Below are 144,179 nucleotides of genomic sequence, written 5' to 3'. Positions count from 1 at the left end.
TTTGTGTACACTGATCTCATCAGGTTTGTACAGACAGAGGGTGAGGTTAATTCACTGTATGTTACAATTTTTTGTTACAGAACCCACTTAAAAGAGCTTTTTTATGCAATTAATCAAGATCATAGGTATATTTAAAGGCCTACTGAAACCCACTACTACCGACCACACAGTCTGATAGTTTATACATCAATGATGAAATCTTAACATTGCAACACATGCCAATACGGCCGGGTTAGCTTACTAAAGTGCAATTTTAAATTTCGCGCGAAATATCCTGCTGAAAACGTCTCGGTATGATGACGTCTGCGCGTGACGTCACGGGTTGTAGAGGACATTTTGGGACAGCATGGTGGCCAGCTATTAAGTCGTCTGTTTTTATCTCAAAATTCCACAGTATTCTGGACATCTGTGTTGGTGAATCTTTTGCAATTTGTTCAATGAACAATGGAGACAGCAAAGAAAAAAGCTGTAGGTGAGAAGCGGTGTATTGCGGGCGGCTGCAGCAACACAAACACAGCCGGTGTTTCATTGTTTACATTCCCGAAAGATGACAGTCAAGCTTTACCATTGGCCTGTGGAGAACTGGGACAACAGAGACTCTTACCAGGAGGACTTTGAGTTGGATACGCAGACACGGTACCGTGAGTACGCATGCAGCTGCGGCTTCCAAACATTTGATCGCTTGCCCGTAAGTGCGTGCCGCTATGTGCATGTCACGTATGTAACTTTGGGGACTTTGGAGAAATATATGTGCTGTATGAACTTTGGGGAGGTGAACGGTACTTTGGGCTGTGGGATTGAGTGTGTTGTGCAGGTGTTTGAGTTGTATTGGCGGGTTATATGGACGGGAGGGGGGAGGTGTTTGTTATGCGGGATTAATTTGTGGCATATTAAATATAAACCTGGTTGTGTTGTGGCTAATAGAGTATATATACGTATGTCTTGTGTTTATTTACTGTTTTAGTCATTCCCAGCTGAATATCAGGTCCCACCCGCCTCTCACAGCACCTTCCCTATCTGAATCGCTCCCACTGCCCTCGAGTCCTTCACTCTCACTTTCCTCATCCATGAATCTTTCATCCTCGCTCAAATTAATGGGGAAATTGTCGCTTTCTCGGTCCGAATCGCTCTCGCTGCTGGTGGCCATGATTGTAAACAATGTGCAGATGTGAGGAGCTCCACAACCTGTGACGTCACGCTACTCGTCTGCTACTTCCAGTACAGGCAAGGCTTTTTTATCAGCGACCAAAAGTTGCGAACTTTATCGTCGATGTTCTCTACTAAATCCTTTCAGCAAAAATATGGCAATATCGCAAAATGATCAAGTATGACACATAGAATGGACCTGCTATCCCCGTTTAAATAAGAAAATCGCATTTCAGTAGGCCTTTAATGATGGTGGATTGATACTGACACAACCCCTGACAACATCAGAAAGTTTTGGCAAAAGGTGCGATGTTTTAAGGCTTATACATTTTCAATAACATTGAATCGACTCGTGACTTTATCAATTTATTATCAATGTTTTAAGTGTTTCCTGAGACCTCAAAAAACACAGGATTGCAACCAAAAATTGGAAAACAAATACAGTATTGATGTTTTACTTGTTTTATACCACATAGACTTAAAAGTAGCAGTACATACAAGCACATACTTGGAGCGCATTGTCAAATTACTGTACTGTTTTGATTTAATATTACTAATAATAGTAACAATTATAATTACAGAAAGAAACTCTGCTCTGTCGTTCCCACGCTGACATTCTCTGTGTAAGTTTGTCCAGCCTAAACGTTCCCTCCCATGTTAAGTGCATGTGATGAACTGTTGAATGCAATTTTTTGTTGGTGAATGAGAACCGATGAGAGATTATCATCACACTTTAACTTCTCTATCATGTAAGCCTCTTTGCTAGGCCAGCATTACGAACAAAAATATGTTCTTGGTGGTCTTACCCTGGATGAATAAAGGCTAAATAAATATATATATAAATACATGTAAACTAGGAAGTAAATATTTTCATAGTACATTACCCAGAATGCTTAGCGGCAAAGACAGGAACGGGAAATAGGTCTGAGCTCAATTGAGCCGTTTGAGCAATAAAAAGTTGATATTTTGTTATACGTTGCTGTTCGTGTTTTGTCTACGGACGAAACAAACTGTCAAAGTTTTTGAAAGTTGAACACCCCTTGGAGTCAAACCCGATTGCAGGGGACGTTGTAGGCATTAGACAAAGCTGCGAGGCCGTGCATTATTCAAGTGCGGTTACGAAATTGCAAATCCCTGCAGGGACTGATTATCACCATCATTTTTATTACATTTGGATCCTAGAGATGAGCCAGTCTTGAGTTGAAAATGTAAAATTGTGAAACTTTAAGGCACCATTCTGCAAAATACATATCACTATATTTTTCGGACTATAAGGCGCACTTAAAATCCTTTCGTTTTCTCAAAACTCGACAGTTCGCCTTATAACCCGCCTAATGTACGGAATAATTTTGGTTGTGCTTACCGACCTCGAAGCAATTTTATTTAGTACATGGTGAAATGATAAGTGTGACCAGTAGATGACAGTCACACATAAGAGATACGTGTACACTGCAATTTGACTTAAGTAACCAACACCAACATTTTATATGTTACATTGAAAATATAGAACATTACACAAGGCGCTCAAAAATCTATCAAAATGTTTTAGTATGACTTTGGTAAGCTATGAAGCCGCACCGCTTGATGGATTGTACTGTGCTCCAACATACGAGTATTATTATGGTGTGTGTGTATAAGGTAAGACATATTATCTGGCATTTTGTTTCGCAATATTATGCAAAAGAGACTTTTCTTATCTTCTGGTACCTGCCGATCTGTATTTGGGATCTGCATAAGTCCTGAAAATTTGCCCGCCTCCGCCTTTGTAGTCCGTGCCGACGCCGTAGTCGATAAGCTTCTTCTTTTTCTCTATCTTCTTGTTATGGGACATTCATCCTCCGCTGTTGCCATTTGTAATATAAAGTAGTGTCAAACTGTCAGTAAACTTGCCATGAAAGCGCTAAAACATACCGGTATAGTGAGTTTACATTATTCGTTCAAGGAACTTTAGTTATTAGAGAGTTCCGGCCTTGTTGTTGCACGAGTGAGCCACGGATGAGGAGATGCTGCTCCGTTATTGTTTGAAGTAAAGTCTGAATGTCATTAAAACAGTTAGCTCCATCTTTTGACACTTCTTCCGCTCTCGTCGTTGCACGCTACACCGCTACAACAAAGATGACGTGGAGAAGACGCTGCCGAAGGTGAGCCACGTAAATAAGACCGCCCACAAAATGGCGCATCCTGAAAGTGGCTTGAAGATGGTCTGTAAAACATCATCTATGCAACATTTTGATCAAAGAACCACCATTACATGTTATGTAGACCACAAGGAAGTGTTTTACATTTAGAAAGAAATAATAATAATATGACTCCTTTAATGCGCCCTATAATCCGATGCGCATTTTGTATGAAAATAGACCTGACTAGACCCGCTCACCTATGGTCCGGAAAATGCGGTGCTTTTTCGAATTCTATTTATATTTTGTCTGGAAAGTTTTAAAAAGGGGAACCGGAGGGTGTGTTCTAACTATCGTGGGATCACACTCCTCAGCCTTCCCGGTAAGGTCTATTCAGGTGTACTGGAGAGGAGGCTACGCCGGATAGTCGAACCTCGGATTCAGGAGGAACAGTGTGGTTTTCGTCCTGGTCGTGGAACTGTGGACCAGCTCTATACTCTCGGCAGGGTCCTTGAGGGTGCATGGGAGTTTGCCCAACCAGTCTACATGTGCTTTGTGGACTTGGAGAAGGCATTCGACCGTGTCCCTCGGGAAGTCCTGTGGGGAGTGCTCAGAGAGTATGGGGTTTCGGACTGTCTGATTGTGGCGGTCCGCTCCCTGTATGATCAGTGTCAGAGCTTGGTTCGCATTGCCGGCAGTAAGTCGGACACGTTTCCGGTGAGGGTTGGACTCCGCCAAGGCTGCCCTTTGTCACCGATTCTGTTCATAACCTTTATGGACAGAATTTCTAGGCGCAGTCAAGGCGTTGAGGGGATCCGGTTTGGTGGCTGCAGGATTAGGTCTCTGCTTTTTGCAGATGATTTGGTCCTGATGGCTTCATCTGGCCAGGATCTTCAGCTCTCACTGGATCGGTTCGCAGCTGAGTGTGAAGCGACTGGGATGAGAATCAGCACCTCCAAGTCCGAGTCCATGGTTCTCGCCCGGAAAAGGGTGGAGTGCCATCTCCGGGTTGGGGAGGAGATCTTGCCCCAAGTGGAGGAGTTCAAGTACCTCGGAGTCTTGTTCACGAGTGAGGGAAGAGTGGATCGTGAGATCGACAGGCGGATCGGTGCGGCGTCTTCAGTAATGCGGACGCTGTATCGATCCGTTGTGGTGAAGAAGGAGCTGAGCCGGAAGGCAAAGCTCTCAATTTACCGGTCGATCTACGTTCCCATCCTCACCTATGGTCATGAGCTTTGGGTTATGACCGAAAGGACAAGATCACGGGTACAAGCGGCCGAAATGAGTTTCCTCCGCCGGGTGGCGGGGCTCTCCCTTAGAGATAGGGTGAGAAGCTCTGTCATCCGGGGGGAGCTCAAAGTAAAGCCGCTGCTCCTCCGCATCGAGAGGAGCCAGATGAGGTGGTTCGGGCATCTGGTCAGGATACCACCCGAGCGCCTCCCTAAGGAGGTGTTTAGGGCATGTCCGACCGGTAGGAGGCCACGAGGAAGACCCAGGACACGTTGGGAAGACTATGTCTCCCGGCTGGCCTGGGAACGCCTCGGGATCCCCCGGGAGGAGCTGGACGAAGTGGCTGGGGAGAGGGAAGTCTGGGCTTCCCTGCTTAGGCTGCTGCCCCCGCGACCCGACCTCGGATAAGCGGAAGAAGATGGATGGATGGATGGATGGAAAGTTCCGGTTTGTTGTACTTCCCAGGTACTACCAAGTGATAATAACTAAACATGTTCTTGCTGCGGTTTGACAAAAGTGTGAGAGTAAGATCAATTATCAAGAGGGAGTCGTGATAGAAAAAAAATACACCTGACCTCTCATAGCTAGATATTGCCTAAAATGAGGCTCGGTGGGCTAATAAAAAAAAAAAAAAATTAAAGTCCAAAGAGTTTTGTCGATAAAGTTGTCTGAGTCATTTTTCAAGCAAAGCCTCCTGATTGGCATTTGCTGACATTTTCACAAAGCGTGTGCAAAATCTTTCCGTCAGTCTAATAATATGCGGTTTAATCGATGATGCAAAGAGTTGCCGGGCGGAAAAAATCTAATTTGGGCAACTAAATGTTTACTGGAGGTGAAACTTTGGGGCTTTGGGGACAGGGATGGGATTACATGTAAATGTTATAAAGGCACATTGCCAGTAAAGGTCACCTGCCTCGTAAATTGGCTCATTTTGCCCGTCTTAGCTGTTCTGTAAATACAGCCACAGACTTAAGTTATCATTTGCCTTTACGATTGCAACAGGAAGCAATTTTATGATTCATGGATACAGACCAGTTTGTTTTTTTTCTTCCCTCCACACCTTCAGGCTTCAAAGATGTCTGGATCTCAGCAGGAGACCCAGACTGCTGACCGGCCCGATGATTACCTCTGCAACATTTTGCTTGAATTGTCAAGACAGGCTCTGTGCATTCTTTGCTCCATTAGCCGCGAGTTGTGTCGTTAACCCCCACTGAGTCGGACTGCAGCAGCCGCAAAGTCAAAGCTTTTTTTTTTTTTTTTGGTCTTTCATATACAAGCTGTCGCAGGTGGGACAGGTTTCGTTTGTGTGGGGCACAGCAGCACAATGGAAAGGAAACAGTTGTTGTTGCAAATTGAATGTACACAAAGAAAAAGGATGGTTCGGTGTATTAATGTTACTCAAAAGCTCTGTGCAGCAAGATATGGAGGGGGAGTGGGGTGTGGGGGATGGATTGCTTGCTCCGTTGTGTTGCACTGCCCCCTGCAGTCCACCCATTTGTAGCAGAGAAAGGCCCTTTTGGTGTACATTGGGATGAGCTAGTGAAGGAATCTCGAGAAGGCATTCATAATTCAGAAGGCGTTGCCATCCATCCATCCATTTTCTACCGCTTATTCCCTTTACAGTTTTTTCCATTTGCTTACACACAATTTTACTAACTGTGTGTCTTTTTTCAAAAGGATGTGCACACTTTTCCTAACTATTTGCAAAAGGACACACTTAAGTCAAAACATATGCCCATTCAGTGACGTGCAGTCAGGGGAGGCAGGTGAGGCGGGGCCTCACGTGCCATCATGGAAAGAAAAAAAAATGTAAAAAGAAAAAAAAAATTTTTAAATTGTTATATGTATCCAGTGATTATACCATACTTGCCAACCTTGAGACCTCCGATTTCAGGAGGTGGGGGGGGGGGGAGGGCGTGGTTGGGGGCGTGGTTAAGAGAGGAGGAGTATATTTACAGCTAGAATTCACCAAGTCAAGTATTTCATATATATATATATATATATATATATATATATATATATATATATAACAAATACTAAGTCAAGTATTTCATATATATATACACATATATACATACATATATATATATATATATATATATATATATATATATATATATATATATATATATACACATACACAAAATACTTGACTTTCAGTGAATTCTAGCTATAAATATATATTACCTCCAAAAACATGCACCTGGGGATAGGTTGATTGGCAACACTAAATTGGCCCTAGTGTGTGAATGTGAGTGTGAATGTTGCCTGTCTATCTGTGTTGGCCCTGCGATGAGGTGGCGACTTGTCCAGGGTGTACCCCGCCTTCCGCCCGATTGTAGCTGAGATAGGCTCCAGCGCCCCCCGCGACCCCGAAGGGAATAAGCGGTAGAAAATGGATGGATGGATGGATGAATTTCAGTGTTCATTTATTTACACATATACACACACATATAGATATACACTATTCTCTGTCACTATTTTTCTAACCATGCTGAACACTCTCTCTGATGATGCATTGTTGTGTGGCACACACAAAAGTGCTTTCATCAAATGCACTAGATGGCAGTATTGTCCTGTTTAAGACTGTCACAACATTGCTGTTCACGGCACAGACGAACTGCTTTACGGTAGACGAAAACGTGACTGCTGTTGTTGTGTGTTGTTACCGCGCTGGGAGGACATTAATGAAACTGCCTAACAATAAACCCACATAAGAAACCAAGAACTCGCCCTCCATCATTCTAGAGTTATAACGTGATTGGGCAGGAACGCTGTTTATATTGTGGGAAAGCGGACTCAGGTCCGCATGGACCTGAGTCCGCCTGAATTTCGGGAGATTTTCAGGAGAAAATTTGTCCCGCGAGGTTTTCGGGAGAGGCGCTGAATTTCGGGAGTCTCCCGGAAAATCCGGGAGGGTTGGCAAGTATGGATTATACTATAACGGCGTGGCGCAGTGGGAGAATGGCCGTGCGCGACCCGAGGGTCCCTGGTTCAATCCCAACCTAGTACCAACCTCGTCATGTCCGTTGTGTCCTGAGCAAGACACTTCACCCTTGCTCCTGATGGGTGCTGGTTAGCGCCTTGCATGGCAGCTCCCTCCATCAGTGTGTGAATGTGTGTGTGAATGGGTAAATGTGGAAGCAGTGTCAAAGCGCTTTGAGTACCTTGAAGGTAGAAAAGCGCTATACAAGTACAACCCATTTATCATTTATTTATAAAGTTATTTTCCATTTAACTTCACCAGTTTTAGATTATTTTTATTCAAAATCGCTGAATTTTCACATTTGCCGTTCAAATACTGAGAAGAGACTTGCGGTGAGTCAGCAGCCAGTTGAGGCACGTCACTGAGTTGAGCCTCACCATGGATTGCGCAATGACTCGGCTAACTGCTGGCCTGCTGTGCAGTGAGACCGTATTACTATATGAATTATATTATACATTTCCATAGTTTTGTTAGCTGAGGTATATAATGTACAGTGTATTTTGTCAACAACTGTATGTGTGTAACGTATTTCTTGTGCTGAGCAATCATAAAACTGCTGCGAAGACGCACTGTGTGAGGCTCGCAGTAATCCCGCCTCCTGGTGGTAGAGGGCGGTAGTGATCCCAGCAATCATTTTTGCGACTACTCGGCTGCAGAATAAGTGACAACAAGCAGCAACAGTTAGCGAACGTTTATTTTTTCCTCTCACCTGGACTTTTAACATGGAGGATTACATATCTAAAATAAAACAGTTTTCTAAACTGGACTTTCAATCGAAGCAGGAGGTAATACTTAAAGGAAGATCTCCATCGAGACAGAGAGACTTTTAAAACTGAAGAAAGATAAGGAAGACTTCTATAAACAAGTTATCGGTGCTTTTGTTCAAAAGGAGCTGCGCATGGACTTCATTTATAAGTAAAGGTAAGACCATAATAACGTTTTTTTTTTTTTTATTAAATGTGCTTTTTTGTGTGCTACAGTTTGTATGTGTAAAGTTAAAGTTAAGTTAAAGTACCAATGATTGTCACACACACACTAGGTGTGGTGAAATTTGTCCTCTGCATTTGACCCATTTGACTTGGTATGAGCTTTTAAACATAACCCGTTAACTGCTGCCAATCAAATGGTGAATAAGATACTCTTTAGGGTTCATATGTTTGTAAATCTGACTGTGATGAAGTCAGTGCCTCACCAGCCATCAACCTCACCGCACGTCACTGATATGTATGAAAGACTTATGTATATATATATATATATATATATATATATATATATATATACACACAAGACAAACCCAGACACCATCTTTGTAGTCATTTTTCTCCTGCGTGGACTTCCGTTTTCCTTTACAATGAGTGAAGCTGCACGAAACCTTGTGTCTGCAATTGTAAATAATTTAGTTTTTAAGTTTTGTGTTGCTTGTAGAATCTATATAAAGTAATATACATTAGCCTATTGTTAAAATAATGAAAAAAAACATAATTTAATATATTTGTTTTATTGTATTGTTACATGAATAGCTGTTGTATTATTATAGGATGGCTTGTTAAACATTTCATAGGATTTTCAGAGGGAGGAAAAATCAAGACATTTAATATAAAATGTCAAATGAATAAATACATAAAAAGAAAAAGGAAAAAAATGGTTAAAAGCCATTTTCGTCTCGTGCATTTTTTTTACCGTCCCCGGGACGACGGGACTACGTTAATCTCAAACCCTGGAAGTTACATTTTATTGTTTGCATTATTTGTTTCAGCATTGCACTGAAGATGGTCCCTCAGCTCTTTGACAGCTTTGGCTCTTTTTCAGATCAGCAGACAGACTCTAAGTCTTTCTTATTTACAGTATATATAAACATTTCTCATTTCTATTCAGACTTCCATATATATTTAATTTCCTTAACGGCTTGCCATAATATATATATATATATATATATATATATATATATATATATATATATATATATATATATATATATATATATATATTATATTATATATAAGCCAAATTATCCAGATCCAGATATTACTTTAATTCAAGTAATTAAGTAATATTTCCAGGGCTTGAATTTACAACCATTTTAGTCACATATGTGCCCAAAATGTAATATGTGCAACTTCAAAATATTTGGGAGCAAACAATTATTGTATTGTGAGCGAAAGTCGTGGCATTAGCCTCTATGTTGTGAATTAATAACATAGAGGCTAATGCCATGACTTTCATTGTGTTTCAGTGTATCTTGAAGGATCATGCAAGTCATTGTTTCTTGTTGATGAATGTCACTGTGCAAACCCATGTTTGTTGTTTTACTGAACACAGATTGAAAATAAACCGACTGAAATAATAATAATAACAATGAATAATTTCTAAGTCTTTGTTAGCCGTTTGTGAAGTTTTGTGCTCGTGCGCTACGTTCGCTCGCATCCTGTGCATCTCCTGGGGGCTAAGCCCCCCCTGTCCTTAAAGGGGAACATTATCACCAGACCTATGTAAGCGTCAATATATACCTTGATGTTGCAGAAAAAAGACCATATATTTTTTTTTAACCGATTTCCGAACTCTAAATGGGTGAATTTTGGCGAATTAAACGCCTGTCTATTATTCGCTCTCGGAGCGATGACGTCACAACGTGACGTCACATCGGGAAGTAATCCGCCATTTTCTCAAACACATTACAAACACCGAGTCAAATCAGCTCTGTTATTTTCCGTTTTTTCGACTGTTTTCCGTACCTTGGAGACATCATGCCTCGTCGGTGTGTTGTCGGAGGGTGTAACAACACGAACAGGGACGGATTCAAGTTGCACCAGTGGCCCAAAGATGCGAAAGTGGCAAGAAATTGGACGTTTGTTCCGCACACTTTACCGACGAAAGCTATGCTACGACAGAGATGGCAAGAATGTGTGGATATCCTGCGACACTCAAAGCAGATGCATTTCCAACTGGACTGGACAGATCAGCTTTCAGGAAAAGAGAGCGGATGAGGGTATGTCTACAGAATATATTAATTGATGAAAACTGGGCTTTCTGCACTCTCAAAGTGCATGTTGTTGCCAAATGTATTTCATATGCTGTAAACCTAGTTCATAGTTGTTAGTTTCCTTTAATGCCAAACAAACATATACCAATCGTTGGTTAGAAGGCGATCGCCGAATTCGTCCTCGCTTTCTCCCGTGTTGCTGGCTGTCGTGTCGTTTTCGTCGGTTTCGCTTGCATACGGTTCAAACCAATATGGCTCAATAGCTTCAGTTTCTTCTTCAATTTCGTTTTCGCTACCTGCCTCCACACTACAACCCTCCGTTTCAATACATGCGTAATCTGTTGAATCGCTTAAGCCGCTGAAATCTGAGTCTGAATCCGAGCTAATGTCGCTATACCTTGCTGTTCTATGCGCCATGCTAGTGACGCCCCTGGTACAAACCAGGCCAAAACCAACTTGTCATCTGTCACCAACACGCATACCACTAAGCCACTGGTGCGTTTATGGCCACACAAAAAGTCGGACAACTCAAACACCACACAAAGTTACACTGTGACTCCTCAGTCATACGTGTGCTTATTATACTGTCATTTATTTTTAATGTTAATTTATTGATATTAATCATGGAATGCTGTTACTAGAGAAAGTTACAGGAATGCACACTGCATCCTATGCTTACATTTCATTGTGCAACATGAGGATGTTTAAGAGGAACTAAATGTGATCTCTGAAAGGGGTACAAATGATTTCCAAAGCAGGACCCCCACCCAGACACATTGTACAATACTAATCTATAGCTTATGAAAAACAAGATTTATTTTATTTTCATTACAAGTGGGCCAAATCACTCTCTAATCTCATGAAAATGACTCCTCTCATTTGAGTGTTATTATAAAAGATTGGTTTGAGACAGGTGTGCTGCTGGTATTGCCACATGTGATGTTGCTCACATGTGCTCCACTGAATGCTCAGGGAGTTTTTGTGTTTGCTCACACACATGAACAATTAGAAGGAACATTGGCTCCAGCGACCCCCCACGACCCCAAAAGGGACAAGCGGTAGAAAATGGATGGATGGATGCATATCACTAAGTTTTAGAACTTTGTTGTAAAAATCTCCTTCCGCGTCTGTCCCTGACACCCGCATTTTAGGCTGGCCGCTGTGGAAACGCTCCCCACCCACACTGCTTGGTGCCTCGTCTGAGCTGCCGTGACGTGGATTACCATAGTAACTAGTATATCATGCAAAAGCACAGATTCCAACAATTGAAATACTTTGTATAGTTCAAGACAGGGTTCCCCAACCTTTTTGAAACCAAGAGCTACTTCTTGGGTACTGATTAATGCAAAGGGCCACCAGTTTGATACACACTTAAATAAATTGCCAGAAAAAGCCAATTTGCTCAATTTACCTTTAACTCTATGTTATTATTAATAATTAATTATATTTATCTTTTACGGAAGGTTTTTTGTAGAGAATAAATGATGAAAAAAACACTTAATTGAACGGTTTAAAAGAGGAGAAAACACGAAAAAAAAAGAAAATTAAATTTTGAAACATAGTTTATCTTTAATTTCGACTCTTTAAAATTCAAAATTCAACCGAAAAAAAGAAGAGAAAAACTAGCTACGGTAATTTGAATCTTTTTGAAAAATTAAAAAAATAATTTATGGAACATCATTAGTAATTTTTCCTGATTAAGATTAATTTTAGAATTTTGATGAAATGTTTTAAATATGTTAAAATCCAATCTGCACTTTTTTAGAATATATAACAAATTGGACCAAGCTATATTTCTAACAAAGACAAATAATTATTTCTTCTAGATTTTCCAGAACAAAAATTAAAAAAAAAAATTCAAAAGACTTTGAAATAAGATGTATTTGATTCTACAGATTTTCTAGATTTGCCAGAATATTTTTTTTGAATTTTAATCATAATAAGTTTGAAGAAATATTTCACAAATATTCTTTGTCGAAAAAACAGAAGCTAAAGTGAAGAATTAAATTAAAATGTATTTATTATTCTTTACAATAAAAAAATTAAAAAAATACTTGAACATTGATTTAAATTGTCAGGAGAGAAGAGGAAGGAATTTAAAAGGTAAAAAGGTATATGTGTTTAAAAATCCTAAAATCATTTTTAAGGTTGTATTTTTTCTCTAAAATTGTCTTTCTGAAAGTCATAAGAAGCAAAATAAAATAAAATAAATGAATTTATTCAAACAAGTGAAGACCAAGTCTTTAAAATATTTTCTTGGATTTTCAAATTCTATTTGAGTTTTGTCTCTTAGAATTAAAAATGTCGAGCAAAGCGAGACCAGCTTGCTAGTAAATAAATACAATTCAAAAAATAGAGGCAGCTCACTGGTAAGTGCTGCTATCTGAGCTATTTTTAGAACAGGCCAGCGGGCGACTCATCTGGTCCTTACGGGCGACCTGGTGCCCGCGGGCACTGCGTTGGTGACCCCTGGTTCAAGACTTACGGTCATTTGAAAACATCACTGCACATCATAATGGCGGCTACAGTTTCCATCTTTAAAGATCTAAAACAAATTATTTGGGAATGTCCGGCGGGCTAGATTGAAAAACTCAATGGGCCTTAATTTGGTACTGTCAAAATTGAAATAATTGTAAAAAAAAAAATATTAAATGTGAAAAAATAAAGAAATTAAATATTTGAACTCACAATTTGCTGACCGGAAGCTGTAAGCCAGGGGGTACCGCTCATGGTTGGTTGATTGGATTGGAAGTGGCGGCCGACCTGGTCAAACTTCTCTTGAAATGTCCTCCTTGAAAATGGCCTTGCAAGTAAATCTTCGACCTATCCAACCTTTTGCTCTCCTTCGGCCATCGTGCGTTAAAAAAGCCAGGAGATGTCAGATTTCCCTGCTGGCAAAGCGTGGATGCGGTGCGGCATGGTCGATCTGCATGGCACTTCCTGCTCTCAAAAGTCACAACTCAGGATTGGATACTCACTCGTGAGTCACAAGTGAGTATCCAATCCCAATATGTCACGTCGAATGTGAGGCAAGGAGGCCTACTGTCAACAACTCCTGATCTGATTGGCTATTGCAACTGTCTGTCGACTGCATGTGCCCTCTTCACCAATGTTTGTGTGTGAATGTGGAAATAGTGTCAAAGCGCTTTGAGTTCCTTAAAAAAAAAGGTAGAAAAGCGCTGTACAAGTATGACCCATTTAACCCATTTTACACTGCATTGTTGATTCAGAAGGACTCGGGCAGATTTCATACAGCCTGGCAAAAAAAAAAAGCTTGCTGAAATCTGATTGGATAAAAGCTCCAACCGGGAAAAACAGCAGCACTGTCTGGAACCTAAGATGACATGAAGAGAACATGATGAATACTTTTATATGTTTAGGGAAAGTAAATAAAAAATGAAAATAACTTTTGTCAATTTATGATCGTGTTTTAGTAGTCAGCTGGAGGCAGGGGCGCCACTAGGGATTTTGGGCCCCATGAAAAGAATCTTTACAGGGCCCCCAACACAGTGTCATTATTTTTTCCGTATTATAATTTCATCATCATTAGGGGTCCTCTCTGGGCCCCCCTCCATCATGGGCCCCTAGAATCCGTCTCCTTTACCCCCCCTTTTCGGTGCCCCTGGCTGGAGGCGTGTCTCAATGAAATTAAACAATGGATGTCCGCTAACTTTTTGCAACTCAACGCCAAGAAAACGGAAATGCTGATTATGGGTCCTGCTAGACACCGACATTTGTTTAATAATAATACCACCTTAACAGTTGACAACCAAACAATTACACAAGGCGACTCGGTAAAGAATCTGGGTATTATCTTCGACCCAACTCTCTCGTTTGAGTCACACATTAAGAGTGTTACTAAAACGGCCTTCTTTCATCTCCGTAATATCGCTAAAATTTGTTCCATTTTGTCCACTAGCGACGCTGAGATCATTATTCATGCATTAGTTACGTCTCAGATTACTGTAACGTATTATTTTCAGGTCTCCCTATGTCTAGATTACAGTTGGTACAAAATGCTGCTGCTAGACTTTTGACACATACTTGCCAACCTTGAGACCTCCGATTTCGGGAGGTGTGTGTGTGTGTGTGTGTCATTTATTTACACATATACACACACATAACACTCATCTACTCATTGTTGAGTTAAGGGTTGAATTGTCCATCCTTGTTCTATTCTCTGTCACTATTTTTCTAACCATGCTGAACACCCTCTCTGATGATGCATTCTGCTTCGTCTGTTGTGGAGAGGGAGCACAGGTCCGGTGGCCATGGATGAAGTGCTGGCTGTCCAGAGTCGGGACCCGGGGTGGACCGCTCGCCTGTGCATCGGTTGGGGACATCTCTGCGCTCGGGATGGTTTCCTGCTGGCCCCACTATGGACTGGACTCTCACTATTATGTTAGATCCACTATGGACTGGACTTTCACAATATTATGCTAGACCCACTCGACGTCCATTGCATCCGGTCTCCCCACATCTGAGGTCCTCTCCAAGGTTTCTCATAGTCATTCACATAGACGTCCCACTGGGTTGTGAGTTTTTCCTTGCCCTTATGTGGGATCTGAACCGAGGATGTCGTTGTGGCTTGTGCAGCCCTTTGAGACAGTTGCGATTTAGGGCTATATAAATAAACATTGATTGATTGATTGATTGATTGATTGATTGATTTATGTTAGGTCCGCAGAGAATGTCTTGTTGGCTCTGATGGCCCATGGCAATGTTTGAAGGATTTTTTTTCATTAACATTACATTCAATCTAACAAAATGTGCTTTTTTTGCTTGATCTTAAGTCAGATTTTTTTCACATGTAAAACTTTTCCTTGTGGTCTACATAACATGTAATGGTGGATATTTGGGGGGTGGTATAGCTCGGTTGGTAGCGGGGCCATGCCAGCAACTTGAGGGTTCCAGGTTCGATGCCTGCTTCTGCCAACCTAGTCACTGCCGTTGTGTCCTTGGGCAAGACACTTTACCCACCTGCTCCCAGTGCCACCCACACTGGTTTAAAAATGTAACTTAGATATTGGGTTTCACAATGTAAAGTATGAACACAGCTAAGGTCATACCTTTATTTAAAACCGGAGATAAACATATATTTGGTAATTATAGACCAGTATCTCTCCTATCTCAATTTTCGAAATTGCTTGAAAAACTGTTTGTTAATAAATTAGACTGCTTTATTGAAAAACATAAATTATTAAATGAAAGTCAGTATGGATTTCGATCAAAAAGGTCTACGAGCTTGGCCATCATGAACATTATTGAAGAGATTACAACTGCAATTGATCAAAATAAATACACAACAGGAGTGTTCATTGTTTTAAAGAAGGCATTTGACACTATAGATCATCAAATTCTCATTTCTAAATTATATACTTATGGAGTTAGAGGAGTTGCACTGGACTGGTTAACCAGCTATTTACAACAACGACAGCAATATGTTGAGATAGATTGTTATAGATCAGAATGTATGAATATTGAATGTGGAATTCCACAAGGTTCGATTTTAGGACCCAAACTTTTTATTTTAAATATAAATGATATTTGTGAGGTTTCGAAAATTTTACACTATGTATTATTCGCAGACGATACAAATTTATACTGTTCAGGAGATGACTTGAAAATCTTAGCCGATAATATTGAAGAGGAAATGGTTAAACTAAAATTGTGGTTTGATGTTAATAAATTATCTTTAAAATTGGAAAAGACTAAATTTATGGTATTCAGTAATGAAAGAAAGATATAAGTTAGTTTATCCACAAACAATGTGAAAATTGAGAAGGTGTCTGAAATCAGATTTCTTGGGGTCATCTTAGATGAAAAGTTGACATGGAAAGCTCATATATTGCATGTGAAAAATAAGTTTATTTATTTTGAACAAGGTTAAATACAGTTTCCCGTATAATACAATGAGAATGTTATATTGCTCAATTATTCTACCTTATTTCAATTATTGTGCAGAAATATGGGGAAATACATATCACAGCAACATAATGCCTTTATTTCTTTCACAGAAAAGAGCAATTCGTATAATTTTTACAGTAGGATATAGAGACCACACAAATCCACTCTTCATTAGGTCAGGATTATTAAAACTAAAAGACATTGTAGAATTGCATACTCTATTAGTGATGTTCAAAGTTAGAAATAAAGTTCTTCCAAAGGACTTACAAAAGTTATTTGTGTTCACGTCGGAAGATGAGAATCAAAGAAGGCCGTATGACTTTAAATATCCAAGAGTGCGAACAAATTTGAAGCAAATATGCTTATCTGTTGCTGGTGTGAAAGCATGGAATTCTCTAGACAAAGACTTAAAAAGTTGCAAGAATATCTTTGAATTTAAAAGGAGTTACAAAAAGAGACAACTGGAATTATATCAAACTGATTCTGCATTTTGATTGGAACGTGTCATTTTGAAAATGCTTAAACGAAAATTAAAAGTATGTTGCAGTTCGGGTGTTGGTGGAGGGAACAGTGATAAAGTCATCTCAATTATTTGTGTTAAAAAGGGGGCAGATAAATATAAGAATAGTATTCTTCCATCTGCTCCTTTCTGATCATGGAAATGTACAAGAAACAAAAAAACAATGAAAGTGTCAACTGTATATGGCTTCATGAAAGGAATAAAAAGGAATGATGATGATGATGATGAAAGTGCTTTGAGTCACTAGAGAAAAGCGCTATATAAATATAATTAAATTCTTTGGTCAAAATGTTGCATAGATTATGTTTTACAGATTATCTTCAAGCCGCTTTCTGATCATCTCTTCAGGATGTGCCATTTTGTGGGCGTTTTATTTACGTGCCTCCACTTCGACTGCGTCTTATCCTCGCCATCTTTGTTGTAGTTTTTTAGGGCTTCCATATGGAGTCTACTGACAGATATAAGTTAGAACAGGGGTGACCAAAATGCTGCCGAGGTGCCATTTGCGGCCCCCGGCTTGTTTTGTATCGGACCGCAACACATTCCAAAGACAAAATAAACCCATCCCGGATTAGACTGTTAAACATAATTAATTGTGTGTGGATGCTAAAATGCGCAAGCCGAACTTAAATGCTAACGTTATCATGCTGACATTTCGAATGTGTTAAGTACCAAGTTATAGGGCTATGAAACGCATGCATAATTAGCTAAAAAAAAATGTTAGTATGCTAGCAGTTAGCACGTTATATGACTCTAAGGCGTTCGGCAACAAAATTAGCTCAAACATTTTTTTTTAGCATGATAGCAGTTAGCACGTGATATGACTCTGAGGCGTTCGGCAACAAAATTAGCTAAAAATTCTTTTTTTTTAGCATGATAGCAGTTAGCACGTGTCAGGTACCAAGATATTTGACTCTGAGGCGTTCAGCTAAAAAATTTGCAATTTTTTTTTTTTTTAGCATGCTAGCAGACCAGTATCTCTCCTATCTCAATTTTCAAAATTGCTTGAAAAACTGTTTGTTAATAAATTAGACTGCTTTATTGAAAAACATAAATTATTAAATGAAAGTCAGTATGGATTTCGATCAAAAAGGTCTACGAGCTTGGCCATCATGAACATTATTGAAGAGATTACAACTGCAATTGATCAAAATAAATACACAATAGGAGTGTTCATTGTTTTAAAGAAGGCATTTGACACTATAGATCATCAAATTCTCATTTCTAAATTATATAGCATTATATTATATTATATTAGCATGCTAGCAGTTAGCACGTTATATGACTCTAAGGCGTTCGGCAACAAAATTAGCTCAAACATTTTTTTTTAGCATGATAGCAGTTAGCACATGATATGACTCTGAGGCGTTCGGCAACAAAATTAGCTAAAAATTCTTTTTTTAGCATGCTAGCAGTTAACACGTGTCAGGCACCAAGATATATGACTCTGAGGCGTTCGGCTAAAAAATTAGCTAAACATTTTTTTTTTTGCATGCTAGCAGTTAGCACGCGTCAGGTACCAAGTTATATGACTCTGAGGCGTTTGGCTACAAAAAGTGGCAAAAAAAATAAGTTATCAAGTTCATGTTAGCATGCTAACAGTAAGCATTTGTCAAATACCAATACTGACCAATACTGCCCCTGTAACTACTTGTTATTGGATCGATACCCAAGTTTGTAGTATCGCCCAAAATTAATGTAAAGTATCCAAACAACAGAAAAATAAGTGCTTATCACATTTTAACAGTAGTGTAGATATGAACCATGTTACAACAGAAAGTAAGCAGATATTATCTGTAATTTAGCAAGTAGATTAATAATAGTTTTGAGAAAATAATACAACGGGAAATGACACAATTTATTATTGCATACGTCATCAGCCAAATTTGGAGCTGTTTTAACTCGTTTTGGAATGTTTCTATTATCATTTACATACCAAATAATATATTGTGATTAGAGATGTCCGATAATATCGGCCGATAAATGCTTTAAAATGAAATATCGGAAATTATCGGTATCGTTTTTTTTATTATCGGTATTTTTTTTTATTTTTTTTTATTAAATCAACATAAAAAACACAAGATACACTTACAATTAGTGCACCAACCCAAAAAACCTCATTCACACAAAAGGGTTGTTTCTTTCTGTTATTAATATTCTGGTTCCTACATTATATATCAATATATATCAATACAGTCTGCAGGGATACAGTCCGTAAGCACACATGATTGTGCGTGCTGCTGGTCCACTAATAGTACTAACCTTTAACAGTTAATTTTACTCATTTTCATTAATTACTAGTTTCTATGTAACTGTTTTTATATTGTTTTACTTTCTTTTTTATTCAAGAAAATGTTTTTAATTTATGTATCTTATTTTATTTTACTATTTTTAAAAAGGACCTTATCTTCACCATACCTGGTTGTCCAAATTAGGCATAATAATGTGTTAATTCCACGACTGTATATATCGGTATCGGTTGATATCGGTATCGGTAATTAAAGAGTTGGACAATATCGGAATATCGGATATCGGCAAAAAGCCATTATCGGACATCCCTAATTGTGATGTATATTATTGCAGGAGGCTGATTTTGGATGTAAGCTAAAGAACTTCAGCTTCAGGCTACAAACCAATTTTAGAAGAGAAGATGATTCCAACCAGAAGCACTTAAATGTGCAACTGTTAAAGAACAAGTGAACAGGCAGATAGCAGCAATGTCAAAGGTCATAAAACTAAAGACTTTGCCCTTCCAGCAAAACAGGAATCCTTTCCTTACGGTTAAAACTTAGTGGAAAAACAAGCAGCTTCATTTAGGCTTATCAAGTAGCAAGCATGTGCACATTTTCTCATCCAACAGTAGCCATCAAAATCTATTATTTGCTTTGAAAGTCAAATCTTCACAGGTTCATGAAATAATTCAATAAATCATATTAATAACTAATTAAATATTGAAATTGTATTTACTTTTACATTAAATTAGTTGACATCTATATATATATATATATATATATATATATATATATATATATATATATATACATACATATATATGGTGGCAGAGGGGTTAGTGCATCTGTCTCACAATACGAAGGTCCTGAGTAGTCTTGGGTTCAATCCCGGGCTCGGGATCTTTCTGTGTGGAGTTTGCATGTCCTCCCCGTGACTGCGTGGGTTCCCTCCGGGTACTCCGGCTTCCTCCCACTTCCAAAGACATGCACCTGGGGATAAGTTGATTGGCAACACTAAATTGGCCCTAGTGTGTGGATGTGAGTGTGAATGTTGTCTGTCTATCTGTGTTGGCCCTGCGATGAGGTGGCGACTTGTCCAGGGTGTACACCGCCTTCCGCCCGATTGTAGCTGAGATAGGCTCCAGCGCCCCCCGCGACCCCAAAGGGAATAAGCGGTAGAAAATGGATGGATGGATATATATACACATTATATATTGAATTCAAGTTTTTGTTAACATAATTACAATTAAATAATTATACTAAAATGTATGTGTTCCATTAGACCCTCAATACTGTGATATACTTTGTCATTTTGGTAACAGTCCTAGCTTTGCACAAATATGTTATATCATAAGCAGTCATTTTTAAACTGTGATACGTGTACCATTATAGGCTCCATACTCAAAGCCCGGGGGCCAAATGTGGCCCGCTAAATTATGTTATGTGGCCCACGATTCCGCGAAAGCCTGGAAATAATATGCATACTAAAATGATTGATCTTTTCTTACTAAATATATTTATTTCTCTTTTGACATTAAAAAGCATGCACTGCATGCAATTGCATATATTTTCAAATTCAATATTATCAAAATCAAAATATATTATGTATTCCAAAAATATTTGTTGTAAAAAAAAAGATAAATACTGTACTAAAGGACTAAAGATTTTATAACAAATTATCAGTCAAATTGTAGACTGTAAAATTGACAATAGATTTTATGGTTAAATCCTGCAGACTAAGTTTTTTACTGTAAAATCAACTTTGGTACTGTTTTTTTTTTCCATATACAGTAAGATAGAAAAAATAAAAATGTATATAAATAAAAAAAGCATTAAAACAAGATTTTAGGGTAAAAAAGTGGTATTGTTTTTCCATTCCATTTATTAGTTTTTTTTTTATTTGCTGTAAAAAAAAACACTTCTTTTACTGTAAAATTCTGCCAGCTGCCAGTTTTTAAAGTAAAATGTAAATATTTATTTTGCAGCTTACGTAAAATAATATATTGGTAATGTATTACATATATACACACATGTATATTCATAACTCATTGTTAAACGCGGCCCTCTGAGGTGTGTACCCGAATGTGTCTTATTGTACTGTGTGGCTGTTACTGTGGAAATAAATGGAGACAGATTTAAAAAGTTTGACATTTATTTCATAAAGGGCAACATTCATAAATACTGCTCAGCTCACTGACAGACTTTACAATTAGCCAAGATTCAGTTATACAGTAAATGCTCTTGCGTGGGGGGAACAAGAGGATCAATCGCCTTTCATAACAGCAGCTTGTCACACCACATGCCAAATAAATGGCCATGTGTCATAATGTTCAGGGTCAAAATGGCATTTCTACCCAGCAGCAACAACATTTCACTCGAAGCTTGATTGAGCACAAGCAGAGTTAATTTCTTGCGAACCGCAGAGTTGTGCAGAAGTCTTTTTTTTTTTTTTTCATTTCTTCATACCCCGGGGTGGCGTTCCTTCCACATCCACGAGCCACAACAGTTACGTTTCCCCTCCTAGTCCAACATGATCCACTTCCCCCCCAAAAAAATTCCAAGTCACTCATCCCGCAAGAAGAGCTTTGTAGTCCAACAGCATGGCGGCTACTTTCAAGTCAGTTGACTCATTGGAGGCTTTTTTACTTTGTGCTGGGCAGAGGGCGCCTGAAAAGCAAGATGTGAGGTTCTGTGGGGCGAAAAGAAAAGGAGAGTTGAAATAACTTAATGTAAGTTAAATTAGTGTATTGGAGATCGACCAAAATGTTTTTTCTCAGGTAAAGCTAAACATGAATAGTATATGTCAGTAAACAGTTGGACAAGGCTTTAAGTTGGTTTTTTTTAGGAAATGTCAGACGAGCGGCGACATCTTTTTTGTGGCACTAATGCTGTGGTTAATTTAGCACCAAAAAACATCAGGGAATTTCACAAACACCTTTAATATGTGTGTCTAAGAGGAGCATCAACAGTTGCATTTCTAAACATTGGAAATCTCCTGAAAATTGGTAAAAATATGGGATTTTTCTACATCAATTCTATATCAATTTATAGATTTATCAGAATCAGATATACTTTATTAATCCCCGAGGGGAAATTAAAATTTTCAGCACAATCCCATTCAAGAGCAGACAAACAGGATCGCTGACGGGTCTGCCAACTTCTGGCGCCCCTTACAAAAAAGGTGAGGTAAAGGGGGTGGGGCTGAGACAAATACATGAAAATGTTTCCCTTATTAATAACCCTGAAATATTGGTTGGTAGTTTCAAGTTTTTTTCCATCATCTCATCGAACTGAACAAAGGCTGTGAAGATTGTGTATTCGATGTGAGGTGTCACTCCTGAGTTTTTTTGCTGGCCAAATTGTTGTATTGACAGGAGGCATTGGAGAAAGACAAAGTTTGTTTATTAGACTTCATCTTCATTAGCCAAACTGCTCTGTGTTTTATTTTGATATCAAAAAGTAAACACCATGTTTTTTTTTTTACATGACTTGTTTTTTTCATGTCACAAAGGTATTACTTCAAAAACCTGTGTGACACAGCATTTTGTTAATGTTTTATTGTGTGTACTTAATTCCTATACGGCATATTTCTGCTCAAACTCTTAGTGGATCTGTCCCGATACAGCATCTGCATGTACATATAAATGTACCGTATTTTTCGGAGTATAAGTCGCACCTGCCGAAAATGCATAATAAAAAAGGAAAAAAACATATATAAGTCGCACTGGAGCCCGGCCAAACTATGAAAAAAACTGCGACTTATAGTCCGAAAAATACGGTACATAACTTCAAAAATAATTTAAAAATATACCTCCCTCTAGGGCTGGGCGATATATCGCGGGTTTGTCTCTGTGCGATATAGAAAATGACTATATCGTGATATCGAGTATACGTTCTCACGCAGTTGCTTTTAGCTGCTGGCATTACACCAGAGGCTCTTCCCACTCCTTATTGTGTCTCCTTCACACAGACAGCAAGCGCACCTTCTTACACACGTCACATACGTATACGCCCACCCCGAGCAGAGAGGTAGCAACATGGCTAACGTCAGCTGTGATGCTAGCGGAGTGGTGCTCGTGGTAATACAAGAGAAAGAAGGTGCGAATCTGGTAACAAATGAAGGAAGAATTAATTCCCCCAAGAAACAGCAGGGAGTCCATCGTCTACGGTGGTTTGGCTTCAAGTGGGAATATGTCGAACAGACAACCGTAATTTGTCAAGTGTGGGGCAAAAGCGTTGCTATAGAAAGTAGCATTACTGCTGTAACAAACAGTTCAGGGTGTCCCAAGTTACCGGAGAGTGTTAGGTAAGGAGGAGGAGTTTTGTCCCTCCAGAGTTGCCGTAGGGCTGTGACGTAGGGTGTGTGTGGTTGTGGAAGGTGTGTGATGTTGACATTAAAGAAGCGGTGGCTACCGAACCTGCTCTAATGTCTCCCGTTTATTATTTTATTAGATAAGTACACTGTATAGGTGAACCCAGGACACTCGGCTACACTGCTAATATGTAGCATAATTTGAAAAATCACCCGCTAGAGAATGAAGAGTGCTTACTCCGCACGTCAATATCTCTGTTTGGTGCCACACGCCCACACCATCAAAATGCCGAGGCAAACATTTCCAGATCAACACCGTATGAAAAAAATAGTGATTTTTTTTGTTGTGATTTCCTTCTCTGCATGAAAGTTTAAAAGTAGCATATATTAATGCAGTATGAAGAAGAATGTTTTAATGTAGACACATAGAATCATCATACTGCTGTGATTATATGCATCAAGTGTTCATTCAAGGCTAAGGCAAAAATATCGAGATATATATTGTGTATCGCGATATGGCCTTAAAATATAGCAATATTAAAAAAAGGCCATATCGCCCAGCCCTACCACCCTCTATCAAAATGTAAAAATCGACATTAAAGGCATCACGTAATGACAAAATTAAAGAATTAAAAATATTTGTCTTTAAATATATGGATAAGGGTTAGGGTTAGGGTTTATCTACAGCCTTTTTATTAGACATTACAAATGACATGATGGTATTACATTCACACCCCAACACTGCTATACCTTACAATCAGTAATCATGATTTCAATATTGATAACAATAATCTTAATTATTACTTTAGCCATAATTGGCAGCCCCAGATCTTATACATGAACACTTTTTTAATCTATATATATATATATATATATATATATATATATATATATATATATATATATACGGTATATAGGGAATAAGCGGTAGAAAATGGATGGATGGATGGATATATATATATATATATATATATATATATATATATATATATATATAAATATATATATATATATATATATATATAAATATATATATATCACTTTTAGCAGCTAGGCGCGTTTGTACCATAGCGGAATGAAAAGAAGGGGGTGCATTATCTTGTCCTAATTAGGTGTCTTTGACTTTGGCTAGCTGGCTTGCTAGCATCACACAGTGCAACTACCGTATTTTCCGCACTATAAGGCGCACCGGATTATTAGCCGCACCTTCTATGAATTACATATTTCATAATTTTGTCCACCAATAAGCCGCCCCGGACTAAAAGCCGCGCCTACGCTGCGCTAAAGTGAATGTCAAAAAAACGCTGCGCTAAAGTGAATGTCAAAAAAACAGTCAGATAGTTCAGTCAAACTTTAATAATATATTGAAAACCAGCGTTCTAACAACTCTGTCCCAAAATGTACAAATGTGCAATCACAAACATAGTAAAATTCAAAATGGTGTAGAGCAATAGCAACATACCGGTAATGTTGCTCGAACGTTAATGTCACAACACACAACACACAAAATAAACATAGCGCTCACTTTCTGAAGTTATTCTTCATTCGTACCGGTAAATCCTTCGAATTCTTCGTCTTCGGTGTCCGAATTGAAAAGTTGCGCTAGCGTGGCTTCCAAAATGGCGGGCTCCGTCTCTTCGAAATCATCGGATTCAGTGTCGCTGTTGTTGTGCAGCAGTTCTGTGAATCCTGCCTTCCGGAAAGCTCGGACCACAGTTGTGACAGAAATATCTGCCCAGGCATTTACGATCCACTGGCAGATGTTGGCGTATGTTGTCCGGCGTTGTCTGCCCGTCTTAGTGAAGGTGTGTTCGCCTTCGGTCATCCATTTTTCCCACGCAGTTCGCAGTCGTGATTTGAATGCCCTGTTGACACCAATATCCAGCGGTTGGAGTTCTTTGGTTAATCCACCCGGAATGACGGCGAGTGTTGTATTTGTGTGCTTCACTTGTTTTTTGACACCATCTGTGATGTGGGCGCGCATAGAGTCATATATCAACATGGACGGAGCAGCGTGAAAAAAGCCACCCGGCCGCTTCGCGTAAACTTCCCTTAACCACTCGCTCATCTTTTCTTCATCCATCCATCCCTTCGAGTTAGCTTTTATGATGACGCCGGCTGGAAAGGTCTCTTTTGGCAAGGTCTTCCTTTTGAATATCACCATGAGTGGAAGTTAGCATGGCAAGCTAGAACCACAGTGAAGGATGACTTCTCATTCCCTGTGGAGCGAATATTCACCGTACGTGCTCCCGTTCCACAGTGCGGTTCAGTTGCTGTGAAATACGGTAGTAATCCGTGTGCGGATGGAGAGATTGCGTCTTTTTATGACCCGGATCGTTTAGTAGGAGCCATTTTGTGGTCTTTACAGATGTAAACAGGAAATGAAACGTACGGTGATATCCGCGCGTTTTTTCTTCTTCTTCCGGGGGCGGGTGAAGCGCTTCCTGTTCTATGGGGGCGGGTGAAGCGCTTCCTGTTCTATGGGGGCGGGTGCTTTCCTTGGCGGTTGCTTGCGTAGAAGAAGAAGCGCTTCCTGTTCTACCGGGAAAAAAGATGGCGGCTGTTTACCGAAGTTGCGAGACCGAAACTTTATGAAAATGAATCGTAATAAAGCGCACCGGGTTATTAGGCGCACTGTCAGCTTTTGAGAAAAATTGTGGTTTTTAGGTGCGCCTTATAGTGCGGAAAATACGGTAGTTAGCTAACATGGATAAAATGATCACAAAACCAAATGCCACCGCAGCAATGTGGGAATATTTCAGTTCGAGCCTTTAGTACAAGATGAGCCTATCAACACAGAGAAGACAGTTTGCCAAATGTGCAAACACTTTGTGTTTGGCGAACAAGTCAGGTCAGTGTAAACTAAACAGAGCAAAATGGTGTGCGCTCAGAGAAGAAGTGATTAAATACATCGCCAAAGACATGCTGCTATTTAATACGGTTATAAAACTATCATTTATTAAAAGTGCCGTCATGTGGGTGTTCCTCACTCGGAATCTGCCAGACTTCATTTTGTTTTGCATATGACCTGTTAACACATCTGCTTAAACTGTAGTGTTTATATTGTTACTTTGCACTTTTGTTTAAGAAGGTCCTAACTTGATTGTCAGTCAAATGATTGACAACGTGACCTTTGCCGACATGTTCAATATTGAAGTGCAACTTTGTCATTGGTTTATTTAGCTATTATATATTTATTGTTATTGTTGTGACTTTAGGTCACACCTAAAATCTGGAGCCCCGTTGACTTTGTATTGAAAAGGTTGACCATAAAATAGTGAATTTTTACCGAGTTAAAAAGTTCATAATGAATACACTGTTGGCATTAACGCACTTTGTATTTTTACGCATTGAAATTAGGGCTGCAACAACTAATCAATTAAATCGATTAGTATTATAAAAATAGTTGGCGATGAATTTAGTCATCGATTCGTTGGATCTATGCTATGCGCATGTGCAGAGGATTTGTTTTTTTTTTAATAAACCCAATGTAGGCTGCTTCTCTTTCCCCCCCCCTCCATTTTTCTGCATTCTTTCGTATCTCAAGTTATCATTACGTATATGTATTGTTGCATTTGAACAACTGTATTGTTGATAATAAAGGTAAAGTATTGGTATTGTTCATTATCAATAGCGCTATTTCTATTGGTATTTGTATTGCTCCATCTGTAGTGTAATAATGCTCATTGTCACCTCTGTATTATTTTCGCTAACTGCTTATTTGCTATTACTTTTACCATCATATTTGTAGATGTCGTATTTGCTGATGTTGCTCTATTGTTGTTGTTGTTGTGTTTGCTGTTGTTGTTTTTGACTCTCTGTCTAATCCCCCTCTTGTTCCCACAATTTCCCCCTCTGTCTTCTTTTTTTTCTCTTTCTATCCCCTCCTGCTCCGGCCCGGCTGCACCGAATGATAATATAAATACATTTAATAAAGTCAAATACAAATAAGGCAACAAGAGAAGTATCCTACACTTCTCTTTTGTAAAGTAAATCTGAACAGCCGACGTGGGCATCTACATAAACTACCGGTATATGATATGCCTGAGAAGCTGGACAGGACAAAAAAATAAAAAAAATAAAAAAAAAATAATTGCAACTTTGTCATTGGTTTATTTAGCTATTATATATTTATTGTTATTGTTGTGACTTTAGGTCACACCTAAAATCTGGAGCCCCGTTGACTTTGTATTGAAAAGGTTGACCATAAAATAGTGAATTTTTACCGAGTTAAAAAGTCCATAATGAATACACTGTTGGCGTTAACGCACTTTGTATTTTTACGCATTGAAATTAGGGCTGCAACTAATCAATTAAATCGATTAAAATCGATTATAAAAATAGTTGGCGATGAATTTAGTCATCGATTCGTTGGATCTATGCTATGCGCATGCCCAGAGGATTTTTTTTTTTTAATAAACCTTTATTTATAAACTGCAACATGTACAAACAGCTGAGAAACAATAATCAAAATAAGTATGGTGCCAGTATGCTGGTTTTTTTTCAATAAAATACTGGAAAGGATAGAAATGTAGTTTGTCTCTTTTATCCGATTATTAATCTATAAATAAAGTTGATTTGATTTGATTTAATCAAAGTAATAATCAACAGATTAATCGATTATCAAATTAATCGTTAGTTGCAGCCCTAATTGAAATCAGAAAGGACACGCATTTTTGGAAGCCCGCGCGTCCACTGGGATGCACATTTTTTTTTACCCGGCTTTTCTCCATGTCAAAACGGTGTTTTGTTTTGTTTATATTTGCCGAGTCAAATTTCCGTCCCGGCTTTCTCCATGTCAAAACGGTGTTTTGTTTTGTTTATATTTGCCGAGTCAAATTTCCGTCCCTGTTTATTTAGATTTTATTAGTCGACTTCAAAGTGATGAACTTTCCGGTACAATTTCTTAAATTTTGATTCGTCGAAAGTTTTATCAATCACAAATACTGCATATTCTGTATAAGGACCCCCACGTGTTATTGTTTTCGTCATGGGGAGCAATAAACCCAAGAAGCAAAGCTCCAATGAAAAGTGGCTTCAGGGGCCACATTTCATCAAATAGCTCACTTATGAAGATGGAAATATGTTTTGCACGCCATGTAAACGGTCTAATAAAAAAAAAAACACCTTTATGCAATGATAGTCAAAGATCCAGCCTCACCAGGTTGCTCTCAGACCGTGGTCGAAAAGCACAGGGGAGACGTTCCCTCCAGGGCCGATATATTGTCGGGGGTAACACCCTTCACTTTGGTCGGAATGACGAGGCCGTCGATTTGTTACAACTCTTTATTTATGTTTTCCACAAAGCCAAGCGGACACCCACCATGCTATTAACACTGCTGAACATGCTAGCGCTCCCTCTCCTAACTTTCCCACTCACTTACACACGTCACTCACTCCACATATCTTAAAAGGGGAACACACAGCTTATGGCCATCACAAAGCCAGAGATGAAATGCTAGAGGCACCGAGTGCCACTGTATTAATGACTTTGAAACTAACTTGCAAACTTCTAAGTTTATTGGCATTATTTGCCATGAAAGTGTAGATGTGGAGGTTTTTAAAAGGCTGATGATCTAAATACAGGTGAGAATAATCAATTCAATTTGTCATATGCATGTGTGCCCTGACACACCATTATCCTTTCATGACCGAAGCAAAAAACTTTTTACACTTTCATACTGAAATAAATACACCTATAACTTATTCAATAAAAATATACAAAAAAGAATACCGGCAGTGGTAAAGTTTAGATCCATGAAGTAAAGAAGAAAGTAAATTAATGTTTATAACTGAATTTACATATGCATAAACATTTGTTTTCTGTTATTATTTTTGTAATGAATTACCGTATTTTTCGGAGTATAAGTCGCTCCGGAGTATAAGTCACATTTTTGGGGAAATTTGATAAAACCCAACACCAAGAATAGACATTTGAAAGGCAATTTAAAATAAATAAAAAATAGTGAACAACAGGCTGAATAAGTGTATGTTATATGACGCATAAATAACCAACTGAGAACGTGCCTGGTATGTTAACGTAACATATTATGGTAAGAGTCATTCAAATAACTATAACACATAGAACATGCTACACGTTTACCAAACAATCTGTCACTCCTAATCGCTAAATCCCATTAAATCTTATACGTCTAGTCTCTTACGTGAATGAGCTAAATAATATTATTTGATATTTTACGGTAATGTGTACCGGTAAATAATTTCACACATAAGTCGCTCCTGAGTACAAGTCGCACCCCCGGCCAAACTATGAAAAAACTGCGACTTATAGTCCGAAAAATACGGTAAGTAACATTTATGACAACCTTTTTCCAAAACACTATATACAATGTGAGTTATAACAGGATAATGCATACATTTATCATTTGTTTTCAAAACGGTTACAAAAAAGTGGGACCCCAAAAATGTACTGTGGGACCCCATGTTGAATATTCCTAGCGCCAACACTGTAATTTTTATCACAAGAAAATGATACCTATATCACTGAAATTGTCTTAACAAGACCTGTCTAATACTGGTTTCAATTAAATGAATTTTGAAAATTGTACACATATACCTGGACAATGTGTGTATGTTGTATTAAAATACCAAAGACATTTAAAAATCCATCCATCCATCCATTTTCTACCGCTTGCCCCTTTTTGGGATCGCGGGGGGTGCTGGAGCCTATCTCATCTGCATTCTGGCAGAAGGCGGAGTACACCCTGGACAAACTTTGATAGCCTGGTTTAAAAACATGTATTTGTTCATTTTAGACCGCCATATTTTATTTAAACTCAAGCTAAAATGTGTCTGACCACTATACAGGTAAAAGCCAATAAATTAGAATATTTTGAAAAACTTGATTTATTTCAGTAATTGCATTCAAAAGGTGTAACTTGTACATTATATTTATTCATTGCACACAGACTGATGCATTCAAATGTTTATTTCATTTAATTTTGATGATTTGAAGTGGCAACAAATGAAAATCCAAAATTCCGTGTGTCACAAAATTTGAATATTACTTAAGGCTAATACAAAAAAGGGATTTTTAGAAATGTTGGCCAACTGAAAAATATGAGCATGTACAATACTCAATACTTGGTTGGAGCTCCTTTTGCCTCAATTACTGCGTTAATGCGGCGTGGCATGGAGTCGATGAGTTTCTTGCACTGCTCTGGTGTTATGAGAGCCCAGGTTGCTCTGATAGTGGCCTTCAACTCTTCTGCGTTTTTGGGTCTGGCATTCTGCATCTTCCTTTTCACAATACCCCACAGATTTTCTATGGGGCTAAGGTCAGGGGAGTTGGCGGGCCAATTTAGAATAGAAATACCATGGTCCGTAAACCAGGCACGGGTAGATTTTGCGCTGTGTGCAGGCGCCAAGTCCTGTTGGAACTTGAAATCTCCATCTCCATAGAGCAGGTCAGCAGCAGGAAGCATGAAATGCTCTAAAACTTGCTGGTAGACGGCTGCGTTGACCCTGGATCTCAGGAAACAGAGTGGACCGACACCAGCAGATGACATGGCACCCCAAACCATCACTGATGGTGGAAACTTTACACTAGACTTCAGGCAACGTGGATCCTGTGCCTCTCCTGTCTTCCTCCAGACTCTGGGACCTTGATTTCCAAAGGAAATGCAAAATTTGCATGGTTGGGTGATGGTTTGGGGTGCCATGTCATCTGCTGGTGTCGGTCCACTCTGTTTCCTGAGATCCAGGGTCAACGCAGCAGTCTACCAGCAAGTTTTAGAGCACTTCATGCTTCCTGCTGCTGACCTGCTCTATGGAGATGGAGATTTCAAGTTCCAACAGGACTTGGCGCCTGCACACAGCGCAAAATCTACCCGTGCCTGGTTTACGGACCATGGTATTTCTGTTCTAAATTGGCCCGCCAACTCCCCTGACCTTAGCCCCATAGAAAATCTGTGGGGTATTGTGAAAAGGAAGATGCAGAATGCCAGACCCAAAAACGCAGAAGAGTTGAAGGCCACTATCAGAGCAACCTGGGCTCTCATAACACCTGAGCAGTGCCAGAAACTCATCGACTCCATGCCACGCCGCATTAACGCAGTAATTGAGGCAAAAGGAGCTCCAACCAAGTATTGAGTATTGTACATGCTCATATTTTTCATTTTCATACTTTTCAGTTGGCCAACATTTCTAAAAATCCCTTTTTTGTATTAGCCTTAAGTAATATTCTAATTTTGTGACACACGGAATTTTGGATTTTCATTTGTTGCCACTTCAAATCATCAAAATTAAATGAAATAAACATTTGAATGCATCAGTCTGTGTGCAATGAATAAATATAATGTACAAGTTACACCTTTAGAATGCAATTACTGAAATAAATCAAGTTTTTCAAAATATTCTAATTTACTGGCTTTTACCTGTATATGGCTTTATGTGAAAGAATTGGACTATTATTGCATCTATCATTTGAAATTGTCATCAATCCATCCATTTTCTACCGCTTATTCCCTTCGGGGTCGTGGGGGGTACTGGAGCCTATCTCAGCTACAATCTAGCTGAGATTGTCATGTCAAACTATTGTGTGAATGTGTTTCTGTGTTGGCCCTGTGATGAGATGGCGATTTGTCCAGGGTGTTCCCCGCCTTCCGCCCGAATGCAGTTGAGATGTGCTCCAGCACCTCCCGCGACCCCAAAAGGGACAAGCGGTAGAAAATGAATGTCTAAACATGCTACATCATTAGCTAGCTGGGTGTCAGTAGCTGTATATCAACTTAAAGCACTATGTACCTGGCTGGTGGATCATGTAGTGCACCCAACCTTGGCTCTGCTGGACCCCCAGGTTCCTCCATTCCGACTCTGACATCAAATGGGTCTTTGGCACACGCTTTGCAATATCCTTGGGCAACATGACATGTCTGCAACAACAGAAGAAAGTGGGCATTAACATAAAATAAGGCTTCAGCCAGAGTGACATTTAAATCGTGCTCATTAGCCACCCGTACCTATATTCGTATTTATCATCGTCATACTTATCAGAGTAGTAGATCTGTTTATGGGACATGTTGACACCTAAATGAGAATTGATACGTTAGTCGTCAATCATCATCAAACTTGTTATTGCAGACTCCAACGTTCAAGTAGACATACGATCACATACAGTACATAAATAAAAACAAAATACAGCTTAAAAGGCATTATCACGTAATATTAAAAACAGTGCTTGTACATATTCAGTAAAAGGCATCTAATAAATAAAAACAAGCAGCAATAAAAAATAATATACATATATATATACATACACATACATACATATATATATATATATATACATACATACATATACATACACACATATATATCCGCCCTGATATCGGTAGGTTGTGAGTTCAAATCCCAGCCGAGTCATACCAATACTCTAAAAATGTGACCCATTACCTCCCTGCTTGGCACTCAGCATCAAGGGTTGGAATTGGGGGTTAAATCACCAAAAATGATTCCCGGGCACGGCCACCGCTTCTGCTCACTGCTCCCCTCACCTCCCAGGGGGTGATCAAGGGTGATGGGTCAAATGCAGATAATTATTTCGCCACACCTAGTGTGTGTGTGACAATCATTGGTACTTTAACTTAATATATTTACTTTAAAAATGCGTCTACACATTCTATAAAAAGGCAGATATCAGTGTTTCCATATATACGATTGGTACCCAACAGAACTACACCGAGATAGATAGTACTTTGATTCCTTCAGGAGAGTTCCCTCAATGCTCCTTCTCAGGCATTGGTGTGCAAATGTATAATTGAATAACTGAGGTATAATAATTGTCTATTGATCAAAGATGCACATCAATGAAGGAGATAAATAAAAATGAAATGAAAAAAAGAAATGAAATGAGTTCCCTCAGGAAAATTAAAATTGCCCTTAAGGCAACACTCGCCTTGACCTTAAAAAGTTAAAATTCGACGCCTACATACGTTCACTTTATGTCCTAAATGTGTAACAGTCAATAATTTCTACATGGTAGGAATGGTTATCTGTACAATAAGTTCAATCTCGAACCTCTGCAGTCTACATATAAACTTAAACATCAGTATTCTCAGGGTGGCGTGGAATGTGTTTATCCCTAAATCACATAATAAAAAAGTAAAGCTTTACGTAAAAAGAGGTAAAGTTGACATGATTTACTGATACTACGTGGCTTGTATTACTTAGCTTATTTAGGCTAAGAGGCTAACAGCCGTTTAAATGTCTACTTCACAGCGTAAAAGTTGCCAAAACACTTCAGCTGCTTAGTGAGAAAACAAATGACACATATAAGATACCTTAAATGGTAGCCAATATTCGTCTGAAGTAAACGTTCGAAGTTTGACGCTTTTTTTTGGAGTGCTCCGTGAGCGATGTAGTCCCACTTCCTTTGTTTCCAGTTCCCATTAGAAAAAAAACGTTACAAAGCCCGCTTTTCACCGTTCAAATGGACCTGGCCTCTTCCCATTGGTTGACGCCGCCGAGAAGCCCGCTTGCTATTGGTGGAATTCTCCCATCGCTGGATGATGGCGTCATAGAACTGCGCCGTCCAATTGGCCGCCACTGGCACAGAACATCGTGACATGTTTTTGTTGTTGTTGCGTAACTCGCGTCATCATAGTTTCATTTTGAAACGGTGCTGTTTGATATACATAAACGTATATAGTATTGGGAGAGGGTTATTTCCAAATAAGTTAACGTTCCAAACGCAATTGTCTGGGTAAGTGTATCCTTGACTCTGTGTTGTACTATTTTCTATTTCATTTAGGTAACTTTACAAAAATAATGTGTTTTTTCTAAGATACTTGTAGTTTTAGTGGTAGACACTACGGCGTGGCGCAGTGCAAGAGTGGCCGTGCGCGACCCGAGGGTCCCTTGTTCAATCCCCACCTAGTACCAACCTCGTCATGTCCGTTGTGTCCTGAGCAAGACACTTCACCCTTGCTCCTGATGGGTGCTGGTTAGCGCCTTGCATAGCAGCTCCCTCCATCTGTGTGTGAATGGGTAAATGTGGAAGTAGTGTCAAAGCGCTTTGAGTACCTTGAAGGTAGAAAAGCGCTATACAAGTACAACCCATTTATTATTTATTTACTTATGTTGGTGAACCATTTATTTGTATAGCGTGTGACTGTGGAGATAGGTTTATCAAAGAGTATATACAAACCCCGTTTCCATATGAGTTGGGAAATTGTGTTAGATGTATATATAAACGGAATACATCCATCCATCCATCCATTTTCTACCGCTTATTCCCTTTGGGGTCGCGGGGGGCGCTGGAGCCTATCTCAGCTACAATCGGGCGGAAGGCGGTGTACACCCTGGACAAGTCGCCACCTCATCGCAGGGCCAACACAGATAGACAGACAACATTCACACTCACATCCACACACTAGGGCCAATTTTAGTGTTGCCAATCAACTTATCCCCAGGTGCATGTCTTTGGAAGTGGGAGGAAGCCGGAGTACCCGGAGGGAACCCATGCAGTCACGGGGAGGACATGCAAACTCCACACAGAAAGATCCCGAGCCCGGGATTGAACCCAAGACTACTCAGGACCTTCGTATTGTGAGGCAGATGCACTACGGAATACAATGATTTGCAAATCATTTTCAACCCATATTCAGTTGAATATGCTACAAAGACAACACATTTGATGTTCAAACTGATAAACTTTTTTTGTTGTTGCAAATAATCATTAACTTTAGAATTTGATGCCAGCAACACGTGACAAAGAAGTTGGGAAAGGTGGCAATAAATATTGATAAAGTTGAGGAATGCTCATCAAACATTTATTTGGAAGGTGAACAGGCAAATTGGAAACAGGTGGGTGCCATGATTGGGTATAAAAGTAGATTCCATGAAATGCTCAGTCATTCACAAACAAGGATGGGGCGAGGGTCACCACTTTGTCAACAAATGCGTGAGCAAATTGTTGAACAGTTTAAGAAAAACCTTTCTCAACCAGCTATTGCAAGGAATTTAGGGATTTCACCATCTACGGTCCGTAATATCAAAGGGTTCAGAGAATCTGGAGAAATCACTGCACGTAAGCAGCTAAGCCCGTGACCTTCGATCCCTCCGGCTGTACTGCATCAACAAGCGACATCAGTGTGTAAAGGATATCACCACATGGGCTCAGGAACACTTCAAAAACCCACTGTCAGTAACTACAGTTGGTCGCTACATCTGTAAGTGCAAGTTAAAACTCTCATGCAAGACGAAAACTGTTTAACAACAACACCCAGAAACGCTGTCGGCTTCGCTGGGCCTGAGCTCATCTAAGATGGACTGATACAAAGTGGAAAAGTGTTCTGTGGTCTGACAAGTCCACATTTCAAATTGTTTTTGGAAACTGTGGACGTTGTGTCCTCCCGACCAAAGAGGGAAAAGAACCATCCGGATTGTTATAGGCGCAAAGTTCAAAACCCAGCATCTGTGATGGTATGGGGGTGTATTAGTGCCCAAGACATGGGTAACTTACACATCTGTGAAGGCGCCATTAATGCTGAAAAGTACATACAGGTTTTGGAGCAACATATGTTGCCATCCAAGCAACGTTACCATGGGCGCCCCTGCTTATTTCAGCAAGACAATGCCAAGCCACGTGTTACATCAACGTGGTTTCATAGTAAAAGAGTGCGGGTACTAGACTGGCCTGCCTGTAGTCCAGACCTGTCTCCCATTGAAAATGTGTGGCACATTATGAAGCCTAAAATACCACAACGGAGACCCCCGGACTGTTGAACAACTTAAGCTGTACATCAAGCAAGAATGGGAAAGAATTCCACCTGAGAAGCTTAAAAAATGTGTCTCCTCAGTTCCCAAATGTTTACTGAGTGTTGTTAAAAGGAAAGGCCATGTAACACAGTGGTGAACATGCCCTTTCCCAACTACTTTGGCATGTGTTGCAGCCATGAAATTCTAAGTTAATTATTATTTGCAAAAAAAAAAATTAAGTTTATGAGTTTGAACATCAAATATCTTGTCTTTGCAGTGCATTCAATTGAATATGGGTTGAAAATGATTTGCAAATCATTGTATTCCGTTTTTATTTACATCTAACACAATTCCCCAACTCATATGGAAACGGGGTTTCTAGTACCAGTAGAATGACTAGTTGACTTTATATGCGTAGTTGTGTTTCATTGTATCCATTAAACCATATCCAATTGTATTTCCAATCAGCAAAGTATGTGAAAATACCATAAGAATAGAGATGGTCAGATGAAGCCTAATGAGGCATTGAACCACCCCCTCTATCAAAATATAAAAATAGAGATATTATTGAAGAATAAAAATATATACTGTATATATATATTTGCCTTTAGATATATGGATGTTTATCTAGCGTTTTTATTATACATTGCAAATGACATGATGGTATTATGTTCACACCCCAACACTGCTTTACCTAACAATCGGTAATCATGATTTCAATATTGATAACAATAATCTTAATTATTACTTTGGCCATAGTGGCAGCCCTAGATCTCTAAATGGTGATTGATATGAAATATATGATTTCTAAACATGGCAAACATTTAAATAATGAATGTATGTGAAAATATCATAAAAATAGAGATGGTCAGATGAAGCCTAATGAGGCATTGAACCACTTGAGCCAATGAAGCTTCAAGGCATACTTCGGCACAAGACACCACGTTCTTGTCAAATGTATGATTACGAACAGCTGTATCTTCCATCCATCCATCCATTTTCTACCGCTTGTCCCTTTCGGGGTCGTACCCACATATTTATTGTGCATTGAATTGTTGCATCTCTTATGGCTCATGGAAATGACAATGAACCGCAATACAGGCTTGACCGAATGGAATGGTTCTGCTAGTTAAATTAACAAAGTACCGGTATATTAAAATATGTTGTATGTGTTATATATGTACATATATTGTGTGTTGGTATTTTGCCAACATGGTAGAATCATATAACATGGCAGGTTATACATACATTAGACTTAGACTCAGTCAGGTTATATATACATGTTTAAACACATTCAAGAACTGACGTTGCAGAGAATCGATCCACGTCATGTGGCTTAAAAGGTGTACGCGCGAACTGTTGCACTACCATAGGTTGACTTATGGGTTCAAAATAAGTTAGCTTTTTAATATTCCTAACACAACATGAATCTGTTTGATTGAGGTTGGCATCATTCTTTGATTCTATTGGCATTTTAAAAACTATTTTTCATTCTCTATCCAGATTCCGAACTGACCACAACTTTCAAAAGCCCAAGTTTTCAATTGAGCTTGGGCGATTCATGACTTGTCAAATCTCAAGGCAAACTCTGTACCAGTCACATGGTACATGCGGGCGAGGCTGTACCGCGTCCTGAAGCGGTCACGTTGTACAGCCTGGCAGCAAGGCTTCACACGTCATCATTCCCGGCTCCTCCCCTACATGAAGCAAGCCTCAATACGCACTTAGCGAGAACCCCTCCTCCATTACTCAACACACGCCTCAAAGTCTCGGTACATTTCGTCCCATCACTATGTATAAACATCACAAAATGGCACAATTTCAGAGAGCCATTTTTCTGTTTTTCTTTTATTAATTTATTTCAGGCAATGACATTAAAAAAAAAAAGTAGAAGGTAGACAACACGTAATGTTATAAATTAATATAATGTCAAATGTAATATCCAGTTTTGCCTGAAAGGGAGTGGGGAAGAAGATAATTTATGTAATCCCACCCCCAGTTCTCAATTCAGTGATTAATATATTGAGTTTCACTGTTACTTTGTTTAAGGATTATAATACAAATGTTTTATCATGGTGGCATTACCACAGGTAACAATAATTATTACACTGTAACAATAATTTGTATCAACAATGTAGGAAGAATGAACATAACAACAATGATAATAGGCAAAATACCAACAATGGCAATAGACAACATAGCAATAATGGTAAAGAAACATTGAGCACATGTTAACACTTTAAGACAGTACAACAGCAGATCAAATTAAAGACCCTAATCTCTGTATTTGAACCAGACCTGATGTTTGTACAATAGTTTAAATCAATTAATAGTTTGGCATTGCTTGTGTTGTAAGTCCAGTTTGTTCCATAATATTTAACTATTTTAAAGATTTAGCTCCGAATGTCTTCAGGAATTTCCATAAATTCGGGACTCTGACCATATCAGCAGATCAGTCATATTGAAAAATATGAAAATATTAGAAAGGGATGTGCTGTCTATCGTTCACAGTCCCTATGTAAGACGTAAACACGTATGGGTTTTATGCATTCTAAGTCGTAATTAAATGAAAGTCCACTAACAATTGAGTCATTGGGGGTTCTCCATTCTGACAACAAAGCCCTCTAAATAACCATCCAAAACCTGTCAACAATACTCTATATACATATCGTGACCTGAATAATAACCAAATACGACTTGTCCAGGGTGTACCCCGCCTTACGCTCGAGTGCAACTGGTATAGGCTGCATCACCCCCCACCACCCCAAAAGGGACAAGTGGTAGAAAATGGATGGATGGATTAGGGATATTGTTATTATAAGCAGTAACACAGACAAACTACTTTTTAGCAGCGCATTGATAACAGAGGTATACTAGATTTTGCTGCAGCCAACAGGTGTCCTAAATTATTCCACATTATAAATCATGCCTCTCAGATGGATAATAGGAGGATTTAGCCATGAATGTAGACGTTGTTCATCTGTGACATTCAAATTTGTACTCGGAAATGGAGACAAAGACAAGACAGCCGAAGACGGTGTATGCAGGCAGCAACTTTTTCTTTTAACCCATTGTGTGGATTATAGGATAGGATAGGACTTTATTGTCATTGCACAAGTACAACGAAACTGTTTTCAGCACAAACCCGTTAAAGATTGACAAAACAAACAGTGTACAGGGTTACAGAACACTGTAACAGAGGTATAGTAGCTTTTGCTGCAGCATTGAGCCAACAGGTGTCCTAAATTATTCCAGATTATAAATCATGCCTCTCAGATGGATAATAGGAGGACTTAGCCATGAATGTAGAAGTTGTTCATCTGTGACATTCAAATTTATACTCGGAAATGGAGACAAAGACAAGACCGCCGAAGACGGTGTATGCAGGCAGCAACTTTTTCTTTTAACCCATTGTGTGGATTATAGTATAGGATAGGACTTTATTGTCATTGCACAAGTACAACGAAACTATGTTTTCAGCACAAACCCGTTCAAGATTGACAAAACAAACAGTGTACAGGGTTACAGAACGGGAACGCTGATGGATGATAAATAATTCATCTAAATGGTACGATAAAGTCCTGTGATGGGGTGGCGACTTGTCCAGGGTGTACCCCACCTTTCGCCCGAATGCCGCTGACATAGGCTCCAGCACCCCCCGTGGCTCCAAAAGGGACAAGCGGTAGAAAATGGATGGATGGATGAGTACGATAAAGTCATCGCAGTAAGAGCAGACAGACGTTGCACTGTAAGCGATTGTTTTATGTCCGTAGTTTGTATTTCTTGTTTAGCACTTAACAATACTGCCACATGATGTTTTCACTAAAGCTGGATCTGTTTAGCATATAGCTTCTAAAACTTGGAGCTCATCCTCCTTGTATTCAGAAATCTAAGGTTCTGGATCATGATTTTCCCAATGTAATCGTTGTTGGCGCTTACAAAGTCTGCGTGATTAGCATTGGTGTTGTTTTTTTGTCCTGTCCAGCTACTCAGGCAAATCATATAGTTGATGTAGATGCCCATATCGGCTGTACAAATTTACTTTACAAAAGAGAAGTGTTGGATACTTCTCTTGTTACCTTATTTGTATTTGACTTTATTAAATTGATTTATATTATTATTTGGTGCAGCCGGACCGGAGTTGTTGATAGAAAGAGAAAAAAGGGAAGCCAGAGGGGGAAATTGCGGGGACAAGAGGGGATAAGACAGAGAGACAACAAAAGCAAACACAACAATAACAACAACAACAACAGAACAACATCAGCAAATAGGATGGTAAAAGTGATAAGCAAAGAAGCAGTTAGTGAAATAAATAATACAGAAATGACAATGAACATTATGACATTACAAATAGAGCAATAGAAATAGCACTATTGATAGTGAATAATAATAATGACCTCTATTACCAACAATACAATTGTTAAAATGCAACAATACATATATGTAATGATAACTTGAAATATAAAATAAAGCAGATAAATGGAGGGGAAGAAAGGGAAGCCAACTATATTAACCTTGTAGATTGTTATAGTTCAGTGTTTTTCAACCACTGTGCCGCGGCACACTAGTGTGCCGTGAGATGCAGTCTGGTGTGCCGTGGGACATTATCTAATTTCACCTATTTGGGTTGAAAACATATTTTGCAAACCAGTAATTATAGTCTGCAAATGATGTGTTGTCGTTGAGTGTCGGTGCTGTGTAGAGCTCGGCAGAGTAAACCGTGTAATACTCTTCCATATCAGTAGGTGGCAGCCGGTAGTTAATTGCTTAGTAAATGTCGGAAACAGCGGTAAAAGGTGTCTTATGCTTAAACCAAAAACAAACAAAAGGTGAGTGCCCCTAAGAAAAGTCATTGAAGCTTACGGAAGGCTATGCAGAACGAAACTACAACTGAACTGACTACAAAGTAAACAAAAACAGAATGCTGGACGACAGCAAAGACTTACTGTGGAGCAGAGACGGCGTCCACAAAGTACATCCGAACATGACATGACAATCAACAATGTCCCCACAAAGAAGGATGAAAACAACTGAAATATTCTTGATTGCTAAAACAAAGTAAATGCGGGAAATATCGCTCAAAAGAAAACATGAAACTGCTACAGGAAAATACAAAAAAAAGAGAAAAAGACACCAAAATAGGAGCACAAGACAAGAACTAAAACACTACACACAGGAAAACAGCAAAAAACTCAAAATAAGTAAGTGCGTGATGTGACAGGAGGTGACAGTACACCTACTTTGAGACAAGAGTTACATTGATGCATGCTTGGTTATGGTTTAAAGTCATATCCAACAATTGCAACAACTTTTTACTGTCAACAGAGTTTATGATTTCTGCTGGTGGCGTGACTCCGGATTTTTTCAACGCCAAAAATGTGCCTTGCCTCAAAAAAGGTTGAAAAACACTGTTATAATTGATAGTTTAATAGGTTAAGCTTTGTCAGTGTGCCATGTTTTACCATGTTCTGCCATGTACCCAGTTTCCCGTAGGGCATCAACATTAATATATGTTTGATGAAACGTGATTATATGCATGAGTGATTAGCATTGTTGTTGGTGGGGAAGGGATCTGCAGTTAAGTTAAAGTACCAATGATTGTCACACACACACTAAGTGTGGTGAAATTTGTCCTCTGCATTTGACCCATCCCCTTGTTCACCCCCTGGAAGGTGAGGGGAGCAGTGGGCAGCAGCGGTGCCGCGCCCGGGAATCATTTTTGGTGATTTAACCCACCTTTACGTCACGGATCCCATGACCGGCTTGCTCATTATCACTCAAAATGGCTTGCGAATCTCCTTGAGATTGATACTGTTTTGACCATATCTATTTATTCTTAAACTTTGTAAGTCTTTTGATGTTATAAATCAGATATTGGATAATACCTTCAATATAGAGGCAACTTGTTTTGCAATTCTACTGGTACTTTAAAGCCAACTATGAAGTTGGTGCAATAGTCTTTAAAAGATGCAGATGATGAAATATGTGAGTAGCCTGAGCAACTGGAGTGGAGGTTGTCCATTCTGGTAACTCCCTTCAGTCAAATTTAGATGTGCAGACGTGTCAGTGAACGGCTGGTCCACGTTTGCCTCTCTCGAGTATAAATACATGTGCGGAGCACTTGTCAGGGTTACATTTACGCTTTAAGTTATATTATAAAGAGTCGCTAGGGGTTGGAGAAGCTTTAAAGTCACCATCACCTGCCGCCTTCATCTGCTCGCATCAATCAACTCGGAACATGCCAGTCGTTTTCGCCTGACGCACACTTTCATTTGATTGGTTCACAGCAACCAAATGGGCGGGTTCGAGGGAGGCATTCCTGAAATCCTATTGGCCGAGAGTGTTAGGGTGACGTGACGCAGATTGGAATTCCTGAAGTTCCCAAGTTCCCAGAGACGAGAGAAGCGTCCTTTTTTGCGAAATAAGTGTATATCTTTACCAGGAGTTACATCTAAAAGAAGCGGGGTAAGTATGACGTATTGTTTGTGCGTGTGTTACCATGCTGACGTGTGTGAGGCTGCGTGCCGCTGCGAGTGCGAACGCGGAAGTGTTCGTGTGGACTTTAGTCAGCATCCTTTGTTTACCATCACAGTCGCCTGCCTTTTAAAGCCATCATCATAGACGCGTAATCTCCACGCAGCCTGACATCTAGTAAGTGTTTCGTGTTTGCGTCCTCGTCGTTTCACTGCTCTCCCACGTCTAATACAGCGAATAACAGCCAAACATCATTCTTCCGGACTAAACCTTTCATTGGACTGCGCAGCTGTACGTTATAGAGCCAATTGTGTACTTACATAACGTGCAAGAGCGTAATCGTTATTTATCCGGCGTGTGCATCACGGCTTTTATTTTGCATGGAAAGAAGGTAGCGAATACTGGTGTTTGTGTGCATGAGGACTGCAGCTATCCAAATGCGAATAGGCTGCATGAGTCATTGGTAAAACAATTGTATTGTCGTCTGCAGGATTGTGTCCAGAAAAAAGACCTGACGGTGTTGTCCCCACCTACTGTGCCAAGTCGAGCCAAAAGAGGGCGATGTCGGATAACAGCAACAGCACCGGCAGCAGTGGCTCCTCCACCAACAGCTGGACCCTCCTCTCCCCTGAGGCAAGTGACAAGTAGAGAATTGTATTGAATTTAATCTTCTGATACCATGCAAGACAGACTTTAAACAGACGTATTCTATTTCCCCCAAATTGTTCGGGAAAACTTAGTTCTTTAAGCATGGAGTTCTTACCTTTTTGACCTACTACGGCGGTAGTAGGTCAATTAGTAATCTGAATTAGTAATCTTTCCCTTCATTTTAATCGTATTCAATAATTATATCTAACCCACTTAGTTTAACAGGACAAACCTTGTGAAATGATATGAAAGCATCACTAAGAGTATGAAGATTTAGGTCAGGCTGATTTAAAAAAATGTATAATAATAATCGAATATACTGCAAAAGAAGGTACCGTATTTTTCAGAGTATAAGTCGGACCTGCCGAAAATGCATAATAAAGAAGGAAAAAAACATATATAAGTTGCACTTGAGCAAACTTGGAAAAAAACTGCGACTTATAGTCAGAAAAATACGGTACTCATAAACACTGATAGAATAAATCTAAATACAAATATGCAATTCTAAAATTGTCAATTAAATAAAACAAATGAAAATACAGCTTCACCACTTTGGTCATAATTACTGGGCTTAAGAAACTTCTGACTTTAAAGGGGAACTGCACTTTTTAGGAATTTTGCCTATCGTTCACAATCATTATGAGAGACAAGAAAACAAGTTTTTTCGCTTTCTAACATCAAAATCGTCTCGTTCTAGCTGGCTAGCAATCCAGCTAAAGGGAGCAATCAATTCTACCTCTAAATCACTTTAAAATGCATTCAAAAACGGTCAACAATACTTCATTTATGTTCCGTAACCTGTATAATAACCAAGCTGTGGCGACATAGTTATTGTAAGAGCAAACACTGAAACTCTTTTTCTATCATAGTAACACACCGGCGTGTTTCGTTATTAGCCATAAAAGCTAAATACAGCGAGAGAAAAGCTAGCGTCTACAACAACACAACTCGTTTTGAGTTAGTAATGCACAACACAATGCGATACGACACCAATTCGTACTGACTGAAAAACATGAAGAATCATAATCAATCAATCAATGTTTATTTATATAGCCCTAAATCACAAGTGTCTCAAAGGGCTGCACAAGCCACAACGACATCCTCGGTACAGAGCCCACATAAGGGCAAGGAAAAACTCACCCCAGTGGGACGTCGATGTGAATGACTATGAGAAACCTTGGAGAGGACCGCAGATGTGGGTAACCCCCCCCCCTCTTGGGGAGACCGAATGCAATGGATGTCGAGTGGGTCTGACATAATATTGTGAGAGTCCAGTCCATAGTAGATCTAACACTACAGTATCTGTAAAATATTAGCCCACATTTCATGTTTTGTTTGTACACAGCTGAGCTTGCCAGACAGCCTATGTATTGTAGTTGTACTAACACGCATGACATGCTGCGTGTATCATGATCGATACTAAAGTGATTCACTTGATGGACAGTTGTTTGTCTGGTCCAGCTGGCTGGGGACATTTCCTGTTGATTTTGGGTAAGCAATCCATTTATGTCAAAATAGCTTGTCTCTAAGTTCTATATTTATAGCGTCAAAATCGCTATCATCCCCCTCTCCCAGCTTCCATCTGCTCCAACGTCTCACTCTTCCTTCATGGTCGCTTCTATAAGTAGCAGTATATTTAGCTTCAAATGTATAAGTTGTAAATCCTCATTAGTCCAGAAATAGTCGTCTTTGTTGTCCGTTACCAAGTCTGCCATGGTAAGAACACACAATCGTGTTTGATTTCCGGGATTAGGAACACACATGTTAAATAATGATAAATGGGTTGTACTTGTATAGCGCTTTTCTACCTTCAAGGTACTCAAAGCGCTTTGACACTACTTCCACATTTACCCATTCACACACACATTCACACACTGATGGAGGGAGCTGCCATGCAAGGCGCTACCAGCACCCATCAGGAGCAAGGGTAAAGTGTCTTGCTCAGGACACAACGGACATGACGAGGTTGGTACTAGGTGGGGATTGAACCAGGGACCCTCGGGTCGCGCACGGCCACTCTTCCACTGCGCCACGCCGTTGCCAGAAATAAGAAGTGTGCTGCTATGTAAACAGAAATCAATGTGATATAGCATCTGTTACCACATTATATATAGACTAGCACTGTGCATATAAAACATTGGAGGGTTTTGAAGTTGTTTTAGAGGGCTTTGAATGCTACAACGGTGACTCCCATTAGCCGCATCTTTCAAGCGCTTTTTATTGTCTTTGAAATTGTAAAAAAAAAAAAAAGTCCTGTTTTCTTTCTTGTCTCTAGTGATTGTGAAAGATGGGCAACATTCTTAAAAAACAGTGCAGTTCCCCCTTTTAAAGTACAAGTACAATGGAAAAACAAGCTGCACGATTAATCGATATCGAATTGACATCAAGTGTGATAAATAACTGCGAAAGGCAGTTTTTTTTTTTCTTTGCCGTCATTTCAGTGACAGACAAGTTTGCGTCCTTTGCATGCAGGCCAATCAAAAGTGTTTAGGGAAATAGCAAGTTTTTGTGCACTGCATTAGAGGCAGCCAGTATGCTAATAACTTGGAAAAAGTTTTAAATGGTGACTAGGCCTGGTCCGATAGTTAATCAATCAAACAATAAATGAAAATTAAGTTGAAATACTTTGGTGTCATTGATAAACTGCTATGTCCGTGTGTGTTGTTTTTTTTAACTCTTTGCATCGCTGTCAGCACCTTAACGCGTTTATTTAGCAGTAGAATTGACTGAATAGTGAGCCCTCTACTCAGCCATTCGCAATCTTTGTGATGGCGAGCAAGACCGTTCGCTTAGACACACACACTCACAGGAAGCACAACAGACAGACATAACAGACAACCCGGATGGGCAGTATGATCAACACGGACAAAGCGAGATTGCATTGATCGCATGATAACAAAAAAAGACAACCCTGACATAGTTTTTGCAACTGGGAAAAAATGCACTTTAAGATGTTTAATATTTATTTGTTACATTCTAGCTTAAAAAATGTACTTTAAGATGTTTAATATTTATTTGTTACATTCTAGCTTACAGAGATAGGAGTCCATTTTACCTTTTTGTTTATTTATTTACGGTAATAAAAGTTATTTACCTTCCAATTACAGTACCATAAACAGTTCTACAGTAATGAGAATCAAATGTGTATATATTTATAAATGGTTACTTGCTTTATAATGATATGATTACATTACATTATAAACACTGTATAGTTTTTATCAGTTATATCTTCAGTTTAAGAGCATGATGTAGACAGAATGTCTTAGTCTCTGCATAAAGGCAAATATTTTAAATGTCAATGGATGATTCTTTTTAATTAAAACAATATGCAATAATTTACTTAATGTGTAGCACCTTGAGACAGGAATATGTTGATTGACAGTCTGAAAGTAACATGTCTTCCTTCACTTGTTATTTTCAGTTTTATTCATATGTATAAAATATAAAAATCGCGAATTGAATCTTAATTTTGGAGAGAAAGTTTGTTCTTAACTCGTTCAGCCCTACTCTGTATTGAAGCTATTATCATATATACCGGTATCTGATTTATAACACAAAAAGACTTACAAAGTTTGCGAGTAAATAAATATGATCAAAATAGTATCAATCTCACAGATTCCCGAGCCATTTTGAAAGATAATGAGCAAGCCCTGATGCAGAGGTGGGAACCACTGATCCCTTTCCTACCATCAATGCAAATGATGCAGATTTTGTGAGAGCCAACAACGATTACTTTGCGAAAAATGATGATCTAGAACCTTATATTTTTTATCCTGAATATAAAGAGGGTGAGCTACAGGTTTTAGAAGCCCTGCTGAACAGATCCAGCTTTATTAGAAAAAACTATCGCCTGTAGCATAATTAATAGATTGCTTACTGTACAATGTCTGCTCTCATTGCGATAACAGCTGATGGGATATTAAAATCTTCCTGTTTGGATTAATAATTTATTATAATCCACACGAAGGGTTAAAAGGAAAAGTTGCAACCGAGGCTGCAACCCGGATGTGACGTCATGTGCAACAAAGGTATCGAAATATGGCACTGTTTAATTTTAATTGATTTTACCGACGAACTTCGGTCAGTACCTAATGAAAGTACCGAATTTGGTGCCCGACCCTACCGATAATATGCACTGGCACAGCAGGTGCCCTATGCTTAACAATCAATCAATGGACAGCAGAACTTCTAGTTCCACCCCGACACAATCATCAGATCAACGCTTCTTTCAAATAATGCCTGCAACTCTCTGTAATTAAGTCCAATTTATGTCACAGGAGGCGGCCGGCGATAGCGTGGGGCCAGTGGATGACGGCACGGAAAGCCTGGGCGACGCCCCAAGCCTGTCTGAGGACATGGCTGCAGGTATTTAGAGAGACAGGAAGGACTGATGTCGCAAAAGGCTGAATGTGTGTGTGTGTTTGTTGCAGGTGCTGCTATGGAGTTCAAGCCAAGTGGCATTCCAGTAGAAAGAGCCTTATCAGAGGAAGGCCACCAGGTTGCTACACGACAACCTCGTAGGTATAGGTATGCAGAGGTTATCAGGATTAACACATGTCGTCATTTGGTCGCCAGGTATGTCAAGAGACCGCCCCAGAGTCCGGGGAGGGTCCCATCCCTTCCAATCCAAGCCCACCCAGTCCGCCTCCGGCAGAAGTGGACACCGAGAGCCAGGCTCCTGTCATTCACGACATTGTGACGAGCTCGCCCAGCGACAACGAGCACATGTCCGACGTGCCCTTTGTCTCTAGCATCGATTTCCTGGTGCCCCAGGACATCTCCGCCACCGCTGCTGCTGATGAGCTTCAGGGGACCCTGCTTGACACCCACCCAACAGAGAGGCCCATTGCCGATGAACCAGAGTCTGACGCCCGAGTCGAACCCGTTGAAGTCCCACAAGTAGACATCCCCGCTGAAACCATCACTGCTTCTGAGGCTCCCAGCTTCATAGAAGCAGAAAGCCCTGCTGATGAGGACCTTGTCCCGGAGACAGTTGGCCCTGTGGAGGAGGATGTCAAGATGCAGGATGAGGAGGAAGAGGGTACACAAACTTATGTATTTCTAACGGCATGTTTTAAATGAAAGCCGTTATAGTATCTTCTAATGCCCTCTTTTAGAGTCCCCCACTAGCTTCGATATCGACTTTCCAAGTAGTCATGGTGATGGACTCAGGAAAAGGGCCGGCCAATCCGACGCACCAAAATCGGAAGAGGAGGAGGAGGAGGAAGAGGAGGATGCACAGTTCAGGCTGGCGGAGAGACAGCAGGACAAGGCCTGGTGGTCGGTGAACAAGTGCATAGCGGCTGGTCTCATTCTGCTCTTCTTAGGCTCCCTCTTCCTGTCTGGTGAGCATGAAACATGGCCACTGTCTTGTACTCAAGCTAAAGGCAATGTATCCTGGCTTATTAAAGGGGAACATTATAACCAGACCTATGTAAGCGCCAATATATACCTTGATGTTGCAGAAAAAAGACCATATATTTTTTTAACCGATTTCCAAACTCTAAATGGGTGAATTTTGGCGAAAACGCCTTTCTAATATTCGCTCTCGGAGCGATGACGTCACGTTGTGACGTCACATCGGGAAGCAATCCGCCATTTTCTCAAACACCGAGTCAAATTAGCTCTGTTATTTTCCGTTTTTTCGACTGTTTTCCGTACCTTGGAGACATCATGCCTCGTCAGTGTGTTGTCGGAGGGTGTAACAACACGAACAGGGACGGATTCAAGTTGCACCAGTGGCCCAAAGATGCGAAAGTGGCAAGAAATTGGATGTTTGTTCCGCACACTTTACCGACGAAAGCTATGCTACGACAGAGATGGCAAGAATGTGTGGATATCCTGCGACACTCAAAGCAGATGCATTTCCAACGATAAAGTCAAAGAAATCTGCCGCCAGACCCCCATTGAATCTGCCGGAGTGTGTGAGCAATTCAGGGACAAATGACCTCGGTAGCACGACAAGCAATGGCGGCAGTTTGTTCCCGCAGACGAGCGAGCTAAACCCCCTATCGACCCTAGCTTCCCTGGCCTGCTGACATCAACTCTAAAACTGGACAGATCAGCTTTCAGGAAAATAGCGCGGATGAGGGTATGTTTACAGAATATATTAATTGATGAAAATTTGGCTGTCTGCACTCTCAAAGTGCATGTTGTTGCCAAATGTATTTCATATGCTGTAAACCTAGTTCATAGTTGTTAGTTTCCTTTAATGCCAAACAAACACATACCATTTGTTGGTTAGAAGGCGATCGCCGAATTCGTCCTCGCTTTCTCCCGTGTCGCTGGCTGTCGTGTCGTTTTCGTCGGTTTCGCTTGCATACGGTTCAAACCGATATGGCTCAATAGCTTCAGTTTCTTCTTCAATTTCGTTTTCGCTACCTGCCTCCACACTACAATCATCTGTTTCAATACATTCGTAATCTGTTGAATCGCTTAAGCCGCTGAAATCCGAGTCTGAATCCGAGCTAATGTCGCTATAGCTTGCTGTTCTTTCCGCCATGTTTGTTTGTGTTGGCTTCACTATGTGACGTCACAGGAAAATGGACGGGTGTATATAACGATGGTTAAAATCAGGCACTTTGAAGTTTTTTTTAGGGATATTGCGTGATGGGTAAAATTTTGAAAAAAACTTCGAAAAATATAATAAGCCACTGGGAACTGATTTTTAATGGTTTTAACAATTCTGAAATTGTGATAATGTACCCCTTTAACAGGCCTGAATCGCACGGGCACGCCACTAAAATCCAAATAACATGAGAAATTCCAAATAACAAGAATTTCTCACTTGCTAATTACTGAGCAGATGCTTTTATCTGAGGCGGGAAAACGTGTCCAATCCAAAGAATGCGCTTTACAACTGGTGTTGTTGTTGGCAGGTGACTTGGACTCCTCTGGCGAGTTGGATGATGAACAAAGCCAGGTCTGTCCGTCACTTTAGAGTAAGTCGGTGTGCAGCTTGCACGGCCGCATTTGGCTCATTAGCCTGTCTTTTCTCCCTCCAGGACTTGCCGAGCAATCATTCCCAGGAAATGGTGGCACTTTTGGATAAACTAACACAGGAAAACCAACATATCACTCTGCTTGAGGCTAAACTGCAAGTCTGTTCCGTTATTTAGATTCTAATGTCCACTCTGGTATGAACAGATAACTCATTTACGTTTCCTTCGCGTATTCTGTCAGTCTCAGAAAAAGGTGCTTGACGCGGCGGTGGCCCTGAGCATTGACAGCCAGGAAAAAGCAGATCTGGAAAAGGAAAACGTGCAGCTACGGGAGGAGTTGTCGTCTTTACCCAACTTGAAGGAAGAGCTGGAAAGTCTGAGGGTCATGGTGACTGAACTCAGCCATCTTGCAGGTAACATTTTGTTGGGACCGTAAATGTGCCGATCGACCGCCGTGATGTGTTGACTCCACAAGATGGCAGCATTCAGCAGAGTCGAGTATAAAGTGTATTGTCCACTACCAAGGACGTGTGCGGCTGTGCCTGGATGCATACAATTGCTGTCGTTTTGAAAAAGTTTTTCTGACCTAATAAACAAAATAATATGTCAATATATAGCTCTAAACATACTCCAGCTCATAAACTTACAATAAAACCTGCTCAGTGGCCTGGTGGTTATAGTGTCCGCCCTGAGACTGGAAGGTCGTGAGTTCAAACCCCGGCCGAGTCATACCAAAGACTATAAAAATGGGACCCATTGCCTCCCTGCTTGGCACTCAGCATCAAGGGTTGGAATTGGGGGTCAAATCACCAAATGATTCCTGAGCAGTGGCCACCGCTGCTGCTCACTGCTCCCCTCACCTCCCAGGGGGTGAACATGGGGATGGGTCAAATGCAGAGGATCATTTCACCACACCTAGTGTTGTGTGTTACTATCGTTGGGACTTTAACTTTAAAACACGATTTTATTTTGTGAAAGTAGAATTTTGCGACCGTTTTTGACGCACTTTGCTGCTACAATTCTGCAGTGTTTCGTGATAACAGTGCAATAAACGGAAAAAACACACAGAACGACCAAAAAAATATTGCCTTCATTTGGCTAAAATCTTCATTAGCTTTGGACCAACAATCATGGAGAAATTGTGACATTTGTGTGAAGTATGTCAACTGTGGTGGCTGCCTCCAATGCATTTGTAATCACTGTATGTAAGAAAACCAAATTTTTGGTGTAATAGATGGTAAAGTAGTCAAATTCGCAAAAAATATACAACAAAGTGGCAAGAAATACGTCAACAATGAATAAAGCGAAATTATGTTCTGCTCCAAAAATCACTTCATATTCTCTACTGCTCACCAGTGTTACCAAAGCTGAGTTATTGTGCAAAAATATGGGGAAATAAAGTACTTATTTCCCCATATTTTTGCACAATACCTTAGCTTTGGTGATTTTTGGTCCAGAACATAATTTTGCTTTATTCATTGTTGATGTATTTCTTGCCACTTTGTTGTATATTTTTTGCGAATTTGACTACTTTACCATCTATTATTACACCAAAAATATGGTTTTCTTTTACTCTTTCATTCTCCGTCTTATTTGTTTTTGTGTTTTACTTTCTCTTCTACTGTTACCGGATAGTATTATTTTAGTTTTACTGAGATTCGAAGAGTCTGTTTTTGTCAAACCATCTCTTTAATGTATTAATTTCTTCTATTTGTTTTAGCTTCTGTGTGTTTTCTCTTGAACAAAACGCAGATGTTGTGTTGTGTGTTTACCTGGCACAAGACACTAATCATTAGCTCTCCAGTGTTGATGACGAACCTTCACTTTCCATACTTGTCTCCTTTACGGGTTGTGGGGAAAGCGATGTAAAACCTTTCCACAATTCTCGCAGGTAGAGCAGCCCCACGCTGCACAACGGGGCAATTGGTGGTAATCATGGCGCCCTGTAGCCTTTTGACCAATCATTTAGGAGACCGCCTGAAACCGAGTTGGCCATACTCCTTATACACGAGTTTGGTTTTAGCCAGAGTCGTGTGTAAAGAGTATGGCCAACTCCATTTTGAAAGTTTGTACCAAACATGGCGCCCTGTATTAGATGAGGGGCTTTTGACCAATCAGAGAGCCAGAGGATCTCCTAAATGATTGGTTCCTAAATGATTATTTAAAAGCCTCTCACTTGACTACAAGGCGCCATGTTTGGTACCAACATTTTGACCAAGTTGGCCCATACTCCTTACACGGCTCTGGGTTTAGCTACCCAAGCAACAAACCGGCATGTGAAATGTCAGCAAACATTAATTTTTGCTTCAAAATATCACTTCCACGTTTTTAATGAAATAAATAAGAAATAAAAAAAACAAATCTAAACAAAATTTGTGAATACTCTCCTCAGCCACAGGTACTCGCTGTTCCTCTTGCCCAGTATTGTGGCCGTTTTGATGATATAATTTGCATAGTAGTGAGAACAGAAGCAAAATGGATTGCAGGCCTTATTCTGATCACTTTATAGACACATTCCATTTTGTGCTCGTTTAGTCGTGCGCTGCCAGGTTTGCACGTGTTTAGTACATGCAAACCTTTAGTAAATCAGGAGAGTATTAAAAAAAAAGCACCATTAACTACACCTTACTGCCATTTACATCTTGGACTAGCAACTGCAATTGCAACTTAATGTCATACCTGCAAGTGATAATATGATGATAATAATAGATCAAGGTAATACAGCTGGACAACAGTTATAATAATCAGCTCAGTTTTAAATGTTGCAATAAAAATAATTAGTTTCTATTAACACACAGATGTACCAAAAATTGGTATCGTTGGAAGGTTTTGATTCCCAGGTACCGGAAATTGTTACCGTATCAGTTTAAATGTGACAGTACACATCCCTAGATGTGTCCTGAAATAAATTTTTAGTACAATTTCTGGCTACCGGTACTTTACCCACCTCTGCCTCTACTTAACAGCCATAAAAAGATGAACCCTCCCAAGTATATTACACTATATACTTCTTTTCATATATTATATTTAATTTATTTTAAGTAAAAAAAAACCGGTGTGGCGGATTTTATTTTGTAGTAGTAGTAGCGACTTCTTTGTTCATTTACGGAATACGGCCAACTTCCTATGTTGTCGCTTTATCAAACTGCGCATGCCACTTTGGGGCTTGTGCCTGTTTATACTGGAGTCTGATAAAAATCACACTGTAAACAGATTTGGAAAAAATCCAATTTGTGCCTTTTTGGCATGCAGTGTAAACATAGTGATATTCTGATAGATGCTATTGGAACAGCACTCTCCTAACTGAAATATGTCACACATGTTTTATTCAGCTGACTCAGAATCCAGAACCAAGCCGACACCTTCCATCCCCACCCCGGCTAAACCTGAGAGGAAGATGAAGGAGGAGCTGCAGAAGCAGAAGGTTCTCCTGGAGGAAAGCAAGAAGCGGCTGCAAGGGATGAAAAAAGACGGCGGCCACAGGAGGCCAGTAAGGGATAACCTGGAGGAGATCCAGAGGAAGCTCTCGGAGCAGGTAGAGCATTGGGGCAAGAGGAGGGCGCAGAAGCACAAAATGAAAGGCGGGGAAAAGGAGGACAAAGATGGAGGAAAGAGGGCTAAGGAAGGTAGGAAGGAGAAGGAGTGGAAAATGGACAAAGATGGGAGGAAAGAGGAGTGGAAGTCTCCAAAGCACATCTCTCATAAGGAATCCTGGCGGAAGAACCAGGACGAGTGGGAGACCAAGAAGCACGAGCGCCGCCAGGACAGAGAGGAGCGCAGGAAGGAGAAACCTTGGCACAAGACTTCCAAGCATCATTCCCACAAGCCTCATCGCACCCACGCAGGCGACTTCTGGTTGGAGCAGGAGCAGAAGCTGAAACGCAACATCCGCCCCCGCCCGTCCTGCACCTCTGTGGAGGACTGCGCCGCCAAGGAGGGCCTCTACCCGGTGGAGCTCCCCGAGTTCGACGAGCTGCTGGACGGCTACCTGAGCAAGCTGGAGGGCACGCCGCCGCACAGCAAGGACGCCGTCCGGAGGCTGGCCTCCGACTTCTTCGCGGACGGCGTCTTCATGCACGACCGCGTGCTGTTCGCCGACTTCGCGGAGGACGTGGCGGACATCCTGGAGGACATGGTGGACGTGGTGGAGGACGGCAGGCGCAGGGGCGACGACTCCCTAGAGGAGGAGATGGAGGAGTTCGAGAGGGAGGCCCTGTGGAAGTTTGCCGCCACGTTCTGAGCCGCACGTAAGACGCAGCACCGGGGGACATTTTGAGAGCTGTAATTGTAGTCCACACACATCCTTCTCAGCTTTAATCGCTTGTTCTCATGTTGGACCTCTTCGTGTCCTTCGCTAATCTGCTGTGGACTTGTTTTACACCCTCTTCTTTTCTTCCTGCTGCCGCTTACTTTGACTGCATGTCATCAAATCAGGACGCATTCTTGGGGAGGCCATCAAAAAGTTAAAAGGCGTGTGATGTTCAGGTGGTGTGGGAAAGTAGCCTGCCAGGGGTGAGGCAGGCGTAACCGCCCTATCCCAGTGGATCCAATACCCGTTTTCGCTTTGCGTTGAACTGGTTTGGCCGGTTTTGGGAGGCAAGCTTTTTATTACATGTGTGCAAACACAAGTGCAGATTAAAGAGAGCTGCATTTGATGTGGTAGACCCTTTGCAAACATGTGGTCTACATTTACTACAGGAAAAAGTAGTGACTTTTCTTTTATTATTATTCAAATTATTTCAATAGCCTGTGAACAAACGTATTGGGACACAGGCAGTGTAAAGCTGGCAACACAAGTAAATATGTATTTTTTCTATATTTAAGTTTAATTTGAGAAATTAAAAAAACTTCCCTCAAAGGTTTGATTAAAAGAGATACAATTAAGAGGGTTGTCCCAATACATTTGTCTGTATAGTGTTCGATCTGGCTTTCAGTTGCGTGCAAGTAATGTAGTTGTTGGTTTGTGGAGAAACTGCTTGGTTTGTGGAGAAACTGCTTTTTTTTATTGAAGTTACAAAGTGAGGTTTTGAAGTAGTTTTATTTATTGCCATGCCATTTATTTTTTTTATTTGTGGAAAGTATTATGGTTGCAAAATGTGAATGTGTTGAATTTTAGGTTGAAAAGTCGGCCAGCATCTGCTTATGTGCCTTTTGTTGCTCAAAGAAAGTGTTACGGTACTGTACTGCTGAAAAAGTATTGATGGGGATGAATGTCACAGGTTTCATTGTTTCATTTTAATTTATACCAAAGAGATTTTTGAAGTGTTTTAACAGATGCTTATTACTTTTGAGTAATTTAGTATTTGAGAGGTTTTGACAATATTGAGCTTTTTTGTGTTTCCTGATAGTAAGAAGTGGAGTTACTTCAGTCCCTTACCGATTTCTGCCCATTAAGTTCAATAAATTGTCACCATTAAAACAATGTCTTATTATTTTGAGAATTATTGTCTCTGTCCACTTTAATAAACTCCACATTCGATGATTGTGCGTGTACATGAACACTACATAATCTGCACTTTCGATTGTGTATCCCTATTAAAGTGTGCATGTGTACTTTGTGTGCTCTACTTAAGATGAATATTCTAATGTGCATTTGTACCTCATTAGCTCTGAATTGTACATGTGCTCTATTTAAAATGCACATTCGATTGTGCATGCGTACTTTGTGTGCCCTCGATTGTACAAAACCCATTTCCATATGAGTTGGGAAATTGTGTTAGATGTAAATATAAACGGAATACAATGATTTGCAAATCCTTTTCAACCCATATTCAATTGAATGCACTACAAAGACAAGATATTTGATGTTCAAACTCATAAACTTTTTTTTTTTTTTGCAAATAATTAACTTATAATTTCATGGCTACAACACGTGCCAAAGTAGTTGGGAAAGGGCATGTTCACCACTGTGTTACATGGCCTTTTAACAACACTAAACGTTTTGGGAACTGAGGAGACACATTTTTAAGCTTCTCAGGTGGAATTCTTTCCCATTCTTGCTTGATGTACAGCTTAAGTTGTTCAACAGTCCGGGGGTCTCTGTTGTGGTATTTTAGGCTTCATAATGCGCCACACATTTTCAATGGGAGACAGGTCTGGACTACAGGCAGGCCAGTCTAGTACCCGCACTCTTTTACTATGAAGCCACATTGATGTAACACGTGGCTTGGCATTGTCTTGCTGTAATAAGCAGGGGCGTCCATGGTAACGTTGCTTGGATGGCAATATGTGTTGCTCCAAAACCTGTATGTGCCTTTCAGCATTAATGGCGCCTTCACAGATGTGTAAGTTACCCATGTCTTGGGCACTAATACACCCCCATACCATCACAGATGCTGGCTTTTCAACTTTGTGCCTATAACAATCCGGATGGTACTTTTCCTCTTTGGTCCGGAGCACACGACGTCCACAGTTTCCAAAAACAATTTGAAATGTGGACTTGTCAGACCACAGAACACTTTTCCACTTTGTATCAGTCCATCTTAGATGAGCTCAGGCCCAGCGAAGCCGACAGCGTTTCTGGGTGTTGTTGATAAACGGTTTTCGCCTTGCATAGGAGAGTTTTAACTTGCACTTACAGATGTAGCGACCAACTGTAGTTACTGACAGTGAGTTTCTGAAGTGTTCCTGAGCCCATGTGGTGATATCCTTTACACACTGATGTTGCTTGTTGATGCAGTACAGCCTGAGGGATCGAAGGTCACGGGCTTAGCTGCTTACGTGCAGTGATTTCTCCAGATCCTCTGAACCCTTTAATGATATTACAGACCGTAGATGGTGAAATCCCTAAATTCCTTGCAATAGCTGGTTGAGAAAGGTTTTTCTTAAACTGTTCAACAATTTGCTCACGCATTTGTTGACAAAGTGGTGACCCTCGCCCCATCCTTGTTTGTGAATGACTGAGCATTTCATGGAATCTACTTTTATACCCAATCATGGCACCCACCTGTTCCCAATTTGCTTGTTCACCTGTGGGATGTTCCAAATAAGTGTTTGATGAGCATTCCTCAACTTTATCAGTATTTATTGCCACCTTTCCCAACTTCTTTGGCACGTGTTGCTGGCATCAAATTCTAAAGTTAATGATTATTTTCACACAAAAAAATGTTTATCAGTTTGAACATCAAATATGTTGTCTTTGTAGCATATTCAACTGAATATGGGTTGAAAATGATTCGCAAATCATTGTATTCCGTTTATATTTACATCTAACACAATTTCCCAACTCCTATGGAAACGGGGTTTGTACACGTGTACCCCATCTATATCAATGGATAGATTGTGCATGTGTATACCTCATGTGCCCTTGATTGTGCGCGTGTCCCTCATGTGTCCCTTCCCAGCAGGCACAAGACATTGATGCAACGTTGATTATATTTTAAATTACTTTGAAACAACGTTGCAAAATAGTTGTATTTGTAAATTGAGACAATGTTGATGTCCAACGTTGGATCCACGTTGTTGGTTGGGAAATGACCAAATTTCAAAAGGTCAAATAAACGTCACAACCTGACGTTGAATAAACGTGGTCAAAAAGCATGTTGTTTCAACGTTGTATTCGTGTTGTAGAATATTGGTTGGGAAACTACCCAAAATTCACTGGTCAAATCAACCATTGATTAAACGTCAAATAGCATGTTTCAACGTTATGTTTGAGTTGCCCAACGTCAGGACCAAAGTCAACGTTTTGCTGCTGGGTTGATGCCCTTAAATCCCCCGTCTGTTTAAAATTAGGGATGTCCGATAATGGCTTTTTGCCGATATCCGATAGTCCGATATTGTCCAACTCTTTAATTACTGATACCGATATCAACCGATATATGCAGTCGTGGAATTAACACATTATTATGCCTAATTTGGACAACCAGGTATGGTGAAGATAAGGTACTTTTAAAAAAAATTCATAAAATAAGATAAATAAATTAAAAACATTTTCTTGAATAAAAAAGAAAGTAAAACAATATAAAAACAGTTACATAGAAACTAGTAATTAATGAAAATGAGTAAAATTAACTGTTAAAGGTTAGTACTATTAGTGGACCAGCAGCACGCACAATCATGTGTGCTTACGGACTGTATCCCTTGCAGACTGTATTGATATATATTGATATATAATGTAGGAACCAGAATATTAATAACAGAAAGAAACAACCCTTTTGTGTGGATGAGTGTAAATGGGGGAGGGAGGTTTTTTGGGTTGGTGCACTAATTGTAAGTGTAAGTGTATCTTGTGTTTTTTATGTTGATTTAATAAAAAAAAACGATAATAAAAAAAAACGATACCGATAATTTCCGATATTACATTTTAACGCGTTTATCCCTGCCGATATTATCGGACATCTCTATTTAAAATTGATAAATTGTGCAAGTGTTCCTCATGTGCCCTCAATTGTGCATGTGTACCTTGTGCCCTTAATTGTACATGTGTACACCATCTGTGGATCTATAAATTCTGCACGTGTTCCGAATGTGTCTCCCGATAGTCTCATGTACCCTCGATTGTGCACGAGTACCTCACATTCGATTGTGCATGTTTACTTTGTGCCCTGTGCACGAGTACCTCACATTCGATTGTGCATGTTTACTCTTGTGCCCTTAATTGTACATGTGTACACCATCTGTGGATCTATAAATTCTGCACGTGTTCCGAATGTGTCTCCCGATAGTCTCATGTACCCTCGATTGTGCACGAGTACCTCACATTCGATTGTGCATGTTTACTTTGTGCCCTGTGCACGAGTACCTCACATTCGATTGTGCATGTTTACTCTTGTGCCCTTAATTGTACATGTGTACACCATCTGTGGATCTATAAATTCTGCACGTGTTCCGAATGTGTCTCTCGATAGTCTCATGTACCCTCGATTGTGCACGAGTACCTCACATTCGATTGTGCATGTTTACTTTGTGCCCTGTGCACGAGTACCTCACATTCGATTGTGCATGTTTACTTTGTGCCCTTAATTGCACATGTGTCCCCCATCTGTTTAAAACGGATAAATTGTGCATGTGTCCCTAATGTGTGTCCCTCGATAGTCTCATGTGCCCTCGATTGTGCAAGTGTACCTCGTGCCCTTAATTGCACATTTGTGTCCCCCATCTATTTAACATGGATAAATTGTGCACGTGTTCCTCATGTGCCCTTGATTGTGCATGTGTACCTGGGGTGGTGTGGCTCTGATGGTAGCGCGGCAGACCAGAAACTTGAGGGTCCAATCCAGCTTTTGCCATCCGAGTCACTGCCGCAGTGTCCTTGGGCAAGACCTTTTTACCCACCTTGCTCCCAGTGCCATTGACACGGGTGTAAATGTAGCTTAAATGCAGATGATGGGTTTCTCGATGCAAAATTGCTTTTGAGTTACTAGAGAAAAAGCGTTATATAAATAGTTCACTTCACTATCTGATGTGCTGATGTTCCCTATTGTCAGTGGACATTGGAATATGGATGTGTAGCTCACGTTGTGTGGCCTGCTCAAAATGGACAAGAATGCAAGAGCTCCACTTTTATCCATCAAACATATTTGAACTATTTCTCCCCCGCAGATGACGCTCGCTATGCCTTCAAACTCCAACTCCCCGTTTTGAAGTCGTGAGCAGGAATGTGAGCGACGACAAGATGCCTGTCATGCCGTAAATTCTGCCAGCAGGTCAGCAGTGCACACGCTACGCAACATCATTAAGAGTCCGATACAAGACTTCCATTCAAATTCAGCCCTTTTTGTTTTAAAAGCACAATCAGGTTTTGGTGTAATGTTTTTTTTTTGTTCATTATGTTTGGAGTTGGCAGTGGTGTTTAATAGTTCCCCATCTCATAACCAAATCATTTGAAACAGCTTAGTGGGATCTATTACACTATATGTAAAGCGCACTTTTTGCAGACCTGGCTCACAAACTCTATGTTTGTTATTTTATTATTTAATTTCAAAAAAGTTGGCATTTTGTCACGTCAAGTCATTAAAGGACATGAGCTAAATGCAACTAGGAATTTAATCAAAGTGTCTTTGAGTATGTAAAAAAAAAAGTACTATTAGATGTTTGCATAATTAGATAAGAAAACGCAATAAACTAGATGAGGCAATTCCCAAAGGAATTGCGTGTGAGTGCTGAAGTTGAACTGAAATGCTGATAGAATGTAGTATGGATGTAAGAATAGTTTGAATGTGGAAGAGTTTAAATTTTCAAGAAAACCGGAATTTGGTTTGGAACTTGGGTAAGTGTTATGTCCAGGATGAATGGAATGCGTTGGTGTTGGAATGGTTTGAATAGGTTGAAAAATGTGGATATGGTGGAAGTTTGAAAAATGGCCAATTCATTTTGAATGGGGAAAATTCTAGGAAATCCGGGGATTTTTTTTTAGAATTGTTGAAGGAGAGCACACAATTCCTGAACAGGCTGAATATTTTGAAGTTGGGACGATTTAAATTAGATGAAACATTTAGGAGTTGTGGAATTTTGAAAAATGTCCCATTCATTTCAATGGGAATTTCATTAAAAAAATAGGAATTCTGGGAAAAGAGGGAATTTTTTTTTTAAATGGTGAAAAACTTTTCATGTTCTGATTGGTTGGTGTTGGGATTTTTCAAAACGGTCGAGAAATGTTGAAGTAGTAACATTTTTAATTGAGAAATGGTACTACGGAATTCCTTGGAATTTCGGGAAAACCGGGATTTTTTCCAAGTTCAAAAAACAACTTTGTTTTTTGTGCTGATTAAGAGGAATGGTTTGACGGTGGAACGGTTGAAGTAGGTCTTCATTATGACACTTGTATAAGACTTTGAAAGTCATTTTGATAGTAGTCTAATATAGCTAACATAGACACTTACATCATGTGTTGCCTTCATTATAACACTTATATAATAAGACTTTTAAAGTCATTTTGATAGTAGTCTAATATAGCTAACAGACACATCATGTGTTGCCTTCATTATAACACTTAAGACTTTTAAAGTAATTTTGTGATTAGTCTAACATAGCTAACATAGACACTTACATCATGTGTTGCCTTCATTATAACACTTATATAATAAGACTTTTAAAGTAATTTTGATAGTAGTCCAATATAGCTAACATAGACACTTACATCATGTGTTGCCTTCATTATAACACTTATATAATAAGACTTTGAAAGTCATTTTGATAGTAGTCTAATATAGCTAACAGACACTTACATCATGTGTTGCCTTCATTATAACACTTATATAATAAGACTTTTAAAGTAATTTTGATAGTAGTCCAATATAGCTAACATAGACACTTACATCATGTGTTGCCTTCATTATAACACTTATATAATAAGACTTTGAAAGTCATTTTGATAGTAGTCTAATATAGCTAACAGACACTTACATCATGTGTTGCCTTCATTATAACACTTATATAATAAGACTTTTAAAGTAATTTTGATAGTAGTCCAATATAGCTAACATAGACACTTACATCATGTGTTGCCTTCATTATAACACTTATATAATAAGACTTTGAAAGTCATTTTGATAGTAGTCTAATATAGCTAACAGACACTTACATCATGTGTTGCCTTCATTATAACACTTATATAATAAGACTTTTAAAGTCATTTTGATAGTAGTCCAATATAGCTAACATAGACACTTACATCATGTGTTGCCTTCATTATAACACTTATATAATAAGACTTTGAAAGTCATTTTGATAGTAGTCTAATATAGCTAACAGACACTTACATCATGTGTTGCCTTCATTATAACACTTATATAATAAGACTTTTAAAGTCATTTTGATAGTAGTCTAATATAGCTAACAGACACATCATGTGTTGCCTTCATTATAACACTTAAGACTTTTAAAGTAATTTTGATAGTAGTCCAATATAGCTAACATAGACACTTACATCATGTGTTGCCTTCATTATAACACTTATATAATAATACTTTTAAAGTAATTTTGATAGTAGTCCAATATATGTAACATAGACACTTACATCATGTGTTGCCTTCATTATAACACTTTTATAATAACACTTTTAAAGTCATTTTGATAGTAGTCTAATATAGCTAACAGACACTTACATCATGTGTTGCCTTCATTATAACACTTATATAATAAGACTTTTAAAGTCATTTTGATAGTAGTCTAATATAGCTAACAGACACATCATGTGTTGCCTTCATTATAACACTTAAGACTTTTAAAGTAATTTTGATAGTAGTCCAATATAGCTAACATAGACACTTACATCATGTGTTGCCTTCATTATAACACTTATATAATAATACTTTTAAAGTAATTTTGATAGTAGTCCAATATATGTAACATAGACACTTACATCATGTGTTGCCTTCATTATAACACTTTTATAATAACACTTTTAAAGTCATTTTGATAGTAGTCTAATATAGCTCACAGACACATCATGTGTTGCCTTCATTATAACCCTTATATAAGACTTTTAAAGTCATTTTGATATTAGTCTAACATAGCTAATATAGACACTTACATCATGTGTTGCCTTCATTATAACACTTATAGACGGCTTTTCATTTTTTTGCGGCTCCAGACAGATATTTTTTCTTTCAACATTTTGGGTTGCCGACCCCTGGACTAGATGGAGCCTGCGTACCACTAGTGGTGCCCGTACTAAAGTAACTAAAGACACAATGCAGTATTTGTTGTACTTTTTGCAATACTGCTTTTTTATTGTTGTGTACAGTATATGGACCGTACAATATATGATGTATATACACTATATTGCCAAAAGTATTTGGCCACCTGCCTTGACTCACATATGAACTTGAAGTGCCATCCCATTCCTAACCCATAGGGTTCAATATGATGTCGGTCCACCTTTTGCAGATATTACAGCTTCAACTCTTCTGGGAAGGCTGTCCACAAGGTTGCGGAGTGTGTTCATAGGAATTGTCCACCATTCTTCCAAAAGCGCATTGGTGAGGTCACACACTAATGTTGGTGGAGAAGGCCTGGCTCTCAGTCTCCGTTATAATTCATCCCAAAGATGTTCTATCGGGTTCAGGTCAGGACTCTGTGCAGGCCAGTCAAGTTCATCCACATCAGACTCTGTCATCCATGTCTTTATGGACCTTGTCATGTTGGAAGAGGAAGGGGCCCACTCCAAACTGTTCCCACAAGGTTGGGAGCATGGAATTGTCCAAAATGTTTTGATATCCTGGAGCATTCAAAGTTCCTTTCGCTGGAACTAAGGGGCCAAGCCCAGCTCCTGAAAAACAACCCAACACCATAATTCTGATCATTTGGATGGGTGGCCGAATACTTTTGGCAATATAGTGTATGTTCCATCACACAAACCTCCTGCTGTGCCCCGCCCACCATGACCTCACGTCTTGTCTCTTTGATGTTTTTGGTATACACTCTTTTTCTGCTTAGACGGGCATGATGGACCCACTTGATTAGGGACGCTAATCTGTTAGTGTGGTGTCGTCATCAGCACTTTGCTGTGGAAACGCAGCGACCATGAGGGCGCAAGACGGTGGAAAGTTTTTCCGCTGATCCCTGCATCCCCCCCCAAAAAAAGTTGCATAAATAAGAGCGAGGCAGCCCATTTAGGCGACTAGACGCAGCGCATCCGACAGGTACAGTAATGTATGAGACTTTGTCCTCCAACTCCTTCTTAAACCTAACAACTCTGCTTTCTGTTGACTTTTGTCAGAAACAATGGAGGCCGCAATCTTGACTTTGGTCAGCCAGTTCAAGGCGTATGCAGGAAACGACGGCGCCGCCAACACTTTGAGCAAAGACGAGTTCCACAGCCTGCTCACCTCTCAGCTGCCCAACTATGTCAAGGTAACAAAAGTCCTGTTGGCACTTCCTTTTCTCCATATTTGGTCTCTTCAGCTTCAGTCAACAATGATCACTATTTATTACTGGGTGTAATAGAGCAGTGTTTTTCAACCACTGTGCCGCGCCACACTAGTGTGCCGTGAGATACAGTCGGGTGTGCCGTGGGAGATTATCTAATTTCACCTATTTGGGTTAAAAAATATTTTTTGCAAACCAGTAATTATAGTCTGCAAATGATGTGTTGTTGTTGAGTGGTCGGTGCGGTCTAGAGCTCGGCAGAGTAACCGTGTAATACTCTTCCATATCAGTAGGTGGCAGCCGGTAACTAATTGCTTTTTAGATGTCGGAAATAGCGGGAGGCAGCGTGCAGGTAAAAAGGTGTCTAATGCTTAAACCAAAAATAAACAAAAAGGTGAGTGCCGCTAAGAAAAGGCATTGAAGCTTAAGGAAGGCTATGCAGAACGAAACTAAAACTGAACTGGCTACAAAAACAACAAAAAAAACAGAATGCTGGACGACAGCAAAGACTTACTGTGGAGCAAAGATGGCGTCCACAACAGGGGCGTCACTAGCTTTTAAGGACAGGGGGGGCTTAGCCCCCAGGAGATGCACAGGACGCGAGCGAACGTAGCGCACGAGCACAAAACTTCACAAACGGCTAACAAAGACTTAGAAATTATTCATTGTTATTATTATTTAAAAAATGCACGGGACGAAATGAAATGCTCCCCGGGACGATGGCTTTTAACCATTTTTTTTCTTTTTCTTTTAATGTATTTATTAATTTGACATTTTATATTAAATGTCTTGGTTTTTCCTCCCTCTGAAAATCCTATGAAATGTTTACCAAGCCATTCTATAACAATACAACAGCTATTAATGTAACAATACAATAAAACAAATATATTTAATGTTTTTTTCATTGTTTTAACATTAGACTAATGTATATTACTTTATATAGATTCTACAAGAGTGATGTGGGCATTTTCTGTATGAACAAGTCCAAGGACCGCAAGCAAGGTCGCAGAGAAAATGCGGACTGGATTTTGAGTGATGTCGGCATTTTCTATATGAACAAGTGGAATGGATTGGATACCGACACAGTAAAGGGGCTCTCTACCTTAAAGTACCAATTGTCACACACACACACACTAGGTGTGGTGAAATGTGTCCTCTGCATTTGACCCATCCCCTTGTTCACCCCCTGGGAGGTGAGGGGAGCAGTGGGCAGCAGCGGTGCCGCGCCCGGGAATAATCTTTGGTGATTTACGCTATGAAGTGAGGGGAAACTGAGTGAATAATGACAGTTTATATGATTATTTATTTAAACTCATATTCGGGCCACTTTATAATGAATATGTCGGCATGTATTTGTAAAAAAAAAAAAAAAAAATTATATATATATATATATATATATATATATTAGAGATGCGCGGTTTGCGGACACAACTGCGGAGTCCGCGGATTATCCGCGGATCGGGCGGATGAAATTAAAAAAAATAAGATTTTATCCGCTCGCGGGTCGGGTCGGGCGGATTAATTAGATATTTTTTTTTGTTTTGTTTTTTTTGTTTGTTTTTTTGCGGGTGGCAGTTAAAACAATTGGGAAATATATATACATAGTTAAATGTTGTTACCCACATACGAAAAACGAGCAGGCACCTGCAGCATATGCCACAACAGAAGAAAAAAAAAGAAAAGAGATGGACACTTTTACGGAGCGGAGAAGGGACGCCTCGCCGGGGTCCGGGACCGAGGCCCCTTCCCCCGAGAGGGCCCCACCGGGAGCCGTAGCTGAGGCGATCCGCGAGAAGGGCCCGACGCACGTCCAGGGTCACTACCGCGCCCACCGCACCGACACCCCGCCTCGTCCGCTTTCGCCGCTGCCGGCGTCACGCGCAGCAGGTAAGCAGCTTACCTGCCCGCCACCCCCGTGGCCGGGGGCTCGTAACATGGGTCACTCCGCGCGCTCCGCCCGCGCAGCTTACCTGCTTGCCACCCCTGTTGCCGGGGGCGCGTAACAGGGGTCACTCCGCGCACAGTGCGCTCACGAAAGGGGTGGGGCTCACCCTGGTTGATATAGAGAGCAGGACGGTGGCCATGGAATTTCATTTAAGGTTTGTGATAAACCATCAAACTCATTCGTTAAAAGGACTCTATAGTAATATAAAGCGAAATTTTCTGGACATTATCATGCAAGAAAAGTTTATTTTTGGGATCGCGATCACCGCGTAATGATTTTTAAAGGTTGCATTACATTATTAACTGTCCCATGTGATCAGCCAGTGCGATTGGAAGTCCATGCTCAATTATTGCCTCCGTAAATAAAACTTCAGTACTTATCACATCCAAAGAATCTGTTTGGGCGACGAAAAACGTTGAAAGTTTTCCACTTGTATCGCTAGCAACGGCATTAGACTTGTGTTTTTTTGTCCCAACGTGGTCTTTTACATCGCTAATTCCTCCGTGTCCGATCGAAAAATTTTGTCTGCACAAGGTGCAATTCGCGTAGTTTTCACCCTTTTTTTTTTTTTTTTTAATTAATATTAGATATATAACAACGGGCGGATGGCGGGCGGATGCAGTTTTGATCAAACGTTACATCGGGTGGATGGCGGATGGATGACGACTTTCTGACGCGGTTGCGGATGAGATAAATTGCCTATCCGCGCATCTCTAATATATATATATATATATATATATATATATATATATATATATATATATATATATATATATAAATAACACAAAATTATTTAGGGGGGCTTTAGAATATTTTAGGGGGGCTTGAGCCCCCCTAAAATAGGCCTAACAACGCCAATGGCGGCAACCATAACTGCAATGTGGCCCCTGGTTTAGAAGGACAAAATATTAGGAACCGCCCTTTTTATCCGTATAATATTGTGCATGTGAGTTACCGCAGATGGCCACTAGATGGCAACATGTTGCCATGAATCGCACGAATGACGAGAAAGGTCTTTTGTATTACCGTTCCTCTTTGTGTCCCTCTTCCCGGTCCAGGACTCCGGAGCGCCCGACTTCGTGGGCCGCCTCATGTCCTCCCTGGACGAGAACGACGACGGCGAGCTGACCTTTGCCGAGTTCTGGCAGCTGATCGGGAAGCTGGCGAGCAAGCAGGGCGGCTTCAGTCCGTCGTAGAGACGATGTGGCTAATTACTCGGGGCCGGCATTTGCTGATTGCAGCTCAGCTGAATTAAAGTCTTCATTGTCTGGGAGCCTCCTGTCATTCATTGGTCGGATTACAGCCTTGATTTAGGACCAGCGCGGTCATCTGATACATGCTCCACTGCTCCCACGACACCAACTTTCTTGTTCCACGCAGCGTCACACACAATACCTGCTGGCGCCCATTACTAAAAATATCCGCCATGTTGTTTTGGTGTCTGGTTTGTCGTCCGCACGGGAAATATTACCCAATGTCATGTTTTTATTATTTACACCACAACATTGGGGGTGACCAAACAGTGGCCCGCGGGCCTGTTAGCGGCCCACTGGTGTTTTTTAGTCTGCGACGAGAACGCTACATAGCAGGATTAGGAAACCCAAAAATATGTATATCATACATAAAGGTCTAAGTGTACAATCCAAGAAAAAACAAATTATTTCATGAGTAAAAAAAAAATTAAACACTAAAAAATGTTGGGTTAAAAAGCTTAAGGAACGAAACTAAAACTGAACTGGCTACAAAGTAAACAAAAACAGAATGCTGGACGACAGCAAAGACTTACTGTGGAACTAAGACGGTGTCAATACAATGTACCGTATTTTCCGCACTATAAGGCGCACCTAAAAACCACAAATTTTCTCAAAAGCTAACAGTGCGCCTTATAACCCGGTGCGCTTTATTACGATTCATTTTCATAAAGTTTCGATCTCGCAACTTCGGTAAACAGCCGCCATCTTTTTTCCCGGTAGAACAGGAAGCGCTTCTTCTTCTACGCAAGCAACCGCCAAGGTAAGCACCCGCCCCCATAGAACAGGAAGCGCTACCGCCAGCCCCCGGAAGAAAAAGAAGCGCGCGGATATTTCGTTTCATTTCCTTTGTGTGTCTACATCTGTAAAGACCAGACTACAAAATGGCTCCTACTAAACGACACGCTTATAACGCAGAATTTAAACTTAAGGCAATAAGTCATGCCGAAGAACACGGAAATAGAGCAGCAGCAAGAGAATATAACATAAATGAATCAATGGTGCGTAGGTGGAGGAAGCAAGAAGATGACCTGCGCCAGGTAAAGAAGACAAAACAGAGTTTCCGAGGGAACAAAGCACGATGGCAACAGTTGGAGGACGAACTCGAACAGTGGGTTGTTGAGCAGAGAGCAGCAAGCAGAAGTGTCAGCACCATCACTATTCGAATGAAGGCAACAACGCTAGCAAGCGAACTTCACCTGGATGATTTTAAAGGTGGTGCTTCTTGGTGTTTCCGGTTTATGAAAAGACGCAATCTCTCCATCCGCACACGGACCACTATTTCACAGCAACTGCCTAACGACTTTAAAGAAAAGCTGGCTACTTTCCGTGCATATTGTAAAAAGAAGATAGCGGAAAAAAAGATCCGGCCAGAGAACATTATCAACATGGACGAGGTTCCACTGACTTTTGATATTCCTGTGAACCGCACTGTTGATACAACGGGAGCACGTACGGTGAATATTCGCACCACAGGGAATGAGAAGTCGTCCTTCACTGTGGTTCTAGCTTGCCATGCTAATGGCCAGAAACTTCCTCCCATGGTGATATTCAAAAGGAAGACCTTGCCAAAAGAGACCTTTCCAGCCGGCGTCATCATAAAAGCTAACTCGAAGGGATGGATGGATGAAGAAAAGATGAGCGAGTGGTTAAGGGAAGTTTACGCGAAGAGGCCGGGTGGCTTTTTTCACACAGCTCCGTCCATGTTGATATACGACTCTATGCGCGCCCACATCACAGATGGTGTCAAAAAACAAGTGAAGCACACAAATACAACACTCGCCGTCATTCCGGGTGGATTAACCAAAGAACTCCAACCGCTGGATATTGGTGTCAACAGGGCATTCAAATCACGAGTGCGAACGGCGTGGGAAAAATGGATGACCGAAGGCGAACACACCTTCACTAAGACGGGCAGACAGCGCCGGACGACATACGCCAACATCTGCCAGTGGATCGTAAATGCCTGGGCAGATATTTCGGTCACAACTGTGGTCCGAGCTTTCCGGAAGGCAGGATTCACAGAACTGCTGCACAACAACAGCGACACTGAATCCGATGACTTCGAAGAGACGGAGCCGGCCATTTTGGAACCCACGCTTGCGCAACTTTTCAATTCGGACACCGAAGACGAAGAATTCGAAGGATTTACGAATGAAGAATAACTTCAGAAAGTGAGCGCTATGTTTATTTTGTGTGTTGTGACATTAACGTTCGAGCAACATTATGTTGCTATTGCTCTACACCATTTTGAATTTTACTATGTTTGTGATTGCACATTTGTACATTTTGGGACAGAGTTGTTAGAACGCTGGTTTTCAATATATTATTAAAGTTTGACTGAACTATCTGACTGTTTTTTTGACATTCACTTTAGCGCAGCGTAGGCGCGGCTTATAGTCCGGGGCGGCTTATTGGTGGACAAAATTATGAAATATGTAATTCATAGAAGGTGCGGCTAATAATCCGGTGCGCCTTATAGTGCGGAAAATACGGTACATCCGAACATGACTTGACAATCAACAATGTCCCCACAAACAAGGTTAAAAAACAACTGAAATATTCTTGATTGCTAAAACAAAGTAGATGCGGGAAATATCGCTCAAAAGGAAGACATGAAACTGCTACAGGAAAATACCGAAAAAAGCCACCAAAATAGGAGCGCAAGACAAGAATTAAAACACTGCACACAGGAAAAGAGCAAAAAACTCCAAATAAGTCAGGGGGTGATGTGACAGGTGGTGACAGTACACCTACTTTGAGACAAGAGCTATAGTGATCCATGGTTGGTTATGGTTTAAAGTCATATCCTACAATTGCGAGAACGACTTTTTACTGTCTACTGAGTTTCGTTTTTTAATGATTTCTGCTGGTGGTGTGCCTACGCATTTTTTTCTACGCAAAAAATGTGCCTTGGCTCAAAAAAGGTTGAAAAACACTGTAGAGGACCATGTGATTTCTTCCAGCCAATCAGTGACAATCACTAAAAAATTACCCAATTGCTGGTTCAGAAAAGGATGAACCTCTTATTTTGAGTTATTTTAACTCAACATTTTGGGTTAATTTTTGCAACCCAACATTCGTGTTGAATTATTTAAGCAAAAAGTCGAGTTATGACAACCAAACTATTGGGTTGAATGATTTAACCCAAAAGTTGAGTTACGCTAACTCAATGTCCGGGGGTTGTAAATAATGTTGAGATTAATCCATAATAAATTCCCTCCAAGAAAAAAGTAACTTTTTAATAAAGAAAAAAAGCCTTTGTGTTACTCGTTGAAAAACAACCCAAAAATGGTTCATAATTTTGAAAACCCAGAAATTAAGTTAAAATAATACCCTTATAACTCAAAAATGTAACCCAACACTAACAACTCATAAATTGGGTTATCGAAATAACCCAGTACACACCAAAAAAATATTGGGTTAAAAAATAACCCAATTTTAACCCGACTGCTGGTTCAGAAAAGGACAAACCCATTATTTGAGTTATTTTAACTCAACATTTTGGGTTAATTTTTTCAACCCAACTTTTGCGCTGAATTATTTCACCAAAAAGTTGAGTTATGATAACTTAGTGTTGGGTTATTCCCAATCAAACTACCGGGTTGAATTATTTAACTCAGAAATTGAGTTATGCTAACTCAATGTTGGGTGATTGTAAATAATGTTAATGAGATTAATCCATAATAAAATTCCCTTCAAGAAAAAAGTAACTTTTTAATCTAAAAAAAAAAAAGCCCTTTACCCAAAAATGTGTTACTCGTTGAAAAACAACCCAAACATGGTTCATAATTTTAAAAACCCAGAAATTGAGTTAAAATAATACCCTTATAACCCAAAAAATGGATTGCCATTCATAAAAAAATAACTCAAAAATGTAACCCAACACTAGCAACTCATAAATTGGGTTATCAAAACAACCCAGAAATTTTAGTGTGTGTGAGATTGAAATTGTATTTTAAATTGAAACTATTACGACTTTTAGAAAATTTTGACTTTTTATTTAAACTTTAACACTTTTTTTTGTCTGAAATATGCATCTTTGTTTAACTTCCTGGCTGTTGTATACTATGACTTTGTTATCATTCAGTTATGTAAATTTTTCTCAAAATATTTATTTTTTTCAAATATTTTTTAAATATATGCTATTATTGGTGGGAGATTATTGACTTTTTTTCCTGAAATTATTTAAAAAATGCTTAAAAATAAAACATTTCTTCAATTTAAAAAAATACATCGTACACAACCTTTCTGGAAAATATTCAGCTTTTGTGTCAAAAATATATTGTTTAAAAATATATTTGTTAAAGTCTTTTATTTATTTAATTTAGTCGAAAATATGTAACTTTATTCTTGATACAGTCTGATTTTTTCTTCAATAGGTTAAAAATTCTGTCTCCAAATATTCCAAATATAGGTTTTAGTATAACATCCTGTCTGTTTTTCTTAAGAAAACAATATAGAACTTTATTCTCATTAAATGTTGGCCGTTGTTCTTGAATATATTTTGAAATTTAAAAAAAAAAAGATTTAAAGTTTTTTTTGTCTTTTATTGCTGTAAAATGATGATGTTTTTGTCTTAAAATTATTTGAAAATAATGGTTTGTTAAATATATATATATATATATATATATATATATATATATATATATATATATATTCGTATAGACTTTCCTGAAAAGTACTCCGCTTTTTTCTCAAAAAAATATATAAGAAAATTTCATCTATTTAATTTATTTTCTCTAAATATGCAACTTTCTTTTTTAGGGATCGCAACCTTTTTTTCCCTCAAAGGGTTGTACTTATTTATCTATAAAACTTTTTGTAATACAAAAATGTTCTTCTCATAAATATATTTGGAAAAAAAATTCTCACAAAAAAACGTCGGTTTCTCTTGAAAATAGTGTATATTTATCAATGAAAACATTGTAATTATTGAAAATGTTTTTGAAATGTATTTAAGATGTGTTTTTTTTAATCATATAAAAATCCACAAAAGTGTATATATTACTAAGATTATGACTTGATACACATTGTTTGATACATTTATTCTCAAATTTGTATATATTTATACACTACAAAGTATTTGGCCACTTGCCTTTTCTCACATATGAACTTGAAGTGCCATCCCATGGAATTGTCCAAAATATTTTGGTATCCTGGAGCATTCAAAGTTCCTTTCACTGGAACAAAGGGGCCAAGCCCAACTCCTGAAAAACAACCCCACACCATAATACCTCTTCCACCAAATTTCACACTCGGCACAATGCAGTCCGAAATGTAGCGTTCTCCTTGCAACCTCCAAACCCAGACTGGTCCATCAGATTGCCAGATGGAAAAGCGTGATTCATCATTCCAGAGAAGGTGTCTCCACTCCTCTAGAGTACAGTGGTGACGTGCTTTACACCACTGCATCCGACGCTTTGCACTGGACTTGGTGATGTATGGCTTAGAGGCAGCTGCTCGGCCATGGAAACCCATTCCATGAAGCTCTATGCGTACGTGGGCTAATTGGAAGGCCACATGAAGTTTGGAGCTCTGTAGCAACTGACTGTGCAGAAAGCCTTTGCACTATGCGCTCCAGCATCTGCTGACCCCTCTCTGTCAGTTTACGTGGCCTACCACTTGGTGGCTGACTTGCTGTTGTTCCCAAACTCCTCACTTTTCTTATAATAAAGTTGACTTTGGAATATTTAGAAGCGAGGAAATTTCACAACTGGATTTGTTGCACAGGTGGCATCCAAAGACAGTTCCACGCTGGAAATCACTGAGAGCGGCCCATTCTTTCACAAATGTTTGTACAAACCCCGTTTCCATATGAGTCGGGAAATTGTGTTAGATGTAAATATAAACGGAATACAATGATTTGCACATCCTTTTCAACCCATATTCAATTGAATGCACTACAAAGACAAGATATTTAATGTTCAAACTCATAAACTTTTTTTTTTTTTTGCAAATAATAATTAACTTAGAATTTCATGACTGCAACACGTGCCAAAGTAGTTGGGAAAGGGCATGTTCACCACTGTGTTACATGGCCTTTCCTTTTTACAACACTCAGTAAACATTTGAGAACTGAGGAGACACATTTTTTAAGCTTCTCAGGTGGAATTCTTTCCCATTCTTGCTTGACGTACAGCTTAAGTTGTTCAACAGTCCGGGTGTCTCCGTTGTGGTATTTTAGGCTTCATAATGCGCCACACATTTTCAATGGGAGACAGGTCTGGACTACAGGCAGGCCAGTCTAGTACCCGCACTCTTTTACTATGAAGCCACGTTGATGTAACACGTGGCTTGACATTGTCTTGCTGAAATAAGCAGGGGCGTCCATGGTAACGTTGCTAAGATGGCAACATATGTTGCTCCAAAACCTGTATGTACCTTTCAGCATTAATGGCGCCTTCACAGATGTGTAAGTTACCCATGTCTTGGGCACTAATACACCCCCATACCATCACAGATGCTGGCTTTTCAACTTTGCGCCTATAACAATCCGGATGGTTCTTTTCCTCTTTGGTCCGGAGGACACGACGTCCACAGTTTCTAAAAACAATTTGAAATGTGGACTCGTCAGATCACAGATCACTTTTCCACTTTGTATCAGTCCATCTTAGATGAGCTCAGGCCCAGCAAAGCCGACGGCGTTTCTGGGTGTTGTTGATAAACGGTTTTTGCCTTGCATAGGAGAGTTTTAACTTGCACTTACAGATGTAGCGACCAACTGTAGTTACTGACAGTGTGTTTCTGAAGTGTTCCTGAGCCTATGTGGTGATATCCTTTACACACTGATTTTGCTTGTTGATGCAGTACAGCCTGAGGGATCGAAGGTCACGGGCTTAGCTGCTTACGTGCAGTGATTTCTCCAGATTCTCTGAACCCTTTGATGATATTACGGACTGTAGATGGTGAAATCCCTAAATTCCTTGCAATAGCTGGTTGAGAAAGGTTTTTCTTAAACTGTTCAACAATTTCCTCACGCATTTGTTGACAAAGTGGTGACCCTGTTACGATCCGCTGCTCGGATCAGAGTTTGTTTATGTTTGTGTCACGTGTTTTCAGCACCTTGAGTTTAGTTTGTTTCTGTTGCCATGACGGCAGATTGTGCGCACCTGCCTCTGGTTAGTGTTCGGGACACACACCTGTTGCCCGGGCGCTAATCAGAGGGCTATTTAGTCTTTGCTCTGGCCTCACTCTGTCTGGCTTCGTAGTTTGTTCCCATACAACTGTTAACGACTACTTTGATTCTGCTAGCTTTTCACGCTATGCTATTTTTTCCTGCTAGCTCCCACGCTAGTCCTTTTGTTTTGCCTTTTGTGCTACATGCATGTTTTTTTGTTTATCCATCATATGATTTATATTTAAAATAAATCATTTTCCTACCTGCAAGCTGTGTCCAAAGCCGTCTGCATCCTTGGGAGAACCACACCCGCATCACTATGCGACCAAGTCGTTTCAGTTGTATGGGAACAAACTACGAAGCCAGACAGAGTGAGGCCAGGGCAAAGACTAAATAGCCCTCTGATTAGCGCCCGGGCAACAGGTGCGTGTCCCGAACACTAACCAGAGGCAGGTGCGCACAATCTGCCGTCATGGCAACAGAAACAAACTAAACTCAAGGTGCTGAAAACACGTGACACAAACATAAACAAACTCTGATCCGAGCAGCGGATCGTAACAGACCCTCGCCCATCCTTGTTTGTGAATGACTGTGCATTTCATGGAATCTACTTTTATACCCAATCATGGCACCCACCTGTTCCCAATTTGCCTGTTCACCTGTGGGATGTTCCAAATAAGTGTTTGATGAGCATTCCTCAACTATATCAGTATTTATTGCCACCTTTCCCAACTTCTTTGTCATGTGTTGCTGGCATCAAATTCGAAAGTTAATGATTATTTGCAACAAAAAAAAAACGTTTGTCAGTTTGAACATCAAATATCTTGTCTTTGTAGCATATTCAACTGAATATGGGTTGAAAATGATTTGCAAATCATTGTATTCCGTTTATATTTACATCTAACACAAATTCCCAACTCATATGGAAACGGGGTTTGTACAATTGAGGGCACACAAAGTACGCATGCACAATCGAATGTGCATTTTAAATAGAGCACATGTACAATTGATTAGTGATTAGGACACCTGATTCTCATCATTTGGATGGGTGGCCAAATACTTTTGGCAATATAGCGTATATTTTTAATTTTTTGGATATATTTCTTTGATCTTGAATATACACTTCTGAAAAAAAAAAAAAAAATCTTTCAAATACATGACTGTTTTTGTCAAATTATAGGACTTTTTGTATCCAATTTTTGTGTGTGACTTTTTCTGATTGAAATATGCACAATTTCTTAAAAATCTACACTTTCACTGTCAAAATATTAGTCTCAGTGGCCTAGTGGTTAGAGTGTCCGCCCTGAGATCGGTAGGTTGTGGGTTCAAACCCCAGCCGAGTCATACCAAAGACTATAAAAATGGGACCCATTACCTCCCTGCTTGGCACTCAGTATCAAGGGTTGGAATTGGGGGTTAAATCACCAAAAATGATTCCCGGGCGCGGCCACCGCTGCTGCCCACTGCTCCCCTCACCTCCCAGGGGGTGATCAAGGGTGATGGGTCAAATGCAGAGAATAATTTCGCCACACCTAGTGTGTGTGTGACAATCATTGGTACTTTAACTTTAACTTTTTAACTTCAAAAATGTTTAATTTAAAATAAAAAAAATACCCAAGTGTAAGCTGGGTATCGTATAATTTTTGTAGCCGTAATACTAATCAGAATTAGAATCAGAATAGTTTTTATTGCCATTGTTTGAGAACGGGTTGAAAAACTCGGAATTTTTCTTGGTGCAATTGTGCAACATAAAACACATACAACACAGTTATATGTGTTTTATGTAATGTACATTTTTTGGTAATAGTTTCATGTTTCGACAAAGTTTTCTCCTGTAAATACGTTTTTTAATGGCGTGTTAAAAGTGCAGATGAAGTTTCTCCCATAAGGCAGCAGTGTGTGGAAGTGTGCAAATCTCTCTCTCTCTCTGTATCTCCACCACTCACACACACACACACACACACACACACACACACACACTGCCTACACTTTGGCATCGTGAAACAAAGCGAATTCCAAAGCCAACTTTTCCAAGATATCCTGATCATTTTTCGTTGTTCGCTAGGAAAGTTGCAGCAATCCAATGTGTCTCTAAAGTCTTCCTCTAGTCTCTCCCCCCTCCTCCATATGTCCCTCTTCCAGGTACACGCCCTTTGACTTGTCAGTGGGGGGAAAAAAAAAAAAAAAAAAAAAAGTTTTAAGGAAAGCAAAAATCACGGAAGAAGACTTTGCAGTCCTTCGAGTTTGGCAAGTGCGTGGACTCAAAAGCGGGAGTCGTTGCCGCGTAAAAGAAGACACAAAAAGACACTTTTGTGCAATTTTCCAAGCTTGGTTTTCACGGTGAGTGTTTTTTTTCTTATTCTTGAGTGGGAGGACAATCACTTTTTTTTTATGTTGCCACGTTTCGGAGGAGACGTCCCACTTTAAAATGTCGATGGACGCGTTTCTTTTTTTTTACTGCGGGGATGCGTTCAAAGACCCTTTGAAACGATGGGAACCTGTGGAAGAATACTAAAAAAAAGAGCTTATATCAAGTAAGAGGCCCACAAGTAAAAGGTGTTTTGTTGATTTGGGCAGCTGTTCCAGATGATTCCTTCAGTGGACAAGATAGTTCAACCCCGTTTTAATATTTGATGGCAGGATCACGTTCGCCCAATTTGGAAAGGCAACACTGCAATAAGTCCTTTAAGGGGAAACTCTAGTTGTAAAGCCATCAATGTTGCATTGGCTACAGTTGTCTTTTACGACAAATAAGGCGGATTAGTTGCCGCCAGGTGAGGCTGTGACGTAGAACAGGTGATGCAATCCTTCGGCGGTTGAATAATTCATTTTCAGAATGGACAACTGTGTCATGTTTGTGTTGCTTTTTGTGTGTGAGTGTGTGTGTTTGTGTGTCTGCCCCAGGCTTGCATGCACACTGAGGCTACAGAGGGTGTGTCGCCTGCCTGCCTGTACGTGCAGTTCAGTGACAAACTAACACTTGGAATAAATTACAAGACTGACTCTTTCTTTAGTGCATTAGTATTTAGTTTGCATCCAGTGCTTGTTTAAATGAACACTAGTCGTCTGAGAGACTTTAAGATACTTTTTATTTAAAAAAAAAAAAAGAAGTAAGACTTTAGTCTTGGATATAACCTTATTTTAGGAACTATGAATACTTTTTAAGTTTTGTTAAAATGTGTGGGTTTTTTTTTTTTAAATATACCTGATTGTTTTTCTTGAAATATATTTCTATTTGATCTTAAAATATGAATTTGTTCTAAGAAATATTGGAGCATTTTATGTTATTTTTTCTTCAGTACATATATGACTTGATTCTAGCAATAATGGTGACATTTTAGTGTTTGTTCTTTAATATATTATATTTTTTTCAATCGAAAATATAATAAAACATTTGAAGACTATACAACTTCTGTTCCAAAAAATATGCTAGAATAAATGTCTTTCTTCTTTCTAAAACAGATGACCGTTTTTAAAATCTTTCTCAATTAATTTTTTTAATTTTTTTTTAGTATGATATATGTATGATTTTTAGTTTTATTTATTTATTTTTTTCAAAAATACGTTTATTTTATTTCCAAAACATTTTGTTTTTTTATCTGAAACTATGACTTTGTTCTAAGAAATATAGGGGCATTTTATGTTGTTTTTTCCTTTAACATATGACTTGATTCAAACAAATATGGTGACTTTTTAGTTGTTTTTCTTTGATATATATGATTGTTTTGGGGGGACTATACAACGTATGTTCCACGTATGTCTTTCTTTATTTGAGTTTTCATAAAAATATACATCTTCTTTCTCTAAAATATGTTAAGTGTGTTTTCATTTTTTTAATATATATGATTTTTTAAATCGAAAACATTTTAAGACTGTACAACTTTTGTTCCAAAAATATTCTTTTTTTCCCCTAGAATTAAATGTCTTTCTTTTTTCTAAAATATATGACTTTTTTTTAAAAATATACTTATTTTTCAAAAATCTGTTAGTTGTTTTTTGTGTGTTTTTTTTAGTATGCATATATGTATGATTTTTATTCTTCGAAAATACGTTTATTTTATTTCCAAAAAATAAATAAATTTTTTATCTTAAACTATGACTTAGGGGCATTTTATGTTTACAACAATGTTCCAAATATATGCTATTTTTTCTCCAAAATAAATGTCTTTCTTTATTTGAGTTTTCATAAAAATATACAACTTATTTCTCTAAAATATGTTAGTTGTGTTTAAAAAAATTTAATGTATATATATATATATATATATATATATATATATATATATATATATATATATATATATATATATATATATATATATTTATTTATTTATTTATTTATTTATTTATTTTTATTTTTATTTTATTTTAATTTTTTTAATTTTTTTATTTTTTTATTTTTTTATTTTTTTATTTTTTTATCGAAAATATGTTTATTTTATTTACAAAATCTTAACATTTACAAAAATAAATAAAAATAAAAATATGGTGGCTTTTAAGTTTTGTACTTCCGGATTTTTTTCTAGTAAGTTGTTTTTAATAATATACAACTTATTTTACAAAGAATAGACACCATGAGTCTCTGAAATAGTCTAAAGGTTCATTTATTTCTGAAAAGTATGCATCTTTTTTTCACAAAAAATATGACACTTTTTAAAATAAATAAAATAAAATAAAAACAATTTTGAAAATAACTCCAAAAAATCTCTTAATACATGATTTTTTTCCTCACCAAATATTTTGACTTTTAACTTGAAACAGAGAACTTAAAAGCCTGAAAATTAGAGATGTCCGATAATGGCTTTTTTGCCGATATCCGATATTCCGATATTGTCCAACTCTTAATTACCGATTCCGATATCAACCGATACCGATATCTACAGTCGTGGAATTAACACATTATTATGCCTAATTTTGTTGTGATGCCCCGCTGGATGCATTAAACAATTTAACAAGGTTTTCCAAAATAACTCAAATTATGGAAAAAAAAAAATGCCAACATGGCACTGCCATATTTATTATTAAGGTCACAAAGTGCATTATTTTTTTTAACATGCCTCAAAACAGCAGCTTGGAATTTGGGACATGCTTTCCCTGAGAGAGCATGAGGAGGTTGAGGTGGGCGGGGTTGAGGTGGCGGGGAGTAGGATGTAGCGGGGGGTGTATATTGTAGCATCCCGGGAGAGTTAGTGCTGCAAGGGGTTCTGGGTATTTGTTCTCTTGTGTTAATGTTGTGTTACGGTGCGGATGTTCTCCCGAAATGTGTTTGTCATTCTTGTTTGGTGTGGGTTCACAGTGTGGCGCATATGTGTAACAGTGTTAAAGTTGTTTATACGGCCACCCTCAGTGTGACCTGTATGGCTGTTGACCAAGTATGCTTTGCATTCACTTGTGTGTGTGAAAAGCCGTAGATATTATGTGACTGGGCCGGCACGCAAAGGCAGTGCCTCTAAAGTTTAATGGCGAACGTTTATTGGCGCTCTGTACTTCTCCCTACGTCCGTGTACACAGCGGCGTTTTAAAAAGTCATAAATGTTACTTTTTGAAACCGATACCTACTCAGTGGCTTAATGGTTAGAGTGTCCGCCCTGAGATCGGTAGGTTGTGAGTTCAAACCTCGGCCGAGTCATACCAAAGACTATAAAAATGGGACCCATTACCTCCCTGCTTGGCACTCAGCATCAAGGGTTGGAATTGGGGGTTAAATCACCAAAAATGATTCCCGGGCGCGGCACCGCTGCTGCCCACTGCTCCCCTCACCTCCCAGGGGGTGAACAAGGGGATGGGTCGAATGCAGAGGACAAATTTCACCACACCTAGTGTGTGTGTGACAATCATTGGTACTTTAACTTTAACTTTATTTTGAAACCGATACCGATAATTTCCGATATTACATTTTACAGCATTCATCGGCCGATAATATCGGCATTCCGGATATTATCGGACATCTCTACTGAAAATACATTATTATAGATTGTATTCTTTTTTCCCCCTCCAAAATGGGGATTACACTTTATTCTCTAGGATACGAATAAACATAATAATTTTTTTTTTTTTTTTTTTTTTTTTTTTTTACAAAAAAAAACCATACTTTTCTATCAAAAAAGTCAAACTTGTGTGCAAAGCAGTGGCACCCACTTGAATCCAAGGAAGAAGAAGAAGAAGCTAAAAGTCAATTGTGTTTAGTCAGTTGTACGTGTCGGCTCCTTTTTGGAGCAAAGGAGTAAAGAGTTGGTGGAGCACTGGGCTGTAAAATCCTGCCTAAGTGAGTTCCACAGACAGGCTGCTGTGAATGGAATTCCTGCGAGGATATGTCACCCACATGCTTGTATAGATGGAGCTCTGCATCTCTTTAATGCAGCTCTATGCCTGGGCATTAATGCATTATTACATAAACCAATGAACCTGCTCTTTGTTGTGTTAAGTGCTGCAACAAAAGGTCAGTAAGCAAGAAGAGAGAGTGGAGAGAAGAAGAATAAGAAGAAGAAGAGCAGACATGAGTAATTTGAAGCAACCCACCCGCCCCCCTCCCCTCCTTCATCAGATCAGATGACCTATCAAAGATCACCTCAGGCTTTTGTCATCCCGCTGCTCGTCATCATCATCACCTGGAAGGAAAATGATCTGCTTCTTTTTCCACCGCCCGCTTGAACGTGATCCATCTATTCCATGTGTTCCTAGAGAGCGGGGTCATGGAGGCAGCCATTCAGACGGTGGTCCAGGTCTTCCTGAAGTCCGGCAAAGGGAAGGACAGTCTCGGGAAGAAAGACTTCCAGAGTCTGGTCAAGAGCCAACTCAGCAACATCCTGTCGGTTAGGGAACTTGCTTTTATTCTCTCTTCCTCACGCAGAACTTTATAAGAAGCCCTCTAAATGCATGGAGAAAGTAACAAAATACATCATAATAACTCTGGAATATGCTTGGGGGAAAATAACAAAAATGCATTGTAATAACTGCATGGAGAAAGTAACAAAAATACATTATATTGACTCTGGAATATGCCTGGAGAAAGTAACAATAGTACGTATTATGCACAGAGAAACTAACACAAATACATTATAATAACTCAGTTAAATGGAGAAAGTAACACAAATTCATTATAATACTCCTGTAAATGCATGGATAAAGTAACACAAATACATTATAATGACTCTGGAATATGCCTGGAGAAAGTAACAATAGTATGTTATTATAACTCCTGCATGTGCACAGAGAAGGTAACAAAATACAATATAATAACTCTTTTAAATGGAGAAAGAAACACAAATGCATTATAATAACTCCTTTAAATGGATAAAGTAACACAAATACATTATAATGACTCTGGAATATGCGTGGAGAAAGTAACGATAGTATGTTATAATAACTCCTGTATATGCACAGAGAAGGTAACAAAAATACAACATAATAACTCTTTTAAATGGAGAAAGAAACGGAAATGCAATATAATAACTCCTTTAAATGGAGAAAGTAAAAAAAATACATTATAATAAATGATAAATGGGTTATACTTGTATAGCGCTTTTCTACCTTCAAGGTACTCAAAGCGCTTTGACAGTATTTCCACATTCACCCATTCACACACACATTCACACACTGATGGCGGGAGCTGCCATGCAAGGCGCTAACCAGCAGCCATCAGGAGCAAGGGGTGAAGTGTCTTGCCCAAGGACACAACGGACGTGACTAGGATGGTAGAAGGTGGGGATTGAACCCCAGTAACCAGCAACCCTCCGATTGCTGGCACAGCCACTCTACCAACTTAGCCACGCCGTGGAGAAAGTAACACAAATACAATATAATAACGCCTTTAAATGGAGAAAGTAACACAAATACATTATAATAACTCCTTTAAATGGAGAAAGTAACAAAAATACATTATAATAACTAATTTAAATGGAGAAAGTAACAAAAATACATTAAAATAACTCCTTTAAATGGAGAAAGTAACACAAATGCATTATAATAACTCCTTTAAATGGAGAAAGTAACAAAAATACATTATAATAACTCCTTTAAATGGAACAAGTAACAAAAATACGTTATAATAACTCCTTTAAATGGAGAAAGTAACAAAATGCATTAGATTAACTCTTTTAAATGGATGAAGTAACACAAATACATTATAATGACTCTGGAATATGTGTGGAGAAAGTAACAATAGTATGTTATAATAACTCCTGAATATGAACAGAGAAAGTAACAAAGAGAAACATTATAATAACTCATTTAAATGGAGAAAGTAACAAAAATACATTATAATAACTCCTTTAAATGCAGAAAGTAACAAAAAATACATTATACTAACTCATTTAAATGGAGAAAGTAACAAAAATACATTATACTAACTCCTTTAAATGGAGAAAGTAGCAAAATTACATTATAAGAACTCATTTAAATGGAGAAAGTAACAAAATACATTAGATTAACTCTTTTAAATGGTTAAAGTAACAAAAATACATTATAATGACTCTGGAATATGTGTGGAGAAAGTAACAATAGTATGTTATAATAACTCCTGTATATGTACAGAGAAAGTAACAAAGATACATTATAATAACTCATTTAAATGGATAAAGTAAGAAAAATACATTGTAATAACTCCTTAAAATGCAGAAAGTAACAAAAATACATTATACTAACTCATTTAAATGGAGAAAGGATCAAAAATACATTATACTAACTAATTTAAGTGGAGAAAGGATCAAAAATACATTATACTAACTCCTTTAAATGGAGAAAGTAGCAAAACTACATTATAAGAACTAATTTAAATGGAGAAAGTAACACAATGCATTAGATTAACTCTTTTAAATGGATAAAGTAACAAAAATACATTATAATGACTCTGGAATATGTGTGGAGAAAGTAACAATAGTCTGTTATAATAACTCCTGCATATGTACAGAGAAAGTAACAACGATACATTATAATAACCCATTTAAATGGAGAAAGTAACAAAAATACATTATAATAACTCCTTTAAATGGAGAAAGTAACACAAATAAATTATAATAACTCCTTTAATTGGAGAAAGTAACACAAATACATTATAATTACGCCTTTAAATGGAGAAAGTAACAAAAATACATTATAATAACTCCTTTAAATGAAGAAAGTAACACAAATACATTATAATAACTTTTTTAAATGGAACAAGTAACAAAAATACATTATAATAACTCCTTTAAATGGAGAAAGTAACAAAATACATTAGATTAACTCTTTTAAATGGATAAAGTAATAAAAATGCATTATAATGACTCTGGAATATGCGTGGAGAAAGTAACAATAGTATGTTATAATAACTCCTGCATATGTACAGAGAAAGTAACAAAGATACATTATATTAACTCATTTAAATGCAGAAAGTAACAAAAAATACATTATAATAATTCATTTAAATGCAGAAAGTAACAAAAATACATTATAATAACTCATTTAAATGGAGAAAGTAACAAAAATACATTATACTAACTCCTTTAAATGGAGAAAGTAGCAAAACTACATTATAAGAACTCTTTTAAATGGAGAAAGTAACAATAATACATTAGAATAATAGTGCATCTGGTAAGTATTCACTATTTTTTGTTGTTATGTTACAGCCTTATTCCAAAATGGAATAGATTATTTTTTGTCCTCAAAATTCTAATAATGACAATGTGAAAAGTTTTGTGTTTTCTGTCTAATTTGACTAATTTAGCAAAACAAAAACAAAAAATACATGTACATAGGTATTCACAGCCTTTGCTCAATACTTTGTTGACGCACCTTTGGCAGCAATTGCAGTCTTAAGTCTTTATGAACACGATGCCACAAGCTTGGCACACCTATCTTTGGGCAGTTTTGCCCATTCCTTTTTGCGGCACCTCTCAAACTCCATCAGCTTGGTTGGAAGCAATGGTTTTCTTCCAGGATATTTCTGTACATTGCTGCATTCGTCTTAGTCTAGTCAGGGAAGCCATTTCTTAGTAAAAAGTTTGTACCCTAAAGACTCTCAGACCATGAGAAACAAAATTCTCTGGTCTGATGAGACAAAGATTGAACTCTTTGGCATGAATACCAGACGTCGTGTTTGAAGGAAACCAGGTGTCGCTCATCACCAGGCCAATACCATTCCTACAGTGAAGCATGGTGGGAATGCTTTTCAGCGACATGAACTGGGAGACTAGTCAGAATAGACTTAGACTTTAACTAAGATAAGGATAATAATAATAGATATAATAATAATAATTATAATAATAATAGAGGGAAAGATGAATGCAGCAATGCACAGAGACATCCTGGGTGAAAACCAACGCTTCTCATCCAACCTGATAGAGCTTGAGAGGTGCTGCAAAGAGGAATGGACAAAGACTTGAGGTGGTAATTGCTGCCAAAGGTGCATCAACAAAGTATTGGGTAAAGAGTCTGAATACATATTTACATGTGATTTTTTTGTTATTGTTTTTTATTTGTAATAAATTTGCAAAAATTACAAATACAACTTTACACATTGTCATCATGGGGTATTGTCTGTAGAATTTTGAGGACAAAAATGTATTTATTCCATCAAAAAGGTAACACTTTTCAGAATAATTGTTCGACAGGAAATAATGTAAATAATCAGTTCCAGAGTTAAGGCAAATGTGGAAACACTATTTTCAACTAAACTCTGACTTGATTGCACGGTGAACTCAGGTGTGCTGGTTGACCTTTGCCTGCAGGACACCGACAGCAAAGATGCCATCAACAACATGGGCCAGGGCCTGGACGCCAACCAGGACGGCAAGGTGGGCTTTGAGGAGTACCTGAATCTGGTGGGCTTCCTGGCTAAGTCCCTCAGCGAGCAGCGGAGTCGTGCCAAGGACGAGCCCGCCCAGAACGCCGTGGTGCAAAGCTCGCCCGAGGGAGAAACCAAGCCGCAGGCGGGGGTGAAAGCGGAAGCCAACGGCGACGGCAACCTGGACGCCAAGGCCGACGGGAAGGTGGAGGTGAAGATGGAAGCCAAGGTGGAGGAGGCCGAGAAGAAGGTGGCGCTCGAAGAGGAGAAACCTGCAGCGTTTGCTGAGGCGGCGGCGGCGGTGGCGGAGGTCGCGGATGCGGGGGTGACAGTGAACGTGTCATCGAGCACCGCTAAGGTGGAGGTGGGAGGTCTGGAGGAGACAAAAAAGGTGGAGGAAGTGGTGGAGAAGATGCCTGAAGATGCCCCGGAGGAGGCTGAGAAGAAAACAGAGGACTCATAAGGGACAATCCATCCGTCCATTGATTATGATCACACTAATAATACACGCACACACACACACACACGCGCACACACACACGCACACACACACACACACACACACACACACACACACACACACACACACTAATAATAATAAGATGCGGTGAGCCACTAGAGGATGTTGTACAACCACTACAAAACCAGCTGTGCAGAAAGTCCACTAAACAAGCTTCCTCTACCACTATAGCCTTAACCTTATATGGTCATGTAACATCCTGTGAATGCAAACCCTGACCCCGCCCCCTTCTGTTACCATGCACACAAACTCATTCACACCCTTTAAAGAATGATTTAGCTTTAGCTTGGCATCCCTTGTTTAATCCTCTTTTGTTGTGTTTAACGTTGAACTATTCCTTCAGTGCCACCTTCATCTTTACGTTTATTAGCCTCCGGTTAAGGCTAAAAGCAATCGTTTCATAAAATTATTTTTAAAATTCCCTCAGAAAAATGACTTTATTTACAAAATTATACAGTTATTATAATGACATTTTTCTCCTAAAATTATGATTTATTTCCTCAAAAGTACTGTATATTTTATTATTACATTTCTACAACTTGTTTGCTTTTTTTAGATGTACACTTTAAAAAAAAATTTTCAAGAAAATATATACTTTTTTTTAACTAAAATTCTCACACAATGTGACTTTTTTCTCAAAGAAATGTCTTTTTACTTTATTCTTGAAATTATACAGCTTTTTTAAATAGATTCATTCTCAAAAACTTTATTATATATATATACATATATATATATACATACATATACATATGTAGATACATATACATATATATATACATATGCATATGTATACATATGTATATACATATACATATATATATACATATACATATATACATATGTGTGTGTGTATATATATATATATATATATATATATATATATATATATATATATATATATATATATATATATATATATATATATGTATGTATGTATAAGGCTTATATATCAAACATAAAATATATATTTTATTTTACCAAAAAATAACTTTGTTTGTTTTTTTCTCAAAACCATATTACTTTATTCTTGAAAATATTAATTATTTTCAACAAAATAACTTTTTTCCCTCAACAATACACAACTTTATTCTGGAATATACACTACCTTTTATTTCAGCAATATAACTTGTTTGCTCAAAAATACACCGCTTCATTCTGGAAAACACCATTTTTTTCAGCCGAAAAGTACATAACTTTCCTCTCAAAAATACACTACATTTAAAAAAAATATATGCAACTTGTTTGCAAATGTGTGTATTTTTTGCAGCTTTAGACCTGCTCAAAACTAGGCCGAAATGTAGTCATTTTAAGGATGGTAACCTTTTAAATGCTTGTTTAATTATTTAAAAGGTTTAATTGAAAAAACATTTTCTATAAAAACATTTACTTTGCATATAACAAATAGTAATGGGATTACATTCTAATGAGAATTATCGTCTGAAATATGTCAAAAAAATGAGGCCCCCTTTTTGGCAACTTTGTGGCAAAACTGTCAAAAACTGCTTTTAAGTCATCACACATTTATATCAAAATTATTTTTTTTTATTAAAAAAAAAAGTTGTTCAAGTGATTTTTTTTTTCTTTTTCAAATATATAATTTTTAATAGCATTTTTTTGTACATGTTTGCTACCAGGGTCCTTGGGGACAATTTGACTAAAAACTAAACACAAATTATTGCTGATGACCCAAAATGAGGGTGGTACAACAAGAGTACAACAAACTAATTTTCCCCTTTTTGCTTCACAAATGCATGGGTGCTGACTTGGCAATGACAATAAACACATTGTTTGGTTGCCACGCTCGCATCCCTCCTTTCAAATCCTCCTCATTGTCTCGTTCCTTTCTTCTTTTTTCGTCGAACACTTCTTTCTCCTCACTTCACCTGGAAGCGACACTAAACCCTGCCACAATTAGACATGGGAGATCAGGTGTGGCTCTTTCTTAAATAATTAAGAATCCAAACCACAAGGACCAAAATAGTCAGAGAGTGGAAGGACTGATGGTGATGGGAATAAGTAGACATGTAATGCTGCATTCAAAGAACCTGGGGTGTTCGCGATATCCCTTTTTCCACAAGACTGTTTTGTATTTGGGTATGCTAACTCTTGCACAAAAGGGGGGAAATTAGTCACAAAATGCACCTCTACTGTGTTACCTGGGTGCTCATTTTTCCGATAATATGCCACATAAGTCGGATTGACTTGAAATTTCTCGCACAGCTCCGCAAAACGCCCACTTATGTTAGGGTGACTGGTCAAATTTGGTTGTAAATTTGTCAACATGTTGCTTGCGCTTTTCTTTTTGGGGGGCAAACACACCACATGAGTCAAATTGACTTGAAATTTCTCGCACAGTTCTACGAAACCCCACTCTAACTGTAGTGTGTTTTGCTGAATCGCCACCAAATTTGGTACACACCTCTAGGGGACTGACCCTCACACGTATGTGAAATTCGAGCACGAATGCTTGCAAAATATGGCCGCCGTGAAACGAAACTTCATAAGTTTTTCGCACAGCTCCCCAAAACGCCCACTTATGTTAGGGTGATTGGTCAAATTTGGGTGTAAATTTGTCAACATGTTGCTTGCGCTTTTCCTTTTTGGGGGCAAACACACCACATGAGTCAAATTGACTTGAAATTTCTCGCACAGTTCTACGAAACCCCACTCTAACTGTAGTGTGTTTTGCTGAATCGCCACCAAATTTGGTACACACCTCTAGGGGACTGACCCTCACACGGACGTGAAATTCGAGCACGAATGCTCGCCAAATATGGCCGCCGTGAAGCGAAACCTCGTAAGTTCATTAATCAGAGACCATTTTTCTAATGATTATACAACTTTGGGCTAGCATGTCTTGCAAAGCATTTTGACCACAACCCATAGGGGGCGCCACACATATCATAAACAGTCACGCAAACTATAAAACGGAGGTAGACATGTTGTGCTGCATTCAAAGCACTTGGGGATTTTGGAATATCCAATTTTTGAATATCCCATTTTCATGGAACAGAGTGAAAATGTAAGCCAAAAAAAAAATGCATTTTTGTTGCAATTGAACTAGAACTGTCAAAAATAACGAGTTAACTCGTGTGATTAATCATAAAAAAAATATTGCATTAATCATGTTTAAACACGGATTAATCACGCAGTTTATTTTGACTGTACATTGATTGATTGATTGAGACTTTTATTAGTAGATTGCACAGTACAGTACATGTTCCGTACAATTGACCACTAAATGGTAACACCTGAATAAGTTTTTCAACTTGTTTAAGTCCACGTTAATCAATTCATAATAAATGCATGCACCTTAACTGTGGATGGTTATTTGAAAATGCAGCACAGGTTGCTATATGGTCAGTGATTAATCATGATTAATCCAAACTCAAAAGTGCGATTAATCTGATTTTAAAAATGAATGGTTCGACAGCACATTCCGCATTTCCAAGTAGTGGGTCTTCCACATCAGAATACAATCCTCACATTTGTTTAAATCCTTTAGAAGAAGAAAAAAAACAGGTTTCTAGCGTTCACCGTTGCTTTGTTTGTCGGCCACGCCCTCATTTAGTCTAAAAAACCCTGTTTGACCTGCAACAAGATCCCCTTTGCCGATACTCCGGTGTGTTTTGGAAACGGGAGGATTACGAGGGCGGATTGTTTGTCGTGTCGCACACTGAGCCAATCCACCTGCAATGACGGCATTTTTTTTTTCCACGCTGCACGGCCGTTGTGGTATATGTAAATGGAGTGTTTCTGCTCGCATAAACATGTCAGCGTGAATGCGTTTCAATAATGCAGTCGTGACAAATCCGCTCAAGTTGCACGTCGGCCCTTGGCTTAACCTCACAAACCACCACTACAACACCCGAGTACTTTTTTTTCCCCTTCTTTGTTGGGCACACCTGCTGGCACTAAAAAAATCTTGGCAGCGAAACAAGGCAAATAAAAGGCAGTCATGTGCTCAGACACTCCCGCTGCAAACATTACTGCTCCCTTCAGATAAACTATTACGCATTCAAATATATATTCACCCAAATACTTTTCTCATTAAGGTACTTCCTGTAACGACCAGCAATCTGCATGTTCTCTTTATCGGCTTTAAATGTGATCTTTGTAGACGTTAATGGATTCTGGAAAGGGAAAACTGGATAGAGAGTTTTAAAATGCACAACAAGCCAACGTATTGTACCTCAGCCTCAATCTCAGAGTGTAAACCACACCCACAAACGGACTAAAAGGAGAGGCAGGGAGTGATATCAAACACTTTTATTGCCACATTGTGTCAAATGAAGACAATGAAGAGTCCTTCCTGTGTGTGTCAGTGTGTAAAAAAAAAATACAAATAAAACACCACCATGTAGTCATTCATTTATCATGTTTGTCATTCCTCTTCCCTATATGTAAAAGCTGCATCATGTAATTGCTTCAACAATGTAACATGTCTTATGGCTAATAAATGAAATAAAACTGTGACAACCTGAAACAAGTTTATGCGTATAGCTTGATTGATACATAGCGAAGAGAGCAGAATTGGCTGCTCCCTAATGACCAGCAGATTGATTTAAACTACAATAATATTCTCAAGGGGGGGAAAAGGTTTTCGCCGATATTAAAAAAAATGCTAAAAATTTGTATTTATTTTTTTAAGTCAAAATTTTACAACTTTATTGTCAAAATTATGCAAACATTTTCCTGAAAATATGCAACCTTTTGCTCACAAATGTTTTTGTGGAAGATTAGGATTTTTAAATATATATATATATATTTTTATTCTTGTTATTATACATGCTTTAAAAAAAAAAACATTATTTCCTGTGAATACAACTTTTGGTATTCTTGGAAGATGAGGATTTTTAAAAATGAAAAATATAAAAAATATTGTTGACATTTTACATATATTTATAATTAAGTATAGAATTTTACAAACCCCGTTTCCATATGAGTTGGGAAATTGTGTTAGATGTAAATGTAAACGGAATACAATGATTTGCAAATCATTTTCAACCCATAGTCAGTTGAATATGCTACAAAGACAACATATTTGATGTTCAAACTGATAAACTTTTTTTTTATTGCAAATAATCATTAACTTTAGAATTTGATGCCAGCAACAGTGACAAAGAAGTTGGGAAAGGTGGCAATAAATACTGATAAAGTTGAGGAATGCTCATCAAACACTTATTTGGAACATCCCACAGGTGTGCAGGCTAATTGGGAACAGGTGGGTGCCATGATTGGGTATAAAAGTAGATTCCATGAAATGCTCAGTCATTCACAAACAAGGATGGGGCGAGGGTCACCACTTTGTCAACAAATGCGTGAGCAAATTGTTGAACAGTTTAAGAAAAACCTTTCTCAACCAGCTATTGCAAGGAATTTAGGGATTTCACCATCTACAGTCCGTAATATTATCAAAGGGTTCAGAGAATCTGGAGAAATCACTGCACGTAAGCAGCTAAGCCCGTGACCTTTGATCCCTCAGGCTGTACTGCATCAACAAGCGACATCAGTGTGTAAAGGATATCACCACATGGGCTCAGGAACACTTCAGAAACCCACTGTCAGTAACTACAGTTGGTCGCTACATCTGTAAGTGCAAGTTAAAACTGTTTTATTTCCCATTCTTGTTTTATGTAGAGATTCAGTCGTTCAACAGTCCGGTTTTAACTGTTATGAAGCCTAAAATACCACAAGGGAGACCCCCGGACTGTTGAACAACTTCAGCTGTACATCAAGCAAGAATGGGAAAGAATTTCACCTAAGAAGCTTAAAAAATGTGTCTCCTCAGTTCCCAAACGTTTACTGAGTGTTGTTAAAAGAAAAGGCCATGTAACACAGTGGTGAACATGCCCTTTCCCAACTACTTTGGCACGTGTTGCAGCCATGAAATTCTTAGTTAATCATTATTTGCAAAAAAAAAAATAAAGTTTATGAGTTTGAACATCAAATATCTTGTCTTTATAGTGCATTCAATTGAATATGGGTTGAAAATGATTTGCAAATCATTGTATTCCGTTTATATTTACATCTAACACTATTTCCCAACTCATATGGAAAAGGGGTTTGTACTTTAAAACATGTGTAATTAAAAAAATACAAGTTTGTTTCTTGCAAATGACTAACTTTTTTTCTTGAAAATACAATTGCATTCCTTTATCCATCCATCCATCCATCCATCTTCCTCCGCTTATCCGAGGTCGGGTCGCGGGGGCAGCAGCCTAAGCAGGGAAGCCCAGACTTCCCTCTCCCCAGCCACTTTGTCCAGCTCTTCCTGTGGGACCCCGAGGCGTTCCCAGGCCAGCCGGGAGACATAGTCTTCCCAACGTGTCCTGGGTCTTCCCCGCGGCCTCCTACCGGTCGGACGTGCCCTAAACACCTCCCTAGGGAGGCGTTCGGGTGGCATCCTGACCAGATGCCCGAACCACCTCATCTGGCTCCTCTCGATGTGGAGGAGCAGGGGCTTTACTTTGAGCTCCCCCCGGATGGCAGAGCTTCTCACCCTATCTCTAAGGGAGAGCCCCGCCACCCGGCGGAGGAAACTAATTTCGGCCGCTTGTACCCGTGATCTTGTCCTTTCGGTCATAACCCAAAGCTCATGACCATAGGTGAGGATGGGAACGTAGATCGACCGGTAAATTGAGAGCTTTGCCTTCCGGCTCAGCTCCTTCTTCACCACAACAGATCGATACAGCGTCCGCATTACTGAAGACGCCGCACCGATCCGCCTGTCGATCTCACGATCCACTCTTCCCTCACTCGTGAACAAGACTCCGAGGTACTTGAACTCCTCCACTTGGGGCAAGATCTCCTCCCTGGCACTCCACCCTTTTCCGGGCGAGAACCATGGACTCGGACTTGGAGGTGCTGATTCTCATCCCAGTCGCTTCACACTCTGGCTGCGAACCGATCCAGTGAGAGCTGAAGATCCTGGCCAGATGAAGCCATCAGGACCACATCATCTGCAAAAAGCACAGACCTAATCCTGCAGCCACCAAACCAGATCCCCTCAACGCCTTGACTGCGCCTAGAAATTCTGTCCATAAAAGTTATGAACAGAATCGGTGACAAAGGGCAGCCTTGGCGGAGTCCAACCCTCACTGGAAACGTGTCCGACTTACTGCCGGCAATGCGGACCAAGCTCTGGCACTGAGCATACAGAGAGCGGACAGCCACAATCAGACAGTCCGATACCCCATACTCTCTGAGCACTCCCCACAGGACCTCCCGAGAGACACCGTCGAATGCCTTCTCCAAGTCCACAAAACACATGTAGACTGTTAGGGCAAACTCCCATGCACCCTCAAGGACCCTGCCGAGAGTATAGAGCTGGTCCACAGTTCCACGACCAGGACGAAAACCACACTGTTCCTCCTGAATCCGAGGTTCGACTATCCGGCGTAGCCTCCTCTCCAGTACACCTGATTAGACATTCCTTTAAGGATTATTATTTTTAATTTAAAAAATGTACGCATTTCTCTTTTACCTATACATATACTTTTTGGGGGGGAGTATATATATTTTGTTGTTGTTGTTGTTGTTTTTTGCGGATAAACTACTTCTTTTTTTTTAAATGCATTGATATTATGGAAGATTATGATCCCCCATCTCTAAAAATCACATTTATTCTTGAAATCACATGTTTTTTTATATTTTTTTTTATTTGAACACAAATCACAACAACAACTTTTGTCCTAAAATACAAACTCCAAAACCAGTGAAGTTGGCACGTTGTGCAAATCGTAAATAAAAACAGAATCCAATGATTTGCAAATCCTTTTGAACCTGTATTCAATTAAATAGACTGCAAAGACAAGATACTTAAAGTTCGAACTGGTAAACTTTATTTTTTGCAAATATTAGCTCATTTGGAATTTGATGCTTGCAACATATTTAAAAAAAACTGACACAAGTGACAAAAAAGACTGAGAAAGTTGAGGAATGCTCATCAAACACTTATTTGGAACATCCCACGGGTGATCCGGCTAATTGGGAACAGGTGGGTGCCATGATTGGGTATAAAAGTAGATTCCATGAAATGCTCAGTCATTCACAAACAAGGATGGGGCGAGGGTCACCACTTTGTCAACAAATGTGTGAGCAAATTGTCCAACAGTTTAAGAACAACATTTCTCAACGAGCTATTGCAAGGAATTTAGAGATTTCACAATCTACGGTCTGCAATATCATCAAAAGGTTCAGAGAATTTGGAGAAATCACTGGACGTAAGCAGCTAAGCTCGTGACCTTCGATCCCTCAGGCAGTACTGCATCAAAAAGCGACATCAGTGTGTAAAGGATATCACCACATGGGCTCAGGAACACTTCAGAAACCCACTGTCAGTAACTACAGTTTGTCGCTACATCTGTAAGTGCAAGTTAAAACTCTACTATGCAAAGCAAAAGCCATTAATCAACAACACCCAGAAATGCCGCCGGCTTCGCTGGACCCGAGCTCATCTAAGATGGACTGATGCAAAGTGGAAAAGTGTTCTGCGGTCTGACGAGTCCAGATTTCAAATTATTTTTGGAAACTGTGGACATCGTGTCCTCCGGAACAAAGAGGAAAAGAACCATTTGGAGTGTTATAGGCGCAAAGTTCAAAAGCCAGCATCTGTGATGGTATGGGAGTGTATTAGTGCCCAAGACATGGGTAACTTACACATCTGTGAAGGCATCATTAATGCTGAAAGGTACATACAGGTTTTGGAGCAACATACAGTATGTTGCCATCCAAGCAACGTCTTTTTCATGGACACCCCTGTCTATTTCAGCAAGACAATGCCAAGCTACATGTTACAACAGCGTAGCTTCATAGTAAAAGAGTGCGGGTACTAGACTGGGCTTTCTGTAGTCCAGACCTGTCTCCCATTGAAAATGTGTGACACATTATGAAGCCTAAAATACCACAACAGAGACCCCCGGACTGTTGAACAACTTAAGCTGTACATCAAACAAGAATGGGAAATAATTCAATCTGAAAAGCTTCAAAAATTGGTCTCCTCAGTTCCCAAACGTTTACTTAGTGTTGTTAAAAGGAAAGGCCATGTAACACAGTGGTAAAAATGCCCCTGTGCCAACTTTTTTGCAACATGTTGCTGCCATTAAATTCTAAGTTAATGACTATTTGCAACAAAAAATAAGTTTCTCAGTTTGAACATTAAAATATCTTGTCTTTGCAGTCTATTCAATTGAATATACGTTGAAAAGGATTTGCAAATCATTGTATTGTGTTTTTATTTACGATTTACACAACGTGCCAACTTCCCAGGTTTTGGGTTTTGTATAATATCATTAGTGGAAGTTGTGGATTTTAAAAATAATAAAAATTATACACATTTTTTCTTGACATTATACATTATATTTAAGTGTATACATACATACATATATATATATATGTCTTAATAAGGTTATCCAAAAAATAGTGCTCGATGCCGTAGTAGAGCGCAATATATGTATGTGTGGGAAAAAAATCACAAGACTACTTCATCTCTACAGGCCTGTTTCATGAGGGGTTCCCTCAATCATCAGGAGATTTTAATGGGAGCATTCACATACCATGGTTTATATAGGGCACAGAGTGGGTGGGTACAGGCTGGCGTAGGGGCGTGGGTATTGGCTCATGTGTTACCTAGGAGGTGTTTCTGTCTGTGGCGGCATGCTGATACAATTTCGCTGCGCTTGTTGAGGGATGACAGGTCTGGACGGTAAATAATAAACAGTTTCTCTTTCAAGCATAGGTTGCATCTTTTATTACCACTATTGTAAGGTGTGCTGGATGCAAGAATTTGCCATGTTATTGAATATTCAACATTATTGTCTTTGAGGTCCCAAATGTGTTTGCTGAGTTCTGTGGTATTCCGCAGGTTTTGGTTCCTGAAAGAAGCCTTGTGATTGTTCCATCTGGTTTTAAACTCTCCCTCGGTTAATCCTACATATGTGTCGGATGTGTTAATGTCCTTGCGTGTTACCTTAGATTGGTAAACAACTGATGTTTGTAAGCACCCCCCGTTGAGAGGGCAATCAGGTTTCTTGCGGCAGTTGCAGCCTTTGTTGGTTTTGGGGTCGCTCTGTCCAGGGGTCGACGGCTCATTTGCAATTGTTTTGTTGTGGTTTGAGATAATTTGTCGTATATTGTTCATACAGCTGTAGCTCAATTTAATGTTGTTCTTGTTGAATACTTTTCTTAGGGTGTTGCCTTTGGGAAAGTGTTTGTCAATCAGAGTGAGGAATTTGTGGCCAATGTTAGTTGAGCGACCCCAAAACCAACAAAGGCTGCAACTGCCGCAAGAAACCTGATTCTCAATCTTACAAAATCAACATTATATTTTTTATTTGCGAGAAACAAACGTTTATTTTTGTCAATGAAAAACTGACATATTTTTTCAAGAAAAACGCTATATTTAATTACATAAAAATTATAAATATATAAACATATTTATATATATATATGTATATATATATGTATGTATATATATATATATATATATATATATATATATATATATATATATATATATATATATATATATATATATATATATATATATATATATATATATATATATATATATATATATATATATATATATATATATATATATATTGTCATGTCTGTGTAATCATGTTTTGTTTTAAGTACCCACCCACTCTGTGCCCTATATAAACCATGGTATGTGAATGCTCCCATTAAAATCTCCTGATGATTGAGGGAACCCCTCATGAAACAGGCCTGTAGAGATGAAGGAGTCTTGTGATTTTTTTCCCACACATACATACATACATACATATATATATACATATATATATATATATATATATATATATATATATATATATATATATATATATATATATATATATATATATATATATGGTATATATATGTATATATATATATATATATATATATATATATATATATATATATATATATATATATATATATATATATATATATATATATATATATATACATATATATATATATATATCCACACACACATATGTGTCTACATATATATATATATGTCAAGACTTGGTCTTGGGTGTTTGCTTTTCCGGGATGCAACGGAAAGTTGGCACGGGCGAGACGGGAATGAAGGTACATGATTTATTTATTATATCAAAAAAAAAAGTGCAAACGAAAAGCGCGCACAGTGGCGGAGAATAAACTATGAAACCAAAAGACTATAGCAAAAAAGTACAAACGAAAAAACACGCACAATGGCGGAGAACAAACTATGAAACCAAAAAGACTATAAACATGGAACAAAAACTTACTTGGCTTGGACAAAAATAGTTGCATGAAGAATGGACATGGAAAGAAGTATCAGGCATGGACAGAGCATAAATGTGGTGAGGTCGTCAGAAAGACAAACTGAAAAACACTGAACTTAAATACTACAGACATGATTAACGAAAACAGGTGCGTGACTCAAGACGTGAAACAGGTGCGTGACGTGACAGGTGAAAACTAATGGGTTGCTATGGTGACAATCAAGAGTGCACAATGAGTCCAAACGTGGAACAGGTGAAAACTAATGGGTAATCATGCAAACAAGACAAGGGCGTGAAAAGCCAGAAACTAAACAAAACATGACTTAAAACAAAACATGATTACACAGACATGACTATATATATATATATATATATATATATATATATATATATATATATATATATATATATATATACATACATATATATATACATATATATACATAAATATGTATAAATATTTATAATTTTTATGTAATTAAATATAGCGTTTTTCTTGAAAAAATATGTCAGTTTTTCATTGACAAAAATAAACGTTTGTTTCTCGCAAATAAAAAATATAATGTTGATTTTGTAAGATTGAGAATTATTTTTTAACACAGCAGGGGTGCATGTTTTGACAAGATGTCAGACAAAATGTCAGCCTTTCATGTGCAGCGGGTGATCAATGCTGTAGAGAAGTTGCATAAACCCGCTGGGGCGCCCTGATGTTAAAATTATACACAGACAGATAATCCCATGTGAGCAAGAAGGGACAGGGTGGGTGAAGGAGTTTGGGGGTGTTGAGGAGGAGGAGGAGGCTGAGGTGATATTTAAACCAGTGGTAAAGTCTTTCTTCATCCATCTCTGCCTTGACGCTCTCTTCCTCTGCACCTCATCCAAGACACAGGAGGCCTTCCATCAGCACTCAGGTAAGGAGGGCATCACAGTCTCTTCTATCCGACAAAGTCTTCTATCTGCTGTGTCAGAATAAGTAGTTGTGTAAAACAGCTACTATTTCTGCATTATTATCCCAGTGGCTATTGTATGACTGCAAACATGCTGGTTTCCATGGCGTTCCTATTGTACTGTCTGTCACTGACAGAAGATGACACCCTATGCCCCCCCATTGGTGTTCCACTTATCCCTTCTTTTGTCTCTGCTGTTTGTCAAACTACAATACTCAAGCAGTGAAGACAAGCGGGTGTCCAAACTTTATACAACATTTTTTAAAGGCTGTAGGGGCCAATTAAATACATGTTGTACATTACAGGCTTGATCCATTAAAGGTTTGCGTGTTTTAAAACAGGTGATACACTTGAAACACTTGACAGTGCACGCAAAGCTGACCTACTAGGACTGCGCCTCTTAAATGAGCAAAATAGAGCGGTTCTCGTTTAACGTATGCAAAATATGTGCTGATTAATGCAAATATAATCATTTAGTGATGAATCAAGATTGAAACTATTCTGCGGCCGCTGTTCTGCGTCTTTATTTGGCACGTTTTAAATGTTTGCGCAAACTGGCACAGTTCTGAACAAATGGCAGTGAGAAAGAATATTCCGTCTGTGTGCCTGTTAAAATATTTGGACTGTCATAAATAAAAAATAATACACATAGTGTCTAATCAGCAATATTATTTTATAATTTTATAGCTACTGAATGATTAAAACCAATTGATTTGTTTTGGTGTCTGCTGGCATTAGTTTTTCGTATATTACCTATGGGAAAAAAAACTTCCTGCATTATGCATTTTCATGCATTTTCCACATGACTGTTTTGTATTTGGGTATGCCAATTCTTGCACAAAAGAGGGAAAATTAGTCACAAAATACACCTCTACTGTGTTACCTGGGCGCTTATTTTTCTGATAATACGCCACATAAGTCGGATTGACTTGAAATTTCTCACTTATGTTAGGGTGATTGGTCAAATTAGGGGGTAAATTTGTCACAATATCCACTCCAACATGTTGCTTGTGCTTTTCTTTTTTGGGGGGGCAAACACACCACATGAGTCAAATTGACTTGAAATTTCTCGCACAGTTCTATGAAACCCCACTCTAATTGTAGTGTGTTTTAAATGTTTGGGCAAACTGGCACAGTTCTGAACAAATGGCAGTGAGAAAGAATATTCAGTCTGTGTGCCTGTTAACATATTTGGACTGTCATAAATCACAAATAATACACATATTGTCTAATCAGCAATATAATTTTATAATTTTATAGCTACTGAATTATTAAAACCAATTGATTTGTTTTGGTGTCTGCTGGCATTAGTTTTTCGTATATTACCTATTGGGAAAAAACTTCCTGCATTATGCATTTTCATGCATTTTCCACATGACTGTTTTGTATTTGGGTATGCCAATTCTTGCACAAAAGAGGGAAAATTAGTCACAAAATACACCTCTCCTGTGTTACCTGGGCGCTTATTTTTCTGATAATACGCCACATAAGTCGGATTGACTTGAAATTTCTCACTTATGTTAGGGTGATTGGTCAAATTAGGGGGTACATTTGTCACAACATCCACTCCAACATGTTGCTTGTGCTTTTCTTATTTTTGGGGGCAAACACACCACATGAGTCAAATTGACTTGAACTTTCTCGCACAGTACTATGAAACCCTACTCTAATAGTAGTGTGTTTTAAATGCTTGCGCAATCGGGCACAGTTCTGAACAAATGGCAGTGAGAAAGAATATTCTGTCTGTGTGCCTATCAACATATTGGGACTGTCATAAATCAAAAATGATATACATATTGTCTAATCAGCAATATAATTTTAGAATTGTATAGCTACTGAATGATTAAAACCAATTGATTTGTTTTGGTGTCTGTTGGCATTAGTTTTTCGTATATTACCTATGGGGAAAAAAAACTTCCTGCATTATGCATTTTCATGCATTTTCCACATGACTGTTTTGTATTTGGGTATGCCAATTCTTGCACAAAAGAGGGAAAATTAGTCACAAAATACACCTTTACTGTGTTACCTGGGCGCTTATTTTTCTGATAATACGCCACATAAGTCGGATTGACTTGGAATTTCTCACTTATGTTAGGGTGATTGGTCAAATTAGGGGGTAAATTTGTCACAACATCCACTCCAACATGTTGCTTGTGCTTTTCTTTTTTTGGGGGGGCAAACACACCACATGAGTCAAATTGACTTGAAATTTCTCGCACAGTTCTATGAAACCCCACTCTAATTGTAGTGTGTTTTAAATGTTTGGGCAAACTGGCACAGTTCTGAACAAATGGCAGTGAGAAAGAATATTCCGTCTGTGTGCCTGTTAACATATTTGGACTGTCATAAATGAAAAATAATACACATATTGTCTAAACAGCAATATAATTTTATAATTTTATAGCTACTGAATGATTACAACCAATTTAACTGATTTGTTTTGGTGTCTGCTGGCATTAGTTTTTGGTATATTTCCTATGGAAAAAAACTTCCTGCAATATGCATTTTCATGCATTTGGATCATTCCAGACACACCATTACAACAACAAAACAGCGCCTCCCAAAGTAGGTCCTGTTGTCTAGATTGTGCTTTAATATAGCCCAGAAAAGATAGTACATATTATGTTTGTGTGCTGTATGTCAACAACATAACAAAACACCACAGGTTGGACCATATGAAGCCATAAACGTAGGGGGAAATGAGTGTCTCTATAGTGACAGTCGGTAACACGCAAACCCTCATTCAAATATATAAAATATAAAATATCATCATTCCACCAACTAAATCCTGTTTGAGGGCTTTAGCACACTCAACACCTTACTAGACCTATAACTATTCACCACACACAGGGAAATCATCAAAGAACATATATAGTGAGGCACACAGGTCTTTGGCCATTTAGTTTTTTTAGGTCCCATCTTTTTTCATGTTGTCTTTGTTTTTTGTGTGATGTTTATTATGTCTTTAGAAAGTGACACGGGTCAATCAAAAATGAGCCACAAATATCCCCGTGGGCATGGCCGTAGCTACCATTAAGGACACCGAGGCCTCTGTATCTTTTTGAAGTGACAAAAAGAAGACGATATAACTGACTGCAAATATAATTTGTGTAGGACGTTGTGTGCGCTGTACAACACAAATCATCATCTTCTCTCATATATGATCTTTGGTCACTCCAACAACGTAACGCAATGAAGTCTACTTTTACTTTAGACAGTATCCACTAAGAAATGTGCTGTCAACATAACATTAACATTAAATCGTATTGACGTCACAAATGTTGCTTTCACATGAATGGAATTGATGCATACTTGCCAACCCTCCCGAATTTTCCCGGGAGACTCCCGCAATTCAGCGCCTCTCCCGAAAACCTCCCGGACAAATATTCTCCCGAAAATCTCCCGATTTTCAGCCGGAGCTGGAGGCCACGCCCCCTCCAGCTCCATGCGGACCCGATTGAGGACAGCCTTTTTTTTATGACGGGAGGACAACAGGGTGACAAGAACTAAATCATCCAGACTAGAGATAAATTGTATTATTATGTTTATCTTACCTAAAAATAAATATATTTATTAATTTAAAAAAAAACTAAATACATTTTTACTATATTTTGCTAAAAACATAAAAATTAATTGTATTTTTATTTGTATTTTTTCTGACTCCTTATTACATCCAGCCATAGCATTATACATTAAAATAAACATATATGACATAGTTTATTTTAAATGATCATAATAATTCATTTAAAATGACCATATTTAATTATTAAAATAATTGCTTGTTTATCAACAACTTTAGCATTTATTTCATTACATTTGGAAGCTCTCAGAAGCCAAGTTATGTTATATTCCTTAAGATTTATTTATACAAGTTTGAAGTATCACTTATCTAAACACAGTTTTGTTTGCATATTTTCAGGATATAGATATATATATATATATATATATATATATATATATATATATATATATATATATATATATATATATATATATATATATATATATATATATACATATATATATATACATATATATATACATATATATATATATATATATATATATATATATATATATATATATATATATATATATATATATATATATATATATATATATATATATGTATGAAATTCTTGACTTGGTGAATTCTAGCTGTCAATATACACCTCCCCTCTTAACCACAACCACGCCCCAGTCCCACCCCCGACCACGCCCCCCCACCCCCACCCCCCACCTCCCGAAATCGGAGGTCTCAAGGTTGGCAAGTATGAATTGATGTGAAATGCTGACGTTATAATACCTTTGTCATGTCAGTCAGGTGCCGCCTCGCTCTACGTGCAGAACACGTGTTTTGCGTGAAGAAGCGCATTAAAATATAAATTATTGAATGACAAGGCGCTTCATATACAATTTTTATCCCAAATGTATTTCTGGCCACGTCATGCTCTGTCACTGATTAGAATATAAATGCAAATGTTCGGTGTGCACTTCCGTGGTGGACGTCATTAGTGCAAACACAATATTACGGATTCGAACCCTGGCCGTGGTAGAAATTTTGGTTTGGTTTCAAACCACATTTTAATAATGTCAATATGCTGAACTTCGGCATATTGATAAAAAAGTGGACTGTTTCAAAATCATGCAGATTGTCAAAGATGCTAGATCAGTGTTTTTCAACCACGTTGCCGTGAGATACAGTCTGGTGTGCCGTGGGAGATTATCTAATTTCACCTATTTGGGTTAAAAATATTTTTTGCAAACCAGTAATTATAGTATGCAAATGATGTGTTGTTGTTGAGTGTCTGTGCTGTCTAAAGCTCGGCCGAGTAACCGTGTAATACTCTTCCATATCAGTAGGTGGCAGCCTGTATCTAATTGCTTTGTAGATGTCGGAAACAGCGGGAGGCAGTGTGCAGGTAAAAAGGTGACTAATGCTTAAACCAAAAATAAACAAAAGGTGAGTGCCCCTAAGAAAAGGCATTGAAGCTTAGAGAAGGCTATGCAGAACGAAATTAAAACTAAACTGGCTACAAAGTAAACAAAAACAGAATGCTGGACAACAGCAAAGACTTACTGTGGAGCAAAGACGGCGTCCACAATGTACATCCGAACATGACATGACAATCAACAATATCCCCACAAAGAAGGATAAAAACAACTGAAATATTCTTGATTGCTAAAACAAAAGGAAATATCGCTCAAAGGAAGACATGAAACTGCTACAGGAAAATACCCAAAAAAAAGGGAAAAAGCCACCAAAATAGGAGCGCAAGACAAGAACTAAAACACTACACACAGGAAAACAGCAAAAAACTCCAAATAAGTCACGGCGTGATGTGACAGCTCGTGACAGTACACCTACTTTGAGACAAGAGCTAAAGTGATGCTTGGTTGGTTATGGTTTAAAGTCATATCCAACAATTGCGACAACAACTTTTTACTGTCAACTGAGTTTCGTTTTTTTTTAATGATTTCTGCTGGTGGTGTGCCACCGGATTTTTTCAATGCAAAAAATTTGCCTTGGCTCAAAAAAGATTGAAAAACACTAGATCATATAACACGGGATAGTTCTACCTCAATGAAAACTTTAGTTTTTTATTTAACGTATTTTTCGGACTATAAGTCGCAGTTTTTTTCATAGTTTGGCCGGGCTTCAGTGCGACTTATATATGTTTTTTCCTTCTTTATTATGCATTTTCGGCAGCTGCGACTTATACTCCGGTGCGACTTATACTCCGAAAAATACGGTATATAGCACATACAAACAAAACATACAAAACAATACAGGTTTCACAAAGTGATAGTGGAGTTAAAATACACCTTTTAGAAGCAGAATAAAACTAAGGAGAGTCAATTCTAAACAAAAAAACATTGAACTAAAAAGAGAATGAATACATAAAATACATAAAAGAGAATCAAATAGACTAAAATCACACAACTCGCATGCTGGTTTAAAAGCCAAGGAGTTTGTTTTAAGACGGGATTTAAAAGTCTTTAAAGAAGGAGCCGTCCGAATAGCAAGAGGGATATCGTTCCAAAGTTTTGGAGCCACAGCAGAAAATCCACGACCCCCTCTGGGTTTTAATCGTCTCTTTGGGACGACAAGAAGAAACTGATCAGCTAACCTCAGAGACTCAGGTGTACATTTTTAAAAGGTCTGACAAATATTGTGGCGCTAATCCGTTAAAAACATTTCAAAGCAAACAATAAAATGTCGAAATGAATTGTAAAATGAAGAGGGAACCAGTGAAAAGATGCTAAAAAAAATTCATGTTTTTCAGTGCCAGTTAAAAGGCGAGCAGCAGCATTTTGGACTAACTGCAATCGAGCGATTGAGGCCTAGAGGTAGTTGCAGTAGTCCAAAGGTGATTAAATGAAAGCATGGATTACCCGCTCAAAGTCGTTAAAAGATAAAACTGATAACATATTTGCTAAAAGTCTTACATGATAAAAAAAAACTGGATTGTACAATAAAGTTAATGTTCCAGTTTCGAATCATTGTCAAACTTAAAACCAAGATTCGTGACCGTGGCTTTAAAATAAGGCATCAGGGGGTCCAGGTCACTGGGGGGAGCATTCTGCTTTACTTTTGAGTCAAATAAAATTACTTCCTTCTTGTTATCATTTAAATTTAGAAAGTTTACCACCAACCATGCTTTTAGACTTAGACTTAGACTTAGACAAACGTTAATGATCCACAAGGGAAATTGTTCCACACAGTAGCTCAGTTACAAATGATGGAAAAGATGGAAAGGACAATGCAGGTATAAAATAGACTAAAAGCAATAACACATATACGTAATATTTACATAATATATGTACAGTATAGGATATATACTGATATATTATATTATATGTTTATATCATATATACAATATATATTTTATGTCCTCAAGACAATTTAAAAGTGATTTTAAACTTGTGTCACTTTTCCTTTTCAGAGGGACATAGATGTCTATATTATCTGCATAAAGATGATATGATGTAGTATACAGTGCAGGCTAAAAGTTAGGACACACCTTCTCATTCACAACACAACTGATGGTGCCAACCCCATTGATAAAGCAAGAAATTCCACTAATCACCATTTCCGATGACTACCTCTTGAAGCTCATGGAGAGAATGCCAAGAGTGTGCAAAGCAGTAATCAGAGCAAAGGGTGGCTATTTTGAAGACACTAGAATATAAAACATGTTTTCAATTATTTCCATTTTATTTTATTTTATTTTTTTCTTAAGTACATAAATGTGTTAATTCATAGTTTTGATGCCTTCAGTGACAATCTACAATGTGAATAGTCATGAAAAAAAAGACAACGCATCGAATGAGAAGGTGTGTCCAAACTTTTGGGCTGTACTGCATGATTTTTAAATGTGTTGCATGGACAGGACGTACAAACGTACAATGAAAATCAGATTGGTCCAAGGATCGAGCCCTGAGGGACACCACAGGTAGGGATGATGTTTGATAAGAAATTGTCGAGTTCAAGCCTATTATCGAATCCTCTTATCGAACCGATTCCTTATCGATTCTCTTATCGAGATAGGTTGTTGTATATGGAAAAAAACACACAATATTTGGTTTAACAAATCACTTCACATTCTCTACTGCTCGCTACTATAGTATTACCTTATCTCAGTTATTGTGCAGAAATGTAGGGAAATAACTACAAATGTGCGCTACATTCGTTAACCGTGTTACAAAAAAGATCAATTAGACTGATACATAATGTTGGATATAGAGAACATGCAAACACTTTATTTATTGAGTCAAAAATATTAAAGTTCGATGATTTTGTAAAATTGCAAACAGCTAAAATGATGTGGAATTAAATGATGGAATGGATTAAAGTAAAGAAGTTAAACATTGTACTGATATGATCCAGTTTAAGAGGTTGTTCAAATGAATAGTGCTTACAAAGTACAAAGAAGAAGAATTATGAGAAATACTTTCAACCTTACTGAAAATAAGATATTCTTCATCTCAGTATATTAATAATGACTGAATTGTTTAATTACATATTACAAAACTGTTGTGTATACTAATTCACAGATATTTTACTATAAAAAGGTCAGTAAATGATGTATATATTTGTCGGATCATCTTTTGTTTAGTTATGTTCTCTTAGTTTTGGACTTACTTAGTGGTTTTGTGCACTTCGGGGGTTTGTTTTAGTCACCATGGCTACTTATGATTTTCACCTGCCTTGTACGCGCACCTGTTGCTCATCAGAGACTCTATTTAAGCCTGCCTTTTCCGGTCACTCGTCGTGGCTTCATTGTTTGCATTTGCAACAGTTACGTTGGCATTCTGGTTTTCGAGCGCATGATTCCTGTGCTAAAGTTACCTTAGCTTCTAGTATTCCTGTGCTAAGTAAGTTTTTGCTTTAGCTTCTCGTGCGAACGGCACGCTTTCCTTTTGTTTCATTCCTGTTTGTTGTAATGTGTATGATTTATGAGAAATAAATCATCTCCTACCTGCATGCTTTCGTCCGGAGCCGTCAGTTTTGCGCCCCGGGAGAACGAACCGCAGCACCCAACCGTGACAAATGACTGAGCTACGTGACGTCATTTCTTGTGATGTCCTACGGGGCATTTCTGGTCGGGACGGGATTCGTTCCCAGGGATTCGAATAAAGAACCAACTCTTTTTCTTTACTATAGTGGTCTCGATAACGGGTACCGGTTCTCAAAAAGGGATTCGAGTCCGAGGACTCGGTTCTTTTCTTATCGAACAACCGGGAAAACCGGGTTCATCCCTAACCACAGGACATTATTTATACGGTGCTGGGATACCCTTGATTTCAGCCTTTCAAAGCTTCTCTTGGAAAGCCAATTTTTGACCTCGGTATATGTCAAATCCTAGTTCTGGCCCCGCACTTTGGACACCCCTGCGCTCGATCATTTGAAGAGGATTTTGAGTGACTAAGTGAGTGTGGAGGGCGTCATATCACCAAGCACCTCGGGTTACTTGGCCTCTTAGTTTTCGGAATTACCAGGCGAGGTTTGTGTTTCACTGCCGGTGTCCATTTTGGATAATTAGAGGCACATGTTGCAGGATACAGGGATTGTCAGGGCATCGCCTATTGGGAAAAACAGGAGTTAAGAAAATTCAAAATACTTAGAAAAAAAATTATTAATTGTTGGTTTTTTTAATGAATGTTCTTAACCAATTGTGTACATCACACTTGTGGTTTTGCTATATATATATATATATATATTTTTTTTTTTTTGTAGCATATTCTGGACAATTTTGCCCTGAATTCATTATTTTAAAGCATAAAAATGGTGGAATTAACTAAAAAGCTCAAACTAAAAGTCGCCACCTCATCACAGGTTCAACACAGACAGACAGACAACATTCACACTCACATTCACACACTAGGGCCAATTTAGTGTTGCCAATCATTCAAATATGTAAAATACAAGCCCCGTTTCCATATGAGTTGGGAAATTGTGTTGGATGTAAATATAAACGGAATACAATGATTTGCAAATCATTTTCAACCCATATTCAGTTGAATATGCTACAAAGACAACATATTTGATGTTCAAACTGATAAACTTTTTTTTTTTTGCAAATAATCATTAACTTTAGAATATGATGCCAGCAACATGTGACAAAGAAGTTGGGAAAGGTGGCAATAAATACTGATAAAGTTGAGGAATGCTCATCAAACACTTATTTGGAACATCCCACAGGTGAACAGGCAAATAGGGAACCGGTGGGCGCCATGATTGGGTATAAAAGTAGATTCCATGAAATGCTCAGTCATTCACAAACAAGGATGGGGCGAGGGTCACCACTTTGTCAACAAATGCGTGAGCAAATTGTTGAACAGTTTAAGAAAAACCTTTCTCAACCAGCTATTGCAAGGAATTTAGGGATTTCACCATCTACGGTCCGTAATATCATCAAAGGGTTCAGAGAATCTGGAGAAATCACTGCACGTAAGCAGCTAAGCCCGTGATCTTCGATCCCTCAGGCTGTACTGCATCAACAAGTGACATCAGTGTGTAAAGGATATCACCACATGGGCTCAGGAACACTTCAGAAACCCACTGTCAGTAACTACAGTTGGTCGCTATATTTGTAAGTGCAAGTTAAAACTCTTCTATGCAAGGCGAAAACCGTTTATTAACAACACCCAAAAACGCCGTCGGCTTTGCTGGGCCTAAGCTGATCTAGGATGGACTGATACAAAGTGGAAAAGTGTTCTGTGGTCTGACGAGTCCACATTTCAAATTGTTTTTGGAAACTGTGGACGTCGTGTCCTCCGGACCAAAGAGGAAAAGAACCATCCGGATTGTTATAGGCGCAAAGTTGAAAAGCCAGCATCTGTGATGGTATGGCGGTGTATTAATGCCCAAGGTAACTTACACATCTGTGAAGGCGCCATTAATGCTGAAAGGCACATACAGGTTCTGGAGCAACATATGTTGCCATCCAAGCAACGTTACCATGGACGCCCCTGCTTATTTCAGCAAGACAATGCCAAGCCACGTGTTACATCAACGTGGCTTCATAGTAAAAGAGTGCGAGTACTAGACTGGCCTGCCTGTAGTCCAGACCTGTCTCCCATTGAAAATGTGAGGCGCATTATGAGGCCTAAAATACCACAACGGAGACCCCCGAACTGTTGAACAACTTAAGCTGTACATCAAGCAAGAATGGGAAAGAATTCCACCTGAGAAGCTTAAAAAACGTGTCTCCTCAGTTCCCAAGCGTTTACTGAGTGTTGTTAAAAGGAAAGGCCATGTAACACAGTGATGAACATGCCCTTTCCCAGCTACTTTGGCACGTGTTGCAGCCATGAAAATCTAAGTGAATTATTATTTGCCAAAAAAAATAAAGTTTATGAGTTTGAACATCAAATATCTTATCTTTGTAGTGCATTAAATTGAATATGGGTTGAAAAGGATTTGCAAATCATTGTATTCCGTTTATATTTACATCTAACACAATTTCCCAACTCATATGGAAACGGGGTTTGTATAAAATATCATCATTCTGCTAACTAAAACCTGTTTGAGGGCTTTAGCACACTCAACACCTCACAAGACTTATTCATCATGACAGCAAAGTAGTTATGGCCACTTGAGGAGACCAAACCAATCAGAGTGTGCTGTTCAGTATCATGGCCACTGATTGGCTCAGCCTCAGGCAGCATTACCGTATTGTCAAACTGAATTTTAGCTCAGGGCCACATGGAGGAAAATCTGTGCACACGCGGGCCAGACTATTAAAATCATGGCATTAAAACTAAAAAACAAAGACAACTTCAGATTGTTTTCTTTGTCTTACTTTGGCCAAAAGTAGAACAAACACATTCTGAAAATATTACAATAAAAATATAGAAAAAAACTACCAGCTGCGGGAAAGTTTAGATCCATGAAGGAAAGAAGAAAGTGAATGAATGTTTATAACTGAATACATTTACCCATAAAAATGTGTTTTCTTTTGCATTATTTTTTTTTTATGAATTAAGTAACGTTTATGACAATCTTTTTCCAAAACACAATAAAAAATGTGAGATACAACAAGATAATGCATACATTTATCATTTGTTTTCAAAACGCTTACAAAAAAGTGGCACCCCAAAAATTTACCATTAGACCCCATTTTTATGACTTGATGTCATTTTGAAATTTCCTAGCACCAACACTGATGGAGTATTGGTGCGTGCAAAACAGCAGCAAGCGGCTGTGGCCTGCGGGCCGGTTCTAATACTAATCAAATATCCAGCCTTGACTTTGACATCTAGTCTGTATTGGATCAAAGAAGTGTGTTTCATGTCATGCTGAAAAACGTATTTAGAAGGTCATAAACAGTTTTGGTAACACTTTAGTATGGGGAACACATATTCACCATTAATTAGTTGCTTATTAACATGCAAATTAGTAACATATTGGCTCTTAATTAGTCATTATGAAGTACTTATTAATGCCTTATTCTGCATGGCCTTATTATACAACCAGTAAGCCATTAACTAAGAGTCTTCCCTCAATAACGTCAGCATTATTGCTTATTAGTAACCCCAACCCTAACCCTAACCCTTATATGTTCCCCTAGTGTCCAAATAACTCTAAATTAAGTACCGTATTTTTCGGACTATAAGTCGCAGTTTTTTTCATAGTTTGGCCGGGGGTGCGACTTATACTCAGGAGCGACTTATGTGTGAAATTATTAACACATTACCGTAAAATATCAAATAATATTATTTAGCTCATTCACGTAAGAGACTAGACGTATAAGATTTCATGGGATTTAGCGATTAGGAGTGACAGAGTGTTTGGTAAACGTATAGCATGTTCTATATGTTATAGTTATTTGAATGACTCTTACCATAATATGTTACGTTAACATACCAGGCACTTTCTCAGTTGGTTATTTATGCCTCATATAATGTACACTTATTCAGCCTGTTGTTCACTATTCTTTATTTATTTTAAATTGCCTTTCAAATGTCTATTCTTGGTGTTGGGTTTTATCAAATAAATTTCCCCAAAAAATGCGACTTATATATGTTTTTTTCCTTCTTTATTATGCATTTTCGGCAGGTGCGACTTATACTCCGAAAAATATGGTATTTTGTACTTTAATACGCAACTAATTAATGGTGAATATGTTCCCCATACTAAAGTTTTACCACCGTTTTTTATACTCTAGTTATGAAGATGTTTGATTTATAATGACTGATTCTTACTTTTCATGCAAAAGCGAGATTCGACAGAATCAACAGTGTCTCTGCTGGTTGTAGCCAAGTACTGCACTCCATTGTTCCTCAATTTGTTGCTGTGTTTATAATTGTTGTCCAAAATGCCCAAACATTTTTGTTCTGGTCGTATATATGACTTGTACTGTACATATACTTTGTTTTCTGACTTTGTGAGACTGATTGACTCGTATGTGTCTGTGCACAGTCCCCTCCCGCCTCAGCGCAGCAGCAGCAGCAGCCACGCCACGATGCCTGACACAATGTGTGTAAGATTGCTTAAAAAAGACCCCGCCCACCCTCAAAAAAAAAAAGCAGCCATGCATCTTTCCACGCTAACCCAACCTCCCTATTATGAACCAATATGGTGGCTTCTGCCTTCTCCTCCTCCTCCGCCTCCTCACCGGCTTATGTGAGCGCCCACATGCAAGCCGGGGGGTGGGAGGGACGGAGCGAGGGAGGGGTCGGCCGGAGCGGGCATTTGCAGGCCGACTCTGACCTTTTGACCCCTTTCTGCAGAATGTCCAAGGAGCCCACTTCCAACCTGGAAAGCGCCATGCAGATGTTGATCAAAACCTTCCACAAGTACTCGGGGAAGGAAGGCGACAAGTACACGCTCAGCCGGGGGGAGCTGAAGGAGCTGCTGCTGGAGGAGCTGGGGAGTTACTTAGGGGTAAGTGTGTGTCTGTGTCTCTATGTGTGTGTGTGTGTGTTTTTGTATTTCTACCCTTCTTGAGACATCAACAAGGAAAAGTACCTTCCATATGAGGACCGGTGAACAAGTTCGGACCGAAATCCTGGTCCCAATACGGAAAATAGAGGATGTCTCATTTGCACCCGTGGTGGTGAAATCTATCAAAATTATGGCGGTCCCAAAAAGGAGGGATTTTTCAAATCGACTGTGTGTCGGTTTTAAAAGTGCTCCCCCTCTGGTCAACATTTGAAATAACAAGTGTGTGTAAACATTTGAAGGGCTCCCCCTCTGGCCAACATATGTAATAACATAAGTGTGTGTAAGAAATTCAAATGCGCCCCCTTTGGCCAAAATTAATTAAAAAAATAAATAAATATGTATATAGAGACATACTGTGATAACTTGAAGTAAATAATAAAGATTACAAATTGATTACAAACAAAAAAAAAACGAACACTTTTTTTTTTTACTACAAGCAATCTGTTTCTCACAATGTGTCAACTTTTTTCTTATAAAATTGGGAACAATGTCTCATATTCTTTCTGTTTCTGCAATATTGCAATATTTTCTCGTAAAATTATTACTTTTTTATGTAAAATGGTGACATTTGTCATATAAAATTCTGACTTTTATCACAATATTGCCAATTTTTTTTGTTCTTGTAAAATAGTGAACTGTTTTGAGTAAAATTATGACTTTTGTCATAATTTTGCCAAGTAAAATTCCGATTATTATTATAATATTTAGGGATGTACTATAATATCGACTGCCGATATTATCGGCCGATAAATGCTTTAAAATGTAATATCGGAAATTATCGTTATCGGTTTCAAAATTATCGGTGTCGGTTTCAAAAAGTAAAATGTATGACTTTTTAAAACGCAGCTGCGTACATGGCCGTAGGGAGAAGTACAGAGCGCCAATAAACCTTAAAGGCACTGCCTTTGCATGCCGGCCCAGTCACATAATATCTACGGCTTTTCAAACACACCAGTGAATGCAAGGCATACTTGGTCAACAGCCATACAGGTCACACTGAGGGTGGCCGTATAAACAACTTTAACACTGTTACAAATATGCGCCACACTGTGAACCCACACCAAACAAGAATGACAAACACATTTCGGGAGAACATCCGCACCGTAACACAACATAAACACAACAGAACAAATACCCAGAACCCCTTGCAGCACTAACTCTTCCGGGACGCTACAATATACACCCCCCTCCCCCCCGCTACCCCCTACACAAAACCCTGCCCCCCAACCCCGCCCACCTCAACCTCCTCATGCTCTCTCAGGGAGAGCGTGTCCCAAATTCCAAGCTGCTGTTTTGAGGCATGTTAAAAAAAATAATGCACTTTGTGACTTCAATAATAAATATGGCAGTGCCAGGTTGGCATTTTTTTCCATAACTTGAGTTGATTTATTTTGGAAAACCTTGTTACATTGTTTAATGCATCCAGCGGGGCATCACAACAAAATTAGGCAAAATAATGTGTTAATTCCACGACTGTATATATCGGTATCGGTTGATATCGGAATCGGTAATTAAGAGTTGGACAATATCGGAATATCGGATATCGGCAAAAAAAACATTATCGGACATCTCTAATAATATTGCCAACATTTTGAGTTTTTTTTATAAAACTGTGACTCTTATTGAGTAAAATGACGACTCTTTTCATAAAATTGCCAACATTTTAAGCTTTTCTTGTAAATTTGTATTGAGTAAAATTCCAACTTTTATCATAATATTGCACAAATGTTCAGTTTTTCTTGTAAAATTTTGACTTGCGTTGACTAAAATTGTGACTTTTATTACAATACTGCCAAAATTCTAAGTTTTTCTTGTGAAATTGTGACCTTTTTCTTGTGAAATTCCAACTCAATTTTCACAACAAGCTTTTTTATATTTGCATAGTATGTTGTGGAGGTTGCCTCCTAGCGGGTTCTGCTGATCACCACGCCCTCTCTTCTCCTGCTCCTCCCGGCCGCTACTCATAAAGACAACAGGTGATTAGACAACTAGCCCCAGCTGGGCAATCTAATCACCTGTCAGCTGTGTTCCAAAGCCGGCCCTGGCCCATCCCGCTCCTGCAGCCAGTGCGCCGACCACGCTCCCCTCCACATATGTATATATTATTAATGTTGTAAATACAAATCTTTATATATCTAGAAAGGGTGGTCCTAAAGAGGTAGGCATTATTCGAAGGTCTCAAGAATGTAATAAATACCAGAATGTGTGTGTGTGTGTGTGTGTGTGTGTGTGTGTGTGTGTGTGTGTGTGTGTCAAATTTCAGCAATAAAAAACCCCAACTTCCTCCAGCAATCACCCAACATACATCTTATGTCATACAAACATCTTTGGAAGTCGCAGTGGAATTAATACAGCGCTTCTCAATCATTTTTTGTCACTCCACCTTGGGGACATCATTTTTTTTTCGCACCCCACTAAATAAAATACAATTGGGAACCTGATAATATTTATTTACCGTAAGTTTTCGGACTATAATTCGCTACTTTTTTCCTACACTTTGAATCCTGCAGCTTATAAACTGGTGTGGCTAATTTATGGATTTTTCTTCTCTGTTGGCCATTTTGCATATAGTTTTTTTTTTTTTTTTAAAGCAAGCAAACACACTGAAAAGGTGAGTCATTGTTTGTGCTACTGCGCCATCTTTTGGATGAGTTTGCTCAATGCAGGTGCTGAAGTGTCCTTCTATTTAGGGCTTTTGACCGGAAAAAAGAAGTGAAGTGAATTATATTTATATAGCGCTTTTCTCAAGTGACTCAAAGCGCTTTACATAGTGAAAGCCAATATCTAAGTTACATTTAAACCAGTGTGGGTGGCACTGGGAGCAGGTGGGTAAAGTGTCTTGCCCAAGGACACAACGGCAGTGACTAGAATGGTGGAGGCGGGGATCGAACCTGCAACCCTGAAGTTGCTGGCACGGTCGCTCTACCAACCGAGCTATACTACCCCATTTGTTTTCTAGCCATTCATAGCGTTCCTACTCGTATGGATTCTTCATTCGGCACTCCAAGCAACGTTTGTAAGTTTTACAATATAACTAAAACTGATTATACTTACTGAACCGTCCCATGCGTGATGTCTGTGGGAGTGTTTTCATGCATATTTGCTATCTTAATGTGAGCACGCGAGCGTTGTTAGCATTCTCTAATACGCGAACGCATTTACCTGTGTCTGTGTTAGTATTATTAACTTACAATGGCATATTTTATGTGTTGTTTCAGTTTCACAAATTCCTCAGTAAATTCAAAACATCTCCGTGGAGTTATTGAGTCTGTATAGCCTATTGGAGAGCTAGCTTTTGCAGCTAGTGGGTCCATGACAACAACTTCTGTTTTGTTTGATCAGCCGTTTTACTGCCGTGTTACAGGCATCAACTAAGGTATGTAAATAAACATTTACAAAATATTTCTGTGTAAATAACTCATTTCGCAACGTATGTATCTGCGGCTTATAGTCCATTGCGGCTAATGTATGGAAAACAAACATTTAATGGGTGCAGCTTATATACCGGTGCGCTCCATTATATAAGAAGTACTGGTCTAACGATAATTACAAAACATTTGGGAATTTCTGGTTGAATAAAAAAGACTTGAATGTAATAAATATACCTTTAATAACTCAAGTACAGGATCAAAGTCTGTGTACTATGCCCTCCACGCAGATCTGTGGTTCTCAATTATTTTATGTCATGCCTTGTCTCGGAGACAAATAAATGTTCACACACACCCTGAATTTAAATTCTATTAAGAACCTGACAATATTTTAGGCTCGAGCAGCAATAAGCCGTGACAGCCCTGTTGAAATTGTTTCGTTTATTATTATTCTCCCACTTCGATCGCAGTTTGAAGGCCTTGACATGCGCAAAAACCAATTTTTGAAAGCGTGTCCAGTCCGGTTGAGCATGGTTCGGTTGGTAGAGCGGCCGAGCCAGCAACTTGAGGGTTCTAGGTTCGATCCCCACTTATGCCATCCTAGTCACTGTCATTGTGTCCTTGGGCAAGACACTTTACCCACTTGCTCCCATTGCCACCCACACTGGTTTAAATGTAACTTACAAAACCCAAAACCAGTGAAGTTGGCAAAAACAGAATACAATGATTTGCAAATCCTTTTCAACCTAAATTCAATTGAATAGACTGCAAAGACAAGATATTTAATGTTCGAACTGAGAAACGTTGTTATTCTTTGCAAATATTAGCTAATTTGGAACATATTTCAAAAAAGCTGGCACAAGTGGCAAACAAGACAGAGAAAGTTGAGAAATGCTCATCAAACACTTATTTGGAACATCCCACAAGTGAACAGGCTCATTGGGAACAGGTGGGTGCCATGATTGGGTATAAAAGCAGCTTCCATGAAATGCTCAGTCATTCACCAACAAGGATGGGCCGAGAGTCACCACTTTGTGAACAAATACGTGAGCAAATTGTCGAACAGTTTAAGAACAACATTTCTCAACGAGCTATTGCAAAGAATTTAGGGATTTCCCCATCTGCGGTCCGTAATATCATCAAAAGGTTCAGAGAATCTGGAGAAATCACTGCACGTTAGCGGCAAGGCCTGTGACCTTCGATCCCTCAGGCGCTACTCCATCAAAAACTGACATCGGTGTGAAAAGGATATCACCACATGGGCTCTGGAACACATCAGAAAACCACTGTCAGTAACTACAGTTCCTAAGTGCAAGTTTAAACTCTACTATGCAAAGCGAAAGCCATTTATCAACAACACCCAGAAACGCTTCGCTGGGCCCGAGCTCATCTAAGATGGACTGATGCAAAGTGGAAAAGTGTTCTGTGGTCTGACGAGTCCACATTTCAAATTGTTTTTGTAAACTGTGGACGTCGTGTCACTCGGACCAAAGAGGAAAAGAACCATCCGAATTGTTATAGGCGCAAAGTTCAAAAGCCAGCATCTGTGATGGTATGGGGTTGTATTAGTGCCCAGAGCATGGGTAACTTACACATCTGTGAAGGCACCATTAATACTGAAAGGTACATACAGGTTTTGGAGCAACATATGTTGCCATCCAAGCAACGTCTTTTTCATGGACGCCGCTGCTTATTTCAGCAAGACAATGCCAAGCCACATTCTGCACGTGTTACAACAGCCTGGCTTCGTAGTAAAATAATTTGGGTACTAGACTGGCCTGCCTGTAGTCCAGACCTGTCTCCCATTGAAAATGTGTGGCGCATTATGAAGCGTAAAATACCACAACTTGAACAACTTAAACTGTACATCAAGCAGGAATGGGAGAGAATTCCACCTGAAAAGCTTCAAAAATTGGTCTCCTCAGTTCCCAAACGTTTATTGAGTGTTGTTAAAAGGAAAGGCCATGTAACACAGTGGTAAAAATGCGAATTGCAAATCATTGTATTCTGTTTTTATTTACGATTTACACAATGTGCCAACTTCACTGGTTTTGGGTTTTATAGATAATGGGTTTCACTATGTAAAGCGCTTTGATTCACTAGAGAAAAGCGCTATATAAATATAATTCACTCCACACTTCACATTTGAGGGGTTCCAAACCCAAACTTCAACAATTGTCTCTGGAGGCTTGTGTATCGCTGAAGAATTTAAAAAAAGACGCTAATATTGCAAGTCCCTTCCCTCTCAGGCCCCTCCTGACACCTCACCGCCCCACTATTTGAGAAACACTAACAACAGGATGCATTGGGTGTCCTGTTATCACCAAAAATAGCAACAATTGCATTGTACATGATTAAAAACGACACAATTTTAAACTAATAAACCTGTTCTGTAGAAAATAACAAATTAAAGATGCATGATAACATTGTCAAAAGAGACAATGCATGCTGGGAAAGGTTTGCTTCTCACACGCATGCTCACACTTGGCAACTCTTACTCTGCGGAAGACTTCCGGAAATTGTCCTTGTTTTACTGACTTCCCCGCTGAAGTAACACATTTCTGTTGTTTTTTTGTTTTTTTTTCGTGGATGTTGAAAGGATGACGAGGAGGTGGTCGATCAACAATGACTTTATTAAAACGAGCCACCACAGTTGTCTCGGCTTGTACACAAAACGTATGGTATCCTCTGTCATGAGTCTCACGACACGTTTAAAGACTGTCGGAAAATAGAACCCTTCAAGCAGGAACGGACGAATGCAGATATTTTTCAAAAGCCACACCAGTGTCAAAACAGAATAAACGCTCCTGGCATATGGAGGATCTTTCTTTTAAAAACAGTAGAGCACCCCTGTCGTAAAAATGACTGTAAGGTTGTTGCAGTCGATTGTTAAAAACAGCTGTCATTCAGAGGATCTTTACCGGTGTGTGCTTTTGAAACTAAATTCCTAAAAACGGACAAGCGGTGGGAAATGGATGGATGGGTGCAATAATGGCTGCATTTCTGATAATTGTTTGTGTGCCATGTTGTTCCAGACCACAGCAAACGTTACCCAGCTTACAGCTCTTGTCATATAAAAAGATCATTATTTTGTGTGTGCTATCATAGATAGGATTTTTGACCAGCATTTTTGGAGTAGCTTCTTAAAAACAGCAATGGGCTCCTGTCAAATGGATCTTTGACTAGTATTTTTTTTTCGTAGGTTCCTAAAAACAGCAGAGCTCCCCTGTCGTAAAAATGATCGTTGACTGTAAGGTTGTTGCAGTCGATTGTTAATAACAGCTGTCATTCAGAGGATCTTTACAAGTGTTTACAAGTGTGTGTTTTTTAATTAAATTCCTAAAAACGGACAAGCGGTGGGAAATGGATGGATGGGTGCAATATTGGCTGCATTTCTGATAATTGTTTGTGTGCCATGTTGTTCCAGACCACAGCAAACGTTAAGATCATTATTTTGTGTGGGCTATCATAGATAAGATTTTTGACCAGTATTTTTAGTAGATCCTTAAAAGCAGCAGAGCGGCTCCTGTCATTAAAAAGGGATTTCGGCTAACATTTTTAGAGTAGCTTCTTAAAAACAGCAATGGGCTCCTGTCAAATGGATCTTTGACTAGTATTTTTTTTTCGTAGGTTCCTAAAAACAGCAGAGCTCCCCTGTCGTAAAAATGATCGTTGACTGTAAGGTTGTTGCAGTCGATTGTTAATAACAGCTGTCATTCAGAGGATCTTTACAAGTGTTTGCAGGTGTGTGTTTTTTAATTAAATTCCTAAAAATGGACGAGCGGTGGGAAATGGATGGATGGGTGCAATAATGGCTGCATTTCTGATAATTGTTTGTATGCCATGTTGTTCCAGACCACAGCAAACGTTAAGATCATTATTTTGTGTGTGCTATCATAGATAAGATTTTTGACCAGCATTTTTTAGTAGATCCCTAAAAACAGCAGAGTGGCTCCTGTCATTAAAAAGCGTCTTTGGCTAACATTTTTGGAGTAGCTTCTTAAAAACAGCAATGCACTTCTGTCAAATGGATCTTTGACTAGTAGTTTTTTTTCCGTAGGTTCCTAAAAACAGCAGAGCTCCCCTGTCGTAAAAATGATCGTTGACTGTAAGGTTGTTGCAGTCGATTGTTAATAACAGCTGTCATTCAGAGGATCTTTACAAGTGTTTACAGGTGTGTGTTTTTTAATTAAATTCCTAAAAACGGACGAGCGGTGGGAAATGGATGGATGGGTGCAATATTGGCTGCATTCCTGATAATTGTTTGGGTGCCATGTTGTTCCAGACCACAGCAAACGTTAAGATCATTATTTTGTGTGTGCTATCATAGATAAGATTTTTGACCAGCATTTTTTAATAGATCCCTAAAAACAGCAGAGTGGCTCCTGTCATTAAAAAGGGTCTTTGGCTAACATTTTTGGAGTAGCTTCTTAAAAACAGCAATGCACTTCTGTCAAATGGATCTTTGGCTAGTATTTTTTTTTTCGTAGGTTCCTAAAAACAGCAGAGCTCCCCTGTCGCAAAAATGATCGTTGACTGTAAGGTTGTTGCAGTCGATTGTTAATAACAGCTGTCATTCAGAGGATCTTTACAAGTGTTTACAGGTGTGTGTTTTTGAATTAAATTCCTAAAAACGGACAAGCGGTGGGAAATGGATGGATGGGTGCAATATTGGCTGCATTCCTGATAATTGTTTGTGTGCCATGTTGTTCCAGACCACAGCAAACGTTAAGATCATTATTTTGTGTGTGCTATAATAGATAAGATTTTTGACCAGCATTTTTTAGTAGATCCTTAAAAACAGCAGAGTGGCTCCTGTCATTAAAAATTGTCTTTGGCTAACATTTTTGGAGTAGCTTCTTAAAAACAGCAATGCGCTCCTGTCAAATGGATCTTTGACTAGTAGTTTTTTTTCCGTAGGTTCCTAAAAACAGCAGAGCTCCCCTGTCGTAAAAATGATCGTTGACTGTAAGGTTGTTGCAGTCGATTGTTAATAACAGCTGTCATTCAGAGGATCTTTACAAGTGTTTACAGGTGTGTGTTTTTTAATTAAATTCCTAAAAACGGACAAGCGGTGGGAAATGGATGGATGGGTGCAATATTGGCTGCATTCCTGATAATTGTTTGTGTGCCATGTTGTTCCAGACCACAGCAAACGTTAAGATCATTATTTTGTGTGGGCTATCATAGATAAGATTTTTGACCAGCATTTTTAGTAGATCCTTAAAAACAGCAGAGTGTCTCCTGTCATTAAAAAGGGTCTTTGGCTAACATTTTTGGAGTAGCTTCTTAAAAACAGCAATGCACTTCTGTCAAATGGATCTTTGACTAGTATTTTTTTTTTCGTAGGTTCCTAAAAACAGCAGAGCCCCCTCGTCGTAAAAATGATCGTTGACTGTAAGGTTGTTGCAGTCGATTGTTAATAACAGCTGTCATTCAGAGGATCTTTACAAGTGTTTACAGTTGTGTGTTTTTTAATTAAATTCCTAAAAACGGACGAGCAGTGGGAAATGGATGGATGGGTGCAATAATGGCTGCATTTCTGATAATTGTTTGTGTGCCATGTTGTTCCAGACCACAGCAAACATTACCCAGCTTACAGCTCTTGTCATATAAAAAGATCATTATTTTGTGTGTGCTATCGTAGATAGAATTTTTGACAAGCATTTTTGGAGTAGCTTCTTAAAAACAGTAAAGCGCTCCTATCAAATGGATCTTTGATTAGTAGTTTTTTTGTTTGTTTTTTGTAGGTTCCTAAAAACAGCAGAACACACCTGTCATAAAAATGTTCTTTGACTGTAGGGTTGTTGCAGTCGGTTGTTGAAACAGCTGTCATTCAGATGCTCTTTACAAGTGTTTACAGGTGTGTGTTTTAGAATTCAATGCCTAAAAACAGCGTACAGCTTGTGTCATATAAAATGATCTTTATTTTGCGTGTGCAATCGTAGAGAAGATCTTTGACTAGCATTTTTTTAGTAGATCCTTAAAAATAGCAGAGAGGCTCCTGTCATGAAAAGGGTCTTAGGCCAACATTTTTGGAGTAGCTGCTTAAAAACAGCAAAGCGCTCCTGTCAAATAGAGGATTATTGAGTAGTAGGGGTTTTTTTTGTTTTGTTTTTTTGTAGGTTCCTAAAAACAGCGAATTGCTCCTGTAAAATAGAGGATATTTGACTAATTCAAAGGATCTTTACAGAATATTTATGTTTTCAACTGATTTCTAAAAACAGCATTTTTGTAGTAGTTACTTATAAAACAGCAGCGTGCTCCTGTCATATAAAGGATATTTGGCTCGTAATTTTTTTTTCTACAACTGATTCCTCAAAATAGAACAGTGCTCCTATTTCTGTTCTATGTACTACTGCACCATACCATGCAGTTGTGGGCATTAATTAATATTAGTATAAAAAAATTATGGCTGTCAAAATTAAATTAAAAATTAAATTAACGAGTTAACTCGTGATTAATATAAAAAAATGTATGCATTCATCATTTACACACACATAGATTAGTCATGCAATTTATTTTGATGTATTTAAAGGATCTTTGACTGGTCTTTTTTGTCTCTCTCTCCATGTGATTTTGAAAACAACGGAGTAGTTGGTCATCAAAAACAGCAAAATGCTCCTGTCATGGAGTGGATCTTTGACTAATGTTATATTTTTTTCTCCATGTGATTTCTAAAAACAGCAGAGTGCTCCCGTCATAAAATTATCTTTGACTTGCGTGTTTACAATCTGTCCTCAAAAACAGCAGAGTGCTCCTGTCCTAAAAATATATATTTGATTAAAATATTATTCAATATCAATATGATATAATAATTTAAGTAGATCCTTAAAAACAGCAGAGTTCTCCTATCATGGAGTGGATCTTTGACAAGTGTGTTTTTTGTGTGTGACTGATTCCTGATATCGACAGAGTGCAGTAGATCCTTAAAAACAGCAGTGTAGTCTTGTAAAAAAGAGGCTATTTGGTTCATGTTCTTCTCTCAAACTGATTCCTAAAATATGCAGATTGCTAATGTCATGCAGATCTATGATTAGCATTTTTGAAATTGGTCCTCAAAAACAGCAGAATGTTGCTATCTTTGGCTAGATCTTTGGCTAGTGACTTTTCTCTCTCTCCATTTAATGTGAAAAAACAGCAGAGCGCTCCTATCACAGAAAGAATACTTGCAATTGGTTCTCAAAAACAGCAGAGTTCTCCTGTCATGGGGCGGATCTTTTTTTTCGTGTCTTTTTTTTGTCTCTACATGTGATTTATAAATACAGCTAAGTTCTCCCATCACCGAAAGGATCTTTGTCAAACATTTTTGCAGTTGGTTCTCAAAAACAGCAGCGTTCTCCTGTCATTGAGTGGATCTTTTACTCGTGTTTTTGGATGTCTCCATGTGATTTCTAAAAACAGCCGAGCGGTCCTGTCATAGAAAGAATCTTTGGCCAGCATATTTGCAGCCGGTTCTCAAAAACAGCAGCATGGTTCTGTCATAAAGAGGATCTTTGACTTGTGTTTTTCTCTCTCCGTGTGATTTCTAAAAACAGCAGAGCACTCCTATCATAGAAATGATCTTATGCTAGCATTTTTTGCAGTCGGTCCTCAAAAACAGCAGAGTGCTCCTGTCATGGGGTGGGTCTTGTTTCTAGTCTTTATTTTTGTCTGGCTTTCCAATTTATAAAAAGAGCATAGCACTCATATCACCGAAAGGATCTTTGTCCGGCATTTTTACACTTGGTTCTCAAAAACAGAAGAGTTCTTCTGTCATTGAGTGGATCTTTTAAGAGTGGGGTTTTTTGGGGTTTTTTTTGGGTGTCTCCGTGTGATTTCTAAAAACAGCAGAGCGCTCCTGTCATAGAAAGAATATTTGGCTGGCATGTTTCTAGTCGGTCCTCAAAAACAGCAGTGTGTTTCTGTCATAGAGTGGATCTTTGACTTGTTTTTTCTCTCTCTCCATGTGATTTTTATAAACAGCAGAGCGCTTCTGTTATAGAAATTATCTTTGGCTAGCATTCCTGCAGCCGGTCCTCAAAAACAGCAGATATATAGTAAATATTCGACCAGTGGTTTTTTTTTATTACTCCAACTAAGGGTCTTTGACTATGATTTTTGCAGGCCCCTAAAACAACAGAGAGCTCCTCCAATACAGAGGATCTTCGACTAGCATTATCTTAACAGCCCTATGAAGAGAAGAGCGCTCTGTTATAGAAGGTCTTTGACAAGCCATGCGTGTGTGTGTATGTGTGTGTGCGTGTGTGCATGCCTATATGTGTGTGTGCGTGTGTGACACTTTTCACTCAAGTGTGGAGATCACAGGTGCCAAACTCAAGGCCCGGGGGCCAAATCTGGCCCGCTACATCATTTTATATGGCCTGTGAAAGTCTGGGAAAAATATGCATCAATAAAATAATTAATCTTTTTTTTTACTAAATGTATTTGCGCTTTCCGTTTTGACAGAAAAAAATACATATAAAGCATGCAACTGCACATATTTTTGTTCAATATTATCTAATAATGTAACAAATATTATACTGTATTATTATGATTACTTTTTTTCTTTTCTTACAATATAAATAAATACCCTAGTATCTGCTTGACCTATGTATGATTCTGTGATAATATTTTTTTTAATGTTTATAAATTAAATTTGTATGTATTTAGGTTGGAAAAGTAGTTACAATCTGTAATAAGAATGAACTGTTAGTTTCGTCATGAATATTATATCATCATTATCATACATACATTTTTTTTGTTAAAATCTAAATAAATATGATTGATACACGTACTTGTGGCAAACTACTGCCACCCATGTCAGAAGTGTGTATCAACTGTTATTATTGGGGCGGTATAGCTCGGTTGGTAGAGTGGCCGTGCCAGCAACTTGAGGGTTCCAAGTTCGATCCCCGCTTCCACCATCCTAGTCACGGCCGTCGTGTCCTCGGGCAAGACACTTTACCCACCTGCTCCCAGTGCGACCCACACTGGTTTAAATGTAACTTAGATATTGGGTTTCACTATGTAAAAGCGCTTTGAGTCACTAGAGAAAAGCACTATATAAATATAATTCACTTCACTTATGATAACAAGTTCGATTGAATTGCACATTGCAATAATGACAACAGGTTTTAGGTAAAAAAAAGAAAGAAAAAACTGGCCCCTCAAAAACAGTGGTATAATTTTTTCATTTAGAGTGATATGCTGTAAAAAAAAAAAAAAAAAAAAAAAAAAAACATCTTAAATTCTACAATAAAATTTGGCCACTGAGCTGCCAGTCTGCAGATTTCATTTTGACATACATAAAAAAATAAACTAAAAAAAATTAGGGATGTCCGATAATGGCTTTTTGCCGATATCCGATATTCCGATATTGTCCAACTCTTTAATTACCGATACCGATATCAACTGATATATACAGTTGTGGAATTAACACATTTTTATGCCTAATTTGGACAACCACGTATGGTGAATATAAGGTACTTTTTAAAAAAAATCATAAAATAAAATAAGATAAATAAATTTAAAAAAAATTCTTGAATAAAAAAGAAAGTAAAACAATGTAAAAACAGTTACATAGAAACTAGTAATTAATGAAAATTAGTAAAATTAACTGTTAAAGGTTAGTACTATTAGTGGACCAGCAGCACTCACAATCATGTGTGCTTACGGACTGTATCCCTTGCAGACTGTATTGATATAAATTGACATATAATGTAGGAACCAGAATATTAATATCAGAAAGAAACAACCCTTTTGTGTGAATGAGTGTGAATGAGTGTAAATGGGGGGAGGGAGTTTTTTTGGGTTGGTGCACTAATTGTAAGTGTATCTTGTGTTTTTTTTATGTTGATTTAATTTAAAAAAAAATTTAAAAAAACAAAAAAAACGATACCGATAAAAAAAACGATACCGATAATTTCCGATATTACATTTTAACGCATTTATCGGCTGATATTATCGGACATCTCTAAAAAAAATAAAATAAAAAAGATTATCAAATGCATAGGCAGTTGTGTAATAATATCATGAAGTGAATCCTCATACATGAATATTCCTGTTTTGCTTATTGTTACAATTTGGCCTCTAAGGGCAGCCATATTTGCGATGAGGCCCTCAATGAAAATGAGTTTGATATCGCTGGTGTGGTTATTTGACACACAAGTGAAGGTATGTGCTCGTGTATGCTGCAACTCACAAGTACAGACAGGCCTGCACACACACACACACACACACACACACACACACACACACACACACACACACACACACACACGAGGGCCACATTCTTAACTCGTAACGCTTCCTGCTTGACAGAACTCCAAAGATAACGAGGCGGTGGAGAAGGTCATGAACGACTTGGACGCCAACAACGACGGCGAGGTGGACTTCACCGAGTTCATCATCCTGATGGGCGCCTTGACGGTGGCCTGCAACGACTTCTTCCTGGAGTTCAAGACGGACGACAAGCCCAAGGGCAGCGAGGCGGCGCAGTAGAACCGCTGAGTCAGGGCGAGGGGGGCTGATGGAATGAGGGGGGGGAGGGGAGGGCTTGTAAATCACAGGAGATGAGGAGGCAGTTGAATTTTTGGTCTTACGATATATTTCGACAACACACACTAGAGTACTGTGCAAAAGTCTAAAAAAAACAGTAGAATACACACATTATGCAGTATTACAATAAAAATACTCAACAAACACACCAGCTTTATCTGGATAAAAGTGCATGTTGAGTCCATATTTACATGTTCTGTTCAGTTAAAAACTGACTAGCGACTAATATTGTTGCAGCAGAGGGCTCCTGTCATGGAGAGGATCTTTGATGCCTTCTTTTTGGAAGAGGTCCTTATAAATAGAAGAGCATATAGAGGATCTTTGACTGGCATTCTTGCAGTGCGTCCAAAACAGCCGAGAGCTGTGCGTATTTGAATGATCTTTGACTTGCGTTTTGGAATTAGGAGAGCTCTTCAGGGATATAGAGGATCTTTGATAAGTGTTTTTGCAGCTGGTAACTGACAACAGTAGAATGCGCCGGTCGTACAAGATCTTTGACTGGTGTTTTTCTTTCCGGAAGAATCCTTAAAACAGCAGAGTAGTCCTGTCGTAAAGTGGAGATTCGATTGCTATTTTTAAAGCAGATTCTTAAAAACAGCAGAGTAGTCCTGTCGTGAAGTGGATATTTGATTGCTGTTTTTAAAGCAGATTCTTAAAAACAGAAGAGTAGTCCTGTCGTAAAGTGGATATTCGATTGCTATTTTTGAAGCGGATTCTTAAAAACAGCTGTTTTTAAAAACAACAGCTTATGTCTTATGGAAAATCTACAACAACAACAGTAAAAAGTTCCTTTCACATTTTTCCAGCAGATTCCTAAAAACAGCAAAGTGCTCATATCATAAAGGGGATCTTTGATAAAAAAATTACTAAAAACAGCAGAGCGCTCTGGTTGTATAGATAATCTCTAACTACAGTTTTCGCAGCAGGTCCTTAAAAACAACAGAATGCTTCTGCCATAATGAGAATCTTTCAGTGCAGTTTCTGCAGAAGGTCCTTAAAAACAGCGGCGTACTCTTGCTATAAAGGGTTTTTTTGACAGGATTTTTTTCCCCCCAACAAATTCCTAAAAACAGCAGCGTGCTCCTGTTTATACAAATGATCTGCGACTAGTGTTTTTAAAAACAACAGCGAACTCATGTCTTATGGAAAATCTACAACAACAGCAAAAAGTTCCTTTCACATTTTTCCAGCAGATTCCTAAAAACAGCAAAGTGCTCCTATCCTAAAGGGGATCTTTGATAAGAATGACTAAAAACAGCAGAGCGTTCTGGTTGTATAGAGAATCTCAAACTACAGTTTTCGCAGCAGGTCCTTAAAAACAACAGAATGCTTCTGTCATAATGAGAATCTTTCAATGCAATTTCTGCAGAAGGTCCTTAAAAACAGCGGCGTACTCCTGCCATAAAGGGGTTCTTTGACGGGATTTTTTTTTCCGCAACAAATTCCTAAAAACAGCAGAGCGCTCCTGTTCATACAAATGATCTGCGACTAGTGTTTTTAAAAACAACAGCAAAGTCATGTCTTATGGAAAATCTACAACAACAACAGTAAAACGTTCCTTTCACATTTTTCCAAAAGATTCCTAAAAACAGCAAAGTGCTCCTATCCTAAAGGGGACCTTTGATAGAAATGACTAAAAACAGCAGAGCGCTCTGGTTATATAGAGAATCTCTGACTACAGTTTTCGCAGCAGGTCCTTAAAAACAACAGAACGCTTCTGCCATAATGACAATCTTTCAATGCAGTTTTTGCAGAAGGTCCCTCCTGCCATAAAGGTGTTCTTTGACGGGAATTTTTTCCCAACAAATTCTTAAAAACAGCAGAGCGCTCCAGTTTATACAAATTATCTGCGACTTGGGGTTTTAAATATAACAGCGAACTCATGTCTTATGGAAAATCTACAAAAACAACAGTAAAAAGTTATTGGACTAGCATTTTTCCAGCAGATTCCTAAAAACAGCAAAGTGCTCCTATCATAAAGTAGAGCCTTCAAAACAGCAGATTGCTCCTGGATTTGAGGATGTTTGACAAGTTTGTTTTAAGTCAGTGTATTTTTTTTCATTATCGAGGCCTGCGCCATAATAGCATTGCTAACAACAACAACGCTAACGTACTTTTGCACAGTACCCTGCCAGCATCCACAAACACACGGGTCATTGAATGCAACACGTGCTCCTCGGAATGTTACTCGGACAAAATGAAGTTAAGAAATTAAATGAGGGAGGGGATGTGAATTCCTGTGAATACAAATGTAATATTAAATCAGAGTTTATTATATTATTGCCTTCAACAGTGGAATTTTTTTTTCCTCCTTCTCTGCGCGCCTATTTTGTAATCTTTTTTTTTCTTTTTCTTTTTTGGTAATGACTCATGCATTCTTTCCAAATATTAAATGTGGTGTTTAACCAACGCGTTGTTTGTTTCCTGCACATCTTTTTCTAGTCAAGTGTGAACTGAACAATGTCATAGCAACGTGTTACTTTCATGATGAGTGTGTACGCGTGTGTTTGTGTGTGTGTGTGTGTGTGTGTGTGTGTGTGTGTGTGTGTGTGTTTAGGAGTGTGTGTTGGGGATTCCCACAGAGCAAAGCGCTCGGCTCTCACATCCTGCCATCAATATCCTGCAAGTCCTGTTCCACTAGCCTACGTATAAGCTGACCCAGATGTCGGATTGGGATCCACGTGGAAAACTTTTGACGAAGACGAGGGACGCAGGGAATTGATGAAAAGGAAGATGAAGACTATTTTTGGGGGGGGGGGAGGGGTTGAAGGAAGGAGTGAGTGGATCCACTTTAATTGCGTACAGCAGACAAAAATGCAGTTTGGAAGGCAGCGCTATAATCACACAAGAATGTTGCATGTGTGTGTGTGGGTGTGTGCGTGTGGGTGTGTGTGTGTGTGTGTGTGTGTGTGTGTGTGTGTGTGATTGTACTCTGTATGAGTGAATCCACCCCTAAACTACGACAGCAGGCGGACATGCTTGAAAAGGGCAAGGTTACCTTCCTCAGGTCAGCCTTCATCATGTGGGCGGAGTTACCGCTTTGTTCACATTAAGGCAGTCTTTTGTTTGCCGCTTTTTGAATATTTGGCAAACAAGTACTGTTACTGTTTAGGTCGTTCTCGCCTGGAGGGGAGTTGAGTTTAACCGACAAAACCCCCCCCACTTTGCCGATTATTTACCATGTTTGTCATTACACAGTTAAGTAAACAGACCGAAAAAAAGACGACGACTAACTCTGACTGGGGTCGTGTAGAAAAGTATCTGGTGTCGTGTTTCACTTTTGTTTACATAAGACAGCTGTTTTCCAAGTGTGAGGCGCAGCAGCTGAAGAAAAATAAACTTACATTTTTTGCAAGTTAAGCAAATTGACTTAGGCTACCTACAAACCCCGTTTCCATATGAGTTGGGAAATTGTGTTGGATGTAAATATAAACGGAATACAATGATTTGCAAATCCTTTTCAACCCCATATTCAATTGAATGCCCTACAAAGACAAGATATTTGATGTTCAAACTCATAAACTTTTTTTTTTTTTGCGAATAATAATTAACTTAGAATTTCATGGCTGCAACACGTGCCAAAGTAGTTGGGAAAGGGCATGTTCACCACTGTGTTACATGGCCTTTCCTTTTAACAACACTCAGTAAACGTTTAGAAACTGAGGAGACACATTTTTTAAGCTTCTCAGGTGGAATTCTTTCCCATTCCTGCTTGATGTACAGCTTAAGTTGTTCAACAGTCCGGGGGTCTCCGTTGTGGTATTTTAGGCTTTATAATGCGCCACACATTTTCAATGGGAGACAGGTCTGGACTACAGGCAGGCCAGTCTAGTACCCGCACTCTTTTACTATGAAGCCACGTTGATGTAACACGTGGCTTGGCATTGTCTTGCTGAAATAAGCAGGGGCGTCCATGGTAACGTTCCTTAGATGGCAACATATTTTGCTCCAAAACCTGTATGTACCTTTCAGCATTAATGGCGCCTTCACAGATGTGTAAGTTACCCATGTCTTGGGCAGTAATACACCTCCATACCATCACAGATGCTGGCTTTTCCACTTTGCGCCTATAACAATCCGGATGGTTCTTTTCCTCTTTGGTCCGGAGGACACGACGTCCACTGTTTCCAAAAACAATTTGAAATGTGGACTCGTCAGACCACAGAACACTTTTCCACTTTGTATCAGTCCATCTTAGATGAGCTCAGGCCCAGCGAAGCCGACGGCGTTTCTGGGTGTTGTTGATAAACGGTTTTCGCCTTGCATAGGAGAGTTTTAACTTGCACTTACAGATGTAGCGACCAACTGTAGTTACTGACAGTGAGTTTCTGAAGTGTTCCTGAGCCCATGTGGTGATATCCTTTACACACTGATGTCGCTTGTTGATGCAGTACAGCCTGAGGGATCGAAGGTCACAGGCTTAGCTGCTTACGTGCAGTGATTTCTCCAGATTCTCTGAACCCTTTGATGATATTACGAAGCGTAGATGGTGAAATCCCTAAATTCCTTGCAATAGTTTGGTTGAGAAAGGTTTTTCTTAAACTGTTCAACAATTTGCTCATGCATTTGTTGACAAAGTGGTGACCCTCGCCCCATCCTTGTTTGTGAATGACTGAGCATTTCATGGAATCTACTTTTATACCCAATCATGGCACCCACCTGTTCCCAATTTGCCTGTTCACCTGTGGGATGTTCCAAATAAGTGTTTGATGAGCATTCCTCAATTTTATCAGTATTTATTGCCACCTTTCCCAACTTCTTTGTCACATGTTGCTGGCATCAAATTGTAAAGTTAATGATTATTTGCAAAAAACAAAAATGTTTATCAGTTTGAACATCAAATATGTTGTCTTTGTAGCATATTCAACTGAATATGGGTTGAAAAGGATTTGCAAATCATTGTATTCCGTTTATATTTACATCTAACACAATTTCCCAACTCATATGGAAACGGGGTTTGTATAATACAGGATTTTGAGGAAATGCGTCCGAATTTAAATATGCAAATTCAACCCAAATTTTCCTGTGCAACTTACATCTAAAAAAAAATTACAAACTGTCGTCTACAGGGAATTTTTTTTTTTTAAGCCACACACAAAAGCTATGATGACAGATAATTATCATTTAACAATTAACAGTGCAAACACTGATTAGGATCTATTATTGGATGTATTTTTCTGTACTCACTTACAAAGAGAATAACCTCTTTAGTTATTTATTTGACATCAGCACTCATTTGCTTACCATATAAAATATGTGTATACATGGGTAGGAAAAAAAGATCAGCGTAACAATTGCGTTCAGGTGTTGTTGCAGTTCCATTTTAGGTGTCAGTACTTCCCTCTCCATCCCTTGACGGTACGTGTCTACGCTCATTTTCTTCATGTTTTCTCCAGGTCAGTAAACATTATAAAGTAGTTCTAAGTTGATGCTGACTCGTGAAACATTTATATATTTACATATGTCCATCCATTTTCTACTGCATGTCTATTTTGGGGTCGCGAGGGGTGCTGGAGCCTATATGTGTATATATGTATATATATATTGTGTATATATGCGTATATACAGTATGTATATATATATATATATATATATATATGTGTGTGTGTATATATATATATGTATGTGTATATATATATATATATATATATATATATATATATATATACGTGTGTGTGTGTGTGTGTGTGTGTGTGTGTGTGTGTGTGTGTGTGTGTGTGTGTGTGTGTGTGTGTGCGTGTGTGTGTGTGTGTGTGTGTCTGTGTGTGTGTGTGTGTGTGTGTGTGTGTGTGTGTATATATATATATATATATATATATATATGTGTGTGTATATATGTACAAAACCCAAAACCAGTGAAGTTGGCGCATTGTGTAAATCGTAAATAAAAACAGAAAACAATGATTTGCAAATCCTTTTCAACCTATATTCAATTGCACTGCAAAGACAAGATACTTAACGTTCGAACTGGTAAACTTTCTTTATTTTTGCAAATATTACCTCATTTGGAATTTGATGCCTGCAACATGTTTCAAAAAAGCTGGCACACGTGGCAAAAAAGACTAAGAAAGTTGAGGAATGCTCATCAAACACTTATTTGGAACATACCACAGGTGAACAGGCTAATTGGGAACAGGTGGGTGCCATGATTGGGTATAAAAGCAGCTTCCATGAAATGCTCAGTCATTCACAAACGAGGATGGGGCGAGGGTCACCACTTTGTGAACAAATGCATGAGCAAATTGTCGAACAGTTTAAGAACAACTTTTCTCAACAAGCTATTGCAAGGAATTTAGGGATTTCACAATCTACGGTCTGTAATATCTTCAAAAGGTTCAAAGAATCTTGAGTAATCACTGCACAAAAGTGGCAATGCCGGTGACCTTCGATCCCTCAGGCAGTACTGCATCAAAGGTAAAGGATATCACCACATGGGCTCAGGAAGACTTTAGAAAACCACTGTCACTAACTACAGTTCGGCGTTACTTCTATAAGTGCAAGTTAAAACTCTACCATGCAAAGCAAAAGCCATTTATCAACAACACCCAGAAACGCCGTCGGCTTCGTTGGGCCCAAGCTCATCCAAGATGGACTGATGAAAAGTGGAAAAGTGTTCTGTGATCTGATGAGTCCACATTTCAAATAGTTTTTGGAAACTGTGGACGTCGTGTCTTCCGGACCAAAGAGGAAAATTGTTATAGGCGCAAAGTTCAAAAGCCAGCATCTGTGATGGTATGGGATTTAGTGCCCAAGACATGGGTAACTTACACATCTGTGAAGCCACCATTAATCCTGAAAGGTACATACAGGTTTTGGAGCAACATCCAAGAAACTTATTTTTCATGGCAATAAAAGACATGAAAGACAATGCCAAGCCACGTCTTACAACAGCGTAGCTTCATAGTAAAAGAGTGCGGGTACTAGACTGGCCTGCCTGTAGTCCAGACCTGTCTCCCGTTGAAAATGTGTGGCGCAATATGAAGCCTAAAATACCACAACGGAGATTGCGGACTGTTGAACAACTTAAGCTGTACATCAAGCAAGAATGGGAAAGAATTCCACCTGAAGAGCTTAAAAAATTGGTCTCCTCAGTTCCCAAACGTTTACTGAGTGTTGTTAAAAGGAAAGGCCATGTAACACAGTGGTAGAAATGGCCCGTGCCAACTTTTTTACAATCTTTAGTTGCAAATAAAATAATGTTTTTCAGTTCAAACATCAAATATCTTGTCTTTGCAGTCTATTCAATTGAATATAAGTTGAAAAGGATTTGAAAATCATTGTTTTCTGTTTTCATTTACAAATTACACGACGTGCCAACTTCACTGGTTTTGGACATACATACATACAGTACATACATACCTCCATACAGCCATACATATACATATATATATATATATATTTATATATATGTATATATATATATATATATATATATATATATATATATATATATATATATATATATATATATATATATATATATATATATATATATATATATATATATATATATATATATATATATATATAAAAACGATACTATGGTCTTACATTTACTTATAAATGAAGTCCATGCGCCGCTCCTTCTGAACAAAAGCATCGATAACTTGTTTATAGAAGTCTTCCTTATCTTTCTTCAGTTTTAAAAGTCTCTCTGTCTCGATGGAGATCTTCCTTTAATTATTACCTCCTGCTTCGATTGAAAGTCCAGTTTGGAAAACTGTTTTATTTTAGATATGCAATCCTCCATATTAAAAGTCCAGGCGACAGGAAAAAATAAACGATCGCTAACTGTTGCTGCTTGTTGTCACTTATTCTGCAGCCGAGTAGTCGCAAAAATGATCACTGGGATCACTAGCGCCCTCTACCGCCATGAGGCGGGATTACTGCGAGCCTCAGCCAGTGCGTCTTCGCAGCCGTTTTATGATTGCTCAGCACAAGAAATAGGTTACACACATAAAATTGTTGACAAAATACACTGTACATTATATACCTCAGCTAACTATGGAAATGTATAATATTATTCATATAGCAATACGGTCTCACTGCACAGCAGGCCAGCAGTTAGCCGAGTTATTGCGCAATCCATGGTGAGGCTCAACTGGCTGCTGATCACCGCAAGTCTCTTCTCAGTATTTGAACGGCAAATGTGAAAATTCAGCGATTTTGAATAAAAATAATCTAAAACTGGTGAAGTTAAATGGAAAATAACTTTATAGTATAATCACTGGATACATATAACAATTTAATTTTTTTTTTTCTTTTTACATTTTTTTTCTTTCCATGATGGCACGTGAGGCCCCACCTCACCTGCCTCCCCTGACTGCACGTCACTGCTACTCAGTGGCCTAGTGCAGTGGTTGTCAACTTTTTTTCAGTGATGTACCCCCGTGAACATTTTTTTAATTCAAGTACCCCCTAATCAGGGCAAAGCATTTTTGGTTGAAAAAAAGAGATAAAGAAGTAAAATACAGCACTATGTCATCAGTTTCTGATTTTTTTAATTGTATAACAGTGCAAAATATTGCTCATTTGTTGTGGTCTTTCTTGAACTATTTGGAAAAAAAAGATATACAAATAACTAAAAACTTGTTGAAAAATAAACAAGTGATTCAATTATAAATAAATATTTCTACACATAGAAGTAATCATCAACTTAAAGTGGCCTCTTTGGGGATTGTAATATAGATCCATCTGGATTCATGAACTTAATTCTAAACATTTCTTCACAAAAAAAGAAATCTTTAACATATTTATGGAACATGTCCACAAAAAAATCTAGCTGTCAACAATGAATATTGCATTGTTGCATTTCTTTTCACAGTTCTTTTTGACAGACATTTAAAAAAAAATCTCATGTACCCCTTGGCATACCTTCAAGTACCCCCAGGGGTACGGGTACCCCCTTTTGAGAACCACTGGCCTAGTGGTTAGAGTGTCCGCCCTGAGATCGTTAGGTTGTGAGTTCAAACCCCGGCCAAGTCATACCAAAGACTAATAAAAGTGGGACCCATTGCCTTCCTGCTTGGCACTCAGCATCAAGGGTTGGAATTGGGAGTTAAATCACCAAAAATTATTCCCGGGCGCGGCCACCGCTGCTGCCCACTGCTCCCCTAACTTCCCAGGGGATGGGTCAAATGCAGAGGACATATTTCACCACACCTAGTGTGTAAGTGACAATCATTGGTACTTTAATATATATATATATATATATATATATATATATATATATATATAAATATATATATAGATTAGTTAGAGCAGAGTAATCTCGTAACTTTAGATGTTGCGGACACATCTGCTAGCGTTAGCTGTAGCGAGCTAACTAGCCCAGCCTGTAGTAGTCCTAAGCGGCCTACAAGCTACGGTGTACCGGTTGAGACGCATAATAGATTTAGCTCTTTAGCTAGTCCTACACCCCAGTTTACCGGGCACCACACCTTAGTCATAGGGGACTCCATCACCCGAAACATAAAGCTTAGCAAACCAGCCACAATTAAGTGCATCCCTGGGGCCAGAGCACCTGACATTGAGGCTAATCTTAGGGAGCTAACTCGCAACAGGCCTAGTAAACACGTACGACAGGCTAATCGCACCACTAGTTATGCGAATATAGTAGTACACGTTGGCTCCAATGACACTAGAATGAGACAGTCAGAGATTACAAAGAGAAACATAGCCAGGACTTGTGATCTCGCTAGAAAGATGTCCAGGCATCGAGTAATTGTCTCTGGCCCCCTGCCTGCGAGAGGCAATGATGAGAGATATAGCAGATTAGTCTCGCTTAACAAGTGGCTGGCTAGCTTCTGTAGACAACAGGGACTAACGTTTATTGATAATTGGCCCTCTTTCTGGGGCAAACCAGGCTTGCTGATGAGAGACGGCCTTCACCCTAACCAGAAAGGCGCCATCATCCTGCCTAAAAACATAGACTACTGTTTAAGTCACATTTGACTAACTACACTAGAGCAAGCCCGGTCACAGGCAATTACAGAGCCTGCTAGTCCGGGTGAGGAGTCAGTTAAACTAGAACTAGCCAGCGCCAGGCTGGATAATTCCTGTACGCATAGCAATTTTCTTGGAATAACACACAACTCACATAATGTGTTTTCTGTTGTGAATGTGTTAGGGGTAGATATGCATTCTACTGAGGTGGCAAATCATGATGCGTTCAGTCGATCGCAGCATCAAGCAAACAATCTGAAAATTCCCGTCGTATCAATTCCTAGATATGGTCGAAACTATTTAAAGTGCACTACGTATAATATTGCTACTACGGATAATTTAAACAAAAACTCGTCAAAACAGCCCAATACTTATAATATGGGCTTTTTAAACATAAGATCATTGTCTCCCAAGACGTTTTTAGTTAATGAGGTCATTAGAGACAACAATCTTAACGTCATTGGTCTTAGCGAAACCTGGCTCAAACCAGACAATTTTTTTGCGCTAAATGAGGCATCTCCTCCTAACTATACGAATGCGCATATTGCCCGTCCCCTTAAAAGGGGTGGGGGGGTCGCACTAATATACAATGAAAACTTTAACCTTACCCCTAACCTAAATAATAAATACAAATCGTTTGAGGTGCTTACTATGAGGTCTGTCGCACCGCTGCCTCTCGATATGGCTGTTATCTACCGCCCCCCAGGGCCCTACTCGGACTTTATCAATGAATTCTCAGAGTTCGTTGCTGATCTAGTGACGCACGCAGACAATATAATCATAATGGGGGACTTTAATATCCATATGAATACCCCATCGGACTCTCAGTGCGTGGCGCTCCAGACTATAATTGATAGCTGTGGTCTTACACAAATAATAAATGAACCTACACATCGCAACGGTAATACGATAGATCTAGTGCTGGTCAGGGGTGTCACCACCTCCAAAGTTATGGTACTCCCGTATAAAAGTTAAAAGTTAAAGTACCAATGATTGTCACACACACACTAGGTGTGGCGAGATTATTCTCTGCATTTGACCCATCACCCTTGATCACCCCCTGGGAGGTGAGGGGAGCAGTGGGCAGCAGCGGTGGCCGCGCCCGGAATCATTTTTTTGGTGATTTAACCACCAAACCCCCAATTCCAACCCTTACTAAAGTAATATCCGATCATTACCTTATAAAATTCGAAGTTCTGACTCATTGTCAACAAACTAATAATAATAATAACTGCTATAGCAGCCGCAACATTAATGCTGCCACAACGATGACTCTTGCTGACCTACTGCCTTCGGTAATGGCACCATTCCCAAATTATGTCGGCTCTATTGATAACCTAACTAACAACTTTGACAATGCCCTGTGCAAAACCATTGATAGTATAGCACCGCTAAAACAAAAAAGGGCCCCTAAAAGGCGCACCCCATGGTTTACAGAAGAAACCAGAGCTCATAAATTATCATGTAGAAAGTTGGAACGCAAATGGCGCGCGACCAAGCTTGAGGTTTTCCATCAAGCATGGAGTGATAGTTTAATATCGTATAAACGCATGCTTACCTTAGCTAAAGCTAAATACTACTCAAATCTCATCCGCCTCAACAAAAACGACCCTAAATTTTTGTTTAGTACAGTAGCATCGCTAACCCAACAAGGGACTCCTCCCAATAGCTCCACCCACTCGGCAGATGACTTTATGAATTTCTTTAATAAGAAAATTTAACTCATTAGAAAGGAGATTAAAGACAACGCATCCCAGCTACAACTGGGTTCTATTAACACAGATACAACTGTATCTACGACGGATACTGCAATACAAAATAGTCTCTCTCTTTTTGATGAAATAACATTAGAGGAACTATTACGGCGTGTAAGTGGGATAAAACAAACAACATGTTTACTTGACCCACTTCCTGGGAAACTTATCAAGGAGCTTTTTGTATTATTAGGTCCATCAGTGCTAAATATTATAAACTTATCACTTTCCTCTGGCACTGTTCCCCTAGCATTCAAGAAAGCGGTTATTCATCCTCTGCTCAAAAGACCTAACCTTGATCCTGACCTCATGGTAAACTACCGACCTTCCCTTTATTTCGAAAATCCTCGAAAAAATTGTCGCACAGCAGCTAAATGAACACTTAGTGTCTAACAATCTCTGTGAACCTTTTCAATCCGGTTTCAGGGCAAATCACTCTATGGAGACGGCCCTCGCAAAAATGACTAATGATCTACTGCTAACGATGGATTCTCATGCGTCATCTATGTTGCTGCTTCTTGATCTTAGCGCTGCTTTCGATACCGTCGATCATAATATTTTATTAGAGCGTATCAAAACACGTATTGGTATGTCAGACTTAGCTTTGTCGTGGTTTAACTCTTATCTTACTGACAGGATGCAATGCGTCTCCCATAATAATGTGACCTCGGACTATGTTAAGGTAACGTGCGGAGTTCCTCAGGGTTCGGTTCTTGGCCCTGCACTCTTTAGTATTTACATGCTGCCGCTAGGCGACATCATACGCAAATACGATGTTAGCTTTCATTGTTATGCTGATGACACCCAACTCTACATGCCCCTAAAGCTGACCAACACGCCGGATTGTAGTCAGCTGGAGGCGTGTCTTAATGAAATGAAACAATGGATGTCCGCTAACTTCTTGCAACTCAACGCCAAGAAAACGGAAATGCTGATTATCGGTCCTGCTAAACACCGACATGTATTTAATAATACCACATTTGACAACCAAACAATTACACAAGGCGAATCAGTAAAGAATCTGGGTATTATCTTCGACCCAACTCTCTCGTTTGAATCACACATTAAGAGTGTTACTAAAACGGCCTTCTTTCATCTCCGTAATATCGCTAAAATTCGTTCTATTTTATCCACTAGCGACGCTGAGATCATTATTCATGCGTTCGTTACGTCTCGTCTCGACTACTGTAACGTATTATTTTCGGGTCTCCCTATGTCTAGCATTAAAAGACTACAATTGGTACAAAATGCGGCTGCTAGACTTTTGACAAGAACAAGAAAGTTTGATCATATTACGCCTATACTGGCTCACCTGCACTGGCTTCCTGTGCACTTAAGATGTGACTTTAAGGTTTTACTACTTACGTATAAAATACTACACGGTCTAGCTCCGTCCTATCTTGTCGATTGCATTGTACCATATGTCCCGGCAAGAAATTTGCGTTCAAAGAACTCCGGCTTATTAGTGATTCCCAGAGCCCAAAAAAAGTCTGCGGGCTATAGAGCGTTTTCTATTCGGGCTCCAGTACTATGGAATGCCCTCCCGGTAACAATTAGAGATGCTACCTCAGTAGAAGCATTTAAGTCCCATCTTAAAACTCATTTGTATACTCTAGCCTTTAAATAGCCCCCCTGTTAGACCAGTTGATCTGCCGTTTCTTTTCTTTTCTCCTCTGCTCCCCTCTTCCTTGTGGAGGGGGGGGGGGGGGGGGCACAGGTCCGGTGGCCATGGATGAAGTGCTGGCTGTCCAGAGTCGGGACCCGGGGTGGACCGCTCGCCTGTGCATCGGCTGGGAACATCTCTGCGCTGCTGACCCGTCTCCGCTCGGGATGGTGTCCTGCTGGCCCCACTATGGACTGGACTCTTACTATTATGTTGGATCCACTATGGACTGGACTCTCACAGTATTATGTCAGACCCACTCGACATCCATTGCTTTCGGTCTCCCCTAGAGGGGGGGGGGGGGTTACCCACATATGCGGTCCTCTCCAAGGTTTCTCATAGTCATTCACATCGACGTCCCACTGGGGTGAGTTTTTCCTTGCCCTTATGTGGGCTTTGTACCGAGGATGTCGTTGTGGCTTGTGCAGCCCTTTGAGACACTTGTGATTTAGGGCTATATAAATAAACATTGATTGATTGATTGATTGAATACAAAAGTGTACTACCCTACCTGGTGTGTGTACACCTGAACTAGGCTACTTGGCAAAACAATCAACTAGAAAAGTGCATCCAAATGTTTCCTTTGACTTATGACTCATTTTGTGAGGTTTTCAGACGGTGTGACTGCAATCCAGTCAGGTGGCGCACATGTGAAAGCAATTTGCATTAAAAACTTCTTCTTCTTGTCGTTCGCTTGAAAGATCCGTTCAAAAGACTAGATTCATTTGTGAATGTCTCACCGTTAGTAGATGACAAAGCTCATTGTTGTGTGTGCTCATTCGTGCATGTATGGCATCAGTTGCACATTACAGTATTTTAATGATAGTCATACGTGTTTTTTCACCAACATAAATACTTGAGCGTCAATTAGTGGTTTATAGTTGAAATTATATGAGAGGTGCAGCATAAACATAACTAATGTAAGGCTCTGTGTGAAAACACATAGTTGCATTCCAACACTATTTCCATACAAAAGGCGCTAATTGACTTGTGGCTTTCATTCCTGTGGCGTGCATGTGTTTACTTTACAAAAATGTTTGAGGCCTAAACTTCAGTGTTCATTTTATTACGTTTATTTTAGGACTATCATTATTAAGAGTTTATAATGGGGTTAAAATATGACTTTCATTTTTTTTTTTTTTTTTATACACAATTTAAGTGGCCTCACTTTACAGGTAATATAGCATTTGTTATTGTATTAAAGGCAATATGGTGGCAAAAAAAACATTTATAAGGGGCAAGGTTGCTGTCGAAAGATTTGCGCGTGATTATTATACTGACAGCAACCTATTAATGTTCACATTTTTAACATTTTGCGACTGTGTATTGAATTCACCATGGAACAGCAACCATACCCCATATAATTTTGCTATGTAATTGTGGCAAAATGGGGGCAAAGAAAATTATACGAGTGGCCACACCGTTTGACTTTACCCCGTATCATTTTTTTTTTTTGTCATACAGCTTACAGGTGAAAATCCAAAAATGTGCATATCGTGCAAAGGTTCATTTACAAGGTGAAACTAATATGTGACATTGTCTTAGAACAGGCCTGGGCAATTATTTTGCCTCGGGGGGCCACATTTAGAGAAAAAAATGTGTCTGGGGGCCGGTATATCTAATTTTAGAAACACTGATACAAAACCTCACAAAAATGTCTGATTGAATGCTAAAAACGTTATGACCGACCGCCTTAAAAAACGAAATGGAATTTTACATGTTTTTACTGAATGAGACACCCAGAATGTACATGAAAATAAAGAATGTGGGATTTACAATATTAACTGGAGATGTCCGATAATATCGGCCGATAAATACTTTAAAATGTAATATCAGAAATTATCGGTATCGGTTACAACCTCCCAATTTTCCCGGGAGACTCCCGAATTTCAGTGCCCCTCCCGAAAATCTCCCGGGGCAACCATTCTCCCGAATTTCTCCAGATTTCCACCCGGACAACAATATTGGAGGTGTGCCTTGAAGGCACTGCCTTTAGCGTCCTCTACAACCTGTCGTCAAGTCCGCTTTTCCTCCATGCAAACAGCGTGCTGGCCCAGTCACATGTTGTTTGCGGCTTTTACACACACATGAGTGAAGGCAAGCATACTTGATCAACAGCCATACAGGTCACACTGAGGGTGGCCGTATATACAACTATAACACTGTTACAAATACGCGCCACACTGTGAACCCACACCAAACAAGAATGACAAACACATTTCGGGAGAACATTTGCACCGTAACACAACATAAACACAACAGAACAAAAACCCAGAACCCCTTGCAGCATTAACTCTTCCGGGACGCTACAATATACCCCCCTCCCCCGCTACCACCAACCCCCGCCACCCCAACCCCGCCCACCTCAAAACCCTTCTTTAGTGAAAAATGTAACTTTTTTTTTTTTATTATTCAAGACAAAGTTACCGTATTTTTCGGAGTAGAAGTCGCACCGGCCGAAAATGCACAATAAAGAAGGAAAAAACCAGGAGTATGAGTCGCATTTTTTGGGGAAATTTATTTGATAAAACCCAACACCAAGAATAGACATTTGAAAGACAATTTAAAATAAATAAAGAATAGTGAACAACAGGCTGAATAAGTGTACGTTATATGAGGCATAAATAACCAACTGACAACGTGCCTGGTATGTTAACGTAACATATTATGGTAAGAGTCATTCAAATAATTATAACATATAGAACATGCTATACGTTTACCAAACAATCTGTCACTCCTAATCGCTAAATCCCATGAAATCTTATACGTCTAGTCTCTTACGTGAATGAGCTAAATAATATTATTTGATATTTTACGGTAATGTGTTAATAACTTCACACATAAGTCGCTCCTGAGTATAAGTCGCACCCCCGGCCAAACTATGAAAAAAACTGCGACTTATAGTCGAAAAATACGGTGTATGTTTTTTTACTGGTGCACAAAATGAACCGTTCAAAGAACAAAACCAACACAGTGCATAAACTCACAACAAATTACACACCTGCAAATCAGATGGAAAATTAGAGGGAACATTGTTTGGGAGTATCCATAGTACGCCGATTGGGAGAAGTTTTTATTTACAAGATGAGTCGGGGGTGTGACTTGACCTCCGCGGCGGAGGCTCCACCGAACCCCTGAGGCCGACTCACCGAACCCCTAGGGTTCGATCGAACCCAGGTTAAGAACCACTGGTTTAATGCATCCAACGGGGCATCACAACAAAATTAGGCATAATAATGTGTTAATTCCACGACTGTATATATCGGTATCGGTTCATATCGGAATCGGTAATTAAGAGTTGGACAATATCGGAATATCGGCAAAAAAGCCATTATCGGACATCTCTAATATTAACTATGAACGATAAAACACTAAATATTGACAACATATGAACGTCACACGCCCTCTAGATCGACATATTTTACAATCAAGCGAAACGCAACAAAAAATGCAACAAACACAGCGAAGTATGAACGCGAAGGGTAAAAAAACAAAACACCTACTATCTGATACATCTGATATATCACTAAGCTTTAGAACTTTGTTGTAAAAATCTCCTTTCGCCTCTGTCCCTGACACCCGCATTTCAGGCTGGCCGCTCTGGAAACACTCTGTGGAAATGCTCCCCACCCACACTGCTTGGTGCCTCGTCTGAGCTGCTGTGACTTAGGTTACCATAGTAACTAGTATATCATGCAAAAGCGCAGATTTCAACCATTGAAATACAAACCCCGTTTCTATATGAGTTGGGAAATTGTGTTAGATGTAAATATAAACGGAATACAATGATTTGCAAATCCTTTTCAACCCATATTCAATTGAATGCACTACAAAGACAAGATATTTGATGTTCAAACTTATTTATTTTTTTGCAAATAATAATTAACTTAGAATTTCATGGCTGCAACACGTGCCAAAGTAGTTGGGAAAGGGCATGTTCACCACTGTGTTACATGGCCTTTCCTTTTAACAACACTCAGTAAACGTTTGGGAACTGAGGAGACACATTTTTGAAGCTTCTCAGGTGGAATTCTTTCCTATTCTTGCTTGATGTACAGCTTAAGTTGTTCAACAGTCCGGGGGTCTCCATTGTGGTATTTTAGGCTTCATAATGCGCCACACATTTTCAATGGGAGACAGGTCTGGACTACAGGCAGGCCAGTCTAGTACCCGCACTCTTTTACTATGATGCCACGTTGATGTAACACGTGCTGAAATAAGCAGGGGCGTCCATGGTAACGTTGCTTGGATGGCAACATATGTTGCTCCAAAACCTGTATGTACCTTTCAGCATTAATGGCGCCTTCACAGATATGTAAGTTACCCATGCCTTGGGCACTAATACACCCCCATACCATCACAGATGCTGGCTTTTCAACTTTGCGCCTATAACAATCCGGATGATTCTTTTCCTCTTTGGTCCGGAGGACACGACGTCCACAGTTTCCAAAAACAATTTGAAATGTGGACTCGTCAGACCACAGAACATTTTTCCACTTTGTATCAGTCCATCTTAGATGAGCTCAGGCCCAGCGAAGCCGACGGCGTTTCTGGGTGTTGTTGTTAAACGGTTTTCGCCTTGCATAGGAGAGTTTTAACTTGCACTTACAGATGTAGCGACCAACTGTAGTTACTGACAGTGGGTTTCTGAAGTGTTCCTGGGCCCATGTGGTGATATCCTTTACACACTGATGTCACTTGTTGATGCAGTACAGCCTGAGGGATCAAAGTTCACGGGCTTAGCTGCTTACGTGCAGTGATTTCTCCAGATTCTCTGAACCCATTGATGATATTACGGACCGTAGATGGTGAAATCCCTAAATTCCTTGCAATAGCTGGTTGAGAAAGGTTTTTCTTAAACTGTTCAACAATTTGCTCACACATTTGTTGACAAAGTGGTCACCCTCACCCCATCCTTGTTTGTGAATGACTGAGCATTTCATGGAATCTACTTTTATACCCAATCATGGCACCCACCTGTTCCCAATTTGCCTGTTCACCTGTGGGATGTTCCAAATAAGTGTTTGATGAGCATTCCTCAACTTTATCAGTATTTATTGCCACCTTTCCCAACTTCTTTGGCACGTGTTGCTGGCATCAAATTCTAAAGTTAATGATTATTTGAAAAAAAAAAAAAAACGTTTATCAGTTTGAACATCAAATATGTTGTCTTTGTAGCATATTCAACTGAATATGGGTTGAAAATGATTTGCAAATCATTGTATTCCGTTTATATTTACATCTAACACAATTTCCCAACTCATATGGAAACGGGGTTTGTATTTTGTATAGTTCAAGACTTACGGTCATTTGAAAACATCACTGCACATCATAATGGCAGCTAAAGTTTCCATCTTAAAGATCTAAAAAATGTATTTGGGAATGTCCGGCGGGCCAGATTGAAAAGCTTAACGGGCCACATGCGGACCCCGGGCCTTAATTTGCCCAGGTCTGGCTTAGAACATGCAACTCAATGTATTTCAAGCCTTCTTTCTATAATAAGTTTGATGATTATCGTTTACGACTTATGAAAACCACAAATTGATCATCAACATTACAACACATAAAGCAGCCCTATTCAACTGGCAGCCAAAGCTTTTCATTTGGCCT

At 38.9% G+C, this 144,179-nt stretch overlaps 5 protein-coding genes across 8 annotated transcripts; 4 read left to right on the top strand and 1 right to left on the bottom strand.

Annotated features, from left to right (window-relative positions):
- Positions 1–21,251: 21,251 nt before the first annotated feature.
- Positions 21,252–33,891, bottom strand: LOC133577525 (cyclin-dependent kinases regulatory subunit 1). The gene is made up of 4 exons (XM_061931449.1): positions 33,731–33,891; positions 32,411–32,477; positions 32,196–32,323; positions 21,252–21,806 (listed from the first exon to the last, which is right to left on the bottom strand). The coding sequence occupies exons 2-4, from the start codon at positions 32,467–32,469 to the stop codon at positions 21,760–21,762; spliced, it is 234 nt and encodes a 77-aa protein (XP_061787433.1). The 5' UTR covers positions 32,470–32,477; positions 33,731–33,891; the 3' UTR covers positions 21,252–21,759.
- A 109-nt stretch (positions 33,892–34,000) lies between these two features.
- On the top strand, positions 34,001–55,693 carry pbxip1a (pre-B-cell leukemia homeobox interacting protein 1a). 4 transcript variants are annotated; one of them, XM_061931445.1, is made up of 11 exons: positions 34,001–34,152; positions 42,437–42,614; positions 43,114–43,256; positions 47,549–47,636; positions 47,702–47,769; positions 47,847–48,312; positions 48,389–48,616; positions 50,150–50,193; positions 50,276–50,371; positions 50,454–50,625; positions 53,545–55,693. In XM_061931445.1, the coding sequence occupies exons 3-11, from the start codon at positions 43,185–43,187 to the stop codon at positions 54,450–54,452; spliced, it is 2,142 nt and encodes a 713-aa protein (XP_061787429.1). In that variant the 5' UTR covers positions 34,001–34,152; positions 42,437–42,614; positions 43,114–43,184; the 3' UTR covers positions 54,453–55,693. The 4 variants fall into 4 exon arrangements, with proteins under 4 accessions (XP_061787429.1, XP_061787430.1, XP_061787431.1 ...); XM_061931446.1 differs by lacking the exon at positions 42,437–42,614; XM_061931447.1 differs by lacking the exons at positions 34,001–34,152; positions 42,437–42,614 and adding an exon at positions 42,683–42,800.
- An 8,077-nt stretch (positions 55,694–63,770) lies between these two features.
- s100a11 (S100 calcium binding protein A11) lies at positions 63,771–67,237 on the top strand. The gene is made up of 3 exons (XM_061931105.1): positions 63,771–63,798; positions 63,876–64,009; positions 67,028–67,237. Exons 2-3 carry the CDS (start codon positions 63,881–63,883, stop codon positions 67,163–67,165), a joined length of 267 nt encoding a protein of 88 aa, XP_061787089.1. The 5' UTR covers positions 63,771–63,798; positions 63,876–63,880; the 3' UTR covers positions 67,166–67,237.
- A 9,093-nt stretch (positions 67,238–76,330) lies between these two features.
- s100u (S100 calcium binding protein U) lies at positions 76,331–85,684 on the top strand. Its single transcript, XM_061931017.1, has 3 exons — positions 76,331–76,679; positions 81,018–81,148; positions 85,043–85,684. The coding sequence occupies exons 2-3, from the start codon at positions 81,029–81,031 to the stop codon at positions 85,559–85,561; spliced, it is 639 nt and encodes a 212-aa protein (XP_061787001.1). The 5' UTR covers positions 76,331–76,679; positions 81,018–81,028; the 3' UTR covers positions 85,562–85,684.
- A 12,057-nt stretch (positions 85,685–97,741) lies between these two features.
- On the top strand, positions 97,742–125,150 carry s100s (S100 calcium binding protein S). Its single transcript, XM_061930844.1, has 3 exons — positions 97,742–97,808; positions 111,087–111,240; positions 124,971–125,150. The coding sequence occupies exons 2-3, from the start codon at positions 111,088–111,090 to the stop codon at positions 125,148–125,150; spliced, it is 333 nt and encodes a 110-aa protein (XP_061786828.1). The 5' UTR covers positions 97,742–97,808; position 111,087.
- The last annotated feature ends 19,029 nt before the right edge of the window (positions 125,151–144,179 follow it).

Source organism: Nerophis lumbriciformis, linkage group LG37 (assembly GCF_033978685.3).
Source record: "Nerophis lumbriciformis linkage group LG37, RoL_Nlum_v2.1, whole genome shotgun sequence".
Lineage (NCBI taxonomy): Eukaryota > Metazoa > Chordata > Actinopteri > Syngnathiformes > Syngnathidae > Nerophis > Nerophis lumbriciformis.
The sequence above is the reverse complement of the archived record's forward strand: the minus strand, read 5'-3'. Positions and strand labels throughout refer to the sequence as shown.

Excerpts from the sequence above, each read along its gene's own strand:
- LOC133577525 (XM_061931449.1), bottom strand. The coding sequence starts at position 32,469 with ATGTCCCATAAACAGATCTACTACTCTGATAAGTATGACGATGATAAA. Across the intron at positions 32,324-32,410 it reads GATGATAAATACGAATATAG|ACATGTCATGTTGCCCAAGG; the intron begins GTACGGGTGGCT and ends CTGTTGTTGCAG. Across the intron at positions 21,807-32,195 it reads CTACATGATCCACCAGCCAG|AACCTCACATCTTGCTTTTC; the intron begins GTACATAGTGCT and ends TTCGCCCCACAG.
- pbxip1a (XM_061931446.1), top strand. The coding sequence starts at position 43,185 with ATGTCGGATAACAGCAACAGCACCGGCAGCAGTGGCTCCTCCACCAAC. Across the intron at positions 48,313-48,388 it reads GCAGGATGAGGAGGAAGAGG|AGTCCCCCACTAGCTTCGAT; the intron begins GTACACAAACTT and ends GCCCTCTTTTAG. Across the intron at positions 50,194-50,275 it reads TGGATGATGAACAAAGCCAG|GACTTGCCGAGCAATCATTC; the intron begins GTCTGTCCGTCA and ends TTCTCCCTCCAG.
- s100a11 (XM_061931105.1), top strand. The coding sequence starts at position 63,881 with ATGGAGGCCGCAATCTTGACTTTGGTCAGCCAGTTCAAGGCGTATGCA. Across the intron at positions 64,010-67,027 it reads AGCTGCCCAACTATGTCAAG|GACTCCGGAGCGCCCGACTT; the intron begins GTAACAAAAGTC and ends TTCCCGGTCCAG.
- s100u (XM_061931017.1), top strand. The coding sequence starts at position 81,029 with ATGGAGGCAGCCATTCAGACGGTGGTCCAGGTCTTCCTGAAGTCCGGC. Across the intron at positions 81,149-85,042 it reads AACTCAGCAACATCCTGTCG|GACACCGACAGCAAAGATGC; the intron begins GTTAGGGAACTT and ends CTTTGCCTGCAG.
- s100s (XM_061930844.1), top strand. The coding sequence starts at position 111,088 with ATGTCCAAGGAGCCCACTTCCAACCTGGAAAGCGCCATGCAGATGTTG. Across the intron at positions 111,241-124,970 it reads AGCTGGGGAGTTACTTAGGG|AACTCCAAAGATAACGAGGC; the intron begins GTAAGTGTGTGT and ends CCTGCTTGACAG.